General features: G+C 37.8%; 2 protein-coding genes and 2 long non-coding RNA genes across 8 annotated transcripts; 2 read left to right on the top strand and 2 right to left on the bottom strand.

Moving 5' to 3' along the window:
* Positions 1-32,826: 32,826 nt before the first annotated feature.
* Positions 32,827-117,325, top strand: LOC108945033 (uncharacterized). Of its 3 annotated transcripts, none has more exons than XM_070181678.1 (3): positions 32,827-32,848; positions 115,065-115,448; positions 116,979-117,325. In XM_070181678.1, exons 2-3 carry the CDS (start codon positions 115,208-115,210, stop codon positions 117,050-117,052), a joined length of 315 nt encoding a protein of 104 aa, XP_070037779.1. In that variant the 5' UTR covers positions 32,827-32,848; positions 115,065-115,207; the 3' UTR covers positions 117,053-117,325. The 3 variants fall into 3 exon arrangements, 2 of the variants coding, with proteins under 2 accessions (XP_070037779.1, XP_018626110.1); XR_011409846.1 differs by lacking the exon at positions 32,827-32,848 and adding an exon at positions 114,634-114,960 and having other exon boundaries at positions 115,065-115,771; positions 116,985-117,325; XM_018770594.3 differs by lacking the exon at positions 32,827-32,848 and adding an exon at positions 114,634-114,960.
* Positions 37,402-40,693, bottom strand: LOC117276629 (uncharacterized). The gene is made up of 3 exons (XM_070180626.1): positions 40,595-40,693; positions 37,799-38,161; positions 37,402-37,692 (listed from the first exon to the last, which is right to left on the bottom strand). The coding sequence occupies exons 1-3, from the start codon at positions 40,691-40,693 to the stop codon at positions 37,402-37,404; spliced, it is 753 nt and encodes a 250-aa protein (XP_070036727.1).
* On the top strand, positions 90,845-97,792 carry LOC138896521 (uncharacterized). Of its 3 annotated transcripts, XR_011409844.1 has the most exons (5): positions 90,845-91,410; positions 91,857-92,792; positions 93,139-93,226; positions 96,327-96,395; positions 97,103-97,792. It is a non-coding gene; the product is annotated as an uncharacterized lncRNA (long non-coding RNA). The 3 variants fall into 3 exon arrangements; XR_011409843.1 differs by having other exon boundaries at positions 90,845-92,792; XR_011409845.1 differs by lacking the exon at positions 96,327-96,395 and having other exon boundaries at positions 90,845-92,792.
* Positions 117,326-137,161: 19,836 nt separating the features above from the next.
* Positions 137,162-139,050, bottom strand: LOC108945034 (uncharacterized). Its single transcript, XR_001969173.3, has 2 exons — positions 138,271-139,050; positions 137,162-137,847 (listed from the first exon to the last, which is right to left on the bottom strand). It is a non-coding gene; the product is annotated as an uncharacterized lncRNA (long non-coding RNA).
* Positions 139,051-144,179: the final 5,129 nt, after the last annotated feature.

The following is a 144,179-nucleotide window of genomic DNA, read 5'->3' as shown; positions in this document are numbered from 1 at the left end:
ATTTTTCTGATTTTTAGTGCTTTTTATTGTTCTCTTTTTTTTTTTTATATAGTCTTTCTACTATAAAGTAGATCTTTTATTTTATATAGGATTTATGAAGTAGATTTATAATTTATACTGAATGATGTATATTGATATGTTTGAATCATCTATATACCCAATATTATTTCTTTCGATAACAATAATTTATATTGATTAAAATCTTTAATGTATATCCTTACTTTATGTTTTATAAATTCAATTCTCTTTCAAATAGTACTAATTATAAATTGAACATTTATTGTCCTTGTTCGTAATTTAATTCTAAAAATTATTTTTTGGAAAGATTGGCCAAATATAATTTGCTTATAAAATATAGCAAAAACAAGTTGTAAAATAAATTGGCCAAACACAAATTACTATTGTCCAGAAAATACTTTTTTCGAGAAGTACTTTTCAAAATAAGTAGTTTTGGCAACTTGGCCAGACAGGCTCTTAGTCTCATTTACATTGCGACTTAGGTGCCGAATTCAAAAAAATATGCTAAAGATTAAATAGCAAGATATGATATGAAGTATGGCCCAACAAAAAAATTTAATTTATAATGACCAGGCCGATCGTTTTGTGTATTTTAACCCGGTTCCCTTATTTGATGTTCCTCGTATGTGCATTTGATGTCTGGTGATTTTCGGAGATGGTTGGAATTAGTTTCGGGAAGGTTATGCAATGAATTGAGTCTCATTTCGGAAGTTTAAGTTATAAGAGTTGACTAAGGTTGACTTTTGTGTAAACGATCCCGGATTCGTATTTTGATGGTTTCAATATAGTTGTATGGTGATTTTGAACTTAGGCGTATCGGATTTGGATTTGGAGGTTCCGAGGTGGATTTGGCTCTAATTATTAAAAGTTGAAAATTTGAAAGTTTGAAAAGTTCATAAGTTTGATCGGGAGTTAACTTTAATAATATCAGACACGGATTTTGATTTCGAAAGTTGGAATAGGTTCGTTTTTTCATTTAGGACTTGTGTGCATAGTTTGGGTTCATTCCGCGTTGGTTAGGATTGAATCAGACGCTTGGTTTAAAGTTGGAAGTTTATGAACTTAAGAGATTGATCTTGATCGACGATTTTTAGTTTTGATGTTAATTCCAGTGTTTTGAGTCTTTGAATAGGTTTGGGGGAAGTATTAGGACTTATTGTTATGATTGTACGGGGTCCCGGGGGAGGGGGGAGGGAGACTCGGATGTTTCAAATGAGTTCCAGACCATTCTGAGTTTGGTTGGCAGTTAGATTGCGCAGCTGTTCTAAAAGTTTTTGTGTTATAACGCTTCGAATTTTTTGTTGCCAAGTACGCCTTCATTTGGTAAAATATGTCGCATTTGATTTATAAGTGGTGCTTATGTCAATTGCGATTTATAATTTAGAAGTCCATTTAAATTGGCATCGTATTTATCAATTGTTGAGTCCAAAAATATATTTTTTTAGTCAAAAAAGTACTTTTTAAAAAAATTTAAGATATTTTGCCAAGACAGAGAAGTGATTTTGAGTACCAGCAGAAACAGATTTTCAAGCTACAAATTCTAGCTTCTTCTAAAAAGTAGAAGCAAAAAGTTATTTTTTTAAGATAAAAATATCCTTATCAAAAATTTATATCTTTTAAATTATTCGTCAGAAATTTAACTTTTCTATTTTTTTAGTTTCTACCATTCATTTCTTCATTTTTCTGATTTTCATTGCTTTTTATTGTTCTCTTTTTTTTTATATAGTCTTTCTACTATAAAGTAGATCTTTTATTTTATATAGGATTTATGAAGTAGATTTATAATTTATACTGAACGATGTATATTGATATGTTTGAATCATCTATATACCCAATATTATTTCTTTCGATAACAATAATTTATATTGATTAAAATCTTTAATGTATATCCTTACTTTATGTTTTATAAATTCAATTCTCTTTCAAATAGTACTAATTATAAATTGAACATTTATTGTCCTTGTTCGTAATTTAATTCTCAAAATTATTTTTTGGAAAGATTGGCCAAATATAATTTACTTATAAAATATAGCAAAAACAAGTTGTAAAATAAATTGGCCAAACACAAATTACTATTGTCCAGAAAATACTTTTTTCGAGAAGTACTTTTGAACAAAAGTACTTTTCAAAATAATTAGTTTTGGCAACTTGGCCAGACAGGCTCTTAGTCTCATTTACATTGCGACTTAGGTGCCGAATTCAAAAAAATATGCTAAAGATTAAATAGCAAGATATGATATGAAGTATGGCCCAACAAAAAAATTCAATTTATAATGACCAGGCCGATCGTTTTGTGTATTTTAACCCGGTTCCCTTATTTGATGTTCCTCGTATGTGCATTTGATGTCTGGTGATTTTCGGGGATGGTTGGAATTAGTTTCGGGAAGGTTATGCAATGAATTGAGTCTCATTTTGGAAGCTTAAGTTATAAGAGTTGACTAAGGTTGACTTTTGTGTAAACGATTCCGGATTCGTATTTTGATGGTTTCAATATAGTTGTATGGTTATTTTGGACTTAGGCGTATTGGATTTGGATTTGGAGGTTCCGAGGTGGATTTGGCTCTAATTATCAAAAGTTAAAAATTTGAAGGTTTGGAAAGTTCATAAGTTTGATCGGGAGTTGACTTTGATAATATCAGACACAGATTTTGATTTCGAAAGTTGGAATAGGTTCGTTTTTTCATTTAGGACTTGTGTGCATAGTTTGGGTTCATTCCGGGTTTGTTAGGATTGAATCAGACGCTTGGTTTGAAGTTGGAAGTTTATGAACTTAAGAGATTGATCTTGATCGACGATTTTTAGTTTTGATGTTAATTCCAGTATTTTGAGTCTTTGAATAGGTTTGGGGGAAGTATTAGGACTTATTGGTATGATTGTACGGGGTCCCGGGGGAGGGGGAGGGAGACTCGGATGTTTCAAATGAGTTCCAGACCATTCTGAGTTTGGTTGGCAGTTAGATTGCGCAGCTGTTCTAAAGGTTTTTGTGTTATAACGCTTCGATTTTTTTGTTGCCAAGTACGCCTTCATTTGGTAAAATATGTCGCATTTGATTTATAAGTGGTGCTTATGTCAATTGCGATTTATAATTTAGAAGTCCATTTAAATTGGCATCGTATTTATCAATTGTTGAGTCCAAAAATATATTTTTTTAATCAAAAAAGTACTTTTTAAAAAAATTTAAGATATTTTGCCAAGACAGAGAAGTGATTTTGAGTACCAGTAGAAACAGATTTTTAAGCTACAAATTCTAGCTTCTTCCAAAAAGTAGAAGCAAAAAGTTATTTTTTTAAGATAAAAATATCCTTATCAAAAATTTATATCTTTTAAATTATTCGTCAGAAATTTAACTTTTCTATTTTTTTAGTTTCTACCATTCATTTCTTCATTTTTCTGATTTTCATTGCTTTTTATTGTTCTCTTTTTTTTATATAGTCTTTCTACTATAAAGTAGATCTTTTATTTTATATAGGATTTATGAAGTAGATTTATAATTTATACTGAACGATGTATATTGATATATTTGAATCATCTATATACCCAATATTATTTCTTTCGATAACAATAATTTATATTGATTAAAATCTTTAATGTATATCCTTACTTTATGTTTTATAAATTCAATTCTCTTTCAAATAGTACTAATTATAAATTGAACATTTATTGTCCTTGTTCGTAATTTAATTCTCAAAATTATTTTTTGGAAAGATTGGCCAAATATAATTTGCTTATAAAATATAGCAAAAACAAGTTGTAAAATAAATTGGCCAAACACAAATTACTATTGTCCAGAAAATACTTTTTTCGAGAAGTACTTTTGAACAAAAGTACTTTTCAAAATAAGTAGTTTTGGCAACTTGGCCAGACAGGCTCTTAGTCTCATTTACATTGCGACTTAGGTGCCGAATTCAAAAAAATATGCTAAAGATTAAATAGCAAGATATGATATAAAGTATGGCCCAACAAAAAAATTCAATTTATAATTACCAGGCCGATCGTTTTGTGTATTTTAACCCGGTTCCCTTATTTGATGTTCTTCGTATGTGCATTTGATGTCTGGTGATTTTCGGGGATGGTTGGAATTAGTTTCGGGAAGGTTATGCAATGAATTGAGTCTCATTTTGGAAGCTTAAGTTATAAGAGTTGACTAAGGTTGACTTTTGTGTAAACGATCACGGATTCATATTTTGATGGTTTCAATATAGTTGTATGGTGATTTTGGACTTAGGCGTATCGGATTTAGATTTGGAGGTTCCGAGGTGGATTTGGCTCTAATTATCAAAAGTTGGAAATCTGAATGTTTGGAAAGTTCATAAGTTTGATCGGGAGTTGACTTTGATAATATCAGACACAGATTTTGATTTCGAAAGTTGGAATAGGTTCGTTTTTTTATTTAGGACTTGTGTGCATAGTTTGGGTTCATTCCGGGTTGGTTAGGATTGAATCAGACGCTTGGTTTGAAGTTGGAGGTTTATGAACTTAAGAGATTGATCTTGATCGACGATTTTTAGTTTTGATGTTAATTCCAGTGTTTTGAGTCTTTGAATAGGTTTGGGGGAAGTATTAGGACTTATTGGTATGATTGTACGGGGTCCCGGGGGAGGGGGAGGGAGACTCGGATGTTTCAAATGAGTTCCAGACCATTCTGAGTTTGGTTGGCAGTTAGATTCCGCAGCTGTTCTAAAAGTTTTTGTGTTATAACGCTTCGAATTTTTTGTTGCCAAGTACGCCTTCGTTTGGTAAAATATGTCGCATTTGATTTATAAGTGGTGCTTATGTCAATTGCGATTTATAATTTAGAAGTCCATTTAAATTGGCATCGTATTTATCAATTGTTAAGTCTAAGAATATATTTTTTTAGTCAAAAACGTACTTTTTAAAAAAAATTAAGATATTTTGCCAAGACAGAGAAGTGATTTTGAGTACCAGCAGAAACAGATTTTCAAGCTACAAATTCTAGCTTCTTCCAAAAAGTAGAAGCAAAAAGTTATTTTTTTAAGATAAAAATATCCTTATCAAAAATTTATATCTTTTAAATTATTCGTCAGAAATTTAACTTTTCTATTTTTTTATTTTCTACCATTCATTTCTTCATTTTTCTCATTTTCATTGCTTTTTATTGTTCTCTTTTTTTTTTTATATAGTCTTTCTACTATAAAGTAGATCTTTTATTTTATATAGGATTTATGAAGTAGATTTATAATTTATACTGAACGATGTATATTGATATGTTTGAATCATCTATATACCCAATATTATTTCTTTCGATAACAATAATTTATATTGATTAAAATCTTTAATGTATATCCTTACTTTATGTTTTATAAATTCAATTCTCTTTCAAATAGTACTAATTATAAATTGAACATTTATTGTCCTTGTTCGTAATTTAATTCTCAAAATTATTTTTTGGAAAGATTGGCCAAATATAATTTGCTTATAAAATATAGCAAAAATAAGTTGTAAAATAAATTGGCCAAACACAAATTACTATTGTCCAGAAAATACTTTTTTCGAGAAGTACTTTTGAACAAAAGTACTTTTCAAAATAAGTAGTTTTGGCAACTTGGCCAGACAGGCTCTTAGTCTCATTTACATTGCGACTTAGGTGCCGAATTCAAAAAAATATGCTAAAGATTAAATAGCAAGATATGATATAAAGTATGGCCCAACAAAAAAATTCAATTTATAATGACCAGGCCGATCGTTTTGTGTATTTTAACCCGGTTCCCTTATTTGATGTTCCTCGTATGTGCATTTGATGTCTGGTGATTTTCGGGGATGGTTGGAATTAGTTTCGGGAAGGTTATGCAATGAATTGAGTCTCATTTTGGAAGCTTAAGTTATAAGAGTTGACTAAGGTTGACTTTTGTGTAAACGATCCCGGATTCGTATTTTGATGGTTTCAATATAGTTGATTGGTGATTTTGGACTTAGGCGTATCGGATTTGGATTTGGAGGTTCTGAGGTGGATTTGGCTCTAATTATCAAAAGTTGGAAATTTGAATGTTTGGAAAGTTCATAAGTTTGATCGGGAGTTGACTTTGATAATATCAGACACAGATTTTGATTTCGAAAGTTGGAATAGGTTCGTTTTTTCATTTAGGACTTGTGTGCAACGTTTGGGTTCATTCCGGGTTGGTTAGGATTAAATCAGACGCTTGGTTTAAAGTTGGAAGTTTATGAACTTAAGAGATTGATCTTGATCGACGATTTTTAGTTTTGATGTTAATTCCAGTGTTTTGAGTCTTTGAATAGGTTTGGGGGAAGTATTAGGACTTATTGCTATGATTGTACGGGGTCCCGGAGGAGGGGGGAGGGAGACTCGGATGTTTCAAATGAGTTCCAGACCATTCTGAGTTTGGTTGGCAGTTAGATTGCGTAGCTGTTCTAAAGGTTTTTGTGTTATAACGCTTCGAATTTTTTGTTGCCAAGTACGCCTTCATTTGGTAAAATATGTCGCATTTGATTTATAAGTGGTGCTTATGTCAATTGCGATTTATAATTTAGAAGTCCATTTAAATTGGCATCGTATTTATCAATTGTTGAGTCCAAAAATATATTTTTTTAATTAAAAAAGTACTTTTTAAAAAAATTTAAGATATTTTGCCAAGACAGAGAAGTGATTTTGAGTACCAGCAGAAACAGATTTTTAAGCTACAAATTCTAGCTTCTTCCAAAAGTAGAAGCAAAAAGTTATTTTTTTAAGATAAAAATATCCTTATCAAAAATTTATATCTTTTAAATTATTCGTCAGAAATTTAACTTTTCTATTTTTTTAGTTTCTACCATTCATTTCTTCATTTTTCTGATTTTCATTGCTTTTTATTGTTCTCTTTTTTTTATATAGTCTTTCTACTATAAAGTAGATCTTTTATTTTATATAGGATTTATGAAGTAGATTTATAATTTATACTGAACGATGTATATTGATATGTTTGAATCATCTATATACCCAATATTATTTCTTTCGATAACAATAATTTATATTGATTAAAATCTTTAACGTATATCCTTACTTTATGTTTTATAAATTCAATTCTCTTTCAAATAGTACTAATTATAAATTGAACATTTATTGTCCTTGTTCGTAATTTAATTCTCAAAATTATTTTTTGGAAAGATTGGCCAAATATAATTTGCTTATAAAATATAGCAAAAACAAGTTGTAAAATAAATTGGCCAAACACAAATTACTATTGTCCAGAAAATACTTTTTTCGAGAAGTACTTTTGAACAAAAGTACTTTTCAAAATAAGTAGTTTTGGCAACTTGGCCAGACAGGCTCTTAGTCTCATTTACATTGCGACTTAGGTGCCGAATTCAAAAAAATATGCTAAAGATTAAATAGCAAGATATGATATAAAGTATGGCCCAGCAAAAAATTCAATTTATAATGACCAGGCCGATCGTTTTGTGTATTTTAACCCGGTTCCCTTATTTGATGTTCCTCGTATGTGCATTTGATGTCTGGTGATTTTCGGGGATGGTTGGAATTAGTTTCGGGAAGGTTATGCAATGAATTGAGTCTCATTTTGGAAGTTTAAGTTATAAGAGTTGACTAAGGTTGACTTTTGTGTAAACGATCCCGGATTCGTATTTTGATGGTTTCAATATAGTTGTATGGTGATTTTGGACTTAGGCGTATCGGATTTGGATTTGGAGGTTCCGAGGTGGATTTGGCTCTAATTATCAAAAGTTGAAAATTTGAATGTTTGGAAAGTTCATAAGTTTGATCGGGAGTTGACTTTGATAATATCAGACACAGATTTTGATTTCGAAAGTTGGAATAGGTTCGTTTTTTCATTTAGGACTTGTGTGCATAGTTTGGGTTCATTCCGGGTTGGTTAGGATTGAATCAGACGCTTGGTTTGAAGTTGGAAGTTTATGAACTTAAGAGATTGATCTTGATCAACGATTTTTAGTTTTGATGTTAATTCCAGTGTTTTGAGTCTTTGAATAGGTTTGGGGGAAGTATTAGGACTTATTGATATGATTGTACGGGGTCCCGGGGGAGGGGGGAGGGAGACTCGGATGTTTCAAATGAGTTCCAGACCATTCTGAGTTTGGTTGGCAGTTAGATTGCGCAGCTATTCTAAAAGTTTTTGTGTTATAACGCTTCGAATTTTTTGTTGCCAAGTACGCCTTCATTTGGTAAAATATGTCGCATTTGATTTATATGTGGTGCTTATGTCAATTGCGATTTATAATTTAGAAGTCCATTTAAATTGGCATCGTATTTATCAATTGTTGAGTCCAAAAATATATTTTTTTAATCAAAAAAGTACTTTTTAAAAAAATTTAAGATATTTTGCCAAGACAGAGAAGTGATTTTGAGTACCAGCAGAAACACATTTTTAAGCTACAAATTCTAGCTTCTTCCAAAAAGTAGAAGCAAAAAGTTATTTTTTAAGATAAAAATATCCTTATCAAAAATTTATATCTTTTAAATTATTCGTCAGAAATTTAACTTTTCTATTTTTTTAGTTTCTACCATTCATTTCTTCATTTTTCTGATTTTCATTGCTTTTTATTGTTCTCTTTTTTTTATATAGTCTTTCTACTATAAAGTAGATCTTTTATTTTATATAGGATTTATGAAGTAGATTTATAATTTATACTGAATGATGTATATTGATATGTTTGAATCATCTATATACCCAATATTATTTCTTTCGATAACAATAATTTATATTGATTAAAATCTTTAATGTATATCCTTACTTTATGTTTTATAAATTCAATTCTCTTTCAAATAGTACTAATTATATATTGAACATTTATTGTCCTTGTTCGTAATTTAATTCTCAAAATTATTTTTTGGAAAGATTGGCCAAATATAATTTGCTTATAAAATATAACAAAAACAAGTTGTAAAATAAATTGGCCAAACACAAATTACTATTGTCCAAAAAATACTTTTTTCGAGAAGTACTTTTGAACAAAAGTACTTTTCAAAATAAGTAGTTTTGGCAACTTGGCTAGACAGGCTCTTAGTCTCATTTACATTGCGACCTAGGTGCCGAATTCAAAAAAATATGCTAAAGATTAAATAGCAAGATATGATATAAAGTATGGCCCAACAAAAAAAATTCAATTTATAATGACCAGGCCGATCGTTTTGTGTATTTTAACCCGGTTCCCTTATTTGATGTTCCTCGTATGTGCATTTGATGTCTGGTGATTTTCGGGGATGGTTGGAATTAGTTTCGGGAAGGTTATGCAATGAATTGAGTCTCATTTTGGAAGCTTAAGTTATAAGAGTTGACTAAGGTTGACTTTTGTGTAAACGATCCCGGATTCGTATTTTGATGGTTTCAATATAGTTGTATGGTGATTTTGGACTTAGGCGTATCGGATTTGGATTTGGAGGTTCCGAGGTGGATTTGGCTCTAATTATCAAAAGTTGGAAATTTGAATGTTTGGAAAGTTCATAAGTTTGATCGGGAGTTGACTTTGATAATATCAGACACAGATTTTGATTTCGAAAGTTGGAATAGGTTCGTTTTTTCATTTAGGACTTGTGTGCAACGTTTGGGTTCATTCCGGGTTGGTTAGGATTAAATCAGACGCTTGGTTTGAAGTTGGAAGTTTAAGAACTTAAGAGATTGATCTTGATCGACGATTTTTGGTTTTGATATTAATTCCAGTGTTTTGAGTCTTTGAATAGGTTTGGGGTAAGTATTAGGACTTATTGGTATGATTGTACGGGGTCCCGGGGGAGGGGGGGAGGGAAACTCGGATGTTTCAAATGAGTTCCAGACCATTCTGAGTTTGGTTGGCAGTTAGATTGCGCAGCTGTTCTAAAAGTTTTTGTGTTATAACGCTTCGAATTTTTTGTTGCCAAGTACGCCTTCATTTGGTAAAATATGTCGCATTTGATTTATAAGTGGTGCTTATGTCAATTGCGATTTATAATTTAGAAGTCCATTTAAATTGGCATCGTATTTATCAATTGTTGAGTCCAAAAATATATTTTTTTAATCAAAAAAGTACTTTTTAAAAAAATTTAAGATATTTTGCCAAGACAGAGAAGTGATTTTGAGTACCAGCAGAAACACATTTTTAAGCTACAAATTCTAGCTTGTTCCAAAAAGTAGAAGCAAAAAGTTATTTTTTAAGATAAAAATATCCTTATCAAAAATTTATATCTTTTAAATTATTCGTCAGAAATTTAACTTTTCTATTTTTTTAGTTTCTACCATTCATTTCTTCATTTTTCTGATTTTCATTGCTTTTTATTGTTCTCTTTTTTTTATATAGTCTTTCTACTATAAAGTAGATCTTTTATTTTATATAGGATTTATGAAGTAGATTTATAATTTATACTGAACGATGTATATTGATATGTTTGAATCATCTATATACCCCATATTATTTCTTTCAATAACAATAATTTATATTGATTAAAATCTTTAATGTATATCCTTACTTTATGTTTTATAAATTCAATTCTCTTTCAAATAGTACTAATTATAAATTGAACATTTATTGTCCTTGTTCGTAATTTAATTCTCAAAATTATTTTTTGGAAAGATTGGCCAAATATAATTTGCTTATAAAATATAGCAAAAACAAGTTGTAAAATAAATTGGCCAAACACAAATTACTATTGTCCAGAAAATACTTTTTTCGAGAAGTACTTTTGAACAAAAGTACTTTTCAAAATAAGTAGTTTTGGCAACTTGGCCAGACAGGCTCTTAGTCTCATTTACATTGCGACTTAGGTGCCGAATTCAAAAAAATATGCTAAAGATTAAATAGCAAGATATGATATGAAGTATGGCCCAACCAAAAAATTCAATTTATAATGACCAGGCCGATCGTTTTGTGTATTTTAACCCGGTTCCCTTATTTGATGTTCCTCGTATGTGCATTTGATGTCTGGTGATTTTCGGGGATTGTTGGAATTAGTTTCGGGAAAGTTATGCAATGAATTGAGTCTCATTTTGGAAGCTTAAGTTATAAGAGTTGACTAAGGTTGACTTTTGTGTAAACGATCCCGGATTCGTATTTTGATGGTTTCAATATAGTTGTATGGTGATTTTGAACTTAGGCGTATCGGATTTGGATTTGGAGGTTCCGAGGTGGATTTGGCTCTAATTATCAAAAGTTTGAAATTTGAAAGTTTGAAAAGTTCATAAGTTTGATCGGGAGTTGACTTTGATAATATCAGACACAGATTTTGATTTCGAAAGTTGGAATAGGTTCATTTTTTTCATTTAGGACTTGTGTGCATAGTTTGGGTTCATTCCGGGTTGGTTAGGATTGAATCAGACGCTTGGTTTGAAGTTGGAAGTTTATGAACTTAAGAGATTGATCTTGATCGACGATTTTTAGTTTTGATGTTAATTCCAGTGTTTTGAGTCTTTGAATAGGTTTGGGGGAAGTATTAGGACTTATTGGTATGATTGTAGGGGGTCCCGGGGGAGGGGGGAGGGAGACTCGGATGTTTCAAATGAGTTCCAGACCATTCTGAGTTTGGTTGGCAGTTAGATTGCGCAGCTGTTCTAAAAGTTTTTGTGTTATAACGCTTCGAATTTTTTGTTGCCAAGTACGCCTTCATTTGGTAAAATATGTCGCATTTGATTTATAAGTGGTGCTTATGTCAATTGCGATTTATAATTTAGAAGTCCATTTAAATTGGCATCGTATTTATCAATTGTTGAGTCCAAAAATATATTTTTTTTAGTCAAAAACGTACTTTTTAAAAAAATTTAAGATATTTTGCCAAGACAGAGAAGTGATTTTGAGTACCAGCAGAAACAGATTTTCAAGCTACAAATTCTAGCTTCTTCCAAAAAGTAGAAGCAAAAAGTTATTTTTTTAAGATAAAAATATCCTTATCAAAAATTTATATCTTTTAAATTATTCGTCAGAAATTTAACTTTTCTATTTTTTTAGTTTCTACAATTCATTTCTTCATTTTTCTCATTTTCATTGCTTTTTATTGTTCTCTTTTTTTTATATAGTCTTTCTACTATAAAGTAGATCTTTTATTTTATATAGGATTTATGAAGTAGATTTATAATTTATACTGAACGATGTATATTGATATGTTTGAATCATCTATATACCCAATATTATTTCTTTCGATAACAATAATTTATATTGATTAAAATCTTTAATGTATATCCTTACTTTATGTTTTATAAATTCAATTCTCTTTCAAATAGTACTAATTATAAATTGAACATTTATTGTCCTTGTTCGTAATTTAATTCTCAAAATTATTTTTTGGAAAGATTGGCCAAATATAATTAACTTATAAAATATAGCAAAAACAAGTTGTAAAATAAATTGGCCAAACACAAATTACTATTGTCCAGAAAATACTTTTTTCGAGAAGTACTTTTGAACAAAAGTACTTTTCAAAATAAGTAGTTTTGGCAACTTGGCCAGACAGGCTCTTAGTCTCATTTACATTGCGACTTAGGTGCCGAATTCAAAAAAATATGCTAAAGATTAAATAGCAAGATATGATATGAAGTATGGCCCAACAAAAAAATTCAATTTATAATGACCAGGCCGATCGTTTTGTGTATTTTAACCCGGTTCCCTTATTTGATGTTCCTCGTATGTGCATTTGATGTCTGGTGATTTTCGGGGATGGTTGGAATTAGTTTCGGGAAGGTTATGCAATGAATTGAGTCTCATTTTGGAAGCTTAAGTTATAAGAGTTGACTAAGGTTGACTTTTGTGTAAACGATCCCGGATTCGTATTTTGATGGTTTCAATATAGTTGTATGGTGATTTTGAACTTAGGCGTATCGGATTTGGATTTGGAGGTTCCGAGGTGGATTTGGCTCTAATTATCAAAAGTTTGAAATTTGAAAGTTTGAAAAGTTCATAAGTTTGATCGGGAGTTGACTTTGATAATATCAGACACAGATTTTGATTTCGAAAGTTGGAATAGGTTCATTTTTTTCATTTAGGACTTGTGTGCATAGTTTGGGTTCATTCCGGGTTGGTTAGGATTGAATCAGACGCTTGGTTTGAAGTTGGAAGTTTATGAACTTAAGAGATTGATCTTGATCGACGATTTTTAGTTTTGATGTTAATTCCAGTGTTTTGAGTCTTTGAATAGGTTTGGGGGAAGTATTAGGACTTATTGGTATGATTGTAGGGGGTCCCGGGGGAGGGGGGAGGGAGACTCGGATGTTTCAAATGAGTTCCAGACCATTCTGAGTTTGGTTGGCAGTTAGATTGCGCAGCTGTTCTAAAAGTTTTTGTGTTATAACGCTTCGAATTTTTTGTTGCCAAGTACGCCTTCATTTGGTAAAATATGTCGCATTTGATTTATAAGTGGTGCTTATGTCAATTGCGATTTATAATTTAGAAGTCCATTTAAATTGGCATCGTATTTATCAATTGTTGAGTCTAAGAATATATTTTTTTTAGTCAAAAACGTACTTTTTAAAAAAATTTAAGATATTTTGCCAAGACAGAGAAGTGATTTTGAGTACCAGCAGAAACAGATTTTCAAGCTACAAATTCTAGCTTCTTCCAAAAAGTAGAAGCAAAAAGTTATTTTTTTAAGATAAAAATATCCTTATCAAAAATTTATATCTTTTAAATTATTCGTCAGAAATTTAACTTTTCTATTTTTTTAGTTTCTACAATTCATTTCTTCATTTTTCTGATTTTCATTGCTTTTTATTGTTCTCTTTTTTTTATATAGTCTTTCTACTATAAAGTAGATCTTTTATTTTATATAGGATTTATGAAGTAGATTTATAATTTATACTGAACGATGTATATTGATATGTTTGAATCATCTATATACCCAATATTATTTCTTTCGATAACAATAATTTATATTGATTAAAATCTTTAATGTATATCCTTACTTTATGTTTTATAAATTCAATTCTCTTTCAAATAGTACTAATTATAAATTGAACATTTATTGTCCTTGTTCGTAATTTAATTCTCAAAATTATTTTTTGGAAAGATTGGCCAAATATAATTTGCTTATAAAATATAGCAAAAACAAGTTGTAAAATAAATTGGCCAAACACAAATTATTATTGTCCAGAAAATACTTTTTTCGAGAAGTACTTTTGAACAAAAGTACTTTTCAAAATAAGTAGTTTTGGCAACTTGGCCAGACAGGCTCTTAGTCTCATTTACATTGCGACTTAGGTGCCGAATTCAAAAAAATATGCTAAAGATTAAATAGCAAGATATGATATGAAGTATGGCCCAACAAAAAAATTTAATTTATAATGACCAGGCCGATCGTTTTGTGTATTTTAACCCGGTTCCCTTATTTGATGTTCCTCGTATGTGCATTTGATGTCTGGTGATTTTCGGGGATGGTTGGAATTAGTTTCGGGAAGGTTATGCAATGAATTGAGTCTCATTTTGGAAGCTTAAGTTATAAGAGTTGACTAAGGTTGACTTTTGTGTAAACGATCCCGGATTCGTATTTTGATGGTTTCAATATAGTTGTATGGTGATTTTGAACTTAGGCGTATCGGATTTGGATTTGGAGATTCCGAGATGGATTTGGCTCTAATTATCAAAAGTTGGAAATTTGAAGGTTTGGAAAGTTCATAAGTTTGATCGGGAGTTGACTTTGATAATATCAGACACAGATTTTAATTTCGAAAGTTGGAATAGGTTCGTTTTTTCATTTAGGACTTGTGTGCATAGTTTGGGTTCATTCCGGGTTGGTTAGGATTGAATTAGACGCTTGGTTTGAAGTTGAAAGTTTATGAACTTAAGAGATTGATCTTGATCGACGATTTTTAGTTTTGATGTTAATTCCAGTGTTTTGAGTCTTTGAATAGGTTTGGGGGAAGTATTAGGACTTATTGGTATGATTGTAGGGGGTCCCGGGGGAGGGGGGAGGGAGACTCGGATGTTTCAAATGAGTTCCAGACCATTCTGAGTTTGGTTGGCAGTTAGATTGCGCAGCTGTTCTAAAAGTTTTTGTGTTATAACGCTTCGAATTTTTTGTTGCCAAGTAAGCCTTCATTTGGTAAAATATGTCGCATTTGATTTATAAGTGGTGCTTATGTCAATTGCGATTTATAATTTAGAAGTCCATTTAAATTGGCATCGTATTTATCAATTGTTGAGTCCAAAAATATATTTTTTTAATCAAAAAAGTACTTTTTAAAAAAATTTAAGATATTTTGCCAAGACAGAGAAATGATTTTGAGTACCAGCAGAAACAGATTTTCAAGCTACAAATTCTAGCTTTTTCCAAAACGTAGAAGCAAAAAGTTATTTTTTAAGATAAAAATATCCTTATCAAAAATTTATATCTTTTAAATTATTCGTCATTAATTTAACTTTTCTATTTTTTTAGTTTCTACCATTCATTTCTTCATTTTTCTGATTTTCATTGCTTTTTATTGTTCTCTTTTTTTTTATTTATATAGTCTTTCTACTATAAAGTCGATCTTTTATTTTATATAGGATTTATGAAGTAGATTTATAATTTATACTGAACGATGTATATTGATATGTTTGAATCATCTATATACCCAATATTATTTCTTTGGATAACAATAATTTATATTGATTAAAATATTTAATGTATATCTTTATTTTATGTTTTATAAATTCAATTATCTTTCAAATAGTACTAATTTTAAATTGAACATTTATTGTCCTTGTTCGTAATTTAATTCTCAAAAGTATTTTTTGGAAATATTGGCCAAATATAATTTGCTTATAAAATATAGCAAAAATAAGTTGTAAAATGAATTGGCCAAACACAAATTATTATTGTCCAGAAAATACTTTTTTCGAGAAGTACTTTTGAACAAAAGTACTTTTCAAAATAAGTAGTTTTGGCAGCTTGGCCAGACAGGCTCTTAGTCTCATTTACATTGCGACTTAGGTGCCGAATTCAAAAAAATATGCTAAAGATTAAATAGCAGGATATGATATGAAGTATGGCCCAACAAAAAGATCCATACCAATTTATAATGACCAAGCCGATCGTTTTGTGTATTTTAACTCGGTTCCCTTATTTGATGTTCCCCGTATGTGCATTTGATGTCTGGTGATTTGCGGGGATGGTTGGAATTAGTTTCAGGAAGGTTATGCAATGAATTAAGTCTCATTTTGGAAGCTTAAGTTATAAGAGTTGACTAAGGTTGACTTTTGTGGAAACGATCTCGTATTCGTATTTTGATGATTCCAATATATTTGTATGGTGATTTTGGACTTAGGCGTATGTCCGGATTTGGATTTGGAGGTTCCGAGGTGGATTTGGCTCTAATTGTCGAAAGTTGAAAATTTGAAGGTTTGAAAAGTTCATAAGTTTGATCGGGGGTTGACTTTGATAATATCAGACACAGATTTTGATTTCAAAAGTTGGAATAGGTTCTATTTTTCATTTAGGACTTGTGTGCAAAGTTTGGGTTCATTCCGGGTTGGTTAGGATTGAATCAAACGCTTGGTTTGAAGTTGGAAGTTTATGAACTTAAGAGATTGATCTTGATCGACGATTCTTGGTTTTGATGTTAATTCCGGTGTTTTGAGTCTTTGAATAGGTTTGGGGGAAGTATTAGGACTTATTTATATGATTGTACGGGGGTCCGGGGGGGAGGGGGGAGACTCGGATATGTTTCAAATGAGTTCTAGACCATTCTGAGTTTGGTTGGCAGTTAGATTCCGGTGTTTTCGCACATGCGAGGTTTTGAGCGCAGGTGCGAATCTGTAGATGTGGACAGGTGAGCACAAGAGCGGAGTTTTTGGAGCAGAAGCAGTCACGCACATGTGAGGTTGTTCCGCAGGTGCAGGCTTTTTGGCGCAGAAGCAGTCACGCGCGAGGCTGTTCTGCAGGTGCGATTTTGTAGAAGCGAGATTTTACAGATTCCTTAAGTAAGAAGGCGGAGATTATGGGGAGTTTATCATTCATTCCAGTTGGTGAGAGGTTGTTAGCTAGGGATGTTCAGGCGTTGGCCAATATGTTGGTGAGATTTGATATTTCAGACCCAAGCAGAGTTCTTGGTTGTGTTGTATCTCGGCCGTCCTTGTTTGAGTGCATTAAGACGCGTTAGTATGATGATCCCCACTTTCTTGTCCTTAAGGACACAGTGCAGCATAATGATGCTAAGGAGGTGGTTATTGGTGATTATGGGGTATTGAACCTTCAGGGTCAGATCTGTGTTCCTAATGTGAATGGCTTGAGAGAGTTGATTCTTGAGCATGCTCATAGTTCACGGTATTTCATTCACCTAAGTGCTACAAAGATATATCCTGATTTGAAGTAGTATATTGGTAGAGAAGGATGGAGAAGGACATTATTGGGCATGTTGCACAATGTTTGAATAGTCAGCAGGTTAAGTATGAGCATTAGAGACCGGGAGGTTTGCTTCAGAAGATTGATAAACCGGAGTAGAAATGAGAGCGTATCATTATGGACTTCGTGGTAGGGTTGCCACGGACTTTGAGGAAGTTTGATGCCATTTGGGTCATTGTTGATCGGTTGACCAAATCGTCGCATTTCACTCCGATCGTGACTTCCTACACTTCAGAGCAGTTGGCTAAGATCTACATCTGGGAGATTGTTCGCTTGCATGGTGTACCTGTTTCTATCATCCCGGATCGTGGCACTCAGTTTATATTGCATTTCTGGAGGGCTGTTTAGGTCGACTTGGGCGTGCAGGTTAAGTTGAGTACACTATTTCATCCTCAGACAGATGGGTAGTCCAAGCGGACCATTCGGATCTTGAAGGATATATTGAGGGCCTGTATTATTGATTTTGGAGGCCGATGGGATCAATTTTACTGTTAGCGGAGTTTGCATATAATAACAGCTACCAGTCTAGTATCGAGATGGCTCCATATGAGGCCCTATAAGGGAGGCGATGTCGTTCTCCGGTATCATGACCCAAAATCCATCTAGTTGTGATGACACCTAACCCCAACATGCTTGGTAAGCCAAACATAGAATAATGTAACTTAAGTGAAAGATCATTATTAACAAGGAATAAAATAGCTGAATTCCATACAACATCCCAAGGATTGGTAGTACAAGTCATGAACCGCTAAGATTTAGATTTACAAAGCTGGTACAAAGAATGCATACAATATTTGTTCGAATATACATAAAAAGAAGTTCAATCCTGAGCTACCAAGAATAAGTGGTCGCAATATCCGGAATGCAAGTACATCTTCAATGCTAGCCTCCGTCATTCATAGCATCTCGGCAGGTGCAGAAGCGTAGTATGAGTACAACCGACCCCATGTACTTAATAAATATCCTGACTAACCTTGGTGAAGTAGTGACGAGGTCTCAGGACAAGGATACTCACTATATATATCATGTACAACTCAAAAATATATACGTGTACCCAACAACAGTATCAAATAATATGAAATATAGGTACAATCAAACAATGCACATAGAGAGGATGTGCGCAAGTCTCTTAACAGTTCAACATATAAAAAAGATATGCATTTGATATAAGATAACATATCAACAATTGCATATAGAGAAGACCAAAAATTTCTAAATAATCATACAGTAACTTCCCAAGTTAGCAAACAGGTTTAAATTGATAGTATCTCAAGGATGGACTTCCTAGGATAATCAGGACTTAATTGTAAAGAGTCTGACAAACAAGAGTCTTTTACAAGAAAGGAACTAAGCATGAAGGTTCAGGGCAGGCATGGTCATGAACTAATTCTAAGAAAACTAGCATGTAGCAGTTTATACACAGATGGCTTAACATGGAAGTCATGGTCACAACTAGTCTATGTAGTCAAATAGAATTTCCCATTATGAAAATTTAGAGCAAACAAACTGGTAGTCATGTTTCAAAATAGTTAGCAAGTATTCACCTAGCTTCAAACATGAGAGACTTAGCATATTCGAGGTCCTAGGCAAATATCAATATAAGCAAAAAGGTCTCAAAATCCAAAACAAGGCATGGATATGAACTCATAACAGATAGAAAAAAATTCAAGCATGACAGATCATGCAAGACCAGTGTTTTAAAAGGCGTTTTCGGGGTGAGCCCTAGGGCGAGGCACACAAAAAATGCCGTGAGGCGATGGTGTGGGGAGAAAGTCTTAAGAGACGTACGTCCAGTAATTCGGGGCATACGCCCAGTAATTCAGGGCGTACGCCCGGACGTTTGATGCGCGTTTTTGTAGTGAGGCGTGAGGCCTAGAGACTTTTTCAAATTAGAACAAAATTTGTTGAATAAATCCTTCATATAGTACCCAAATTCTCAAAAATCAGCTTGTAATTACTCAAAAGCTTTAAAAAGGAACTAAAATGTATTAAATGTAAAAGTCAAGACCATTTTTATTGATTGATGCCCTAATTTATAGACTTTTCCAATTTTTTATCTTGTCCGCTAGTCTGCTAATATCTCCCAAAAGCAATGAATATTCAATTTTTTTTACAAATACAAAGAGAACTTCATTCTCCTTCATAGCAGCAAGTTCAAAGTTCAAATTATAGGTTAGTCATCCTTTTTGTTCCTCCATGTAGAAATCTTTATTCTTTTCGACTCAAGCTACTTGTGCTTGTAAGTAGCGTATAATAGATTGTTTTGACGAGTTTTTTGCTAGGATCCTTTTTGTTCCTCAATGTAGAAATCTTTATTCTTTTTGAATCAAGTTATTTGTGCTTGTAAGTAGCGTATAATAGATTGTTTTGACAAGTTTTTTGTTGGGATGAAGCGCGCGCGCGCGCGCGCACACACACACACACACACACACATATATATATATATATATATATATATATATATATATATATATATATATATATATATATATATATATACATTCTTCACATATTTATAGTTTTCTTTAATTTTTATTCAATTTTATCTGTTTATAAATATTTACTGTAATTATATTATTTTATAAAATATTAAAAATTGAATGCCCATGGGGCTTACACCCCGTGCCTGGAGGCTTACTCCTCGCTGAGGCATATGTAAAATACCTCGCCTTATGCCCATGCCTTTTAAAATACTGGGCAAGATCTAAGAGGTCAGGAATAATTCGAATCAAATACACATATGAGGACAAACTTGTCACGACCCCAATCTCCCACCTTAGGATGTCGTGATGGAACCTAGTCTCTAAGACTAGGTAAGCCTAACAAATAAGAGAATATGACATAAATAAAGACTGGAAACATGATATAAACTGATAAGTCTCATAATAATCTCAATATTGAGTCACAACTACAATACTCCCAAACCCGGTGAAATTGAGTCATAAGCTCTGCAGAATGTACAAAAATTTATAATACACCACTGTCTGAATAGAGGATAAACAGTAATAAGATAATGGCTAAAGGTGACTCTAAGGCCTACTAGCGTCGGGTATGTATACCTTGAAGTCTCCGAAAATAGTTGAATAATCCTATCGCCCTGCACGAGCAGACGTACCTGGATCTGCACAAAAATATGCAAAAGCGTAGTATGAGACCACAATGGTACCTAGTAAATATCAAGCCTAACCTCGGTAGAGTAGTGATGAGGCTAGGTCAAGACACCTACTAGGATAAGAAGACTGAACTGAATATAATATAGTCTAATAATGGAAAGCGAGGAAGTAAATGTCAGATAAGCAGTTCAATAATGTAAGCTAACAACAGAAGTAAAGGCAACAAGTAGTAAACACATGACGAAACAACAAGTAGTCAAACCCGGACAATTACAGGTAAGACAATGAAGAAAACAACATGAACTATTCAACCAACAAGCCTCTTTTAGCATGGAATGTACAACAAGAATCACAACTAAGGTACCACGCCTCATATTCATATTTCACAATTTCAATCACAATCTTTCCTTATATCATCGTGTGAGCCTTGCATTTATTTAAAAAAATATATTTTTCCAAAATAGCTACACACGTTTTAGCCTCCTTATCTCACCGAGTGGCTTCAAGTAATTCCCTTACTTGTAACACGCATATAAATCCCACCTTATCTTAGCGCATGCGTATCAACCCTTATCCTTATACCACTGTATGCGTATCAATATCACAATACAATAATCAACTCACACCACATGTGCCTATATGCCACAACACTTGCCAAAATCAACTATACCAATGTTACCACTATATATAGACCATGGCTCAATCACATTGTGTACAAGAATCTCAATAACAACAAAATGAATGAGGAATACTCAACGAGGAAAGATATCTCAATAATTAACAACTTCAACCTCAATGTGATAATGGCTTTCACATCTTCAACATCAATAACCCAACAAGAAGATATTCCATGAAATAACAACTTTAAGTAAGAGTAATTTAACAATAAAGGAGTAAGAATACAATAAGAGAGGTAGCAACTTCAACTAAAGTATATGAGAGCAACTACAACAACAAAGGATAGAACAAATGCTAACATCGTCAATTAGAGCATGTGAGAGGAAATTTAACAATGAAAAATGTAACATGTAACAAATTCAATTAAATGCATGGAAGAAGTCTAAAAGTCTAAACCAGTCAAAATACCACATATAGACTGTGTATACACTCGTCACCTTGTGTACACGTCTTCCACATAGTAAAATTAACACACACAACCCAAATCCAAAGGGGTAGTTTTTTCCCACAAAGTTAGGCAAGATACTTACCTCAACTAGGCCAAATCAACTCTCGAAAATAGCTTTTCCCCTAAAATTCGCCTCCACACAGCTCAAATCTAACCAAAAATGACTTAATATCATCAAACAATACAAGAGAAACCAGTTACAATAGATAAAGATATGATCTTTACACATTTTTTAAAAAGTCAGCAAAAGTCAACCTCCGGCCCGTCCGGTCAAAATCCGGGTCCAAGGGTAGATATCTACCCATAACCTCTCGAGTCCATATATGTATTTTATTTTCAAATCCAAGTCCAAATCGACTCGAAAAACTCAAATCATCATTTTTCAAAACTTTGACAAGAATCCCCAAACTTGCTCTTTGATTCTCGTAAATTTGATGTTAAATATAAGATATAATCATGAAATATAGTTTGAAATTGATTAGAATCACTTACTCAATATTTGTAGATGAAAATCTCGTCTTAAAATTATCTCCTACCGAGTCTAGGGTTATAAAATATGAAAAATAAGACTTAATCCCGACTTTCCAGCCCTTATATTCAATTGCAGATGTCGCAATTGCGACACATGGTTCGCAATTGCGAAGAAATTCTTGCAAATGCGGCTACTAACAGCCTAAGGGAACTTCACAAATGCGATATTGGGTTCACAATTTCGAACCCTGTTCCCATCGCAAATGCGACAAATTAAGTCGCAATTGCGATCCTACCCAAATCTGCCTATGTTCGCAATTGCGAGTGAGGCATCGCAATTACGATACGTGACCCTCCATTGCTCACTTCGCAATTGCGAGGCTGATTGTTACATCCCGTACTTTAATATTAGGATGAGTCGTAGTAATCCATATGAGTATGAAGGGATTAAAACCATTCATGAGATTATAGAGGATTTGTGACTATGTTATTGTAAGACCCCGTAAGTTTAACAACCTTGATATTGTTATATATATTTGATATAGTATTTTGAATGGAACATTTTTGTTAAAAAAAATAAAGTTTGAAAAATATGATTTTATATAGTTATTAATATTACTACTTTCGAATATGCTTTAAATTATACACATAATATGAGAAAGCTTATGAGATTTTCTTTATTGTGAAGATATAAATTATTTTTTCACAAGAAAAAAAGATTATCTTTTTACCATTTTAAGAATTAAGCGTACGAAAATTTATACTCTTTATATGAGATTAGGAAAATTAGAAGTTGAGAAAATATATATATTTTTATACGGATATTTTAATGAAATAATACTGTATGCATTGATTTTATATGGTACCATAATTTATTAATATTTTAATAGTAGTACTTTAAGATGAGGACAAGACTATTTTCGAAGTTATAAGTCTTTATGATATGTCAAAAAAAGTGATAAGTAAGTGTCGTGAAGATTCGAGGATAGACGAATCAAAGAAAATGAGCTTCGCTGAAGGTTGTCATTTTGAGATAAAATACGGTTCAAGCCATAATACCCTGTATTTATGGACTAGTCCCATACAAGATACCACATGATCATGATAGTAAGGTGTATAAGGTGTGTTAAAAGTGGATAGTATTTTAACTAATTTAAGATAATTTTTAATTATGTGAGTAATGGGATATTACCTAATTAATTAGGGAATCATTGGATAAGAATTAAATTTCACTACGTGGTAGCCCATCCTTCAAATTAAGTGACTCATGAATCAACTTGAAAGGTGGCAACTAAAGTGATAAACATAACACACTACATTCTTCATTTACGTGTAAAGACATACTTAGAAGATTTGCATTTTGCTTCATTTGGTCTTTAGATGTTCACGTGATTAATTTCATAATGTTCTTTCTATTACAAACACACGTTAGAATGTATTAAGAGAATACATAACATTTTCCTACTACAACACCAAAATAACCCATGATGGAGCACTTGATTTCATAGCATCTTAAGCAACGTGAGATTTTGCGATTCTAAGGGAGCACAGTGCAATCTTTCTCAAGAGAATCAGCTCAGGTATGTTAGGGCTATCCCTTCTTTCCTTTTGGCATGATCCAAGTAATGATACATAAACGTAATGCTATTCCATAAGTCGTTCTATTCGTAGCAGTTAAGGATATCTACGTTATTCATTCCTATAAAGTGACATTCAAGCATGTCTAAGTATGTTCCTAAGTCCCTATTAATGTATATGATAGAGATGTTAATATATTTAATATAGTGATACATGCATCTTCATGCATTTACCACCGTGCTACGGTCGGTCGGGCAGTTACCACCGGTTGGGCAGTTATGTATCATGATTCACCACTGTTTGGGCAGTCATGCATATTCATTTACCACCGAGCTACGGCAGGTCGGGCAGTCATGCATTTACCACCGAGCTACGGTAGGTTGGGCAGTTACATATTTACCACCGAGCTACGGCCGGTCGGGCAGTCATGCATTTACCACCGCGCTACGATCGGTCGGGCAGTTACCACTGATCAGTTGACAAGTCATGCATCATAAGATATGGATAATAGTCTCAAAGAGAAGCATTGAATGTATATGAGTTTAATAAGTATGCATATACGGTGGCACTTCAGAGATTCAGGTTGATTCTTATATGTCTTTAATTAATGTTGACTTATCGTTATGTTTCAGTTATGCCTTACATACTCAGTACATTATTCGTACTGACGTCATTTTGTTGGGGACGTTGAATTCATGCCTGCAAGTATAGATAAACAGTTTGACGAGCCCTCATAGTAGACGATATTGGCACTCAACGAAGGATAGGTAAGACTCCACCTCATTCGTAGTGCAGCCGAGTCTATGAGTCATCGTGTCAGAGTTTTGCTACAGACTATGGGTAGGCCGGTACCCTGTCCCATTTGATATCACATAATCTTAGAGGCTTTATAGACAGAGGTTCATTTTGTACAGTATGTCAGAGGCCTTGACGGCCCATATATACTCATATTTTAAGAACGATGGTTCATTGTTACAATATTTGCCCACTTATAGTTATACATTATGAGTTGAGGCCATGTTGGCCCATGATTATTACAGAAGAAAAATAAATAAGTTACAGAGGGGTTCGCTCGGGCTAGTACGGCACCGGGTGACAGCCACGCCTCCCTAGGTTCGGGCATGACAAAGTGGTATCAGAGCAAGGTCGTGTCCTAGGAAGTCTACAAAGCCGTTCCTAGTAGAGTCTCAATTGTGGGTATGTTGCGTGCCATATTTATAATTGAGAGGCTATAGGAAATTTAGGAAATGTTACCCTTCTTTTATTTCCAGATCGTGCGATAGAGCTAAGTCGTAAGAATTCAGTATGAAGCTTTCGCCATATTTTGTATGCACCAGAGGTGCAGGTATCACAGTGGAGCTTTAAGGCATAATTTTCACCTATGTGGAGGGAAGGTTATGAAAGAAACAGAAGATATGATGCGAGATTGAAAGGTAAGTAAGGTCAAAGTGAAGAATATACGAGATACTCAAGTACAAAAGGTTGTGAATAGTCGAGACTTCAGATATAGTTTAGGTTTTAGTTTAGTTTACAGAGGAGACCCTAGGGAAATTCTTTTAAATCTCTAAGAGTTAACATTCGAGGATGAATGTTTTAAAAGGGGGGAGGGATGTTACATCTCGTACTTTAATATTAGGATGAGTCATAGTAATCCATATGAGCTTGAAGGGATTAAGACCATTCATGAGATTATAGAAGATTTAAAACTATGTTATTGTAAGGCTCCGTAAGTTTAACAACCTTGATACTGTTATATACATTTGATATAGTATTTTGAATGGAACACTTTTGTAAAATAAAAAAAAAGTTTGAAAAATATGATTTTATATAGTTATTAATATTACTACTTTCGAACATGCTTTAAATTATACACATAATATGAGAAAGTTTACGAGATTTTCTTTATTGTGAAGATAGAAATTATTTTTTTACAAGAAAAGAAGGTTATCTTTTTACCATTTTAAGAATTAAGCGTACGAAAATTTGTACTCTTTATATGAGACTAGGAAAATTAGAAGTTGAGAATATATATATATTTTAATACGGATATTTTAATGAAATAATACTGTATGCATTGATTTTATATGGTACCATAATTTATTAATATTTTAATAGTAGCACTTTAGGATGAGGACAAGACTATTTTCGAGGTTATAAGTCTTTATGATATGTCAAAAAAAGTGATAAGTAAGTGCCGTGAAGGTTCGAGGGTAGACGAATCAAAGAAAATGAGTTTCGTTGAAGGTTTTCATTTTGAGATAAAATACGATTCAAGCCATAATACCCGATATTTATGGACTAGTCCCATACAAGGTACCACATGACCATGATAGTAAGGTATATTAGGTGTGTTAAAAGTGTGTAGTATTTTAAGTAATTTGATCTAATTTTTAATTATGTGGGTAATTGGTTAATTATTGGGTAATGGGATATTACCTAACTAATTAGGGAATTATTGGATAAGAATTAAATTTCACTACATGGCAGCCCACCCTTCAAATTAAGTGACTCATGAATTAACTTGAAAGGTGGCAACTAAAGTGATAAACACAACACGCTACATTCTTCATTTACGTGTAAAGACATACTTAGAAGATTTGCATTTTGCTTCATTTGGTCTTTTGCTTCATTTGGTCTTTAGATGTTCAGGTGATTAATTTCATAATGTTCTTTCTATTACAAACACACGTTAGAATGTATTAAGAGAATACATAACATTTTCCTACTACAACACCAAAATAACCCACGATGGAGCACTTGATTTCATAGCATCGTAAGCAACGTGAGATTTTGCGATTCTAAGGGACCACGGTGCAAGCTTTCTCAAGGGAATCAGCTCAGTATGTTAGGGCTATCCCTTCTTTCCTTTTGGCATGATCCAAGTAACGATACGTAAACGTAATGCTATTCCATAAGTGGTTCTACTCTTAGCAGTTAAGGATATCTACGTTATTCATTCCTATAAAGTGATATTCAAGCATGTCTAAGTATGTTCCTAAGTCCCTATTGATGTATATGATAGAGATGTTAATATTTTTAATATAGTGATACATGCATCTTCATGCATTTACCACTGTGCTATGGCTGGTCGGGCAGTTACCACCGGTTGGGCAGTTATGTATTATTATTTACCACCGGTTGGGCAGTCATGCATATTCATTTACCACCGAGCTATGGTCAGTCGGGCAGTCATGCATTTACCACCGAGCTACGACCGGTTGGGCAGTTACACATTTACCACCGAGTTACGGTCGGTCGGACAGTCATGTATTTACCACCGCGCTACGGCCGGTTGGGCAGTCATGCATCATAAGATATGGATAATAGTCTCAAAGAGAAGCATTGAATGTATATGAGTATAATAAGTATGCATATACGGTGGTACTTCAGAGATTTGGGTTGATTCTTATATGTCTTTAATTAATGTTGACTTATTGTTATGTTTTAGTTATGCCTTACATACTCAGTACATTATTCGTACTGACGTCCTTTTGTTCGGGACGCTGCATTCATGCCTGCAGGTATAGACAAACAGTTTGACGAGCCCTCAGAGTAGACGATATTGGCACTCAGCGAAGGATCAGTAAGACTCCACCTCATTCAGAGTGCAGCCAAGTCTATGAGTCATCGTATCAGAGTTTTACTAAAGACTATGGGTAGGCCGGTACCCTGTCCCATTTGATGTCGCATAATCTTAGAGGCTTTGTATACAGAGGTTTATTTTGTACAGTATGTTAGAGGCCTTGACGGCCCATATGTACTCATGTTTTAAGAACGATGGTTCATTGATACAATGTTTGCCCACTTATAGTTATATATTATTAGTTGTAGCCATGTTGGCCTATGATAGTTACAGAAGAAAAACAAATAAGTTACAAAGGGGTTCGCTCGGGCTAGTACGACACCGGGTGCCAACCACGCCTCCCCAAGTTGGGGCGTGACACTGGTGCTTGCAATTGCGACTTTAGAGACACCAGCACACCAACAACCTGTTTTCAATCCAAACCTTTTCGAAACACGTCCGAAACTCATCCGAGCCCTCGGGGCTCCAAACCAAATATTCACAAAAGTCTAAAAATATCATACGAACTCGCTTGCATGATCAAAACACAAAAATAAATCTAGAACTACGAATCGGACATCAAAACACATGAATTTCAAAGAAAAGTTCAAGAACCTCTAGAATTGCAACCAAGCGTCCGAATCCTATCAAATCAACTCCAAATGACACCAAATTTTGCAGACAACATCTAAATAGCATAACAAACCTATTCCAAGTCCCAAAACTAAATTTCGAACCCGATAGCCAAAAGTCAACCTACGGTCAAACTTGGAAAATCTTCTAAACCTCAAATTGCCAACTTTCAGCAAAACAACACGAATCAACCTACGGACCTCCGAATTCGATTCCGGGCATGCACCCAAGTCCAAAATCACTATATGAACCTATCAGAGCTATCAAAATACCATTTCGGGGTCGTTTACACAAAAGTCAAACTTTGATTAATATTTCTAACTTAAACTTCTAAGCCAAGAACCAAAGGATCCAAATCAACCCGAAACCTTCCCTGTACGAAACTAACCAACCCCACAAGTCATAAAACTACAAATACACATGTTTGAAGGATCAAAAGGGAAAACGGTGAGCAAATACACAAAATGATCGGTCGGGTCATTACAAAACTACTACTCTAAAATCCTTGACTTAAACAGATTTGGTACTAGAGAACATGGAACTATAGAATAGCATTAGGATGAATACGTTTGTTGTAACGCATACAACGATAGCACATTATTAGAGTTCAAATCATAGGGGAATAAAATCATGCTTGTTCACAAAAGTTCAAATAATATTGGTATACAGAACACACACATGGAAAGGGAATAGAATTGCAAGAGTCAAGAACACTAGCCAGTTGCAAATTAAACGAGCAAATACATGAGTAAAGATAAGCTTCAGCAACGGCTTAATTAGCACTAGTCGAGAGAGCAGTGAGAACCCCCAAATTCGGTGCTTCAGAGTTCACAAGAGCTTCGAATAAGATCCGAGTAGTGCTTGCATCGAAGGAAGTCAATGAATAATTTTAGAGAAAACTAGAGCGCAACAGAATATGTGAGTGAAAAAGAGCAGTGATTCAGGTCTCTTTAGGGGGATTAGGGAGGGGTTTGTATTATGTTTGATTCACTTAGTGCAGGAAAGAAAAAATATCAATTACAACACATCATAAAGAAAGAATCACATGCAAAACCCATTCCAAATCGGAATATGGTAAAAGTCGGATGAACCCTAGTTTGACAGAAAGTCAAAAGTAGCCAAAGATTTAACTGAATCGAACCCATATGACCTTGTTGTGAATGTATACAGACGGATTATCATTTGAATCTTGAAGATTGAAGTCGATTCTGCTCGATTCATAGAAGTGGTACTTGCCAAAATTGGGCAAGTACTTAGTAACACCACAGTTATGCAAGTAATGACGGGGTAACACACATAGGACAGGTAAATCATGGAAAAGTTCCATGATCTGGTCGGATTTGGAGAAGATTCGAAGGTGAGATGGCTAGGGTTTAGTTTTGTGAGAGACAAGAGCGTGTAAGGGCGGCAGAGACTGGGGAAATAGTCTCTAGGGTTTGGGGTATAGGGATATAAGAAGAGTGAGGGGTTTATTATGGGCTGTTGATCATTTGAGATAAATGACCAGGATTAAAGGAAGGCGCCGGGTCGAGAAAATGGGTCCCGGCCGGGTTCAATAAGGGGTCGTTTGGTTGGGTATACAGACAGGTCAAGGATTGGGCCTGGTGTTTTTGGGCCACTTTGGTCCGGTTTTTGGCTATATATTGGGCCAGGATTTAAAACACAAAAATTAATTTAACAATAAATTAAAAATAATTATAAAATGATAAAAAACTACTGTTTTGAAAATTAGTACTTTCAAAATGTTAGACTATAATTGTAAAAGACCTAAATAGCATAATAAAGACAATTATTGAAAACTATTGACTATTGTTGCAAATGATATACAAATGATATAAAAATACAAATATAATTATATAAAAATAAAGTAAAATACTATAAAATATGCATGTCGACTTAAATAATTAATTACTCAAAAATAATTTTAAGGAGCAATTAATGAATATCAATTAAAATTCCAAAATCAATTTAAAAGCTTAAAAATATGAAATGACGTTATTTGCATGAAACTTTCGTAATAATAATTTGACGAAGTATGAAAGATTGTTATTAAAACATGTCATGGGGATAGTAATGCAAGAAAAAATTCTGTAAATAATATTTAAAAATATATAGGAACAAATTATAAAATATATGGGCTAAGTGGAAAACATGAGGGCAAAATTGAGTATCAACAGCTGCCCGTCTTTACCAGGGAATGATGATTGAATTATCGGAGTAAAGAAATCGAGATGATAATCAATTTTATCCGAATAAGTGAGAATGTGGGTGTGAGGTGTTTGAAAATATGGGGGTCGAACGCAGATTCTTGAGTTGCCTATATATCCCTCGTTTTATGGGAATCAGGCCACGTGTAGCTCTAGATCCAACAACGGATGAGACCGATGGAGTCGTTATGAAAATATTGCGTGCTTCAAAGAATGGTTTTCTTCGGATAGGATAGTGTTATGAATAGTTGATATTGCGGGCGAAGAGTATGCATGGCAATAATGCAAAATTGACCGTTACGGATGCACGGGGCAATGTGATTGATGGCAGTTATGGGAAAGGAAGAAATCAATTGCCGTTTGGCAGTTACTTGGATTGTGAACGTCTGAACGAAAATCAGAGCGAGGATTTCTCCTGTTTGGAGGACGATTACCTTCCGAGTTACTTGCAAAGCTTAGGAATACAACACATGCGAAAACATATATATAATCATTGCGGAAAATTACATATGATGCAAATTTCCTTTGGACCATGAGAATTGTCTTCTGACGATGAGGATGATGTCCTTAGACCATGACGTCCTGGGCCATGAAACGTATGATAAAGGGATTTGTAGGCTATGAAATGGTCCCCTCGGGCTATGGAGATGGTGCCTGTGGGCTATGATGCCTTTGAATAATGATATGCAGTTTTGAGATCTTTAGGCCATGGAATGGTGTCCTCAGTCCATGAAAATGGTGCCTTCGAACTATGACGCCCTTGGATAATTTTGTGATATTTCAGCCCATGAAATGCAAATATGTGGCGATATTGATTGTTCGATAGAGGAAATAGGTAATGCTCATATAACGAACCGACCGGTCATTTTGAATGTGACTTTCCGGAGTAGTTGGTTCGGTTCCAGGGATATTTCAGAATGAATTGGGACACGTAGTCCCAAGGTTAGAAGCTTAAGTTAAAAGAGTTGACCGAATGTTGTCTTATGTGTAAACGACTTCGGAATGAAGTTTTGATGGTTCCGATAGCTCTATATGGTGATTTTGGACTTAGGAGTGTGTTCGGATATTGATTTGGAGATTCGTAGGTGATTTTGGCTTGAAATAGCGAAAGTTAAAAAATTAGAAGTTTGGAGAGTTGAATTTATTGTACTACGAGGATCCGTCACATATATTGGATTTCAGTTTGGTGCAGTTGGACAAGGATTTGACTTATGATAAGGAGCCAGTATCAGAGTAGATATGCAAAGTAGATATCCTCACATTTTTGGTATTTCAGGTATGACTCTAAACTCGTTCGAGGGTGAAAGTTTGTCTAAGAGGGGGAGAATATAACGACCCGCCCTGTCATTTTGTGTATTTTAGCCCCATTCCCTATTTGATGTTTCCCGAAGTGAATTTGATGTTTGGTGATTTACGGGGATGATTGGGATTGATTTCGGGAAGGTTATGGAATGAATTGAGACACGTGGTCTTATTTTGGAAGCTTAAGTTGTAAGAGTTGTCCAAGATTTGACTTTTGTATAAACTACCTCAGATTCATGTTTTGATGGTTCCAATAGTTTTGTATGGTGATTTTTGACTTAGGTGTATGTCCAGATTTAGATTTGCAGGTTCCTAGGTGGATTTGGTTCTAATTGTTGAAAGTTTGAAATTTTAAGATTTGGAACGTTCATAAGTTTTACCGTGGGTTGAATATTATGATATCAGACTCGGATTTTGGTTCTGGTAGTAGGAATAGGTTTGTTTTGTCATTTGGAACTTGTGTGCAAAGTTTGGGTTCATTCCGAGTTGGTTAGGCTTGAATCAGACGCTTGGTTTGAAGTTGGAAGTTTATGAACTTAAGAGATTGATCTTGATCAATGATTCTTGGTTTTGATGTTAATTTCAGTGTTTTGAGCCTTTGAACAGTTTTGGGTGAAGTATTAGGACTTTGTTGGTATGGTCAAACCTTGATCAAATCTTCAAACTTAAAGTTTCCACATTGAGATTCAATGACGACTTAGATAATGTGACGATATTGCAGCCCATGAAATGCAAGGATGTGGTGATACTTGACTGTTTGACGAAGAAGATAGGCAGTGCTTAGCCATATGCAGATGACGGAGGCAGGGCTTAGTCATATGAAATAATGGGGAAGGCAAAGCTTAACCTCATGCGAGTATGAGAGCGGTGCTTAGCCCTATGCAGGTAATGAGGACAGTGCTTAGTCCTATGCAAGTAGAAGGGTCATGCTTGACCCTAATGTAGATAATGAAGGCAGTGCTTAGCCCTACACAAATTAAGGCAATGCTTAGCCTTATGCAATGATAGAGGTAGAGCTTAGCCTCATGCAAGTATGAGGGCAGTGCTTAGCTCTATATAGGTAATGAGGGCAGTGCTTAGTCCTATACAGGTGATGAGGGTAGTTCTTAGCCCTTATACAGAGGAAGGCAATGCTTAGCCTTATGCAATGATAGAGACAGAGCTTAGCCTCATGCAAGCATGAGGGAAGTGCTTAGCCCTATGTAAATAGAAGGGTCATGCTTGACCCTAATGCAGGTAGTGAGGGCAGTGCTTATCCCTATGCAGTGAAAGGCGATGCTTAGCCTTATGTAATGATGGAGGCAGAGCTTAGCCTCATGCAAGTATGGAGGACAATTCTTACCCTTGTGCAAGTAATGAGGGAACTGCTTAGCCCTATGCAAATAGGAGGGCCGTGCATGACCCTAATGTAGCAGGCAATGTTTAGCATTGTAATGATGGAGGCAGAGCTTAGCCTCAAGCAAATGCGAGAAAGGAAAGCAATTCTTTGCTCGACACATTCAGGTTTGGTATCATCTATCTATGTGAAGACAACATTCTCATTATATATCCTTTGCGGATACTCTTGATAATGTTGTGTCCATTATTCCTACATTCAAAGAAAAATTATAAGTCGGGGGGAAGGTTGGTTCGTGCTTTTGATTCCTTCATTCATCCTTGCTTCAGACTTTCTTTCTGAGGTTGATACTTCTGTGCTTTGTGTAACACCCCGGAAAATTTTGAAGAACTTAAGTGTAAAGCCCGGTAAAATTTGCAAAGAAAATAATGTTTCATGGTGCCGGACTAGGATTACGTGTTTGAGGATTGTAGCGGCTCGGACCTTTTGGGTTGAACAATGCACGGGAAAGTAAAGGAAAATTTTTGGCGGAAAAGTGCATTTCTGCGGTCCATTATGCGACCGCAGAATCACTCTGCGGATCTCATAATGGCCGTAGAGTGAGGCAGTTGATTGGGTCAGTTGGAAGCAATTATGCGGTCGACTATACGGCCGCATAACTGTTATACGGTGTACTATGCGATCGCAGAACAGTTATGCAGACCGCGTAGTGACCGCAGACTCAGGCAGATATTTTGTCATTTTGGACACCAATTATGCGATCGATATGCGGTCCGCATAACCATGCGACCGCAGAACCTGTTCCGGAGCTTGATTTTTGGGTTTTTAAAACCCGACCCTATTTCGTTAAATACATACTTTGGGTCATTTTTGAGGTATAATCTGATATTTTAGAGTGCGAAAGAGTGCCCTAGAGTGAGAAGGTGTTCCTCGATAATTGATTCTTCAATTCTTGCTCAAGTTTTGGAAGATTAAGGAGGGAAACTCACTAGGTCTTCATCCTAGAGGTAAGATTCTACACCCTAACCCTCAATTTTGAATTTTGTCTAGAAATGGGTAATAAGCAAGATAATTTCTGGGCAAGAGGATTGTTTATTTTTTATGCATGTGTTATCAAAGGGTGTAGAAAGATTGTTGAGCTAAAAATGGTAAAGATTGTGTTGTAGGATGATGGAATCCTCCATAAAAGGACCTTGAACCTTAATCCACACTTAGTGTTTGATAAAATGCTCAAATGAGCTGAGACCATGAATATCTTCCTAATTATGTTTCAATTTTGTTATGTCTCAAATAGATTGGGATTGCTAGAATTTCCGGAACGTTGTAGTAATTTAAGGAAAGCTCAATTGAGGTATGTTGGCTAAACTTTCTCTCTTGGAATTGAATTCCATAATGTTTCCGTGAGTTTCAAAGTATGGGTTGCATATTAAAATGTGGTGGCTTGAATCGTATTTCAAATGAAAGCTAGTATGCCAACCTGTGTGAGAAAATCTCAATATTCTTAAGACTCTTAATTGATCATATGTGTACCTAAAGTCTTTATTAGGAATGTCTTATTGTTGATAACCTATAAAGATGGTTGGAAGTGAAATCAGTAAATTGGGAATATAAAGTATGGCCAACATGCCAATAGTGAAAGTTATACTTGTGACCAATGGTGCCAATGAAATGAAATAATGTAAGAAAGATTATGAAATGAGCTTTGACTCAACTATTCCAAAATTGACTTCGACAATATAATCGGCTAAAAGTTTATGAACTCAAGTGATGCCCATATGTGGCTGTTTTAGCTAATGCTATGCTTTGTAAGTAATTTTCAATGTGTTTTGTGTTCTTACATATTCATGAGTGGAAATTGTATATGATTTTAACTTGTACTTCGATTGCCAATCATTTTACTCCATTTATTGGAAAGAAATCGATTGTGTTTAAAGCCTTCATTACTAATGAATTTAAAGTTGTGATTTTTGAAATATTTTACTTATTGATAATTATGATGATGATCTATGAAAGGGAAAAAATGAAAGTGTGGAATATGAAATACGACCATTGCGCCATGAATAGAGAATCATGTGTATGGCCAAGAGAGCCAATGAAATAATAATGTTGTAAGTGGTTGAAAGTACGGATTAGGTGATATGTGGTGTGAAAGGTTATGAGATATACGTATTTGTACTTTTGTTTCCAATGTGTTATGAAACGCATAGGTACATTGTGTTATGAAACCCTATGGACAGTCTATGAAACGCATAGGTATATTATGTTATGAAACCCTATGGACAATCTATGAATCGCATAGGTATATTGTGTTATGAAACCCTATGGACGGTCTATGAAACGCATAGGTACATTGTGTTATAAAGTACATTGTGTTATGAAATCCTGTGGACGGTCTATGAACGCAGAGGTACATTACGATATGAAATCCTGTGGACGGTCTATGAATGCATAGGTACATTGTGTTATGAAATCCATTGTGATATGAAATCCTGTGGACGGTCTATGAAACACATAGGTGCATTGTGTATAAGAGGTATAGATGTACGGTATGAATAAACACTTATGAATAAACGCATAAGTGTATAATATGATATGTGAACACTAAGGACGGTCTAATGAGACACATTATTAATGCAGACAATAGGTGCCCCTTTTGTTGTCCTTGTTTGTACAGGTTGTTTCAATTACATTATATTATGTGTTCCACGTATAGATCATAGGGGCATTCTATTTTGATAGAGGGTTTCTAGCTATACATACTAGTGCTATTCGACAGTACTAACGTCCCTTTTGTCGGGGGCGCTGCATCTTTAATGGATGCAGGTGGTTCTACAGCAGGTGGCATTGATCAGTGATAGCAGTACACTCCTTTCAGCTGATTTGGTGAGCCCCACTTCATTTCGGGGTCATGTATCTTTTGTTTCTCATGTACTCGTGGTTGAGGTATAGCCGGGGCCTTGTTACCAGCATTTCCATATTACTCTTCAGTTGTACTTAGAGGCTCCGTAGACAGGTTATGGGTGGTATTTGATGTTGGGAATTGGATTAGAACTGTTGGTATTGGCAACATGCTTTTCATTAAATCTATAAACTCGTACCATTTTGGAAATATTGAATGATGCTGTTAATGGGAATGAAATGGATGCGGTTAATGAAATCACTTCAGTATTTGATTAATGGCGTACATCTCCTCTTTATTCACGAATGAATTTGGGTAGAAGGAATCTAACAGGCTTGCTCGGTCGGGTTCACTCGATTGAGCGCCGGTCGCGCTCATCGGTTTTGGGGCGTGACACTTTGAGCTAGCCTGGATAGCATTTGGCTATTACAAAAATTTGAGTTTTGAAAATATGAATTTTGTAATTGCTCGGTCATAAAGCATGATAATGCATAAAATAGATAGATTTGTTGAATCATAGACTGTGAGACATTTTGAGGCATTGCAACGTCTGTGTCCTATGTAGGATTGTAAGGAACCTCTCCAAATTCAAATTTTGCCCCAGTTCTGATGGATCAACTTTGATATGTTTCCGAATAATAATCTTCTAGTGACTCTTGGATCTGACGAAATTCAAATTTTCCCCCAATTCTCGATCATGGAGGGTGACCAAACCCATAGGGCTGCCTATGTATCCTCTCTTAAACGCAACTCAGGTCAAGCGTAGTTCATGTTACATTAAGAAGAAAGTCTAAATACAGTCTTAGACATAATATCTTTTGACGGAGTCCGAATTGATAGGTTTTGGCCATATCTCTACATCCATTTCTGCTAGTATGAGTGCTCCTCCTATCAGCACTCGATGAACTATGTAAAGACCTTGCTAGTTTGGTGAGATACCCTTTGCCTCATCCTAATGAGGGAAGATTCGCTTCAGAACCAGTTTCCCCAGTGTGAACTGTCTTGGTCTAACCTTATTGAAATACCTTGCCATTCTATTTGGGTAAAGTTAGCTGTGACACACTGCATTCATTCTTTTCTCGTTGATGAGAGCCAATTGATCATATCGACTCTATACCCATTTTCCATCACTAAGCTCAGCTTTTTGTATGATCTGCATGGAAGGAATTCCTACCTCGGCAAGTATAATAGCTTCAATACCATAAACTAATAGATAGGGAGTTACCCCGGTTGATGTTCGAATTGTGGTGCGGTATCCAAGCAAAGAAAATGGTAACTTCTCATGCCACTGTTTGTAGTTGTCGACCATCTTCCTTAGTATTTTCTTAGTATTCTTGTTGGTGGCTTCTACAGCTCCACTCATCTATGGTTTGTATATAGTGGAATTGCGATGCTTGCTCTTAAATGTTTCGCACATGGCTTGCATCAGATCACTGTTTAGGTTGGTGACATTGTCAGTGATAGTTGACTTAGGTACCCCCGAATCGGCAGACAATATGATCTCGAACAAAATCTGCTATGACCTTCTTTGTCACGGCTTTGTAGGAGGCAGCTTCGACCCATTTGGTGAAGTAATCAATGGCTATCAGGATGAACCCGTATTCATTGGAGGCAGCAGGCTCGATTGGGCCGATGACATCCATGCCCAAGCGACAAAAGGCAGAGGCGAGCTTGTCACATTTAGTTCATTGGGTGGAACCCGTATCATGTCAGCATATACCTGACACTGGTAATATTTTTGCACATACTTGATGCAGTCAGTCTCTATAGTCATCCATAAGTATCCCTCCCTTAATATCTTCTTGACTAGAACAAACCCGTTCATATGGGATCCACACGTCCCGGCATGTATTTCTTCAAGCAGTTTGGATGCTTCTTTGGCATCCACACATCTTAACAATCCGATATCAGGATTCCTTCGGTATAGAATTCCTCCACTCCAAAAGAAATGGTTTGCCAATCTCCGTAATGTGCGCTTTTGAGTGTGTGTAGAACTTTTCGATAATTTCCCTTTTCCAGATACTCCTTGATATCGTGAAACCATGGATTCCCATCAAATTCTTCTTCAACATGGGCACAGTAGGCAGGCTGCTTACAGATCTCTATTGGGATGGGGTTAATATAATTCTTATCTGGATGTTGCATCATGGAAAACAAGGTGGCCAATGAGTCTGTGAACTCGTTCTAAATCAGGGGAACATGCTTGAATTCTATCTTTGTGAATCTCTTCATCTACACAATGCAAGTATGGTAGTATTTTGGTATTCTTGGTGGCACATTCTCCGAGTACCTGATGTATCAACAGGTCTGAATCTCCGATTACCAATATTTCTTGGATGTTCATGTCAATGGCCAACCTAAGCCCAAAAATGCAAGCCTCATATTCTGCCATATTGTTAGTGAATGTGAATCTGAGCTTGGCAAATGCCAGATAGTGTTGGCCGATTTTCGATACCAGAACAGCTCCGATGCCTACTCCCTTGAACTTTGTGGCTCTGTCAAAGAACATTCCCCAATAATCATAAGCTTCGGTGATATCTTCCCATATTAAAGATACCTCCTCATCGGGAAAATATGTCTTCAATGGTTTGTACTCTCCACCCACAGGGTTTTCTGCCAGGTGATTGGCCAATGCTTGCCCGTTGACTACCTTCTATGTCACATAAATGATGTCGAACTCACTCAAAAGTATCTGCCACTTTGCCAACATGCCAGTAGGCATAGGTTTCTAAAAATTATATTTTAGGGGATCCATTCTTCATATGAGGTATGTGGTGTATGCGCAGAAATAGTGCCTCAGTGTTTGGGCTATCCATGTCTGCGCGCAGCAAGTACGCTCCAATAAAGAGTACTGAGCTTCATAGGGTGTGAAATGCTTACTCAAATAGTATATGGCTTGCTCTTTCCTTTCGGTCTTGTCATGTTGTCCCAAGACACGTCCAAATGCTCCGTCCAACATGGATAAGTATAGCAATAGAGGTCTCCCGGGCTCCGGCGGGACCAGCACAGGAGGCTTGGATAGGTACTCCTTGATTTTATCGAAAGCATTTTGACATTCCATAGTCCAACTTATTACAGCATCCATCCTTAACATCTTAAAGATTGGTTCACACATTACTGCCGATTGAGCTATGAAATGGCTGATGTAGTTAAGACAGTCCAAGAAGCTCATCACATCTTTTTTGTTCTTAGTTAACGGCAAATCTTGGATGGCTTTGATCTTTGATGGATCCAGCTTAGTCCCTCAGCGAATGACAATGAAACCTAGTAGCTTCCTAGCAGGGACCCCAAAGGTGCATTTTGCGGGGTTCAGCTTTAGGTTGTATCTCCATAGGAGGTCGAAGAACTTTCTCAGATCTGCTATGTGATTTAAGCTCTTCTTGGGTTTGATGATGGCATCATCCAAATAAACCTCAATCTCTTTATGTATCATATCATGAAAAAGTGTAGTCATGGCCCTCATGTAAGTAGCTCCAGCATTCTTTAAACCAAACGTCATCATCTTATAGCAGTACACACCCCACGGCCTGATGAAGGTTATTTTCTTTGTGTCTCTTTCATCCATCTAGATCCGGTGGTATCCAGCGAAACAATCGACAAATGACTGGAGCTCATGCTTGGCGCAGTTGTCAATCAAGATATGTACATTTGGCAGCACAAAATCATCCTTGGGACTTGCTTAGTTTAGATCTTTATTGTCAACGCATACCCTGACCTTCCCATCTTTCTTTGGTGCGGGTAGGATATTGGCTAACTAGGTCGGATACTCGACCACTCGAAGGACCTTGGCATTGATATGCTTGGTAACCTCCTCTTTTATCTTCAAACGCATATCTGGCTCGAATTTCCTGAGTTTCTGCTTCACTGGTGGACACATTGGGTTGGTAGGTAGCTTGTGGGCTACTATGGATATGCTTAACCCTGTCATGTTGTCATAGGATCAGGAAAAGATGTCTTCATATTCTTTCAAAAGTTTGATGTATTTTTCTTTGTCTGATAGTGTTAGGTGGATATTAATGCGGGTCTCTTTGACTATTTCGGAATCCCCCAAATTAACCGCTTCAATTTCCTCTAAGTTCAACTTGGGTTTGTTCTCAAAATCCTCTACTTATCGGACGATTTCCTTAGGTATTATATCATTCTCCCATTCCTCTGAATCACTCTCATTGTGTTGTGTTGTCTCATTACATGTCACAGTTGTAGATTCAACATAATAGAAAATACTTATGTTGAAAAGAACGCAAAGATAATAACAGAAATAAATGAAGAGAAATAATGCATTAATTTAAAACATAAATGTCAAAGTAAACATGACTCGATGTCTCGAGTATTCTTTTCAAAATAATAATACTGAATGTCTTAAATGCTAGAAAAAAAAAATCATACTAGTCTGTCAAAGCTACCCAGGTGCTCGACAAGCCCGGGACGGTGTAGCAGTCCAATTCCCTAGAACATCTCCATCTCCTGCCATCTGAATGGTGAGATCCTCCGCCTCCTCTCCCAAAATCACATTTCAATCCATGTCTTCTTCAGTTAGGAACAGACTTTTTATACCAGCTAGGATCTCATCTTCTTCAGAACCTCAAATCACATCGGCCTTGTAAAATTTCTGGTACAATGATGGTATGGGTATAGGCAATGGATAGTAGAAATCGTTCCATGGAGCCGTCCAATTCTGATGTTCATGAATGGTGTATTCATACCCAAGACCAAAGGTAGTATTTTCTGGCTCTTTGGTCATATCAGTTTTGTTATCCCTTGAATCTTAGGGTCGAAACCTTGGCCAAGCTCGTACCCTAGCCAAAGTAACATGCTCAACACTTTTTCACTCCACCATCAGCCCTACTCAACTGTGATTACATGTTCAATGTTGTGGAATATCTCTCCTCCTAGCTTCCTCTTGCTTTCAACTACTGGTACAGTCTAGTTTGGTATAAATAGGATTGTTGTCATCTCCATGAATGACCACCTCCTGGTGATTCCACTTGAATTTCACAGCCTGATACAGAGTGGATGAAAATGCCTCGGCCATATGTATCCATGGTCGTCCTAGCAGCAGGTTGTAAGTGGAAGAGATGTCTAATACCTGAAACTCAACATCAAACACAGTTGGACCTATCTTCAAACTCAAATGGATTTCTCCAATTGTAGCTCTTTGTGATCCATCAAATGCTTTCACGCTCATGCTCCCCAGCCATATTTTAGGTATACCTATACCCAACCTCATCAATGTGGTCAGAGGGCAGATATTCAGACTCGAACCTCCATCGATCAAGACCGAGCGATGATCTTGTTTTCATATTGCATAGTAATGTGCAGTTCCTGGTTGTGACTCAAAGCTTCCGGTGGCAACTCATCTTCATGGAAAGTGATTTCATGTATTTCCAGTGTTTCTCCCACCATATTTTCCATCTCTCCACTAGTCATGCCAACAGGTACATAAGCATCACTCAACACCTTTATCAAGGCATTCTTGTGTGCATCTGAATTTTGTAGCAGCGATAGAATAGATATTTGGGCTGGGTTTTGTTCAACTGATCAACAACAGAATATTCCTTAGCTTGTACTTTCCTCCATAAATCATCAGTACATGTTTCCACAGCAGGTGGTTTCAGTGCAGTTTCCTTACTTGACCCTACGTGAGCAAGATTCTCCTATGTATGCACTTTTCCTGTTCTAATCATCCCTTGAGCGACGCCCGCTTCTTCCACCTTGGCCTTTACTTTTCTTCTTCCTTCAGCCACATAGTCCCATGGAACAACATTAGATCGGTAAGTCGGTGATGGAGCTACTATCACAGTGAACGGTGGCCTAGGTATAGCTACTTCGCCTTCAAAAGGTGTATTGTCCTGTACCACAACTGGTGAGGGCATTACAGGCGGATACCACATCGGTGTCTCCTTCCCGAATAAGACCAATAGACCCTTCCTGGTCCCATTCCTCATTAGTCTCAATCATGTTTACTCCCTTACCCCTGTGGTCGGGAATAGGGTTATTGCGAACATTGGGTGCAGACTCTTTCAACTATATTACTTTAGTATCAATCAGTGTTTGAATCTTATCCTTCAACATGCGACATTCCTCAATGGTGTGCCCTTTCATGCCAGAGTAATAGGCACAAGTTTTGTTGGGGTTGATCCACTGAGCTGAGTTTTCGATTGTAGTTGCGGGGATAGGGGTGATGTAACTGGCAGCTTTCAGCCTCTCATACAATTGGGCTATTAGTTCAACGAGAGGGGTGTATTGCCTGGGAGGTCTGCGGTCAAAGTTGGCTCGGGGTTTAGGGTAGTTCTGTCGGGTAGGTAACGGTGAGTGATAGTATGATGGGTGGGTATTGTAGGTATGGTAGGTGGTAACAGGATAATGGTATTTTGGGGGTGAGGGATGATATACTGATGGGGGTGTTTGATAGGTGAGGGGAGATTTTGGCCCATGGGCTACCATCACGGCACCCACTTCCTTCTTCTTTAAGATACCTCCAGACAGTAAAGCCTTATTAGTGGCCTGCAGAGTTTCAAAATTGGTGACCATGCCACTCTTGATACCTTCTTCAATTCTTTACCCTAGCTTAATGATGTCAGAGAATTTGTGGTTTTTTATGACCATCAACCTTTTATAGTACTGCGGGTCTTGAGCTCATATGAAGAACTTATTCATCTGTTCTTCCTCTAGTGGTAGCCTTACCTTAGCATACTCACGAAAGGTTTCTGTGAGTTTCTTCTTGATGTTCTGGATGTACAACACATCTAGAGCATTTTCTGTATTGAATCTAAACCTGTCCAAAAAATTGGATGCCATACTCACCCAGCTAGACCACTCTTCGAGATTTGACTGATATACCATGACAAGGCATCTCTTGTGAGACTTCGCATAAACAGCTTTATGCGGATTTGCTCGTTTTTACCCACACCTACGAGCTTGTCGCAATAAGTTCTCAAGTATGCTTTGGGATCACCAGTGCCATCAAACATCTCGAGTTTTGGAGGTCAGTAACCCTCGGGCAGTTCTACATTGGGTTGAATGCACAAGTCTTCATAGTTCAAGCCTTCAATACCCTTTCCTCCTTCGACACTTTGAACTCTTCTAGATAATTTCTTCAACTCCTCGGCCATGTTATTAATAAGCAGGTCCTTTTTAGTGGGTTGGGGTGTGTATAGGGTTTGTTACGGTGTGTATGGCGGGGCTTCCATGTATATGAGGTTGATTTGGTGGGTGCCAAGGATTTGGGGAAATTGATGATCATTAATGGATGCTTGGGATGTATCATGGGTAGGTTGTGGTGCATTTTGAGGAGAGGGGTAGGTGGCGGTTTGTGAGTATTGAGTTGCGTTGTGATGGTGCTGTTGTGGATCTTGGTGGAGGGTTCAGGTTTTGTGGGAGTGTGAGGTTGTGGTACTATTGAGTGGTATGGGGATTTTCTGGAGCTTGAGGTTGTGGATTCTGGGGTTGTCACAGATTTTGAGTATTGGTATTTTGGTGTTTGATATCGAGGACGTTGAAGGTGAGGGACAGGTTAGCGAGGTTACATACCTGCTCTAACTTACCTTGTAATTCTAGAATCTTTTGTTCTAAACACAGAATCAGCTCGTTCTGCCCCAGTGTGCTTCTCCATGCTTCTCCCATCTGAGATTTCCACATTCTTTGCCAAATGAGCATTGTCTTTCCTATTTCCACTCACGTTATCCATCTTCTCTTTACCTTTTTTTTATGTTGCTAGAAGGGGGATGAGGCAGAGGACCTCTAGATCTTGTATGGTACGTTGATGTTGCCAGAGTGCACGAGTCAACTTTTGGGAATGGGAATAATCATAAGAAAGAAAAACAAAAGGCAGTCAAGTCAGTAAGGTAAAAATAAAAGAGTCTTGCGGTATTTAAACAAATAGCATATAAAGCATTCAATAGTTCGCGTCCTAATTGACGTCGTTGTGCCCGAGGTAGGCCTAAGCGACAACTTGGAGAAATTTGTGCCTACATTGTTTCATCCCATTAACGCAAAATAAATCAAACCATTATATTACTAAAATGAAATAATGAAACGGAGTCACTAGTGGCGCAAGGCCTTATTACATCAATTCTAAAATGAAATCTAACTATAAACTATTAAAGGGAAATTTCCATGTCAATCAAAAGGTAGGCCATTGCTGGTTTTCCACCTTCATCATATCCCATACCCTGGTAGTCCCAGAGTCTCTTCCTCATTTTCCCCTTTAACTCCATCAATCCCTGCTCCAAATACTCCAACCTTTCTATTGCTTTGTTTGCTATTTATCTCCATTCTCTTATAGCTTCCATGTTTGTCTTGTGTTTCTTCATGTGCTTAGCTTCGGATTCAAAGACCCTCTTGCGCAACCTTTTGTATTTCACTTGAGCTTCAGCCTCTTCATCTATGATCTTTCCCTTTATCTTGATACCCGATTTGACATCTCCAGCTATGTCATCTTCCAGCCACGAAAGGTAGTAGTACATATGTCCACGAAAGCAACATATAGGAAAGATATGCATAAAGAGGCATGTATACAAGTACGGAACCAGCATATAGGAAGATATGCAGTAAAATCATGTATAAACCCAAGGAATTTGCATATAGAGAAGATATACAAAAACCCAACGCTGCTTAGCTTTCCACGAGTGTGTGTACGTCAACAAGAAGAAACATGAGAGGAAGGACCTAGGGGGATGGATCCTTATCCACACACTGCACGGACAACTCACGTGCCATAACAACCGCACGAAAAATCATGTACCACAATCAACTCAACCCGCACAGACAACTCACGTGTTGTCAAACCAGTCTAGAACATAGAAAGCATATACAAAACTACATGTATACAGTTAATAAACATCGAATCAAGTACTCTTGGACTGATAAAATGATATGTTAAATTGTATGCATGTGCAAAGTGTACAATTACAGCTTAGATTAGGCGGATATGTCACGACCCAAACCGATGGGCCGCAACGGACACCCGGTGCCTTACTCAACCGAGTACCAACGTTACATATCCTTCTTATCGTATTTCATTGGCAAATGGGCCAAACGGGCCATCATGGGCTAACCAGAATAAACATAAGAAAATACTCAATATAAGACGACCCAATCTGATATAAAAACTTATACACTTATACATTTGACATACGAGCCTATAAGACCAAAATAACCACTCGTACACTAAACATAGACCGACAAGGCCATACAATCTTTTACATACATGACATATGTCTACAAGCCTCTAAAAATACATAATTGTCATAAAGGTTGGGATAGAGCCCCACCATACCAAACAATACACATCTAAATTATACTGACCAAACAAGCAACTCTGAAGCAAATGAAGTGCACCAACATCTTCCGCTGGGCTGATGGCCTACTTGGAGCACTTATCAGGACCTGCGGGCATGAAACGTAGTGTCCCCAGGCAAAAGAGAATTGTCGCAAAAGACGTGTGTTGGAAGGATTGTCAAGAGAATCGGCTCAGGTATGTGAAGGCTATCCCTTCTTTATTTTTGGCATGATCCATACGAAACAAACGAAACGAGTAAACGCACAATTTTCATAAATGACTCTATTCATAGAAGTATTAGGGGTGTCTATGTTATTGATTCCCCATGTGAATTATTATTATATCTTCTGTTCATGGGTCTCAGAAAAATACGTATTTGATAAAGTTTATCCGAAAGGCATATTGATTTTATGACAATCCAAGAAATTTTATTAACGAAATTCTTATGCATTTCATGCATTTATACATGTACATTGACCCATGACCAGATGGCATTATGTACGCATATATTATATGTATATGGGATATGGGAAAAGGTTACGGCGTTATATACGCACCACCACATGATCAGCTGGTATACGTTGACGATTTGCCCATAGTGGCCGAGATGATATGATGGGATGCCCTCAGAGGGTTGATGATGTTATGAACGCATATACCTAAGCATGGTATGATATTTCTACACATATGCATGACATTGTAAGTATTAATGATTCACATAGTTATTCAGACATACATGTCGAGTCTTTTATTCCATGTTTTTCTCATGTCTATTGTTCACTGATTTTCATTCCTTACATACTCGGTACATTATTTGTACTGGCATCCCTTTTGCCTGGGGATGCTGCGTTTCATGCCCGTAGGTCCCGATAGACAGGTCGAGAGTCCTCCAAGTAGGCTACCAGCTCAGCAGAATATGTTGGTGCGCTCCATTGCTTCAGAGTTGCTTGTTTGTTCAGTATGATTTAGACGTGTATTGTTTGGTATGGCGGGGCTCTGTCCCGACCTTTATGACAATTATGTATTCTTATAGGCTTGTAGACAGATGTCATGTATGTAAAAGATTGTATGGCCTTGTCGGCCTATGTTCAGTGTACGAGTGGTTATTTTGGTCTTATAGGCCCATATGTCTTATGCATAAGTTGATATTTCATGTTGTATTCTACTTATCTCACGGCAGCCTCTCCAGCTTAGTTATCTATGATAGTATGATAAAAAAAGATATGTTATGTTGGTACTAGGTTGAGTAAGGTACCGGGTGCCCGTCACGGCCTATCGGTTTGGGTCGTGACAAAAGTGGTATCAGAGCAGTTCTATCCTAGAAAGTCTACAAGCGGTGTCTAGTAGAGTCTTGTTTATGGGTGTGTTGTGCACCATACTTATAAGCAGGAGGCTATAGGGCATTTAGGACTGTCACTCTTTTTTCTTACTCTAGATCGTGTGGTAGAGCTCAGTTGTAAGAACTCAATTTCCTAAACCCTATCTTATTCATAATACGATGATGCCTACATCCAGAAAGTCGATTGGTAAGAGATATAGTTGTGGAAGAGTTGAGTCAGAGGAACTTAATTTTGCATGATCCTTATGATGAGTAAATGTGAAGTATTCAGCAAAACATGTGTGTAAGCTTCTTGATAAGGAGCCTTAAGGTAAGAATATCTACCCATATGGTGAAAAGCAATGAGAGATTCAGGAGGTAGATATAAGTTTCAACAAGAAAAAGAAGCAAGGTGAAAAAAGGTACGAGGTACCCAGCTAATGAAGATTATCAGTATTTACAATTCTGGCTGAGGAATATAAGCCTTTTGAGTTACCTTCAACAATAACAGAGGTATGTACAATTGGCCACATCGATCTCAGTTATGCCCTATGGGAGCTAGCAGAAGTAGTATAAGAGAAGGCAGGATATCAAGATCTAGCTGGGGTTAGGGTAACCCAAAATGGTGGATGGATTGTTAGGGGTAGCTGACATTTCCGAAGGATATTGCAAATGTGCTAATAGATCTCCTTGTGAGACGCCCAGATGGTGCACTCTAAAATAGTACAGCTAAATATGAGTACTACAAAGATAGGCACAGGAAGCCTGGAAGGGATAAATATTATCTTAGTGTGGCTCCCGTTCCTAGTAGAGAGAGAATGTTAGGCAACCCGAAGAGCTAGTGGATGGAACAAGGAGAGCTAAAAGCAAAAGAGTGTTCTGTTGAAATTTTCAGAATAAAGTGATAAACAGAAATGCTAGCAGGGAAATAAGAAGATAATTAATGAAGCATTATGAGTAAGATGTGATACATGGATGACAACGGTAAATGACAGTATTACAGAGTCTATAGTCAAGTAAAGGAAGACGAGATGAGACATGCCTTGAGACAACAAAATAGTATAGGCCATAAAGTCATATCCTCATTTCGAGAAATAAGTTTGTGACTCCAACGTGATTACCAAAAGGAAAAGTTAGACCCCAGAGTAATAGAAATCAATATGGGCTAGTGAACAAGATAAACTAAACATGAATTAGAGACTGAGTGATCTGATAATAGTCGGCATCATGAGAATTTCATATTGTATTCTGGCGATAATAGAATGGACGACAGAAGAATAACCTTTACAGGTCATTCAGGAAGGCGCTTCCCTAAAGCAAGCAATGTGAGTAAAGTTAAGCTTAAGGGTCTGTGTGTGCCAGTTATACTAGGTGTCACCCTCGTGAGTAAGGAATTTTGTTATCCTTGATACAGAAGGATTTCTGTAAGGTAAGTAAGCAGTCGGCGATGATGTGAAAAGACACCAAGGATAAAAAGGTAAAACATCTATAGGAAGATCGTCGTAGTACTAAATCTTAATACTCCAATAAAGGGGGAGAATATGGAATGATGTGTCATTGAGTTAGAATTAAGTGGTTCTAGCAATTATGGAATGGTAAAGGAAGAATGCAATAAAAAAAATGAAAAAGGGATGAAATTGCAATTATCCAAAGCCTACAGATATGCTACGATTCCAGAACATTATGCAAACACGACGTCAAAGAGAGGAAGTAAGGGTTCCTGCCCGAGATGTTATTGATAGATAAGGAGCATGTGCGAGACGTAAGTTAAGATAAAAGAGATAACCCAAGAAGATTATATGGAATATAGATATGAGAATGGACCAACGAGTAATTAGCAGTTGATTCAGGAAGAGTCTAGTTATGGCTAGACAAGAGGGTACAAATAAATCAACAGATCATGCAAGATAAATGTATTGATCCCCAGCATAGGGAATTCAGTCTCGCAGATACGAGATCGCAATCGTTGAAAATAAAAAAAAAATTCAGATAGGAGTTGGGATAGTAAAGGTACCATATGAGTGTTACGGAAATAAAAGAGAGTCCCACAAGGAAGACAGTCAAAATATCAGTTTAGAAGCAACCCTACAAGCACAAGGGCGTGGAGGTAAGTAACTATAGGTAATTATAGGTGAGGAAGGACATCAAAAATTCCATCGGGTATATGATGTGATAAGCTCACAGCTTTACAAGAATCATAGGATCCTCCCTAAGTAATACAATGAAAGACTACTTGAGAAAATAAGGAAGAAGGTTTCAACCTAAGCACAATGACCGAAAGAGGAAATGGTCTTATAACAACAGTCTCACAACAACATTGTAAGCACTCTATAAGAAAGTGACACCTATCGTGGCTAATGAACAGGGAGTAAAACCAAAAGTAATATTCGAGATCATATGAGTTGCACGAAAACTCCGGCATGCAACAAGGAGGCAGAAAGACCAGGAAAAGTAATAGCTTACATTTCAACAAAGCTGAGAAGGAACGAAAAGAATTATTCGATTAGTGATCCAGAGTGAGTTACGTTATGAATGCATTTTAAATTTTAGAGTATTATCCATGCAGTATATATGTTGACAATCATACAGCTGTAGAAGACTCTGGTATAAGTTAAAATAAAGAATTGAGTCCCGGTCATAGACAAGGGATTGAATTGTTAGATGATGGTATCACGGATATTCTATAGCGGCTATGAAAGACTAAAGTAATAACTAATACCAGGAGCCGCAGATCGGAAGATAGCTTAAGCCTACATAAAGGTTAGTCAGAGGGAAGAGGAAACTAAAGAGTTACATCAACTAAGTAAATCAGGAGTCCGATTATTAGACCCAAAAAATTATAGACATCATGATTGAGAACATAGCAGAATTACTCTAAATATCATAGGTACAAGAGAGATAGTACAACAACCATATTCTATAATGGCTCTACGATAAAGCCAATTAGAAGAGCACCAGCCTCATAAGAAGTCAGTATGAAGCTCCCACCAGATTGTATATGCACCAGAGGTGCAAGTGTTATAATAGAGCTTCAAATTGTAGATGTGAATTATACCTATGTGGAAGGGAGGTCATAAAAGAGATAGAAGATGTAAGGCGAAATTTTAAGGTAAGTAAGGTAAAGGTGAACAACGTACGAGATACTCAAATGTAGAAGGTTGTGAATAGTCCATACTTCAGATAGAAGGCCAGAAACGCTGAGACTCAGTATCCATGAATGATAACAGCATCGTCAGTGGCATATTTTCTGGCCTATGGTTTCTATGTATCAAGAGGTCTATTTAAAAGAATAAAGAAGAGTTGGAGACGATGTGATGTCTCGCTTGATGTTCCAAAATGACATAAGGAAATCTATGGTGCAAGCAAGTTGAAGGAAGGTTGTGAATAGTATAAATAGATATGTATAGGTCATAAGCTAAAGTATAGTAAAGCGACAAGGTTTTATGACAGGAGTAAGGATAGAAAGGGTGAGTGAGAAGGTGACGAGAATGGATAAGTCCTCTGGATTAAGCCCATGTAAACAAGAGAGCTAATGGTTTCTCTAAGTTATAGAAAGTTCAGTGTAGCCTGAATGAACTCAAAGGAATCTAAGTCTAATAGCATTTAGAAGAGATGGAATGCTGCCTGGTAGTAGAATAAGGGTGTAATTGTGATAGACAAAGGATGACGTTTGGGCCTTCAATTGAGTAATGACTTGAAGAGGATTTCATGAATTGTACGGGATTAAAATACCCATGTAAAGTGAATCACATTGGGATGCTATAAAATACGATTATTGAAGTACAGTATCACCGCTAAATAGATCAGGAAAATCACTTCAAATATTCCTCGATGCAACGTAAGCCCGGGTGACAATGTAATTACATAAGAGGTTTCAAGTTATCACTAGTAGATTGCAGATTTACATTAAGGTGAATCAACAATGGATGGACAAAAGTCACAAAATATGAGGTGATATTAGGCCGTCATTCTTAAGATGAATAGTAATGAGGAAGCATTAAAGGACATAGATTTATACATATGGGATAAAGCAACGAAACATAACCTGGAGTTTGGTAGCAGACCTCAGTAACGATAAATTGAGATGTAGCAATATTCGTAAGTTCGACAAAGTACCGAGCGAAGAACTTCAGTATACCTATAGATGCCCATAGGGATACCTTATCAAGCTCTTTATATGTTTACAAAGTGAGGCCTAGAGATTGGCTAAAAGCCCAAGGAAAAAGGAAAGAAGTGTCGCATAGGCACACTTACAAGGTCAGTGTCGTACAGGCTGCATGACCGAAGGTAGCAACAGTTACGAGATTGAAAGGATTCCGACCACAAGTCATGGTGTGAGAAAGAGACCTAAATGGGGGAATGCCTTGGCCATTGGATTTATTCACAGAACAGTTGCCTAGATGGCAAGGACAATATTAAAACCATTCGTAAGAGCTATTAGTGCACCAATCAACATTCGAGGATGAATGTTCCAAAGGGGAGAATGATGTTATAGCCCATGTTTTCGTACGTGAAAGTACGCCATAAGTAAATTGATAAAAGCTCAGAAATGAGACATACATCCCGTATTTTCGTACGTTAAAGTTTCGTCATAAGTTAATCGACATAAGTTCGGGAATGAAATTATTTTGAGATTTTAAGCATTATGCTATTTCAAACACGTGATAAGTAAATTCGTGAAAGTAAGAGGGTAAACGAATCAAAGAAAATGAGTTTCGTTGAAGGTTGTTGGTGTGGGATAAAATACGGTCTGAGCTAAAATACCCGATATTTGTAGACTAGTACCATACAAGGTACCACATGGCCATGATAGTAAGGTGTACAAGGTATGTTAAAAGTGAGTAGTATTTTAAGTAAGTTGAGATAATTCTTAATTATTGGGTAATGGGATATTACCTAATTAATTAGAAAATTATGTGAATAATTGGATAATTAATAATTTTTAGTGGGAGATTAATTAAAATCTTTGGATAATCAAAGATTTTGGAGAACTTAACCCCCCCAAAAACGTGGCAGCACCCCCTTCCCACCTAAATGACTCTTAATAAAGAGTGAAAGGTGGCACATTTTAAGGAATAAATATGACACAAGCCTTGAAAGGTGGGGCCACACCACCAAGACTAAGATTCATTCTCCAATTCAAAAATGAAGGTGTATTATAACCAAAAAAAAGGCTTCAGCAAGATAACTTCATGAGCAACGTGAGCTTTCATCTTTCAATAACGTGAGCTTTCATAAATCAATAACGTGAGCTTTCAAGAATTCAGTAGCGTGAGCTTTTATGGATCTTCAAGAATTTAAAAACGTGAGATTTCATACGAAGTTATACTACGTAATAGCAATGGGATTTTGCAATTCTAAGGGAGTACGGTGCAATCCTTCTCAAGAATATCATACGGATTATTTCCCTACTTCGATCTGCCGTTACGTGATTTGTCGCAAAAGATGTGTGTTGGAAGGATTATCAAGAGAATCGGCTTAGGTATGTTAAGGCTATCCCTTATTTCTTTTTGGCATGATCTATACGACACGAACGAAACGAGCAAATGGACAACTTCCATAAATGACTCTATTCATAGATATACTAGGGGTGTCTATGTTATTGATTCCCCATGTGAATTATTATTATATCTTCTTTTCATGGGTCTCAAAAAAATACGTATTTGATAAAGTTTATCCTAAAGGCAAATAAATTTTATGATATTTCGAGAAATTTTATTAACGAAATTCTTATGCATTTCATGCATTTATACATGTACATTGGCCCATGACCAGATGGCATTATATACGCGTATATTATATATATATGGGATATGGGAAAAGGTTACGACGTTATATACGCACCACCACCAGATCAGCTAGTATACGTTGACAATTTGCCCACAGTGACTGACCAGGTGGTAGTGCGTATAAAACGCCGTAACCTTTTTCCATTTCCCATATACATATATATACGCGTATATAACACCATCTGGTCATGGGCCAATATACATGTATAAATACATGAAATGCATAAGAAATACGTTAATAAGATTTTTCGGAATATCATAAAAATAATATGTCTGTCGGATAAACTTTATCAAATACATATTTTTGTGAGACCCATGAACAGAAGATATAATAATAATTCACATGGGGAATCAAGAATATAGACACCCCTAGTATATCTATGAATAGTCATTTATGGAAGTTGTCCATTTGCTCGTTTCGTTCGTGTCGTATAGATCATGCCAAAAAGAAAGAAGGGATAGCCTTAACATACCTGGACCGATCCTCTTGACGATCCCTCTAACACATGTCTTTTGCGAAAACACGTAACGACAGATCGAAGTAGGAAAAAATCCGTATGATGTTCTTGAGAAAAATTATACCGTACTCTCTTAAAATTGCAAATCCCATTGCTATTACATTACATAGTCTCGTATGAATTTTGTTGAAGCAATTTGCCATAGCGGATCCGTATGATATCTTTCTTAAATGAATTTGATCAAAATCTTTCATGACCTTTCTTAAAGTGAATTACGTTGCCAAGATCCATAAGGAATTTTTGCTTGAATTCTTGTTGAAGCAGAATATCATGTTACTAAGTTTCCTACCATTTTTAATATAAGCACTCACGTTGCTCTTTCCATAATTTGTGAATTTGAGAGCCTTTTATGGCTTAGCCAAGAGTTCCTTTCAAGGTGCCACCTAGCCAAATAAAATACTTAGTCACCTTAAGCTTGATGAAAGCTTTACACATGCTACCACGTTGGGAGCATTTAACCTTATCCAAATTATGCTTAATTAATTAGGTAATATCCCATTACCCAATAATTAATCAATTACCCACATAATTATGAATTATCTCAAATTACTTAAAATACTACTCACTTTCAACACACTTTATATACCTTACTATCATGGTCGTGTGGTACCTTGTATGGCACTAGTCCATAAATATGGGGTATTGTAGCTTGGACCGTATTTTATCTCAAAATGTCAAACTTCGACGAAATTCATTTTCTTCGATTTGCTTGCCCTCTCACCTTCACGAATTTACTCATCACTTATTTGAAATAGCATAATGCTTATAATCTCAAAATAATCTCGTCCCCGAACTTACGTCGATTAACTTACGACGAAACTTTAACTTATAAAAATCCGGGATGTAACATCTCATTTCCGAGCTTATATCAATTTGCTTATGGCGTACTTTTACGTACGAAAATATGGGGTGTAACATCATCCCCCCTTGGAACATTCGTCCTCGAATGTTGACTGATGCACTTATCATTATTATAACCTATAGCTCTTGCGAATTCTTTAGTACTCTCCTTATCATCTAGGCAACTGTTCTATGAATAAATCCAAAGGCCAGGGCATTCCCCCCTTTAGGCCTCTTTCTCACACCACGACTTGTGGTCGGAATCCTTCCAATCTCGTAACTGTTGCTACCTTCTATCATGCAGCCTGTACGACTCTTGACCTTGTAAGTGCACCTATGCAACTCTTCTGGCCTAGCTGATCGGGTGGAGATCAGATGCCATGTTGCGCACATGGTGGTACTACTCTTGGTAACAACTTTCTTTCGCATCACCTGTCAAACCACATTATCCGTGGGGAGATGGCCTAGCCGATCGGGCGTGATCGGACTCCGTGCTAACAAAGACGGTGGTATATCGGTGCTAATGATCTCCCAACCAAAATTATGTATGAAGTTTGTATTTTGAAAATTATTATATTTTAACTAGACATTTGGATATTGTTGATTGTGACTTTCTGTTTCTATGTGTTGCCTTTTCTTATATGGGCATTCTATTTTGAAAGAGGATTTTTAGCTATACATACTAGTGCTATTCGACAGTACTAACGTCCCTTTTGCCGGGGGTGCTGCATCTTTAATGGATGCAAGTGGTTCTACAGCAGGCGACATTGATCAGTGATAGCAGTACACTCTTTTCAGCTGATTTGGTGAGCCCCACTTCATTTCGGGGTCATGTATCTTTTGTTTCTCATGTACTGTGTTTTGAGGTATAGCCGGGGCCTTGTTGCCGGTATTTCCATATTACTCTTCTATTGTACTTAGAGGCTCCGTAGACAGATTGTGAGTTATGGTTGATGTTGGGAATTGAACTAGAAATGTTGGTACTTAGAAATTAGGTTTTTCATTAATTCTATAAACTCGTAATATTTTGGAATTTATAAATGAAGTTGCTGATGGGAATGAAATGGAAGTTATTAATGAAATCTTTTCAGTGTTGATTAATGGAGTACATCTCCTCTTTATTGATGGATGAGTTTGGGTAGAAGAAAATCTAAGAGGCTTGCTCGGCCGGGTTCTCTCGGTTGAGCGCCGGCCGCGCTCTCCGAGTTTGGGGCGTGACAATAGCATCCCAATGTGATTTACCTTACATGGGTATTTTAATCCTATACAATTCATGAAATCATTACCCAAACATCATCCTTTATCTTTCACAATTACACCCTCATTCTACTACTAGGGTAGCATTCCATCTCTTCTGTATGTTATTAGTCTTAGACTCCTTTAAGTTCATTCAGGTTATACTGAGCTTTTTATAACTTAAAGAACCCATCAGCTCTCTTGTTTTCATGGACTTAATCCCAAGAACTTATCCATTCTCGTCACCTTCTCACTCACCTTTTCTTATCCTTACTCCTGTCTTCCAAAAACCTTGTCGCTCTTATACTACTTGAAATCTTCCTTCAACTTGCTTGCATCATAAAAATTTCCTTATGTTATTCTGGGACATCAAGCGAGATATCACATCGTCTCTAACTCTTCTTTACTCTCTCTCGATACCTAGAAACCATAGGCTGGAAGATATGTCACTGACGACCCCGCTACCATTCCTGGATACTGAATCCCAGTGCTTCTAACCTTCTATTTGCAGTATGGATTATTCGCAACCTTCTGCATTTGAGTATCCCGTACGTTGTTCACCTTTGCCTTACTTACCTTAAAATCCCGCCTCACATCTTCTATCTTTTTTATGACCTCCCTTCCACATAGGTATAATTCACATCCACAACTTGAAGCTCTATCATAACACTTGCACCTCTGATATTAAGGGTGATTCTGCAATGTTCTCAATCATGATGTCTAAAATTTTCTGGGTCCAATAATCAGACTCCTGATTTGCTTCGTTGATATAACTCTTTAGTTTCCTCTTCCTTCTGATCATCCTTTGTGTAGGCTTAAGCTATCTTCCGATCTGCGGCTTCTGGTATTAGTTATTACTTTAATCTTTCATAGCCACTATGGAATATCCGTGATACCATCATCTAACAATTCAATCCCTTGTCTATGACCTGGACTCAATTCTTTCTTTTAACTTATACCAGAGTCTTCTACAGCTATATGATTGTCAACATATATGCTGCATGAATAATACTCTGAACTCTTAAGTGCGTTCATAACGTAACTAACTCTGGATCATTAATCGAATAATTCTTTTCGTTCCTTCTCAGATTTCTTTAAACGCAAGACAATACTTTTCCTTGTCTTTCTGCCCCCTTGTTGCGTGCATACTTAGCTTATCTTAGTTCCCATGCATGTTGGAATTCCATACCACTCATATGATCTTGAATATCACTTCTGATTTTACTTCCCATTTGTTAGCCACGGTAGGTGCCACTTTCTTATGGAGTACATACAATGTCATTGTGAGACTATTGTTATAAGACCATCCCCTCTTTAGGTCACTGAGCTTAGGTTGAAGGCTTCTTCCTTATTTGCTTAGCAAATCTTTTGTTGTAGTACTTAGGGATACCTTCTGGACCTAGTCAAGTTACGAGCTTATTACATCGTATACCCAATGGAATTCTTGATGTTCGTACCCACCTATAAATTCCTTAGTTACTTACCTCCACACTTATGTGCTTGTACGGTTGCTCCTGAACTGAAGTTTTGAATGCCTTCCCAGTGGCACTCTCTTTTATTCATGTAATACTCATATGGTACCTTTAACTACCCCAACTCCTATCTGAATATTTCTCAAGTATTACAATGACATTACTGCGAGGCCGAATTCACTATGTTGGGTTTTACTATGTTTATCTTGCACGATCTGTTGAATCGTCTGTAACTTCCTATCTAGCCATAACTAGGCTCTTCCTGAATCAACTACCAACTACTCGTTGGCCCATTCTCATGTCAATGTTCCGCGTAATCTTTCTTGGGTTATTTTCTTTGTCTTAACTTACCTTTTGCATTGGCTCCTTATTTACCAATAACGTCTCGGGCAGGAATCCTTACTTCCTTTCCTTGACGTCTTGTTTGCATAATGTTCTAGAATCGTAGCCTATCTGTAGGCTTTGAATAAGTGCAATCTCATCCCTTTTTCATTTTTGTCGCATTCTTCCTTTACCATTCCATAGTTACTAGAACCACTTAATTCTGATTTTATGCCACATCACTTCATATTCCCCCTTTAGGGGAGTACTAAGAGTTAGAGCTACGACGATTTACCTATAGATGTTTTACCTCTTCATCTTCAGAGTCTTTTCACATCATCGATGACCCTTACTCGCCTTGCGGTAATACTTAGGTACCAAGGATAACAAAATTCCTTACTCGCGAGGGTGACAATTAGTATAACTGGCACAGTCCCTTAAGCTTAACTTTTCTCACATTGCTTGCTTTAGGGAAGCGTCTTCCTGAAGTGACCATTCTCTGAATTTCTCATGAATCTTCTTCCATTGTCCATTCTATTATCGTCGGAATGAAATCTGAAATTCTCATGATGCTGACTATTATCCAATCACTCAGTCCCTAGTTCATGTTTAATTTATCTTGTTCATCAGTCCATGCTGATTTCTTATAATTCTGGGGTCTAATATTTCCTTTTTGGTAATCACGTTGGAGTCACGAACTTATTTCTTGAAATGAGGATATGACTTTATGGCCTGTACTCTTTTGTTATCTCAGGGACTGTCACCTATCATCCTTTCCTTCACTTGACTATAGACTCTGTAATACTGTCATCTTTTTGATCTACCATTATCATCCATGAATCACATTCTTTTGCTTTTAGCTCCCCTTTACTCCATCCATTGGCTCTTGGGGTTGCTTAACATTCTCGCTCTACTAGGGGATGCGAGCCACACTAAGGTAATATTTATCCCTTCCATGCTTTCAGTGCCTATCTTCTGAATTGTTTTGATCATGGTACTATACACATCTAATTGTAATATTCTAGAGTACACCATCTGGGTGCCTCACAAGGAGATCTATTAGCACCTTTGTAATATCCTTCGAAAATGTCAACTAACACAAACAATCAATTCACCATTTTGGGTTACTCTAACCCTAGCCGGATCCTGATATCCTGTCCTTTTCTTAAACTACACCTGTTAGCCCCCAATAGGGTATAACTGAAATGGGTGTGGCCAAATTATACATACCTCTGTTATTGTTGAAGGTAACTCAAAAGGCTTACATTCATGTGCCTGAATTCTAAATACTGATAATCTTAATTAACTGGGCGCCTCATACCCTTCTTCATCTTGCTTCTTTTACTTGTTGAAACTTGTATCTATGTTCTGAATCTCTCACTGCCTTTCACCATAGGGGTGGATAGATATTTCTACCTTAAGGCTCCTCATCAAAAGGCTTACACGTCTTAGTACACACATGATCTACTGAAGACCTTACATTTACTCATCATAAGCATTATGCAAAATCGAGTCCCTCTCACTTAACTCTTTCACAGCCACATGCAATCTCTTACCAACCGTCTTTCTAGATGTAGGCATCGTCGTATTATGAATAAGATAGAGTTTAGGAAATTGAGTTCTTACAACTGAGCTCTACCACATGATCTAGAGTAAGAAGAAAGAGTGACAGTCCTAAATGCCCTGTAGCCTCCTGCTTATAAGTGTGGTGCACAACACACCCATAAACAAGACTCTACTAGACACGACTTGTAGACTCCCTAGGACAGACCTGCTCTGATACCACTTTTGTCACGACCCAAACCGATGGGCCGCGACGGGCACCCGGTGCCTTACTCAACCGAGTACCAACATTACATATCCTTCTTATCGTACTTTCATTGGCAAATGGGCCAAACGGGTCGTCATGGGCTAACCAGAATAAATATAAGGGAATAATCAATATAAGACAGCCCAATCTAATATAAAAACTTATACACTTATACATTTGAAATACGGACCTATAAGACCAAAATAACCACTCGTACACTGAACATAGGCCGACAAGGCCATACAATCTTTTACGTACATGACATTTGTCTACAAGCCTCTAAGAATACATAATTGTCATAAAGGTCAGGACAGAGCCCTGCCATACCAAACAATACACTCTAAATCATATTGACCAAACAAGCAACTCCGAAGCAAATGGAGCGCACCAACTTCTTCCGTTGAGCTAATAGCCTACTTGGAGGACTCTCGACCTGTCTATCGGGACCTGCGGGCATGAAACGCAGCGTCCCCAGGCAAAGGGGATGTCAGTACAAATAATGTACCGAGTATGTAAGGATTAAAAATCAGTAAACAATAGACATAAGAAAAATATGGAGTAAAAGACTCGACATGTATGTCTGAATAACTATGTGAATCATTAATACTTACAATGTCATGCATATGCGTAGAAATATCATACCATGCTTAGGTATATGTCATAACATCATCAAGCCTCTGAGGGCATCCCATCATATCATCTCGGCAACTGTGGGCAAAATCGTCAACGTATACCAGCTGATCAGGTGGTGGTGCGTATATAACGTCGTAACCTTTTTCCATATCCCATATACATATATATATATACGCGTATAAAATGCCATCTGGTCATGGGTCAATATACATGTATAAATGCATGAAATGCATAAGAAATACGTTAATAAGATTTCTCGGAATATCATAAAAATAATATGCCTGTCGGATAAACTTTATCAAATACGTATTTTTCTGAGACCCATGAAGAGAAGATATAATAATAATTCACATGGGGGATCAAGAATATAGACACCCCTAGTATATCTATGAATAGAGTCATTTATGGAAGTTGTGCATCTGCTCGTTTCGTTCGTGTCGTATAGATCATGCCAAAAAGAAAGAAGGGATAGCTTTAGCATACCTGGACCGATCCTCTTGACGATCCCTCTAACACATGTCTTTTGCGAAAACACGTAACGACAGATCGAAGTAGGGAAAAATCTTGTATGATGTTCTTGAGAAAAATTGTAATGTACTCTCTTAGAATTGCAAATCCCGTTGCTATTACATTACGTAGTCTCGTATGAATTTTGTTGAAGCAATTTGCCATAGCAGATCCGTATGATATCTTTCTTAAATGAATTTGATCAAAATCTTTCATGACCTTTCTTGAAGTGAATTATGTTGCCAAGATGCTTAAGAAAATTTTGCTTGAATTCTTGTTGAAGCAGAATGTCACGTTACTAAGTTGCCTACCATTTTTAATATAAGCACTCACGTTGCTCTTTCCATAATTTGTCAATTTGAGAGCCTTTTATGGCTTAGCCAAGAGTTAATTTCAAGGTGCCACCTAGCCAAATAAAATACTTAGTCACGTTAGGCTTGATGAAAGCTTTACACATGCTTCCACATTGGGAGCATTTAACCTTATCCAAATTATGCTTAATTAATTAGGTAATATCCCATTACCCAATAATTAACCAATTACCCACATAATTAAGAATTATCTCAAATTACTTTAAATACTACTTACTTTCAACATACTTTATATACCTTACTATCATGGTCATGTGGTACCTTATATGGCACTAGTCCATAAATACGGGGTATTGTAGCTTGGACCGTATTTTATCTCAAAATGTCAAACTTCGACGAAATTCATTTTCTTCGATTTGCTTGCCCTCTCACCTTCACGAATTTACTCATCACTTGTTTGAAATAGCATAATGCTTATAATCTCAAAATAATCTCATCCCCGAACTTACGTCGATTAACTTACGACGAAACCTTAACATATAAAAATGCGGGATGTAACATCTCATTTCCGAGTTTATATCAATTTACTTATGGCGTACTTTTACTTACGAAAACATGGGGCGTAACAGGATACGCCTCAAAATAGCGGTTATCATGTTTGAACATGAGATTAACCTACACATAATCTCTAACATGATCCACGAAGTTTCATAGTCGTACAACATGTAAATAAACATAGTAGAATCACAAATATTCAAATCAAGACATAATATAGCCTAAATACTACCCCGAATATGAATAAAACCTGGTGCACACACATAGGCTCAACCCCTCCCATGTACGCCACCCATAACACGTAGCCAACATAAATAACTCAGGCAAATAGTACCTCAATCAAGTTTAGGCAAGATACTTACCTCAAACAAGCCAAACACTACTCCAAAAACTCCTTCCCATGCGAATTGACCTCCGAACAGCTCGAATCTAGCCAAAAACAACTCAATAACATCAACAAATTCAAAGAAAACAATCCCAAACGATAAATCTTCAATCTTTACACAAATACACAAAGTCAACCCAGGCCCACACATCAGAAACTGAAAAAACTCACAAATTCCGAACACCCATTCCAATATGAGTCCAAATATACAATTTTCATCCAAAATCTACTCCAAATCGGGATTTAAATCTCAAATATACATTCTCCAAAATTTCTTACAAAACCCCAACCTCCTCCCATATATTTTATCAACCAAAAGCCAAAATCAATAATTCAATCACGAATAATAATCAATACAAGTTAAGAACACTTACCCAATCCAAGTGGGCAAAAATTTACTCAAAAATCATCCCAATCCGAGCTCCCAATCTAAAAATATGATAAAAGAGGCCATACCCTCAATTAAAATAACACTGCCGAGTGATTCCACTTTTACGGACACATATGCCTCTTTTGTGACTCCGCTTCTGCGGCAATATGCTCGCATATGGGAGATCACTAACATCCCCGATCCTCCACTTCTGCGAAGCAAAATCTCGCTTCTACGGAGCCGCATCTGTGGAATAGCCTCACAGGTGCGTGATCGCTTCTGTGCCAAAAACTCCTCACCTGTGGACTCCCTGTCCCCCCAAATTAATTTTTTCCCTCACTTGTCTGCATATGTGGACTCGCACCTACGCTCCAAACTTCGCAGGTGGGAAAACACCAGAACCTGACTGGTAACCAAACTCAAAGTGGTCCGGAACTCATCCGAAATACAACAGAGTCCCGTCCTACACAATCATACCAACAAAGTCCTAATACTTCACCCAAAGCTATTCAAAGGCTCAAAACACTGAAATTAACATCAAAACCAAGAATCATCGATCAAGATCAAAATCTTAAGTTCATAAACATCCAACTTCAAACCAAGCATCTGATTCAAGCCTAACCAACTCGGAATGAACCCAAACTTTGCACACAAGTTCCAAATGACAAAACAAACTTATACCAACTACCAGAACCAAAATCCTAATCTGATATTATCAAAGTCAACCCACGGTAAAACTTATGAACTTTCCAAATCTTCAAATTTCAAACTTTCAACAATTAGAGCCAAATCCACCTAGGAACCTGCAAATCTAAATCTGGACATACGCCTAAGTCCAAAATCATCATACAAGCCTATTAGAACCATCAAAACATGAATCTGAGGTAGTTTATACAAAAGTCAAACCTTCGACAACTCTTACAACTTAAGCTTCCAAAATAAGACTACGTGTCTCAATTCATTCCTAACCTTCCCGAAATCAATCCCACTTATCCCTGTAAATCACCAAACATCACATTCACATCGGGAAACATCAAATAGGGAATGGGTCTAAAATACATAAAATGATCGGGAGGGTCTTTATATTCTCCCCCTCTTAGACAAACGTTCACCCTCGAACGAGCTTAGAGTCATACTTGAAATACCAAAAACGTGAGGATATCTACTCTGATACCGGATCCTCATCATAAGTCAAATCCTTATCCAACTGCACCATAGTGAAATCCAACATATGTGACGGATCCTCATAGTACATCTAAAGCATGGAAACACGAAACATCATATGAACTCCCGACAAGCTGGGTGGAAAAGTAAGCTTGTAAAAACCTCACCAACTCTCGACAAAACCTCAAATAGACCAATAAGCCGAGGACTCAACTTGCCCTTCTTCACGAACCTCATCACGCCCTTCATACGCGAAACTCAGAGTAGAACCTTCTTGCCCACTATAAATGCCGCATCATGAGCCTTTCTATCTGCATAACTCTTTTGCCTGGAGGGTGCGGTGTGAAGCCTCTCCTGAATCAACTTCACATTCTCCAAAGCATCTCGAAACAGATCGGTGCCTAATAATCTAGCCTCCCCAGGCTCAAAACAACCAATTGGATATAACAACCCGGTCGGTCATTTTGAGTTCTAGCATTTTGTTAAGTGATTTAAGACTTCTAGTGGCTTCATATGGTGTATTATGACTTGAGATAGTGTTGCTTTTGATTTTTGAGCAGTTCGGGATTAATTTGATAAAGTGAATCTCAATATGAAAACTTTAAGTTGGAAGATTTTATCAAGGTTTGATCATACCAACAAAATCCTAATACTTCACCCAAAATTGTTCAGAGGCTCAAAACACCGAAATTAAAATCAAAAGAAAGAATCATCGATCAAGATCAAACTCTTAAGTTCATAAACATCCAACTTCAAACCAAGCGTCTGATCTAAGCCTAACCAACTCGGAATGAACCCAAACTTTGTACATAAGTTCACGTTGACAAAACAAACCTATTCCAACTACTAGAACCAAAATCTGATTCTCATATCATCAAAGTCAACCCACGGTAAAATTTATGAACTTTTCAAATCTTCAAATTTCCAACTTTCAACAATTAGAGCCAAATCCACCTAGGAACCTGCAAATCTAAATCTGGACATATGCCTAAGTCCAAAATCACAATACAAATCTATTAGAACCATCAAAATATGAATCTGAGGTCGTTTACATAAAAGTCAAACCTTAATCTAATCTTACAACTTAAGCTTCCAAAATGAGACTACGTGTCTCAATTTACTCCATAACCTTCCCGAAATCAATCCCAATCATCCCCGTAAATCACCAAACATCAAATTCACATCGGGAAACATCAAATAGGGAATGGGGCTAAAATACACAAAATGACTGGGCAGGTCATTATATTCTCCCCCTCTTAGACAAACTTTCACCCTTGAACGAGTTTAGAGTCAAACCTGAAATACCAAAAATGTGAGGATATCTACTTTGCAAATCTACTCTGATACTGGCTCCTCATCATAAGTCAAATCCTTGTCCAACTGCACCAAACTGAAATCCAACATATGTGACGGATCCTCGTAGTACATCCAAAGCATGGAAACATGGAACATCAGATGAATTCCCGACAAGCTAGGTGGCAAAGCAAGCCTGTAAAAACCTCACCAACTCTCGACAAGGCCTCAAATAAACCAATAAGCCGAGGACTCAACTTGCCCTTCTTCACGAACCTCATCACACCCTTCATAGGCGAAACTCAGAGTAGAACCTTCTCGCCCACAATAAATGCCGCATCATGAGCCTTTCTATGTGCATAACTCTTCTGCTTGGAGGGTGCGGTGTTAAGCCTCTCCTGAATCAACTTCACATTCTCCAAAGCATCTCGAACTAGATCGGTGCCTTATAATCTAGCCTCCCAAGGCTCAAAACAACCAATTGGATATAACGATCCGATCGGTCATTTTGCGTTCTAGCATTTTATTCTGTGATTTATGACTTCAAGTGGATTCATATGGTGTATTATGACTTGAGAGAGTGTTGCTTTTGGTTTTTTATTGGTTCGGGATTAATTTCGTCTAAAGACATCATTCTCTTCGTCCGAGGAAAACTTCCATGGTCCGAAGGGAATTTGCATCATGTTTAAATTCTCGCACTTGCGGCAATGACATTATAAATATTATTTATGCATGGATTTTCAGTATTTATTGTATTTTAAGCTTTGCAGGTAACATGGAAGGTAACTGTTCTTCAAATGGGAGCAATTCTCGCTATGATTTTTGTTCAACGTTCACATTCCTTTAGTATCTCCAAGTAACCGCCAACCGATAATCGAGCATTTCCTTTTGCGCAACCGTTCCCCAATCACATTTCCCTACGCATCCGTAACGATCGATTCCACATTATTGGCATCTCTACTCTCTAAAGTATTACAGTGTTTTTACAATGACTTCATAGGCCTCATTCGCCTTTGGATCCAAAACTACAGGCGACCTGATTCCCGTAAAACCAGGGTCTGCCCCCTATACTGTCACGACCCAAACCGATGGGCCGTGACGGGCACCCGGTACCTTACTCAACTGAGTACCAACGTAACGTATATTTCTTATTACATCATCATAGATAAGTGGTTTAGAAGGGGATTCATGATATAAACAGAGTAAACATGAGGGAATAACCGACATAGAATGACCCAACCTGATATAGAAACTCATACCTGTGACATACGGTCCTATAAGGCCGATGTGATCTATTATATACTTAAAACATAGGACGACAAGGCCATACAAGTATCCGTATACATGAAATCTGTCCACAAGCCTCTAAGAGTACATACTTATCATAAAGGTCAGGACAGTGCCCCGCCATACCAAACAATACACGTCCAAATCATACTAACCAAACAAGCAACTCCGGAGCAAATGAAGCGCACCAACATCTTTCGCTGAGCTGATAGACTACTTAGAGGACTCTCGACCTGTCTATCGGGACCTGCGGGCATGAAACGCAGTGTCCCCGGGCAAAAGGGACGTCGGTACAAATAATGTAACGAGTATGTAAGGAATGAAAATCAGTAAATAATAGACATGAGAGAAACATGGAGTAAAAGACTCAACATGTAAGTCTGAACAACTCTGTGAATCATTAATATTTACAATATCATGCATATGCATATAAATGTCATACCATGCTTAGGTATATGCGTTCATAACATTATCAAGCCTCTAAGGGCATCCCATCACATCATCTCGGCTACTGTGGGCAAATCATCAATGTATACCAGCTGATCTGGTGGTGGTGCATATATAATGCCGTAATCTTTTCCCATATCCCACATACATATAATATATGCGTATATAACGCCATCTGGTCATGGGTCAATGTACATGTATAAATGCATGAAATGCATAAGAATTACGTTAATAAGATTTCTCGGAATGTCATAAAATCAATATGCCTTTCGGATAAACTTTATTAACTACGTATTTTTCTGCGACCCATGAACAGAAGATATAATAATAATTCACATGGGGAATCAAGAATATAGACACCCCTAGTACTTCTATGAATAGAGTCATTTATGAAAGTTGTGCGTTTACTCGTTTCGTTTGTATCTTATTGATCATGCCAAAAGAAAAAGGGATAGCCTTAACATACCTGGGCCGATTCTCTTGACAATCCCTCTAACACACGTCAATTATGACAACACGTAACGGCGGATCGAAGTAGGGAAAAATCCGTATGATATTCTTAAGAAGGATTGCACCGTACTCCCTTAAAATCATAAAATCCCGTTTCTATTACGCAGTATAATTTCGTATGAAATGTTGAAGCAATTGCGTTACCAGAATGATATTTCTCTTTGCATGAAACCTCTCTTTGCTATTTCATTAAGAAATCTTGTATGAATTTTGTTCAAGAAAATCACGTTGCTATGTAGATAAGATACAAGCATTTCTCAAGCAAATCACTTTGCTATCATTTTGAATGAGTTGCTGAAGCAAAGTCACGTTAATCTATCTCACTTTGTAAAAGAGTCATATGAAATATTGTTTAGACTTTCACCTGTAAGGGACTCTCTTACAAGATATATGAAATCCCTTACCTTTAAGATTTGTGGGGCCCACTTTTGGGGTTTATTTAATCCAAAATTGCCCTACACATGCCACCTAACTATCAAGACCAAAGAGTCACAATGACTCAAGGCCTTGCTGCCACGTTTTTGGCTTTATTAAGCTTATCCAATAACTTAATTAAGCTTATCCATAAATCCTTAATTAACTTGTTAATCTCCCACTAATCAATAATCCATATAATTAAGAATTATCTCAAATTACTTTAAATACTACTCGCTTTTAACACACTTTATACACCTTACTATCATGGTCATGTGGTACACTGTATGGTACTAGTCCTTGAATATGGGGTATTATAGCTTGGATAGTATTTTATCCCCAAATTGTCAAACTCTGACGGAACTCATTTTCTTTAATTCGCTTACCCTCTCACCTTCATAAATTTACTTATCACTTATTTGAAATAGCATAATGCTTATAATCTCAAAATAATCTCATTCCCGAACTTACGTCGATTAGCTTACGACGAAACTTTAACGTACAAAAATGAAGAATGTAACATCTTATTTCCGAGCTTTCATCAATTTATTTATGACGTACTTTCACGTATAAGAATATGGGGTGTAACATCATTCCCCCCTTTGGAACATTCGTCCTCGAATGTTGACCGAGGCACTTATCATTATCATAACTTATAGCTCTTGTGAATACCTTTATACTCTCCTTGCTATTTAGGCAATTGTTTTGTGAGTAAATCCAAAGGCCAAGGCATTCCCCCCTTTAGGGCTCTTTCTCACACTACGGCTTGTGGTCGGAATACTTCCAATCTCATAACTGTTGCTACCTTCTATCATGCAGCATGTACGACTCTGACCTTGTAAATGCGGGTATGCGACTCTTCTCTCCTTGTTCCTCTAGCTTTTAGCCAATCTCTAGGCCGCACTTTGGGAACATATATAGAATTATGACAAGCTACCCCCTGGGCGTCATTATCTTTACTACATCTAAGTAGGCCATAATATACCATAACTCTTTCTTTGGTTTATCGTTACTGAGGTCACTACCAAACTCCAGGTTGCTCTTATTTCTTATCCTATATGTATAAATCTAAGTCCTTTAATTCTTCCTCATTACTGTTCATCTTAAGAATGACGGTCTAATCTCATCTCATACTTTGTAACTTTTATCCATCCATTGTTGATTCACCTCAATATTGATCTACAATCTACCACTGATAACTTGAAATCTCTTACGTAATCACTAGGGCTCACGCTGCATCGAGGAACATTTGAAGTTGTTTTCCTGATCCACCTGGGGGCGATACCATATATCCATAATCGTATTTCATAGCATCCCAATGTGATTCACTTTACGTGGGTATTTTAATCTCGTACAATTCATGAAATCCTCTTCAAGTCATTACTCAATTAAAGGCCCAAACGTCATCCTTTATCTATCACAATCACACCCTCATTCTACTACCAGGGGGGCATTCGACCTCTTCTAAATGCTACTAGTCTTAGACTCCTTTGAGTTTATTCAGGATATACTGAGTTTTCTATAACTTAGAGAAACCATCAGCTCTTCTTATTTTCTTGGGCTTAATCCCGAGGACTTATCCATTTTCGTCACCTTCTCACTCGCCTTTTCTTATCCTTACTCTTGTCTTCCTAAAACCTTGTCGCTCTACCATACTTTAGCTTGCGACCTACACCTATTTATTTATATTACTCGCAACCTTTCAACTTGCTTGTATCACAGATTTTCGTATGTCATTCTGGAACATTAAGCGAGAATCACATCATCTCTAACTCTTCTTTACTCTCTTAATCAGGCTTATCGATACCTAGAAACCATAGGCTGGAAGACATGCTACTGACGACGCCACTATCATTCTTGGATATTGAATCCCCGCACTTCTAGCCTTCTATCCAAAGTAGGGACTATTCACAACCTTCTGTATTTGAGTATCTCGTACGTTGTCCACCTTTACCTTACTTATCTTAAAATCTCGCATCACATCTTCTATTTATTTCATGACCTCCCTTCTACACAGGTATAATTCACATCCACCACTTGAAGCTCTGTTATAACACTTGCACCTTTGGTGCATACATAATCCGGTGGAAGCTTCATACTGACTTCTTATAAGGCTGGTACTCTCCTAACTGGCTTTATCGTAGAGCCGTTATAGAATATGGCTAATGTACTATCTCTCTTGTACCTCTGATATTAAGAGTGATTCTGCAATGTTCTCAATCATGATGTCTATAATTTTCTAGGTCCAATAATCAGACTCCTGATTTACTTCGTTGATGTAACTCTTTAGTTTCCTCTTCCTTCTAATCAGCCTTTATGTAGGCTTAAGCTATCTTCCGATCTGCGGCTCATGGTATTAGTTATTACTTTAGCCTTTCATGGGCGCTATGGAATATCCATGATACCATCATCTAACAATTCAATCCTTTGTCTATGACCTGGACTCAATTCTTTCTTTTACTTGTACCGGAGTCTTCTACAGTTGTATGATTGTCACATATATGTTGCACGGATAATACTCTGAAACTTTAAGAGCGTTCATAACGTAACTAACTCTAGATCATTGATCGAATAATTCCTTGCGTTCCTTCTCAACTTTCTTTAAATGTAAGCAATTACTTTCCCTGGTCTTTCTACCCCCCTTATTGCGTGCATACTTACCTTATCTTAGTTCCCACACATGCCAGAATGTTTGTACAACTCATATGATCTCGAATATTACTCTTGATTTTACTTCTTCCCGTTCATTAGCCCCGGTAGGTGCCACTTTCTCATAGAGTGCATACAATGTTGTAGTGAGACTGTTTTACATGACCATTCCTTCTTCAAGTTACTACGCTTAGGTTGAAGCCTTCTTCCTTATTTCCTTAGCTAGTCTTTCGTTGTAGCACTTAGGGAAGACCCTCTGACTTTTGTAAAGTTGCGAGCTTATTACATTGTACACTCGTCGGAATTTTTGATGCTCTTCCTCGCCTATCATTATTCGTAGTTACTTACCTCTACACTCATGAGCTCGTACGGTTGCTTTTGAACTGAAGTTTTCACTGTCTTCCCAATGGGGATTTCTTTTATTTCCATTACGCTCATACGGTATCTTTAACTTCCCCAACTTCTATCTTGCACGATCTGCTGATTCGTCTGAACCTCCTGTCTAGCCATAACTAGGCTTTTCCTGAATCAATTACCAACTACTTGTTGGCCCATTCTCATATCAATATTCCGCGTAATCTTTCTTGGGTCATTTCCTTTGTGTTAACTTATGTCCTGCACAGGCTCCTTATCTATCAATAATATCTCGGGAAGGAACCCTTACTTCCTCTCCTTGACATCGTTTTTGCATAATGTTTTGGAATCGTAGCATATCAGTAGAATTTGAGTAAGTGTAATCTCATCCCTTTCTCATTTTTATTGCATTCTTCCTTTACCATTCCATAGTTACTAAAACCACATCACTCTATATTCTGCCTTTTTGGGGAGTACTAACATCTAGTGCTACGATGATCTACGTATGAATATTTTACCTCTTCATCTTTGGCGTCTGTCACATCATCGATGACCCTTACTCGCCCCACGATAATATTTCTGTACCAAAGATAACAAATTTCCTTACTCGCGAGGGTGACACTTAGTATAACTGGCACATACAGTCCCTTAAACTTAACTTTGCTCATATTTCTTGATTTAGGGAAGTGTCTTCCTAAATGACCATTCTCTGAATTTCTCATGAATCTTCTTCTATTGTCCATTCTATTATCGCCAGAACAAAATCTGAAATTCTCATGATGCCGACTATTATCAAATCACTCAGTCCCTAGTTCATGTTCAGTTTATCTTGTTCACCAGCCCATACTGATTTCTATTATTCTGGGGTCTAACTTTTCCTTCTGGCAGTCGCATTGGAGTCACGAACTTATTTCTCGAAAAAAGGATATGACTTTATGGCCTATACTCTTTTGTTGTCTCAAGGCCTGTCACTTCTCGTCCTTTCCTTCACTTTACTATAGACTCTGTAATACTATCATCTTTTTTATCTATCGTTGTCATCCATGTATCACATCTTACTCATAATGCTTCATTAACTCTCTTCTTATTTCTCGCTAACATTTATGTCTATTACTTTATTCTGAAAACTCGAACAAGACATTCTTTTGCTTTTAGCTCCCCTTTACTCTATCCAGTTGCTCTTCGGGTTGCCAAACATTCTCGCTCTACTAGGGACGGGAGTCACACTAAGATAATATTTATCCCTTCCAGGCTTCTAGTGCCTATCTTTTTAGTACTAATATCAAGTTGTACTATTTTAGAGTGCACCATCTGGGCGTCTCACAAGGAGATCTATTAGCACATTTTCAATATCCTTTGCAAATCTCAGCTAACGCTAACAATCCATCCACCATTTTTGGTTACCCTAACCCCAGCTAGATCCTGATATCCTGGCTTCTCTTATAATACTTCTGTTAGCCCCCATAGGGCATACATGAAATGGGTGTGGCCAATTGTACATACCTCTATTATTGTTGAAGGTAACTCAAAAGGCTTATATTCCTCTGCGATAGTCTTCATTAGCTGGGTAGCTCGTACCCTTTTTTCATCTTGCTTCTTTTACTTGCTGAAACTTGTATCTGCCTTCCGATTCTCTTATTCCTTTTTACCGTAAGAGTGAATAGACATTCTTGCCTTAGGGATCCTTATCAAGAAGTTACACATCTTAGTACACACACGATCTGCTGAATACCTCATATTTATCCATCATAAACATGATGCAAAAATTGAGTTCCTCTGACTCAACTCTTCCATAGATATATCTCTTACCAACCGTCTTTCTGGATGTAGGCATCGCCGTATTATGAATAAGATAGAGTTTAGGAAATTGAGTTCTTACAACTGACCTCTACCACACGATCTAGAGTAAGAAGAAAGAGTAACAGTCCTAAATGCCCTGTAGCCTCCTGCTTATAAGTGTGGTGTACAACACACCCATAAACAAGACTCTACTAGACACGACTTGTAGACTCCCTAGGACAGAACTACTCTGATACCACTTTTGTCATGACCCAAACCAATGGGCCGTGACGGGCACCCGGTACCTGACTCAACCGAGTACCAACGTAACATATCTTTCTTATTACATCATCATAGGTAAGTGGGCCAGAAGGGGCGTCATGAGATAAACCGAGTAAACATAAGGGAATACCCGACATAGAATGACCCAACCTGATATAGAAACTCATACCTGTGACATACGGGCCTATAAGGTCAATGTGATCCATTATATACTTAAAACATAGGCCGACAAGGCCATACAAGTATCCGTATATATGACATTTGTCTACAAGCATACTTATCTCATGACAGGGCCCCGTCATACCAAATAATACACGTCCAAATCATACTGACCAAACAAGCAACTCCGGAGTAAATGGAGCGCACTAATATCTTCCGCTGAGCTGATAGACTACATGGAGGACTCTCGACTTGTCTATCGGGACCTGCGGGCATGAAACGCAGCGTCCCCAGGCAAAAGGAACGTCAGTACAAATAATGTACCGAGTATGTAAGGAATGAAAATCAGGAAATAATAGTCATGAGAGAAACATGGAGTAAAAGACTCAACATGTAAGTCTGAACAACTCTGTGAATCATTAATATTTACAATATCATGCATATGCGTATAAATGTCATACCATGCTTAGGTATATGCGTTCATAACATCATCAAGCCTCTGAGGGCATCCCATCATATCATCTCGACCATAGTGGGCAAATCATCAACGTATACCAGCTGATCAGGTGGTGGTGCGTATATAACGCCGTAACCTTTTCCTATATCCCATATATATATATATAATATACGCGTATATAACGCCATCTGGTCATGGGTCAATGTACATGTATAAATACATGAAATGCATAAGAATTACGTTAATAAGATTTCTCGAAATGTCATAAGATCAATATTCCTTTCGGATAAACTTTATCAAGTACGTATTTTTCTGAGACCAATGAACAGAAGATATAATAATAATTCATATGGGGAATCAAGAATATAGACACCTCTAGTACTTCTATGAATAGAGTCATTTATGAAAGTTATACGTTTACTCGTTTCGTTTGTATCGTATTGATCATGCCAAAAGAAAGAAGGGATAGCCTTAACATACTTGAGCCAATTCTCTTGACAATCCCTCTAACACACGTCAATAGCGACAACACGTAACGGTGGATCGAAGTAGGAAAAAATCCGTATGATATTCTTGAGAAGGATTGCACCGTACTCCCTTAGAATCGTAAAATCCCGTTGCTATTACCTAGTATAATTTCGTATAAAATGTTGAAGCAATTGCGTTACCAGAATGATATCTCTCTTTGTATGATACCTCTCTTTGCTATTTCATTAAGAAATCTCGTTTGAATTTTGTTCAAGAAAATCACGTTGCTATGTAGATGAGATACAAACATTTCTCAAGCAAATCACTTTGCTATCATTTTGAATGAGTTGCTGAAGCAAAGTCACGTTAATCTATCTCACTTTGTAAAAGAGTCATATGAAATATTGTTTAGACTTTCACCCGTAAGTGACTCTCTTACAAGATATATGAAATCCCTTACCTTTAAGATTTGTGGGCCTCACTTTTGGGGTTTATTTAATCCAAAATTGCCCTACAAATGCCACCTAACTATCAAGACCAAAGAGTCACAATGACTCAAGGCCTTGCTGCCACATTTTTGGCTTTATTAAGCTTATCCACAAATTCTTAAATAACTTGTTAATTTTTCACTAACCAATAATCCACATAATTAGGAATTATCTCAAATTACTTAAAATACTACTCGCTTTTAACACACTTTATACACCTTACTATCATGGTCATGTGGTACCTTATATGGAACTAGTCCATGAATACGGGGTATTATAGCTTGGATCATATTTTATCCCCAAATTGTCAAACTCCGACGGAACTCATTTTCTTCGATTCGCTTACCCTCTCACCTTCACGAATTTATTTATCACTTGTTTGAAATAGCATAATGCTTATAATCTCATTCCCGAACTTACGTCGATTAGCTTACGACGAAACTTTAACGTACAAAAATACCGAATGAACATCTTATTTCCGAGCTTTCATCAATTTATTTATGGCGTACTTTCACGTACAAAAATATGGGGTGTAACACATACTTTGAACATCTCATATCTAATTCTCATCTATTTGGATAAAATTGATTATCATCTCGATTTCTTTACCCGACAATTCTTTCGTCATTCCCGAGTAAAGAGGGGCAATTATTAGTACTCAATTTTGCCCTCAATATTTTTTCACTTAGCCTTTGTGATTTGGTATATTTTATAATATATTTTTATTAGGATATTTCCTGCATTATTACTCCATCACGTGCTTTAAAAATTAATTTGTTACCTTCATGGAATTTTTCTTAATTATTATCATGAAGATATACAAAAAAATAATTTCATCCATATTATAAATATGTTTTCTAGCATTTATAAGTGATAAATAATATATTTAGTATTTATGAGCGATTTATATTTTTTTATAATATTATATACATATTTCATGACATTTTATATCATTTCATATAATTGCACTTGCATTTTTATACCATTTACATATTATTTGCAATAATAGCCTATATTTTTACAATAATTATATTTTTATATTATTAAGGTCAAAATAGTATTTTTATATTTTTTAAAATTATAATACACTATTTTAAAAATGTTAATTTCATAAATAGAATTTTTATCATTTTTTTAGCCGTTTTATAATTTTTTAAAATTAATTTTTATGTGTTTTAATTGTGGCCCAATATAGGGTTAAAATTCGGACCAAATGTGATCCAAAATGACCAGGCTTAATTCCCTGAGCGCAATTCAAACGACCTGCTAACCCGGCCTATATCCGCTACATCTGACCCATCGTCTCCTTTAATCCCAGCCGTTAATCTTACCCCGTCCCCCTCTTTTATCTCATTAGGCCCCAAACCCTAATCCCATTTCACCAGCTCACAGCCGCCGTCACACGCTCACATCCGCCCTCACACGCTCCCCTTTCTCTCAAACTAAACCCTACCCGACCTTGAAGATCTCCCTTCACCCCTTTCCTTATACGCGTTCATACGCGCTCTCACTTACCTTATTTTTCTCTTACTCACTCAGCTATGGTAACTTTCGTTACCAATCCATCTATGGCAAGTGTGATTCTCTTAAATCGGGTAGGCACAGTCACGACCTTAGGGATTTGGCTACGATCCTGGCTCTCTACATATGGGAAGAGAGAATATCTTCCTGTTTTGGAATGTCTCCGACGATTTCTTCATTATTGGGGTCTTGTGTGCGATCTGCCCTAAATTAGGCTCCGATTAGGTTTTCATCGGTTTGATTCTTTTCTTATTTGTTCATCTGCTATTGATACTATATAAACCCCTCACTTTCTCCCCTAGAGGCAGACCTAGGTCACTCATACTCTCACACTCATAACTCGCACATATTGTTCTATGTTCTGTGTGCTCTTGGTTCTACTTGTTCTACTGATTTTTTTGATTTTATGGCTAGCTGAAAATCAAGGCCATCGGATATTGATTCTATAGACCTTTTCCGGCATAAGCACTGCTCGGGATCCTAAGAGATCCTTGTGAACTCTGACTTGTTGGAATTCAAGGTCCTGGAGATACGATTTGGGGTTCTTTCAATCTCTGTTTCTTGCTTTTGTTACTGCTCTGTCTGGTTAGTCTCTTTAATCTCTATTCTTATGATTTAATATTTTCTACCATGAATGTCTTTGTAAATTATGTGCAAGGTCTTGATTTCATAATGAAAGCATGCCTATAGGGGATTTCTTGATACTATCTCATTCTCATGGAAGTGTTATTGTTGATGTTTTGTTAAACCATGACTGTGTGATGTTGTCTGTGTAATTAGACTTAAATAATCGAGTAAGTAGGTTATTATTCGAATTCTTATTTAGTTTGACCCTTTGGAGTCTGTTCTGCCATGACATTACGCCTACGAAGCAATTGAAATTGATAGAGTATAGACTGTGGACTCATGTTACTTGATAAGAGACCTCACTTGTGTTCTTTTCCATGATTTGTTAAATGTTGCTCTATTGTTTTTAAATCATTAGTAGAACCTGAAATTGGAGACATTAGTGTGTGTATTCAGACTTCTTGAGTTCTACTTCCTCCTTTTGTTTTGGCAATGAACCTGTTTATGGACCTTTAGCTACTCGTTTAGGCCAGTTTGATTCAATATGTTTAGTGTCTTGTTTAAACCAATAACAAGCATAATAGGGAATAACATACATGTTTTGATCCATTACTTGTGTCATTTGGCATGAAATATTTCTTCTTTGCACTATATTGATTAGGTATTTGTTATAATATGCTCTAGCACAAACACATAGAAGGTCTGCTTCTAGGAAAATATGTCCAATCCACCTAGTTTCCTTAATTCGTAAGCATATGGCTTGGTAAGAGCTGCCTCCAAAATCAGTCGAGTAATACCTTGGATTGGGCTTCTTTTCACTGCTGCTGAATTGTGGTGCAATTTATGGGCCTCATTTGTGTTTTGGGAGATTCTGAAGGCCCAAATGTACCCGGGTTTACCATGTATCTTGTTACTACATCTTTGGGCCTATGGACGCTATTTTTTAGTTTTCCTATTGCGCTTGTAATTTCTTGTTTGGGTCCGTAATAACGATAATGGGGACAATAGTTAAAAGAGGGGCCTGAGATATTTTAATTCTCATAAAACTGGGTAGACAACATACCTATAGGGTCAAATAATCCTTGCCTGCTACTTGTCAACTATGCTTTGCTTCTGCGTTATTACTTGTTAATAGATATCATGCCCATAGGACATTTTATTTTTCCTGTCTCGCTTAAAAATCATGAGTTTAGGATCCTAAATAATGGTAACCAAATAGTGCCTATGTAATTTAGAGATCATGCCTATAAGATTTATTCAGTGATAATCTGCTTGATTATCTACCACTACACTTAGAAATCATATATTAGGATTTCACATTTAGCATCATGCCTATATGACTTTTATTAAATAACTCAATTGTTCGCACTACCAGGCTTTAAGAACTATGCTCCTAACACCTAGAAGCCATGCATATAGGATTGTAAGAAATAACTCTTATTACTTAACTGTTGTACCACTTAAAATGGTCTAAGATTTGAATCACCTAGAGATCCTGCCTATAAGACTTAACAATGAGATCTGTCTTTGCTATGATATCCATGTATAAATCATATCTATGGGCTGAATTAGTTCATAACTGGCCGCTTACACTTTCCCCATAAAGATCGTGTTTTAGGTCCAAATCAAGTAATTTGATAATACGGATTAATTCATAAACTGTCCAGCCTAATCTCACAAATAGAAAGCATGTTCATAGGAAAATTTGCCTTTGATTCTGTCACTTATTTACAACCCGTTTAGTTAGTAATTACTTGACACACATGTGAGTCTACTTGTGAAGGTAACATGAGCCCCTTCTATGCTAACTGTGCCTTTGTGTAGTCCTATTTGTTTAAATTATCTGGTGCCTAGTCTTTTAATTTTGAGCAGCCTAGGATGAGTCTAGAACCACCCATATAGTTGTCCAACACCTCTTGGACAATAAGCACGGGATGGGTAGGCACATATAGGGCGCGACTTTGAATTGAATTAGTGCGTTTTAGGTAAACAACTTAAAGATAGTAATCGGATAACTGGAGATGATAGTCTGTTCTCGCTGGATAATATGAGCAACCATTGCACTTAAAGGTTACGAAATATTATTTATGTTTCATGGGGTGATCCTTTAGGCTAAAATATTTATCCTAAAGGATGAAGTATGTTTTAGTGATTAGTATATAGATTTGTTTAAGTAGGTTGAACATCTTTGTAGCCAAAGGTTGTACAATTAATATTAATCAATGAATGGAGTATATTCTTTCAAATTATTCTCTTTGCATTACTTTCTTAATACTTCTTCAAATTAGTTACTTATTAGTAGTTGGACTATATATGATCATTCCGTTCCACTTGTAATAATTAATCACTTGCTTTGGCCGTTTATTCCCTTAGCTTAATAATGAATTAACTTGCATGCCCATTTAGGATAATTAGTTAATAAGTCAATATTACCACATAGCTTAAATTCGGCCGGGAACCACAGTTATGGACCTCGAAGAGTGCCTAACACCTACTTTTCGAGGTAATTGGAGCCCTAACACGATCTTTGGTGGCACAGACTAGTTAAGTCAGAGTTATATGTAAATAGGTATGTTAATGCTTCTTAAAAATTGTTAGGTGGTGACTCTTCTCTTTTAACACTATTTAAAAGAGTTTTTCACATGTCGAAACCCTCTTTCGCGAGAAAATGGGGCGCGACAGTAGCCATAACCAGAACGCAGGTACATCTTTGCCAACTTCCATCATCCACAACAGCTCAGCTCCAAAATCTACACACAAGGTGCAGAAGTATAGTATGAGTACAACCGACCCCATGTACTCAGTAAGTATCTTGACTAATCTCGGTGAAGTAGTGACGAGGTCTCGGGTCAGAGATACTCGATATATATATAACCTGTATTGCTCAAATACGTGTACCCAGCAGCAGTATCGAAGTCTAAACATGAAATATAGGTACCACCAAGCGGGGCACATAGAGAAGATATGTGCCAGTCTCTTAATAGTTCAACATATAAAGAACTTATGCTTTTTATATAAGATAACACCTCAACAACTACATATAGAGGAGATATGCACATGTACTGTTCCATTTTAACAACTTAGCATATGGAGAAGATATGTGTCTAACATCATTAAATCCTCAAAGCTTGCATATAGAGAAGATATGCGTAAAATATAAAATAATACTTTCACAGTTGCATATAGAGAAGATATGCATGAAATACCAAATAATCCTTCAACAAGTGCATATAGAGAATATATGAATAAAGGTATGTATACATTCCAGCGCTAGGATATAGAGAAGATATGCAGTAAACTCATGTATACATTCAAGGAGTTTACAAATAGAGAAGAGATGCAAAGTCCAACCAAGGATCACTTTTCCATAACCACGTCAATAAGAAACCCGTCGGTTTCTCACAACCTATGTTACGCCGTCAAGAGAGAAACAAGAGAGGGTGACCCTAGGGGGATGAATCCTTATCCACATGCTGCACGGACAACTCACATGCTGCACGGACTACTCATGTGCCAATAATAACAACCACACGGACATCTCACGTGCCATAATCATAATACTGCACAGACAACTCATGTGCCAAATAACTCATGCCGTACGGACCACTTACATGCTGCCAATCTAGTCCATCACACGAAAGGAAGGCATATACAAGAATACATGTATACGAACAACGGATATCAAATCATATACTCATGGACTAAAGAAGATAACATGCTAAGGTGTATGCATGTGCAAGTGTACAACTACAACTTGAATCAGGAGGATACGCCATACCACAACAAATATCATGCTCAATAGGAAATCAACCCCTACAAATGATCTCTATCATAATTCACGGAGCTCACGTAGTCATACAAACATATTCAACATGATAGCATGAAGTACAATATTCAAATCAAGGCATAGTACTGCCTAAACACTACTCCGGTCATGAATCATACATAGCACTTGTATATACGCTCGTCACCTTGCATATATGTTGTTTACACCCATTTCATTTAGATAAACAAAGTCATATCTTAAGGGTTATTCCCTCAACAAGATTAGGTAAGATACTTCCCTCAAACAAGCCAAACCAATACTCTAAAAATGGCTTCCCATGCAAATCGATCTTCGAACGGCTCGAATCTAGCCGAAAACAACTCAATAACATTAAAAAAGCCATAGAAAACAACCTCGAACAATAAAGCTTCAATTTTTATACAAATACATAAAGTCAACCCGACCCCGCACCCCGTAATCTGACAAAACTCACAAATTCGAACATCCATTCCGAGTCCAAATATACAAGTTTTATCCAAAGCAAACTCTAAATCGAGGTTCATATCTCCATTTTTTACTTTAAAAAAGTTTTGTCAAAACTCCCAAAATACACTTGCTTATCTTTCAAGCCAAAACCCTCTTTTATTCATTATGATTCCTTTATTTAGAGCCAAATTCAATGATAGATTCATATTATAATCATAAATTCAAGTTAGGTTTGCTTACCTCAAGGAAGTAGATGAAAACTCCCTAAAATATTGCCTCTTTCCGAGCTCCAGAACGTTTTGAGAAAAAGTAACTAAATCCCGAAATAAGTAAAAAAAAGTAGCAACTGTCTCCGCCTGAATGAGATTCTAGATGATCACGCAACTCATATTTGATAAGCCCAGCATAATCCTTGCGAGATACACCAAGGTAGCCTTTTGAATCACTCGATTTGGCCTTAAAATGAGGAATATATGATGTTTTGAAGTTTAAAGGAAGTTTGAAAATTTTAGGGACATAACTGGTATTTTCGGAATTATTGCAACAGAAAATCAGCAATCACAAAATGTTCGTTTTAGCACCCCAAAACTCATTCGGAACCTCCCAGATACAAACCATACATGCATTTCAATCATAAAACATGCTACAAACCTTCTCGCGCACTCAAAACATAGATAAGAGATCGTCTTAACCTGATATTGACCGTGGTCAAGATCAAAATCCTTAACTTAACTAGTCTCTCAACCAAGGATCCAAAACACACTCGAGCCCCTCGAGGCCACATCCAATCATACCAACATGTAAAAATACATTATCCAAACTTATTCAAAGGCTCAAAACACCCACAGGAACATCACCACAAAGAATCGAGGCTCAAACCAAATAGAATTTCTCTTAAGTTCTTAAATCTTTATTCTTTCAAAACAGTGTCTGAATCACACTTAAACACTTCAGATTACTTCCAAACATTGTACACAAGCTTAATTCAACTATATAGAACTATCCAAAGTCTCGGAACACCAACCGGTGTCCAATAACATCAAAGTCAACTCTTGGTCAAACTTACGAACTCTTAAGTTCTTCAAATTGCCAACTTTCGACAAATAGTGTCAAATTCTTCTAGGAATCTCCAAAACAAAATCTGAACATATGTACAAGTCAAAAATCATCATACGAACTTATCGAAACCATCAAAACTCGATTGCGAGTTCGTTTACCCAAAAGTCAAGCCTTGGTTAACTCTTCCAACTTAAAGCTTCCAAATCATGAGTCATTCTTCCAAATCAATCCCGAACCACTCGAAAACAAAAACTAACCATACATGCAAGTTATAATACATTATATGAAGCTACTCAAAGTATCAAACCACAGAATGGAACTCTTAAGCTCAAAACGACTGGTCGAGTCATTACATTCTCCCCCACTTAAATATATGTTCGTCCTTGAACATGCTAAAAGTCATTCCAAAGTCATCAAATCACTGTATAAACTCACCATACACATACCCATGATTAATCCCATGCCTCCACAATCCATATAAGTCTATTGGCACAACCCCGACTAAAGATACTTTCTTCAACCTTAGCCCATTAGGACTAAATCCCAACATCCAAAATTCCTTATAAGATCCGATTCTCGCATATACACCCTGTACAAGTCTCAACAAGCTGCGTCAAGCCATAACTATATTCCCAGGATGTACCCACACGATGTACCACATAACTCATGTATTCATAGTAATAACTTCCGACCACAATAGCTGCTCATTACCAAATACAATACCAGTAATATACCTCATATCAAATAGAACCTTGTTTCAAACCTCCAAAACACTGCAAATGATAAAAGAAATATGTAGAAACTCTTAACCACCACCAAATCAATAAGTTGTGGAGCTCTCTCGCCCAACAAGGACGGTTGCCAAATTCTGAGCTGACTAATGATTTTATTCTTCTAAACATACCATATCCAAATCTGATTGCTCTATATCCAGGTCCAATAACCTTATCTTACTCAGTACTAGCTGCCCCGAGCGACATGCCACACACAATGACACCTACAACCACATATGACACAATCTGCACCTAACAAGCAATAACTCAAATATAACCAAAGATGGAAAGAGAAACAAATAAGAGAACTACCCAGCAAGTCCAACAGGTACAACCTCAACGACACCATGCTATGAATCCATCCCACAATGTAGAAGCAAAACACATGAAATAACCATAAAGAATCACTTCCTAACATAATTCTGCTGCGGCATGTAGCCCGATCCAAACATATAGATCCACATGGAATACCCATCGAGCCATAATTCTCACAATCAACAACCATATGCATATCAACAGCAAACACGCGAAGGGCATGACCATAACCTGGACAAACAGATAGCACAATATACCACAGACAGAAAAACCATAACCAAGGTGCAATAAACAATTCAACACCCTAAGAGCAATCTTGCTCAAATCTTGCCACAAGGCCTAACTAGAGCCACATTATGCGTGTGAATAGTCAAGTAGTCTCTCAACTCATTGTAGCATAAGAGGAAACACATGAATAGACTAGGGCATGAATAACATCCATTTTGCCCGTTGATACACCCATAGTAAATGTTGCGCTAGAGTAAGCAAGCCCGATTAGATATAAAATGCATATTCTTATTAGGCCTACCAATGAGCACCCAAAACAATTCCGATCATCCCAAAATAGGAAAGTAACCTTCCAAAAGTTCACAGTGACCCAATCTATAACACATACAATCAACCATCCAACTTTTAACACACTTCTACAGTCCGCAACCAAGGAACAATTTGCCTGTGAGAACATCCAGTCTCTAAACCTCAAGAATACACGAATATCTATATTTGATCTCTAACTCTCCCACTCAAATTACTGACACATCACTCATACACAATCACATGAGGAATACTCCCATAAATCTTCCGCGCCGCATAGCAAAAACCTGAACATCTGTAGCAACAACCAGACGATTGATGTAATACTAGTCAAGCATCCGCATATCAAAACAAAACATGCCTTCCAAATCATCCACCCTTTTCAGGCGATACAAGATAGTACTAGCATCCTCTTAAATATCTAAAATCTCCTATGTTGTCTAAAACTCATGACCTTTCATCTGAAACTGAACTGCAACCTTGTTCATACAATCCCAATGCCTCACGTTCACTCCACCTACTATGCTACAATACAAAAAATAAGAGAATCTCATCATCAACCCAGAATCACAAGTGGGATAAACACTCCATCAAACAAAAAACCTTCCACTTAATTTAATCTAGGAGAACATCGCTACACACAACAAACCTCATATACCCGTAGAAGACATTAACCTCGGGCTTGATCTGAAGAGACCTTCTATGAATCCAAAGTTGTTTCTTTCATCTCTCTAATACTGCCATGTAGAGTCAATAATAATATAGAATTACCGCAAGTCTCACCACCATTCAATTCAGGTCTCAAGTCCTAGCCATATACAAATCCAAAAATCCTTAAATATCTCATATGAATCTTGAACTCAGAACCTTCTCGATAGTCATCCACTCTACTCCAATCTTCGATACACAACCAATATGCATCGAACAACCTGTGTTCCACCTGCACACGAATATCCAAAAGAAGCACCCAAGCAGTTCCTTTTCGTTTCACACTACATCCCCAACGAATATCAAACCTGATCATCCCATGATCTCTATATACCTGTAAGGTATAGTACACTCTAAAACCAACAAATCCCTTGCTCGAACCATCCTCAAAGTCATCCCTTCCAAGTCATAATTGATCCACAAGTATGCTTCAGTCCAAAACTAACGTAACACATGATAATGCAATCTGATCATCAATAGTGGATTCCCCACTTGGTTCGAAGCCATAGGACACATCATCCGGTAACCCGCAGTACTCTTCCTTTATAACTGCCATGATCTCAAACTGTTATTCAGTTGGATTCTTCATAATCTCATGTAGCACTAGTTATAAAACACCTCAAATCATCTGCCAGGCAAATATTCACCTTGTGACAGTCGTGCGAACTTCCTCCAGCGATCCGAATTCAAATTGTAATACATACATCCCACTAGGTAGAAAAACATTTCTTCATAGAAACATCATAAGGATCACACAAGCTCAAACCATCCCGCAGGAGATAACCCACCTACTCAGCCTCAAACTAATATCTCTCTATGACCCTATCATGGTCGCAACCACTATGCAATCACTTAATCTACCAGAGTCTAAACTCGTCAACAAGACATAAGAATCTACTTCGTTCCATAAATGAACAACTGAAAGATCCCTCAACACACTCATAACTCGAGATTGTACAACACATCAAGAGAGAAATCAAGCATCCATAGCCCTTTTCATCCCAAGCAAATTCTTCTTGTCGCATCCTAACCATCTAAGCATAGTCCTCATTCACATAATACTCATCATATAGCTATCTCGCAACTCACTGAGCCATCAATTCCATTTCTAGGGACACTATCGTACATATAAGCCCAAATTCACATACTCACACAACTGAAACTATCGTGCCCAAGCTACAGTTTGAACCTGGCCCCAAGTCTTCTAGACTAGCCTACCTCCACAACATAGAAAACATATCTCGCACCTCATACATGACATCACAAGCCATCAATGCACAGCTGATACTGAGTGCTCAATATCACATACGAGTGAATGGAAAGAAATCGATAATATAGGCTTCAAGCTAAAATAAGTCACACGATAAGGAAAGAAAGATGAGAAATTTCTTAGATTTCCTGTAACCTCTCGAAGATAAGTATGGATGTAATCATACCGATCCACGATACTCTACTAGATACTTGCTCATGACTCATAGAACCTATGAACCTAGAGCTCTGATACCAACTTGTCACGATCCAAAATTCACCTAGTCATGATGGCAGCTAACCCCAATATGCTAGGTAAGCCAAATATAGAATAATGTAACACAAGTGATAGATCAATAATAAAAAGAGTGAAATAGCTAAAATCTATAACATCTCGAGGATTGGTAGTACAAGTCATAAGCCACTAAGATTTAGAGATTCAAAGCTAGTACAAAAATAAATACAACATCTGTTTGGAATATATATGAACAAAAGTAAAAATCCTAAACTACCAAGAACAAGTGGTAGTCGTAAACAGAATGCAGGTGCACCTTCAGTGCCAACTTCCATCATCCACAATGACTCGGCTCTAAAATCTACACGCAAGGTTGTAACGACCCGACCGGTCATTTCGAGAGTTATAGCCCTGCTTCTCCCACTTTTGCTTTCTTTTGTGTTCTTCAGCTATATTATGATATGTCAGGTTAGTTGGTTCGGGTCCTGAGTGGTTTCAGAGTGAATTGAGACACTTAGTCTTTTTATTAGAAGCTTAAGTTGGATAAGTCAACCAGATGTTGACTTATATGTAAACGATCTCGGATTTGAATTTTGATGGTTCTGTTAGCTATGTTAGGTGATTTTGGACTTAGGAGCGCATTTGGAATGTAATTTGGAGGTCCGTAGTAGAATTAGACTTGAATTGTCAAAAATTAAAAGTTTGCCAATTTTGGTCCGCAGTGGAAAATTTGATATCGGGGTCGGAATGAATTTCTGGAAGTTGGAGTAGGTTCGTGGTGTTATTTTTGATGTGTGTGTAACATTTGAGATCATTCGGACGTGGTTTGATAGGTTTCAGCATCATTTGCGGAATTTGAAAGTTTAGAATTTCTTAGGCTTGAATCCGAAGGTAATTTGGTGTTTTGATGTTGTTTTGAGTGATTTGAAGTTTCGACTAAGTTTGTATGATGTTATGGGACGTGTTGGTATATTTGGTCGAGGTCCCGAGGACCTCAGGGTGATTCCGGGTGGTTAACGGAAGGTTTGGAGTTGGAGAAATGCAGCTGAAGCTGCTGCTACTGGTGTTTTCCGCACCTGCGGAGTGGGAACCGCAGGTGCGAGGCCACAGGAGTGAAGAAAGAGCCGCAAGTGCGGCTAAGGGAGACTTGGGCTTAGACCGCATGTGCGATGGAAATCCCGCATCTGCGGTGGTCGCAGAAGCGGTTTGGGAGGTGTAGATGCTTAGATGGATCGCAGGTGCGGCTTGGGTCCCGCATCTGTGATGACCGCAGATGCGGTCAAGCGATCGCAGGAGCGTAGTCAGGCTTTTAATGAATTTCCATAGAAGCGGAGGCCGGTTCACAGATGCGGTTCCGTAGGTGCGGAACTAGGACCGCATGTGCGGTTTTAATTGGGCAGAAAACCCCAGCTCGAGGTTTTGTCTTCCATTTTCAATTTTGGACTTGGGGAGCTCAGGAGAGAGGCGAGTTTTTGAAGGTTTTAAGGAGGACAGTGGGGTAAGTGTTTCTAACCCATATTGGTCTAATTTCCGTGAACCTATGGCTTTGTTCATCATTTAATTAGGGATTGGAATTGGAAATTTGGGAATTTACGGCTTGGGAATTGGAGAGTGAACTTTGGTGTTTTGGAGGGGCAAATGAGGTCAGATTTTGATAAATTTGTTATGGTTAGACTCGTGAGTGAATGGGCTTTCGGATTTTGTGACTTTTGTCATATTTCGAGACGTGGGCCGGGGGGGAGGGGGTGGGTTTGAGTCGATTTCGGATTTTGGCTCTAATTTAGTAGTTTTCTTGTGGAATTGATCCTTTTAGCCTTTATTGATTGTGTTGTATTACTTGTGGCTAGATTCGGGACATTTGGAGGCCTATTTGAGAGGCAAAGGCATCGCGGTGTAGGATTTTGCTCGGATTGAGGTAAGTAACAGTCTTAAATCTAGTTTTGAGGGTATGAAATCCCAAGAATTTGTATGATGTGAATATTTGGAGGTGGCGCACATGCTAGGTGACGGGCGTGTGAGCGTGCACTGTGAGACTGTAAAGTCGAATAGACATTGTTATTACTTATTTTTCTTTGTCTTGAGCAATTGACTGCCTTTCATGTTAGAAGCCATGCTTAGGTCATATGATATCACTGTTGGGACCTGCAACGATCGAATACTTGTTGAATTGACTGCTAGTTGCTGTCTCCATTCCCTCTCATTTCTTGTTGATACTTGTTGTATTCTCTATTTGGGAAAATTATTATGATATTCTGTGAGTCCAAGGGGCTGGAGAGGTTAGTGACTGAGATAGGGCCTGAGTGCCGGGTTGAGAGCTATGTGAGATATATTGGATCGGGCTGCACGCCGCAGCAATGTTGGATCGGGTTGTACGCCGCAAGCCTCCGGGCCATATATCGGATCGGGCTGCACGCCGCCGCAATATATGGTTGGGCTATACGCCGCAGCAATATATGGATCGGGCTGCACGCCACAGAAGTATTGGGTCGGACTGCACGCCGCAGCAATGTGGTGCTTGGGCTGTAGGAGCCCCTCCGGAGTCTGTACCCCTAGTGAGCGCATGTACCTTTGATTGCGGGTATTGAGGCCGAGAGCCGAGTGATTGAGCTATTGAGATAGATGAGTGACAGTAGCCCCTGTGAGGCTATACTTGCTCTTATTTGTTGTTGCACTTCGTTGCTAATTTTTGTTGTTGTGAAATTTTCTGGAGGGCTTATATTGTTGTACCTGAGCTCGAAATGTTTTGATTTAAGACACTGGATTGAAAGCATGCCTATTTTTTAGCTGAAATTACTGAAATGAACTGCATTTGTCTAGCTCTTCACTGCTTCTCAGTTCCTTATTTAATTCTGTTACTTGCTGAGTTGGTTGTACTCATGCTACACCCTGCACTTCATGTGCAAATCCAGGTGTGTACGGTTCTGGCAGTCGCCGAGTTCGTGCGCGGGCTGATTATCGGAGACTTACGAGGTAGCTGTTGGCGTTCGTAGTCCTTGTTTCTCCTTTCTTGCGATCGCAACAAAAGTTATACCTTGAGTCTCCCCACCAATGCCCGATCAATTAACTAATGATAAACAAACTCCGGGGTACCTGGATCTGCACAAAAATATGAAAAAGTGTATCATCAGTACACCACGGCGGTAGCCAGTAAGTATCAAGACTAACCTCGGTGAAGTAGTGACGAGGGACAGCCAAGACACCCACTGGACCTAATAACCTATACAAGTATGAATGTGGAACTAACATGGAACAATATCATTATAAAGCTAAGCATGGTAGAGATTACAAAACAATACTCACAATAGGAAACTAGAGACAATGATTAGCAACAGGGAACAAACAGTGGGTGTCTTGACTGTTCCTCGTCACTACTCCACCGAGGTTAGTCTTGATACTCCGTAGAGTAAGCTGAACACAGTTTACGTCCGGTGAAACCAAACAAAGGAAAGCAAGAAACAACTCAATAATAACAAACGCTTTCACACAAGATTTATTCAAGAATTTCCCTGAGGTACCAAACCTCATAATCACAAATCACGGGTCCCAAATCATGAACCCAAATCACTTGGCATCTTGTGCCCGCATTACAAATTTCAAACGCACGGACAACTCATGTTCCAATATCATTAATACCTCATATCTACACGAACAATTCACATGCTAAGGGAGTGACAATATCTCATAGCTGCACGGACAACTCACGTGCCAGTAATAACAATAACTCATAACCGCATGGATAACTCACGTGCCAATAGTACGGCTCTCACATAGAAGACAAGTATACGAGAATATATGTAAATGATCAATAAACATCAGGGTCCATCTTCTCAAACCCATATGGGTGATTAATTACGTGTATACTTGTGCAAGTGTTCTATCACAACTCAAGTCAACATGTAAGAGTAGAGACAATGAATGGCACATAGGAAACAACACAACAAGACGTAAAATGCATAACGCACACAAGTTAGGCACACCACTACACAAATATTATCAATAACAATGCCCACAGGCCATCACAAGTCATCCCCGACATAGCCCACCTTGTCTCGCCATGTGTGCAACAATAAAGTAAATGCCTGCCTTGTCTTGCCGCACGCGCATAATAAAATTCCCACCTTGTCTCGCCACATGCGAAAACCCACATATATAGCTCATCTTGTCACGCCGCATGTGCAAATATCAATAATAGTAATAGCGCGGACAACTCGCATGTGAACACCCCGACAATCCTCTCAACAATACCACGTGTACCAAAAACATAACAACACAATATAAGGTCTTTCACCACATGTGCCCATATGCCACAACCTTTCCTCAAAACAATTTCAATACAACAACCACGCATAGCCCTCGGCACAACAACACTGAGTACAATAACAACAACAACAATTACACGAGAGTACGATAAGTAAATCAACACAAGAACTACATAACACAAACAAACGGAAGAACGGGCTTACAATGAAAGACACTATAGGTAATAATGTTTTCAACAAGAATAGCTCAACAAGGGGAGAGATAGTGTGTAACAATGATTCCACATAAGTGCAACTCGACGATAAGAGAGATAGCATGAATCAATGATTCCCAATAAGGATAAGTCAACAATGAAAGGGATAACAAAACATCAGTTAAGGTTAAGCAATTATGGAAGAGATAATAATAATTTCAATTAAGTTTAAGCATTTACGGAAAAGACATCAATAACTTCAATTAAGGTTGAGCAATTACGGAAAAGACATCAATAACTTCAAATAAGGTTAAGCAATTACGGAAAAGACATCAATAACTTCAATTAAGATTAAGAAATTACGAAAAAGACATCAATAACTTCAAGTAAGGTTAAGCAATTACGGAAAAGACATCAACAACTTCAATTAAAGTTAAGCAATTACGGAAAAAACAGCATGGTAATAAAAGAGGCGACAAATTCAATTAAGGCACATAAGAGTTTATTGGCAACAAGGGTAGAACATGAATCGATCAACTCCAAATAAGACACGTAAGGGTCAATTTAGTAAATAAAATTATGAAAATATTTACAAATTCAACCCGATAAAATTCATAATTTTTCTCATTTTCTCCCATTTAGATCATTAATTTAATGATAAAAACAATTATGGAATTATGAAATATAATCAATTCCCGGTAAAGAACACTTACCCCAAACCAACACGTGAAGAACCCCTAAAACATCGCTCAAATCCAAGGTCTACAACTCCAAATATGATAAAATATATCAAACCCTCGACACTTAAACATTGTGCCCAGCCATTTCCGCATTTGCGTACAAAATTGTGCATATGCGCTCTCGATTTTTCTAGAGATTCACTCGCACCTGCGGCCTTCACTTAGCAGCCCCAATTTTGCACCTGCAAGAACACAAACGCATCTACGATTTTGCAGAAGCAACCAACACACCGCAGAAGCGGACAGTCGAGCTGAGTTACAAACACGTATCTGCGATCCATCTTCCGCAGATGCAACCTCGCACCTACGATCGCCCATCCGCAGAAGCTAATCAACAGGGCATGCACCATCGTTACAGAAGCGACCAAACTCACGCAGAAGCGGTCACGCACCTACACTCCAAAAATGTGCAGGTGCGACGCGCCAGAACTAGACGTGCCCTCATGACCAAAAATGATCTGAACCAGGTCCGAAACTTACTCGAGCCCCTCGGGACCACGTCCGAACATAACAATAAGTCCCAAAATATAATACGGACCTGCTCGGGGCCTCAAAGTACACCTAACAATATCAAAATCATGAATCGCACCTCAAATCGAACTTAATGAACTTTGAATCTTCCAACTTCCAAAACTCGTGCCGAAACGTCTCATATCAACTCGGAATGACGTCAAATTTTGCATACAAGTCTCAAATGACATAACGGAGCTAATCCAACTCCTGAAATCAAAATCTAAACCCGATATCAATAAAGTCAACTCCAGGTCAAACCTCTCAACCTTCCAAACCTTCAGCTTTCTAAAATAAACTCATTTTCTCATTTATTTCCTACTTGATTCAAAAACTATAATTATACTTTATTGTAAATAAATAGATCCCTCAAACATTTTTATTAGCATTTGACAAGGATACTATGTACATGGTAGCACGTGGATTTTGCCGTGCGAAAGTAATTTTCAGAAATGTGGGCACAAGGTGCCAGGTGTGTAAGGTTTGGAAGTTGTGACTTATGATTTGAGATTACAAGGAGTGGTATCTAGGGTAATCCTTGTTGAAATACGTGCATTAGGAATGATTTGATTGATTGAGTTGTCATCGGTTTTCCTTACTTGAATTCATTCATATTTCATCTGCACCCCAACTATGTTGTTGTTTAATTACTTCTAGTTAAATAACTAAATTTTTGTAATAATCAGCATAGTAAATAATCAAAGACCAAATCATTCGGGTCAAGCCTAAATGATCACAAGATATATATATCAAAAATATGACGATCCAACTATATTTTACAAGCATGCCCACTCGAAGTGAAATAGTCAAGGATGACTTGTAAATAGATTATTTTGAGATGCATGATAGTATAATAACGAAGCGGAAATTTTGGAAGGGATATCAAGCCAACCTGAGCATCATCTTCGGAAAGCAACTTCCGATTTAAGTACCTCGCAGACAAAGAAGAAAATGTTAGTAAGCTAGTATGATGTAGAAATAAGTTACTAAAGTTATTTTTTTTTTCTGAAATATTTTTTAATTTAAAAATGTTTTAGAAAATTATTTCTTCCTTTTGAAAATGATTTAAAATGTTTTTTTGGAAAATTATTTTAGAAAATGTTTTTAAAAAATTATTTTTTGAAAATGATTTCAACATATTTTTGGAGGCTCGGATGGTGTATGCGTATAGCAATAAGACATTAGAATGCGAACACCGACTGGGTTGCAACTCCGATGGCCAACCGTGTTGCCTTCCGAAGCAGGGATATTCACATTCTCGTCTTTTATTTTTCTTTGGCTTCAGTCATCGCCTCATAAATATATTTGTTGTGGATCCGAGGGACGGTATAGTATCTTGTCCTTTATCAATCAAAAATCATCACAAGACCTCAAAAATTTTATTCTCATCGGCATGTTCCTTTTCAATGTGTCAAATCTGTACAATCATCAAAGAAACAAATAGAGAAATAATTTGTATACATTAGTAGTCCAAAAAATGGTCGAAAGCATAATTAAGTCGACACGGGCAGGAACCCCATAGCAGAAGCAGCTATGCAAAATCAAGATGGAACAAGCAGCAGTGAGGATGGATAAGCGACCAACTGGGGATCTCGTCTCACCCAAATTTCAGCAACAATTAGTAACAAAGTCAACGAAACTCATAAAAAGTTTTAGAGCAGCAATACAAACAAAAAAGCTCCTGGAATGGTGATAAAATGCAACAAACATAAAGTTAGAGATTCCATGACAGAGAAATATAGCAGCAATTTCTAGTCGCCGACTATAGCCGAGAAAATCAAGTCTAATCAGTTCCAAACTCAAGATAGCAGCACAATACTATACCAAACGAATTATCACTTGAGATGGTGATAAACAGAAACGAGAAATGCTTGCCAGAGAAATACTCAAGGTCAGTGGAAAAAATTAGATCCGGCTAGATCTGCCATGGTCCAACCAGCAAACACCATTTTTTTAATTTAGTTTTACATATTAAAGTACACAAATAAACAAAACAAAACAAAAGGACGGAGAAAAAAGGGGTCTGCCGAAAAATGCCATTTCCGGCTGGGTTTAAGGGTTTTCAGCCAAGATTCAAGTTTCTTTTAGGTCTGTTTTCCAATAAAAGAAAGAATAAAGTGAAAACAATACAATAAAAATAATGAAACAATGGGTTTGTCGATGATGCTCAGCCATGGCTACCGAACTATTGCCGGCGAAGCATTGAAGTGGGGGATAGATGGTGTAACGACCCGATCGGTCGTTTTGAGCATTTGCATTTCGCTCGGTAGTTTGGGGATATGAGTAGCTCCGTATGATATATTATGACTGGTGTGTATCGTCGGTTTTGGTTTTCAGGTGATCCGGAGTTTGATTTGGAAGAATGAATTTCATCGTTGAAGCATTAAGTTGGAAGAGTTGACCAAGTTTGATTTTGGTGAATTTGACCCCGGAACGGAGTTTTGATGGTTCTGTTAGGTCTGGATGGCGATTTTGGACTTGGGCACATGCCGGTATTTGCATTTGGATATTTCTAGAAGAATTCGGCACTAATTGGCGAAAATTGGAAATTTGAAGGATTGGAAAGTTCATAAATTTTACCGAGAGTTGACCTTGTGGAAATCGGATTCAGATTGTGATTCCGGGAATTGGAATAGCTTCGTTATGTCATTTGGGACTTGTGTACAAAATTTGAGTTCATTCTGGGTTGATTTGATATGTTTCGACGCAAGTTTGGAAGTTGAAAGTTGAAAGTTCATTTAAGATTGATTTGAGGTGCGATTAATCATTTCGATATTGTTATGTGTGACTTGAGACCTCGAGTAGTTTCGTGTTATGTTATGGATCATGTTGGTATATTCAGACGGGGTCCCAAGGGGTCGAGTGAGTTTTGGACGAGGTTCAGATTATTTTTGAAATTTTGGATGAGGCTGGTTTAGCTGAGGTTCTGGTGTGACCGCACCTGCGGAGCTTTGGGCACAGGTGCAGAGCCGCAAAAGCGGCAGTGTCATCGCATAAGCGAAAGAGGACTGGGCTTTGAGCCATCGCATGTGCGGAATTTGAGTCGCATCTGCGACTTCGCAAATGTGGGGAAAATGGGCACAGAAGCGTGAGGCAGCGCGGGTGCATGAAGCTGGTTCGCACCTATGATCGCGCAGGAGTGGAGCCTGTTGTTGCAGGTGCGATGAGACCTGGACAGATCCTTCATGTTCGTGGGTTCGACTTTTTACTCATTTTGGGATTTTGAAGCCCGGTTGGGCGATCAAGGAGGGGAATTTCACCACACGAATTGGGGTAAATGTTCTTAATTCAGTTTTGATTATATTTCGTGATTCTATCTTCGTTTTTAGTAATTGGATTATGAATTTTTAAAGATAAATTGGGGGTTTTAGCCTAATGTTTTATAGAGTGAGTTTTTGAGTTTTGAACATCGATTCAGAGTCGGATTTAGGTAAAACTAGTATGGTTGGACTCGTAATTGAATGGGTTGCCGGATATTATAAGTTTCATCGAGTTCTGAGGTGCGGTCCCGGGTTGGACTTTTGGGTTGATTTTGGGCTTTTGATTAAAGATTCGACCTTTATCAAATGGGTTTGTTTTCTTTGGCATTATTTGATATATTTGAGTTGCTTTTGGCTAGTTTCGAGCCGTTCAGAGGTCGGTACGAGGGGAAGAGCATTTTTGGAGCATTGCTTGGCTTGCTCGGTATTGAATTTGGCTTGTTCGAGGTAAGTAACACTTCTAAACTTGGTGTTGAGGGTATAAAACCCTGAATTACGTGTTATGTGATTGATGTTGATGTGACGTGCATGCTAGGTGACGGGCGTGTGGGTGTGCACCGTATGAATTGTGATTTAGTCGATTCCATGGAACTGTGTAGCCATCTTATCTGAACATTTTTACTGTACACTATGTGTTAGAGCACTTGAGCTGTAATTTATGCTAGAAATCATATTTAAGCTATATGCTAGCACTATTGGGACCCACAATGGTCGTTTTTCGTTGTTGAGTTATTTGGTTAATTTGCAGTTATGTACTCAGTCGCATTAATCATTTCATATCATATCTCAGTCACTATTATTGTATATTGTCACATCTCATATCATCAATTAGTGCTGCTTAGTATGAGCGTTGTGAGCTCGAGAGACTGGAGAGATTGGTGACTGAGTTGGCGCTTGAGTGCCGTGCTGTGTGTGTATATATATATATATATATATATATATATATATATATATATATATATATATATATAGCCATAAGGCTTGTTGCGGCGTGCAACCCGATCCACACATATATATAGCCATAAGGTTTGTTGCGGCGTGCAATCCGATCCACTGATATATATAGCCATAAGGCTTGTTGCGGCGTGCAACCCGATCCACATATATATAGCCATAAGGCTTGTTGCGGCGTGCAACTCGATTCACTTATATATATAGCCATAAGTCTTGTTGTGACGTGCAACCCGGTCCACTTATATATATGGCTATATATATAAGTGGATCGGGTTGCACGCCGCAACAAGCTTTATGGCTATATATATAAATGGATCGGATTGCACGCCGCAACAAACCTTATGGCTATATATATGTGTGGATCAAGTTGCACGCCGCAACAAGCCTTATGGCTATATATATATATATATGGATCGAGTTGCACGCCGCAATATGCCTTATGGCTATATGTGAATCGGGCTACACGCCGCAGCAGGTATTGTACAGTGTTGAGTGACTAAGCGTGCTGAGTATTGAGCATGGTGAGAGAGAATACGAGATAGTGAGATTTAGTACTCTGAGAGTGTGAGTACATGAGTTTATCATTGAGATGCATTGCATTTGACATACGTACTCGAGATACATGCATATAGATGCATTTCCTCATGCTAACCGGTATTGGTGACATTCATGATTTCACCTGTATATTGACATGTATGAATAGATATGTATTCTCCTCTTTCTATCTGAATATGAAACATCTTATTTATTGTTGAAAGGTTTTTTGGAAAATCACAGTTTTCAAACTTATTCATATATTTTTGAGGTTTTCGGTGAAAGATCTGGGGTCTATTGTTATACTTGAAAAGCATGCCTAATATCCGTAACTGTGAACCAGCTAAGTTATTTCTTGTACCATCTTTATTATATTGTTATGAATTGTTGCTGGTTATTGGAGTTGGACCCTGTGACGACCCGGCCGGTCATCTTGAGAGTTATAGCTCTGATCCCCTATTTAATTGCTTCCCCCGTATCTTTTTCTGCTATTGTGACTTGCCGGTATGTTTCATTTTGGTTTTTGGAAGTGTTTGGGACACTTAGTCCCTAAATGGAGGTTTAAGCCTTAGGATTGGCACCGTAGTTAGAACTGTGTGAAGATGACTCCGAAATGGACTTATGTTTGTTCTGTTAGCTCTGTTAGGTGATTTTGGACTTAGGGGTGTGTCCAGATTGTGTTTTGGAGGTCCGTAGCTTATTTAGGCTTGAATTGGTGAAAGTCGAATTTTTGGAATTTTGGACCGGTAGTGGAAATTTTGATCTCGGGGTCATATCTCAACAAATCTCAATACATGGTTTGTATACAGGTTAACATGAAAAACATATAGGAATCAGGATTGTGAGAAGTCATGGCTAAGCCTAATAGTTGGAGTCATAAGAAGAGATCATTCTAAGCATCAGAGACAAGCCTTTTGACAAACAATATTCATAAACTCAAAACAGTGTATCACCACAGTAAGGTCAGAATTGTGACACATAATTGCAAGCATACAATCTTTAAACTAAAATTATGTGTTTTTCTGTGAACTTAACCAAATTAATAATGGAAGTTGGAGTAGGTCCGTAGTGTTGATTATGACTTGTGTGCACAATTTGGGGTTAATCAGATGTGGTTTGATAGGTTTCGGCATCGGGTGTAGAATTTTTGAAGTTTCAAGTTCTCTAAGTTTGAATTGGAGGGTGATTCGTGATTTAAGCGTTGTTTGATGTGATTTGAGGGCTCGACTAAGTTTGTATGGTATTTTAAGATTGGTTAGTATGTTTGGTTGAGGTTCCGGGGGCTTCGGGTGAGTTTCGGGTGCTTAACGGACTAGTTTTTGGACTTGAAAGATAGCAAATTTCTGGTGTTTTTGTTGCAGACAATCATTCATCGCGTTTGCAAGAGAGGTCTCGCGATCGCATAGAGCATCTGGGAAAGGCAGCTGAGTTGTTCTTCATGTTCGCGATGTCGTTCCCGCGTTCGCGTAGAGTCAACGGTCAGATGGGTTCCAGGCGTGTTAGCCTGCGCGTTTGCGATGAGTGTCCCGCATTCACGTTGGGTCAGGCTAGTTGAGCTTCGCGTTCGCGACCAGTGCATCGCGTTCACGATGAGAATATTTTTGGTCTGAAGCAGCTTGTGCTTCGCGAACGCGAGGCTTTGACCGCGTTCGCGAAGTAGGGCATACCTTGCCAGAATTTAAAGTTCAAAAATGAGGGTTTTGAGTTCATATCATTGGGTAATGATTCCTAACTCGTTTATGGTTATAACCCACTAATCTATCATTAATTTTATCATTTAATTTCGGATTTGGGGTGAAAAATTGGAAAAATTGAGAAAAGTTCTTAGACCAAATTTTGGGGTTTTGATCGAGATTTTGGTATCGAATTTGAGTGAATTTGGTATGGTTAGACTCGTGAGTGAATGAGTGATTGTATTTTGTGACTTTTACCCAATTTCGAGACGTGGGCCCGGGGAGACTTTTTGGGCGTTTTTCTAATTTCTTGTTGTAGCTTTGATTTCGTTAGCTAGATTAATTTCTTGTAGCTATATTTATGTTATGTAATTGATTTTTTCTAGATTTGGGCCACTCGGAGCCGGATATTTGTGGGAAAGGCATTGTGACTGATTGATTGAGCTTGGTTCGAGGTAAGTGGCTTGCCTAACCTTGCGTGGGGGAACTCCCCTTAGGATTTGCTACTGTTTGATATGTGAGCGCCGTGTACGTGAGGGGACGAGTACGAACACGTGCTATTTGTTGTAAAACTCCATTTTTAACTAAGTCATAACTTGCTTTCTCCTTATTTGAAACACACTAGCATATGTAACTATCATGTTTAGGCTAGAATAGCATGCCTACTTGTTTAATTGCCTATTTGAACTCTGTGCAGCATGTTTAGTGAAATCTCCTGTTTTCCTTGACTTGAACTTAGTCTAAACTGTAAGATTTCTTGTTGTAACTGTTATTTCGATTCGTTCCACTGCATATTTACTTTGGGACTACAGAATGGTATTCCGGGAGATCTCCCTGTACTGCATATTTACTTTGGGACTACGAAATAATTTTCTAGGAGATTCCCCCTGAACATTTATGTTTGGGACTACGAGATGGTATCTCGGGAGATCCCCTGTTGTTATCACTGTGTTCTGAGCTGTTGACTTTCATTGATTCTAGTCCTGTTAGATTTTCGTATTTATTTTTACTGCGATATTTCATTTTGTCTTATTTCATTATATTTATACTAGTAGGTCCCTGACCTGATCTCGTCGCTACTCGACCGAGGTTAGACTTGGCACTTACTGGGTACCGTTATGGTGTACTCACGTCCTTTACTGCACATATTTTTCGTGTGCAGATCTAGGTTTATCTTACCAGCCTCATCACTAGTTGCAGTTGCTGCTTTGTTGGAGACTTCAAGGTACATATGCTCGAGCCCGCAGATCCTCGGAGTCCCCCTCTATCCCCCTATGTACATTTTTCCTCTATCTGTAGAAAAGATGTATAGAACAGTTAAGACTTCTTAGCAGCTTGTGACTTGCGGGTTTCCGGGTTTTGGGAATGCTTTTTGTACTTTTTCAGAGGTGATAATGGTATATGCCGAGTGGCAATTAGTTGCTTATTAGATATTTGTTACTGTTAGTAGTTAATGTTCATGCTTTTGTTTCATTTCCGCAAAGTGTTAGGCTTACCTAGCCGTAGACACTAGGTGCCGTCACGACAGTTCATGGAGGGAGGCAGTGGGTCATGACAGACCATTGTCCCATCTCGTCACTACTTTCACCCTAAGGTTAGGTTTGTTACTTATTGAGTACATGGAGTCGGTTGTACTCATACTACACTTCTACACCTTGCGTGCAGATGTCGGATGCTGATGTAGCTATGTACAGCGGGAGCTGGATCTGAAGATGTACCTGCATTCCAGTCATAGCTACGTCTTGATCTTGGTAGCTTTAGTATTACAGATCTGTTCATGTATATTTCAAACAGATGGTGTATTTTATTTCAAACCTGCTTTGTAAACTCCATATCTTAGAAGCTCATGATTTGTACTACCAGTCCTTGGGAATTCTTTGTATAATAGTTTAGTTGTATAATCATTCCTTCTCTTAATAAATATCATTTGAACTGGCTCATTGTTAGTTGGCTTACGTAACGGGTTGGGTTAGGTGCCATCACGACTAGTTGGATTATGGGTCATGACAGATGGTCGAGCCGAATATGGGAGGTTGCCACCAGGCCGGTCATCACCTCCGGCGGCGGCGTGACCGTGGTGCAAAGGGTGAGAAAAGGGAGAAGAACAGAGTATGAGAGAGGGGAGGTCGTTGGGCTCGCTACTCCAACCAGTGGTGGTTGCCAGAGTTTGTTCTTTCTCCGGCCAGATCTGCACTTCTCTGTTGCTTGCCGTTCATTGCTATTGGAGAGGAGATAGAGGGTTGTGGGAACGTGGGCATGGCCATCAGCCAGCCAGCTCGCCGGAGAAGGATGTGGCGGCCTAAGAGGGGACTGGAGCTGGCTATGTCTCTCAAAGAAGAGAGAACGAGAGATTTTTTGGGGTGTGCGATTGAGAGGGTGTAAGAATGAGAGGGGAGAGTTAGAGTTTTAGGGTTTTGCCCTCTTATTTAGACAAAATTTAAATAATAAAAATATAAAACAAAAATGTGTAAACTAAATATGTGGTCCTCTTTTTTAGTAAAAGATAAATGTAAAATGATAGAAAATATGTGGTCAAAACAAAAGAAAAGTCTAGATTGTGCTATAAATTAGAAAATAATTATTTAACAAAATTATTACGCGTAGTATTTATTAAATGTCGACTACTATAATAATATTGTAGTAATTATTATTTATTTTTTGAAAAGATAATAAATTGATAGAATATCCCAATATTTGAAAAATATGACAAGTCAATAAATTGCTTAAAATTTAGAATTACAAAAATGGTAGTATTTAACTATTTGCAATAAAATGATAAAAATTCCCATATCTTGTAAAAATATGAATAATTATCAGTAAATTGCATTAAAGCTATATAATGTGCAAAAAACTACATTTTTGTCATTTTTACTAGTAAGTCTGCTGAAGTTAATTTTTAAATACGGAGGATCAAAATTGAGTAACAACAACTGCCCCTCTTTGACCGAAGATGATGTAAGAGTCTCCGAGTAAAGAAATTGACATCATACTCAATTTGACCCGACATAACAGAGTGGGAAATGAGGAGGTATTGAAGATTGTGACCGAACTCTAGTATCTGAGTTGCCTACATTTCTCGGGTTACACAAGAATCAGGTCGCGTGTAGTTCTGAAATGCATTTGAGTGCTACTTATGAATTGTAGCCTCATGCAGTGGAAGACAATTGTTCGAGGACGAAAAGGTTTGTGTGATCTCGACATTGCTTCCAAGATTACTGCAATGTTGGACTTTGATAACACTGGGACGTGGATGTGGATATTGGATGGATTGATTGAATGGACTTTGAAGTGGATGCGGCCGGGCTTTGTGTTGAGTTTTCCTACATATCTCGGATATAATGAGAATCAGGCCGATTGTAGTTCAAGAAAGCGATGAGGTGATTTAATTTTGTTTTGATTTTGAAAGTTGCCCCAGCGTCAAGCTGTGATGACACTGGGTGTTTTATTTTGACCATCCCATGTCAATGAGACGTAAGAATGATTCTTGGGGACATGTTATTGATTCTATTGGAAAGCTCGACGTTCGTCCTCAAAATCTTCCACAGTTTATTGATAGAAGATAATTCCACATTGTGTCGCGTCTTTGATCAGCAAAGTTGACGATGTGTGGACTATGATTATGTTTGGCTTGCGAAGATGGATATGTGATTGTTGAATAAAATAGGGTCCCAGGTTGGAAATCTAATTCGAAAGAGATCCAGGCTAGATATCGGTCAGAAGCGATATCTGAGCATTTTGGATTTTTGAAGGAAATCTGGGCTGTGTACCTGTCCGAAGTGATCGGAGCACTTGGATTATTGAAGAAAATCTCGGTTGTGTACCAGTCCAAAGCGATATCGGAGCACTTGAAGGTAAAAAGAAATTCGGGCTATGTACCGGTCCGAAGCGATATCAGTGCGTTTAAATCTAAGATACTCATATTAGAAGGTGGGTACCTGTAAAATTTGAACTTGAAATGAAATGCCCATTGTTCAGGAGGGCGCCTGGAAATTTGGCTTTTGAAAGAAAATGCCCATTTTTCAAGAGGTCGCCTGGAAAAACAAGAAGCTATTATATATATATATATATATATATGTGTGTGTGAAGGTTGATGAACAGGGTTCTGTTATTAATGACTCGGGCATCCTACGTATCCAAATGGAATCAGGCCTTCAATTGCAACTGATGCAAAATGATATAATTTTTAAATGATATGCCGAGTCTAACTTAGAGTGCCTACGTATCCGAATGGAATCAAGCCAAAATTTAGTTTGATTGCAAAAGATGACTGAATCCGATGTGGATTGCCTATGCATTCCTACCAAAGAAAATCAAGTCGCGGCATAGTTTCGAACGTATATAAATGATATTTTTGATTTTCTATTACAAGAATGGGACCGGACCCTACGTGGGTTGCCTACGTATCCCCCTGTGGGAAGTCAGATCAGACGTAGTTCTGTTACGACAAAACCTAACTCTACTGTCAACAAAACTTGATTCTTTTTGTTTTCTGTATTTTTTGTTATTTTGTAGCTTTTTTGTAGAGAACATTGTAAAGAAAGACTGCGATTTTATTGATCGATCATATTTTTATCTTGACTTTGGTTGGTTCCAAGAAATAGTTTTGTGCATAAGAATCTCCACCATATACTTTCCAGCAAACTGAGATTGGCTTATGGGTAATTCCTATAGCTTCAAGTGGTATCTCAAGTATACCTAAGTATCGACAAGATTATTTGGTTGCTTCAAACAAAGGTTTTAAATTCCGAGTAACTCATGCTTCAAGTTCCCTCCCCACAAGAAAGTTCTAATTTTCACACATTTATGAAGTATTTATGTTTTTTTAAGGACATTTTGAGAAGTACACTCACGCTTAGAAAGATATTCAATGCATGCGATTGAGATACCATATGCTTGACTTTTATGTGGGTATCTACTAATGTGAGAACATTTGGAATAGGATCATGTAGGGCTTTTCTATTGGCTTGTAATGTAAGCTTGGGGATGGGTAGTATTCATTTGGGACGAAAATGACTAATCGCTCCTTGAGCATTGCACTGTATCCGTGTCTTCGGCGTTCAAACCATGCTTCGGGATCTTGTTTGGCTCGAAGTCCCTTTGTTTGCTTCGACTTCTTTTGAGCTTATAGGAGATTCTTCTTCCTTTTTTTGGAAGTTTTCTCCTTTCATTTTCTTTTGAGGTAGTTTTCCCTTCTTTTGTTGGGGTTTTCCCTCTTTGCATTTGTGGAGTTTTCCCCTTTTTTTTCTCTTTTTTTTCTTTTGTTTCCTCCAAATTTGTAGAAGTTTTCTCCTTCTCGTTAGATCCTCCTTTTGAATTTGCGGAGTTTCCTCCTTCTTTTCTTGAAGTCATTCCGTTTCTTGGAGGTTTTCTCCTTTCTTTTTCTGTTGAGATAGTTTTCCCTTCTTTTGTTGGGGTTTCCCTTCTTTGAATTTGTGGAGTTTTCTCCTCTTTAATGTGGAGTTTTCCTCTTTTTCTCCTTTTTTTTCTTGTTTTTCTTTTGTTTCCTCCGAATTTGCGAAAGTTTTCTACTTCTCGTTAGATCCTCTTTTTGAATTTGTGGAGTTTCCTCCTTCTATTCTTGAAGTCATGTGTTTGATTGCCTTGGAATTTGCATCTTTCACCTTTTCATGTTTGTCGCCTTCATTTTGGTCTTCGTCCGAAGTTACATGTTTTCAGTGCGCGCAAGAAGGTTAGGCCAAGAGAGGGGTAGTGCATTTAGCACAGGAAAGGGTATGGGCTAAGATTTGATTGTCCAAGAAAAGGCTTAAGGCTCAAAGGGGGAATGCTAGGGATTAATGTCATTTGATGGGCTCGAAAGGCTCAAAACGGGACAAAGAAGGCCTATAATGCTTTCCTAAACCAACCGTTACTCAGGATTTTGCCTCAACAGATATTCGGGCCAAGTTCTTGATCTACAATGCACTGCAATGAATTTCAATCTTGGCTCACCACATAATGCACATGAAACGATGAGGTTGGCTTTGTTCTTACCCTGATTGTAAAAATGAGATTTTTTCCAGAGTCACTAAGGTATAATTAAGAGTTACCATAGGAATCTATGGTTTACCATGAAGATGACCCTCTCCATCATACAAATTAACATGTTCTTTCCCATGCACACTCCTAACTATGTTGGTACTAACCAAGTCAATATTTTGATAATTTCTTTTTGATATACGGGACAAAACTTGTAACGACCAGACTGGCATTTTGCTTTTTAGATCCACGTTCCCCTAATAAAGACTTTTCGTATGTGCTTTTACTCCTTTATGACTTGCGGGGATGGTTGGTTCGGGTTTGGAAGGGTTTGGGTTGAAATCGGAACACTGATATCCTTAATAGTTGCCTAAGATGGCCAAGTTTGACTTGAGTCAACATTTTGATTAAATGACCTCGGAACTAGAATTGATGGTTCCAACAGGTTCGTATGATGATTTTTGACTTAGGCGTGTCTTCGAATTGAGTTTCGGGTGACCCGGGAGCGTTTCAGCGCTTAATGTTGAAAGTTGGCGCATTGAAGGTTTTCAAGTTCTTTAAATTTGGTTTGAAGCAGACTTTGGTGTAATCAAGGGCCGTTTGGGACTCCAAGACTTGGAATAGATCCGTATGGTGATAGTTTGCTTGTACATAAAATTTGGCGTCATTCCGAGTTGCCTAAATATGATTCGACGTTTCAGAGCTAGTTGAAGAAGTTTGAAGTTCATAAGTTGATTGATTTGGTTTGGGGTGCGATTCTTGGTTTCGATTTTTTTTATGTGTTCCAATGTTTCGAGCAGGCCCGTATTATGTTTATGGACGTGTTTGTGCAATTGGACGGGGTACCGGGTAGCTTGGGTATGTTTCTGACCGCCCGGAGCTAAGTCAAAAACTGTAGAAATTGCTGTTCTAGTTTCCTTCTTCGTAAACGCGGAGAAGGAGTCGCGTTCGCGAAGAAGGAATGGGGCTGGGTGGCATTTTGCCTTACGCGTTCGCGAGAGGGGGACCGCATTTGTGATGCTCTGGGCCACTGGCCTTCACGTTCGCGAAGTGTGATGCTAGCTGGGGAGGGGGTCAGTCGATGGCCTTCGCGTTCATGTTGAGGCCGTCACGTTCGCGATGGGTAGGTCCGCCAAGCCTTCGCGTTCGCTAGGTTGGTCTCACATTCGCAAAGGGCATTTTTCCTGGGCTTGGCATTTCACGATCGCGGGTGCCCTATCGCGATCGCGAAGAAGGAATCACTAGGCAGAAAATTTTAATGTCGGGACTTAGGCTTATTATTCTCATTTCTCATTGTGTTGGCCGACTTTGGAGCTTCTTGGAGGGGGGGGGGGTTCATCAGGCACTATAAAGTGAGTGATTCCTACTTAATGTAAGTTAAATACATAGATTATGGGTAGATTTTAACATGTAAAAATGAGGAAATTTTAGGAGTTTGTTGAAAACCCTATGTTTTGATAAAAATGGGATTAGACCACGAAAATGATTATGGAATTGAGTAAAAATTATATGTTTGTATTCGTGAGGTTATGAGTGATATTTATTTACGAAAGTTTACTGAATCCGGGAGCGTGGGCCTAGGGGTGAATTTTAGGAACCTTTCAAATTGGGTTGGGTAATTACTCTAGTGGTTAAATTATGAAATTTTGAGCACTTATTGATTAGTTTATACGACTTTTGATTAGCTTCGCATTGCTTGGCTTCATTTGGGGAGTTCGAGTGAGGTTAAAGAGCCGGTTAGTCGACTGGAAAGTGAGGTAAGTCTCTTGCATGACCTTGTAAGAGGGAATTTATCCCCTTAGGTGTATTAATTGTTGTGTGCTACTTGTTGTGAGGAGCTACGTACGCACGAGGTGACGAGAGTCCGTACGTAGTTATATTCATGTTATGTCCGGGTAGACTTAGATTCACATTATGCCTTAATTGTGCTATTTTTATCTATCATGTGTATTTATTTCCTTGATTATGACTGAGATTGAGGATTAGAATAAAGATACTGATTTGGCCTCTTATTTTGGAAAAACTGGGAAATATGTGATGAACTATGGTTCTGTATCTTCTCGACTCGCATGTACTTCCGCGAGCGAGGTAAATTTCTCTACTCTTATGGGATTGGTTTGTTCGCCTCGGCAGTGTATTAAATTACTCTTATGGGATTGGGTCGTTCGCCTCTGTAGTATGGTAACACTATTCTTAAGGGATCGGGTCGTTCGCTTCGGCAGTACTGAGTACCACTATTCCTATGGGATCGGGTCGTTCGCCTCTGCAACTTCTTGATTAATACTTGAGACTGGATTTGGGTGGGTAACAGTTGAGTTAGCACCTTCAAGCCCGGTTATGACATGTATAGTGATTTGATATGGACTCATTTGGGGAATTACTATAATTTCTTTTATTTGTTTCGTTGCCACTTTTTTGTACATTTTCCATGTTTAATTTATGTATTTCTATTACTGTTTGACCACTAGTAAGTGTCAAGTCAACTCCTCGTCGCCACTTCTTTGAGGTTAGACTAGATACTTACTGGGTACGCATTGTTTTACGTACTCACGCTACACTTCTGCATTGAATGTGCAGGTACTCAGACAAGTACTACCAGTGATCACACGGGCGATAGCCGTACTTCTACGGAGACTTAGTGGTGAGCCGCTTGCCTTGCTTCAATCTGCAGCACCTGAGTCTCCCTCTACCTTGTTTATTATTTCTGTTTATTGCCCTTCAGACAGTAGTTGTATTAGTTTTGTATATTCTCTACCTTGCTTATGCACTTGCAGCACCGGGTTTTGGGGGCTTCTAGCATTTATGCACTGTAGTGCTTATCATTACTATCACTATGGTTGATGTATTTCTCATGCTGGTATTCTTTTGAGAAAAGAGTATGTACGGTTGCATGAGATCTTGCTTGTTTCATTCTTTTAAAAAGGAAAATTTTGTTTTAAAAGTTAAAAAGGGATAACTAAATTTGAGGTTCACTTGTGGGCTTGCCTAATGACGGCGTTAGGTGCCATCGTGACCTATTACGGGTTTTGGGTCGTGACAGCTTGGTATCAGATCTTTAGGTTCACATAGGTCTCACGAGTCATGAGCATGCCTAGTAGAGTCTTATGGGTCGGTGGGGAGACATACGTACTCATCTTCGAGAGGCTACAGGGTGTTAGGAAACCTATCTTTCTTTATCTCCTATCGTACAGTTGATATTGTGCTAAGTATCTTTCTATTAATCTCTCACAGATGGTGAGAACGCGCGCGGCAGATGTACCAGGCGGTAGGGGGTTGCTCCCCCCATTGCTAGAGGTCGAGGCAGAGGCTGGGGGAGGGCTCCAGCTCTTATCAGAGGACGAGGGCGTCCTAGAGTTGCTCACAGTGTACCACCAGTGGATCTAGTGGTGGATCCTATTATTGAGGAGAAGGATGAGGCGCCTGCAGCTGAGCCTGCCCCGACAGATTTCATGATTGCACCAGGATTTCAAGAGGTTATGGGTCGTATGCTGTGGTTCATGGACTCTATGACGCCGACTGGTTTATTTCTAGCAGACTCAGCCATATCTCAGGTGGGAGGGGGAGCACATACCCCTACCACTCAGGGTCCAGGGCATGTTGCTGCCGTTTATCAGACCCCAGGTGCACTACCTACGGGTGTGGCCCAGTCAGTTGCAGCGGTTATGCCAAAGTCTATACCAATCGTGACCGTTGATTAGCAGAAGTGGTTGGACAGATGGACTAGGCTTCATCCCCCTAACTTTGGGGGCGAGCGGTCAGAGAACCCGCAGGATTTCATTGACCGACGATGCAAGGATAGGCTATGTAACATGGGGATATTGGAGTCCAACAGGGTGGACTTCACCACCTTTCATCTTGAGGGAAAGGCCTGCAGATGGTGGAAAGCTTACCTCTTTAGCAGGCTACTAGGTTCACCTCCCTTAACTTTGGATCGGTTTGCACATCTGTTCTTAGAGAAGTACATACCACCTTCGGAGATAGAGGAGCTTCGGGGTCAGTTTGAGCGACTCCGTCATGGTCATATATATGTGATTGACTATGAGGCGAGATTCACTGACTTGTCTCGCCATGCAGCTATTATACTCCCCACAGACACATAGAGGGTGGGGAGGTTCATTGCAGGTCTGCACCCTAATATTTAGGTTTCTATGGCCCGTGAGGCAGAGATGGGGACTCCCTTTCAGCAGGTTGTGGATATATATCGGAGGATCGAGCGTATCCGCAACCGGAGCGAAGAGTTTGCACCGAGGGACAAGCGGCCCTGGTAGTTTGGTGGATTCAGTGGCGCCCTACCTGGGGGCAGAGGTAAGTTTATGAGGGGCCAGTCTAGCAGGCCCATGCAGTCGGCACCACCGCCTGCTCGGAGTGCTCTAGCACGACCCTACTTCAGTGCTATTGTAGAGAGTACTTACGTCTGCCAGCTATTTAGGATTCCTCTAGTGGGTATTCAGACCATCAGGGTCAGACTTCAGGTCAACAGTCTAATGCTCCGAGGGGTTGTTTTGAGTGCGGGGAGTTTGGCCAGATGAAGAGGTTTTGTTCCAGATTTCGGGGCAAGGCCAAGCAGCAGGACCATCGGACCATGATTACCGCACCAGCTACCACACCGCCCGCCCGCCCGGCCTGAGGCTGAGGGCATGTTTTTAGGGGTCTCCCTGGAGGTAGAGGCTAGTCAGGTGGCGCTCCAGCTAGATTCTATGCTTTTCCCGCCAGGCCAGAGGTAGTCGCCTCCCATGCAGTGATCACAAGTACTATTTCTATCTGACGTAGGGATGCATCGGTATTATTTGATACTGGGTCTACTTATTCCTATTTTTCTTCTCTATTTGTTCCTTATCTGGATGTATCTCGCGAGTCCCTGGGCGTTCCTGTATATGTGTCCACGCTAGTGGGTGATTCTGTTGTTGTGGATCGGGTCTACCAATCCTGTGTGGTGACTTTCTGTGGTTATGAGACCAGAGCGGATATTCTACTGCTCGATATAGATGATTTTGAGGTTATCCTAGGCATGGACCGATTGTCTCCGTACCATGCCATCCTTGATTACTATGCCAAGAGTGTCACATTGTTGATGCCTGAGTTGCCTAGATTAGAGTGGAGGGGTCGTCTGTTAGTACTTCCAGCTGGGTTATTTCTTTCTTGAAGGCTCGACATATGGTCGAGAAGGGTTGTTTGGTCTATTTGGCCTTTGTTCGAGATACTACTGCACAGACTCCCGCGTTAGATTCAGTGCCGGTGGTATGAGAGTTTTTCGATGTATTTCCTGCTGATCTACCAGGTATGCCGCCAGATCAGGATATCAATTTCGGCATTGATTTGGTGCCAGGTACCCCCGCCTATTTCTACTTCGCCTTATCGTATGGCTCCCAAGGAGCTGAGGGAGTTAAAAGAGCAGCTTCAAGAGTTGCTTGAGAAGGGGTTCATTAGACCCAGTGTGTCGCCTTAGGACGCACCAATGTTATTTGTGAAAAAGAAGGATGGGAGTACGCGGATGTGCATTGATTACTGCCAGTTGAACAAAGTCACCATAAAGAATAAGGACCCATTATCGCGGATTGATGACTTGTTTGACCAATTACAGGGTGTCAGGGTGTTCTCTAAGATCGACTTGAGGTCTGGGTAACATCAGCTGAAGATTCGTGCTTCGGATGTTCCGAAGACGGCTTTCCAGACCAAATATGGCACTATGAGTTTTTAGTGATGTCCTTCGGCTTGACTAATGGCCCGGCGACATTTATGGATTTGATGGATCAGGTGTTTAGGATGCATCTCGACTCATTTGTCATTGTCTTCATTAATGACATATTGATATACTTGCGCAGTATGGGGGCACGAGCAACATTTGATACTAGTGCTTCAGACCTTGCGGGAAGAAATGCTATATGATAAGTTCTCCAAGTGTGAGTTCTGGTTGGATTCCACGTCTTTCTTGGGGCATGTTGTACTATATGAGGGTATTATGGTGGACCCCAGGAAGATCGAGGCAGTCCAGGGTTGGCCTCATCCTACCATAGCGATTGAGATAAGGAGTTTCTTGGGGTTAGTAGGTTATTATCGTCGGTTCGTGGAGGGTTTCTCGTCTATTGCAGCACCTTTGACTAGATTGACCCAGAAGAGTTCTCCGTTCAGATGGTCCGATGATTGTAAGGCAATTTTTCAGAAGCTCAAGACCGTTTTGACTACAACACTGGTATTAGTGTTTCCCTCCGGTTCAGGGATGTATAACATGTATTGCGACGCTGACGAGAAGAATTTCCCAGTACATGATTTGGAGTTGGCCGTGATAGTTCATGCTCTCAAGATCTTGAGGCATTATCTTTATACGGTGTACTGTCAGGTTTACACCGATCACCGCAGTTTGCAGCATTTGTTTAAGCAGAGGGACCTAAATTTGAGGCAATGCAGGTGGCTTGAGTTACTGAAGGACTATGATATTACTATCCTTTACCACCCGGGCAAGGCGAATGTGGTTGCGGATGCCTTGAGCAAAAAGGCCGAGAGTATGGGTTGTTTGGAATTCATTTTAGCAGAGGAGATGCCATTGGCTTTGGACATTCAGTCCTTAGCTAACAGACTTGTGAGGTTGGATATTTCAGAGCCCATTCGAGTTCTTGCATGTGTCGTGGCTCAGTCCTTTTTACTTAAGCGGATCAAGGCTCGTCAATACGATGATCTGCACTTGCTGGTTCTTAGAGAGATGGTACTACAGGGTGGTGCCAAGGAGGTTACTATCGGTAAGGATAGTGTTCTGAGACTCCAGGGTCGCCTATGTGTTCCTAATGTTGATGGCTTGAGGGAGAAGAATCTAGAGGAGGCACACAGATCTCGGTATTCTATTCATCCAGGTGCTACGAAGATGTATCGTGACCTTAGTCGGCATTATTGGTGGCGACGGATAAAGAAGGACATAGTTGACTATGTAGCGAGATCTCTAAATTGCCAGCAGGTTAAGTATGAGCACTTGAGGCCAAGTGACCTACTCCAGCAGATGATTATACCGGAGTAGAAGTGGGAGCCCATCACTATGGACTTTGAAGTTGGGTTACTGCGGACATTAAGGAATTTTGATGCCGTTTGGGTCATTGTCGATAGGATGACCAAGTCAGCACACTTTATTCCGGTGGTGACTACTTACTCTTCAGAGAGGTTGGCCTAGATTTACATTCAGGAGATTGTCCGGTTGCATGGTGTGCCTATTTCTATCATTTCAGATAGAGGCCCTCAATTCACTTCGCATTAATGGAGAGTAGTACAGAGCGAGTTGGGTACCCGAGTAGAGCTTAGTACAGTGTTTCATCCACAGACCGTCGGGCAGTCGGAGCGGACAGTTCAGATTCTAGAGGATATGCTCAGAAGATGTGTTATTGACTTCGGAGGGCAGTGGGATAGATTCTTGCCCTTGGCCGAGTTTGTTTATAACGACAGTTATCAGTCCAGCATCGAGATGGCTCCATTTGAGGTTTTATATGGTCGGCACTGTCGTTCGCCCATCGGATGGTTTGAGCCTGGCGAGGATAGGTTATATGGCACGGATTTAGTGAAGGATGCCTTGGAGAAGGTAAAGTTAATTCAGGAGTGACTTCGCATGCCACAGTCCAGGCAGAAGAGTTACGCGGATCAGAAGGCACGTGATTTATCATTTATGGTAGCGAGAAGGTTCTCTTGAATGTCTCGTGGATGAAGGGTATAATGAGGTTCGGAAAGAAGGGCAAGCTAAGTCCGAGGTTTATCGGCCTATTTGAGGTGTTGAGGCGAGTTGGGGAGGTTGCTTATGAGCTTGCTTTACTTCCCAGTCTATCAAGAGTTCATACGGTCTTCCATGTATCTATGCTCCCAGCTAGATGAGAGTTTGGGTTATGAGAAGGAGCCAGTTGCCATTGTTGACAGGCAGGTTTGCTAGTTGAGGTCCAAGAAGATTTCTGCGGTAAAGGTCCAGTGGAGGGGTCAACCAGTCGAGGCGGTGACTTGGGAGGCTGAGGAAGACATGTGGAGCAGATATCCACACCTATTCAGCACTCCAGGTATGATTCTAGACCCGTTCGAGGATGAACATTTGTTTAAGAGATGGAGAATGTAACGACCTGACCGGTCTCTTTGCTTTTTAGATCCCCGTTCCCCTAATTAAGACTTCTCGTATGTGCTTTTATTGTTTTATGACTTGCGGGGATGGTTGGTTCGGGTTTGGAAGGGTTCGGGCTAAAATCGAAACACTAAATTCCTTAATAGTGGCCTAAGATGACCAGGTTTAACTTGAGTCAACATTTTGAGTAAACAACCTTTGAACCAGGATTTGATGGTTCCAATAAGTTCGTATGATGATTTTGGACTTGGGCGTATCTTCGGATTGAGTTTTGGGATACCCGGGAGCATTTCAGCGCTTAATGTTGAAAGTTGGCTCATTAAAGGTTTTCAAGTTCTTTAAATTTGGTTTGAGGTATACTTTTGTGTAATCGAGGTCTGTTTGGGATTTCGAGCCTGAAAATAGATCCGTATTGTGATCTATGACTTGTAAGCAAAATTTGGCGTCATTCCAAGTTGTCTGTGTATGATTCGACGCATTCAGAGCTAGTTGAAGAAGTTTGAAGTTCATAAGTTGATTGATTTGGTTTTGGGGTGCGATTCTTGGTTTTGATATTTTTCTATGTGTTCCGAGGTTTCAAGCGGGTCCGTATTATATTTATGTACTTGTTTGTGAAATTGGACGGGGTCCCGGATGGCTTGGGTGTGTTTCGGACCGCCCGGAGCTAAGTCAAAAACTGCAGAAATTGATGTTCTGGATTCCTTCTTCGCAAACGCGGAGAAGGAGTCGCACTCGCGAAGAAGGAATGAGCCTGGGTGCGATTTTTTCCTACACGTTCGTGAGAGGGGAACAACGTTCGTGATGCTCTGGACCACTGGCCTTCGCTTTTGCGTTCAGTACTTCACGTTCACGAAGTGTAAGGCCAGCTGGGGAGGGGGTTAGTCGATGGCCTTTGCGTTCGCGTTGAGGGCGTCGCGTTCACAATGGGTAAGTCAACTAAGCCTTCGCTTTCACGAGGCGAGTCTCGCGTTCGCGAAGGACATTTTTCTTGGGCTTAGCATTTTGCCTTTGCGATTGCGAGTTCCCTATCGCGATCACGAAGAAGGAATCACTAGGCGAGAAAACATTTTAAAGTCGGGACTTAGGCTTATTTTTCTCATTTCTCATTGTGTTGGCCGAATTTGGAGCTTCTTGGAGGGGGGTGTTTCATCAAGCATTATAAGGTGAGTGAGTCCTACTTAATGTAAGTTAAATACATATATTATGGATAGATTTTAACATGTAAAAATATGGAAATTTTAGGAGTTTGTTGAAAAGCTTAGGTATTGATAAAAATAGGATTAGACCATGAAAATGATTATGAAATTGAGTAGAAATTATATATTTGTATTCATGAGGTTATGGGTGATATTTATTTACGAAATTTTTTAGAATCCGGGCATGTGGGCCCGGAGGTGAATTTTAGGAACCTTCCAAATTGGGTTGGGTAATTACTCTAGTAGTTAAATTATGAACTTTTGAACACTTATCGATTAGTTTATACGACTTTTTATTAGCTTCGGATTGCTCGGCTTAGTTTGGGGAGTTTTAGTGAGGTTAAAGAGCCTGTTAGTGGACAGAAAAGTGAGGTAAGTCTCTTGTCTAACCTTGTAAGAGAGAATTTATCCTCTTAGGTGTATTAATTATTGTGTGCTACTTGTTGTGGGGAGCTATGTACGCACAAGGTGATGATATTTCGTCCCGTGTATTGATTTCCTTGATTTTGACTGAGATTGAGGATTAGAGTAAAAATACTGATTTAGCCTCTTATTTTGAAAAAATTAGGAAATATTTGATGAACTATGGTTCTGTATCTTCTCGACTCGCATGTACTTCTGCGAGCGAGGTAACGTTCTTTACTCTTATGGAACTACTAGAAATTGGAGCTATGGCAACATTTTTTATTGCCACGAATCAGTAACTGTTGCTATAGATGGTGTATTGTTACGGTTTTAACCGTTACAAATAATTATTGGAACTACCGGGACACTTAGCAACCGAACCGTTGCAATAGTTTTAAAATCGTTCCAATAGAGTTATATATGGCAACGTTTTGTATAACCGTAGCAATAAATCTATCTATGGTAATAGTTGGATAAATTGTTTTTGCTATTGCGATAGTCATTAGTTCCCTCCTTATTTTTCACCCAAATTTTCTATACCCGCTAAAATAAAAGGGGCCCACAATTTGATTTTTTATTTTTATTTTTTAGTTTTTATATCTAATAAAATATCAAATATGTAAACCCCTAATTTTAGCGTACAAGTCATACTAGATCTTTAACATTCTCCTCCAGGCTCAACACCTCTATGCTTTCGAAAATTACGAGGAGACGATCGACAATCTCCTCCAGGATCAACAACTCCTGCAGGCTCAACAACTCCTCCATAATCGGCCGCACCGGAGGCGGCGTGCTAATCCTTTAGAGTTTTCCCAAATCTGAAAGAAACTTTCATGCAAAAAGATCTCAATTGCAAGAAAACGTGCGGCAAGTGTCATTGATTTCTACCTCTTCTACAACACAAGGAGTACAAGAACAAGTGCGGCAAGTGCCAATGGATTCCATCACTCCTACATCACAAGCTGTGCATGAACCATCTGAAGATTCTACCAATCATGAAGTAATTGAACAATCTGAGGAACCATGCAAGTATATATAAATTTTAAGCATAAAATTAACTAACAGTAGTGATTGGTGATTATCCTTGTTTTGTATTAGTGCAGGCCCTTCCACGCCAAAAAAGAAAAAGAGGCCCTACTCAAATGCAAAGTGTTCACGGAAGGAAGGACCATAAAATAATCGTGCTAAATGAGTTAAATCAGCCTATTGGTCCTACTGATGAAGTTGTAAAAGAGTTGGGTAGCTTCCTCGGCACATTGGGAAGGAATGGGACCTTTTGTCCTCTTAATGTATTTGATTGGAGAAAACTAGATACAAAAAATGATATTTGAAAATATGTCAAGTTTGAAGTTCCTAATGTTCAATAAGCGTGGATGATATTTCACATTTTCTTATACTAACCTATTTGTACTAAATTTGTAGGAAAAATATGACATTTCTGAAGAGGCGAAGCAATGGATTTTTTATTCAATTTGTACTGCTTGGAGAAAGTATAAAAGTCAGTTGAAGAAAAAGCACTTTGAAGCCTATGAGAATGACGAGCTTCGAATGGAGAATAGGCCGATAGATGTTCCGGCATCTCACTTAAAAGATCTTCTTGAATATTGAAACTCCGATCCCTTAAAAGATCTTCTTGAATATTGAAACTCCGATCCCGCCAAGGTAATTACATCCAACTTTTGCCAACTTTGTTCCGGAGTCTCACTTTAAAAAATTAGAAGGAAAAAGTCAAGCTGACACTCAAATATCGCTGGCAGTTGGCTATAATCTTTAGACTATAGATTAATAAATATGCTTCTTTTATAAAATGTGAATTAAGGCCCATGTTCACTATTGCTAATTAAGCATGATAATTTATTCTGTGCAACTTTAGCATCTGTTTGATGGAGGTTGAACCAGAAAGATGCTTCTTTAATAAAAAAGTGATAGCATAAAGAACTGTTCAAGTTAAGGTGCTTGAATGTCTAGATATTTGAATCATAACGTGAGGGGTAAATGTTATTTCTGGTTTGATGAGTTAATTTATCATAAAGACAAGAATAATGTCCAAGAGAAGTAAACCAAAGGAACTTCAGATGCACAAGAAAGTAAAATCATCTTTGCACAAGAAAGTTGCAGATGTAACAAGTTGGGGTGAATACATCGAGGCTGTTTTTTGCAGGCTGGAATAAAAACGCAACACGTCAAAATTCTTGTGAAGTATACCTAAGAGCAGTCAATATTTTGTTGCACCCAAAAATGCTAAAAGAGAATGATGGTGAAACTCACAGATTTTGCAGTCCAGACTTTAGCACAGTGGTTTAGACCCCAGATATTAACCTCAACACCTTTCCTGATATATCAAAGAAGAAGTCATTGGCTATAGTGCTACTTCCACCATCAATGTATCTCACAGAAACATATATTCACAATTACTCGCCCACACCTTAGAGCACAAGATACTGCTTGAACCACAAACATTCCACGTGGTTTAAGTACCTTTACCACAAGAATCTTCAAGTGACTTTGACATTTTAACATGCTTCATGGTTGCTTGTCCTCTTCCTGTGCATGTAAGCACTGTACATGACCTATATATGCATAAGAAAATATACATAAGTAATAAGATAGAACTTCATAAATGAGCCTAATTTTCTCATGTGTGAGATTTCTCATAAATGCATGCCACACGTCCGAGACAATCATAACCATCCAAGCCATAAGAAGCCACACTCAAGTGATAGAAAGTTTCTGCATCGATTTTATTCACTATGAATGTCTGCTGAAAGTTTCTGCTTAGATTTTATTAAAATTTTTATATTGTGATTGGTAAAGTTACATAAGAATGTGTTAATTACAGTGATAAAGCTTAAATTCATTTGGATTATACGTATGTGGACCTCGGATTACACTCTAAAAAGAATGGAAACACCACAAACTTCCTGAACAATTGGCTGATTAGTTGTCCAATATCAACCATGAATCAATATTTCAGAGATATTGAAATCTATTAGAAAAATATGCTTTTTAAAGCTTTCCAAAAATAATAGCTGACACTAATTGCTTGTTTATTTGCAGAAAACGTCCGAAACCAATATCGAGAATCGAAAAAAGTTGAAGCATCCACACACTGCTGGCAAAACAAGTTTTGATCTAAACATCGAGGCTTGATTTTTTCTCTTATTTTTCTTAAAATATGAACTTGCTAACTTTGCATGAAAAGATTCTTATACCAGTTTTCATGTGACTAAGAAAAAAAAAAAGGAAATGGCTGATACTTCGGATAATTTATCAAGTAAGGAAATCTTTGTGGCTACAAAAAAAAAAAAAAAAAACCTCGATCGAGTATACAAAGGCTCTTATGAGAATACAATTAGTAAAATTGTAAGAAATTTCTAATTTAAAGTTTGTCGTGATTATTTATTTGTTCTTAATTATTGACTTAATTTTATTTACTTAAACTCTTTTTTCTTGCATTTGGTTTGTAGGCTGAAATGGAGAGAATACAATCAACTCAAGAAAGTGAAGATGACGGTGATTTAGTTGACGCGTTTGCATCAGTCATGGGACCTGAGCACCCAGGTCGGGTAAGATGGTATGGACGAGGAGTTAACAAGACTATCTTAAAAAAATGGAGAAAATGGAAGAGAGGATGCAACAAATAATGCTGGAAAAGTTCAATGCAGAAAAGGAAGCTATGGAACAAGATATTATGATGAACGTCATTACACGACTTCAATGTCTCAACCCCGATTTGAGACTTGATCCTGACATGCTAATATTCAGTGCTCGTGCACCTGGAGAAGCTTCTTCTGCACAACAACCTGCTATTCAACCAATCAATCATCTATCTGCTGGTAGTAACAATCAATGTTAGTCCGTACAAAATGTTACACGTCTTCTCTTTCCTCTTCTTCTCCTCTTTTTTTATGTTGCTTCTCTACCACTGTGCGCTCTTTTGCTCTCTCTCTTTCTGGCAATGTTTTACTAGTTTTAAGAGATATTTATAGTGGAGAAAGAGGGGTTGTTTGTGAAGTCATTTTAAGGGAGTTTTGGCTGAGTTTTGGAGTTGTTTCGGGGTCGATTGGAGATGGGGTTCACGCTGGTTTTCAGCTGGCTTTTCTGCTGGGTTTTGCCGTATTTTTGGGTTGGTTTCGGAAGGAGAATTGCTGAATTTTACAGAAGCTTTGAGAAGGTGATTTCTATAGCTGTTTTGCTGCATATTTGGGCAATATTTGCATCTGTTTTGCTGCATTTTTGGGTGATTTTTGCAGCTGTTTTGTTGTATTTTGCAGCAGCTTTAGGAAGCTGATTTCTATAGCTATTTTACTGCATATTTGGGTGATTTTTGCAACTGTTTTGCTGCATTTTGCAGCAGCTTTAGGAAGCTAATTTCTATAGCTGTTTTGCTGCATTTTTGGGTGATTTTTGCAGCTGTTTTGCTGCATTTTGCAGCAGCTTTAGGAAGCTGATTTCTATAGCTGTTTTGCTACATTTTTGGGTGATTTTTTCAGCTGTTTTGCTGTATTTTGCAGCAGCTTTAGGAAGCTGATTTCTATAGCTGTTTTGCTACATTTTTGGGTGATTTTTGTAGCTGTTTTGCTGCATTTTACAGCAGCTTTAGGAAGCTGATTTCTATAGCTGTTTTGCTGCATATTTGGGTGATTTTTGCAGCTGTTTTACTGTATTTTGTAGCAGCTTTAGGAAGCTGATTTCTATAGTTCTTTTGCTGTATTTTTGGGCGATATTTGCATCTGTTTTGCTGTATTTTAGGGTGATTTTTATAGCTGTTTTGCTGCATTTTACAACAGCTTTAGGAAGCTGATTTCTATAGTTGTGTTTGAAGAAAGGTCCAAGATCAAAACTTTAAACTACACTTTGATTATAAAAGGTTAATCATAGAGGAGAAGAGACAATGCACAGACTTTTTAGCTATATATGTTGTTGTTTAGAATCTAACAAGTAGCGTTGAACAGTCAAGAGATGGGTTCTGAATATGTCTCTAGGAGATTCTTGGTTCTTTCCTAATGAAACATGTAATCTTTACTATCTTTCCTCTTCGTTGATCTATTAAGTTAAGTTCTAAATTACTTGTTAAGTTGATTTAGTTATTTGCCTCATTAATTGGCGTGTGGTAGAGTACGTGTGTCTTTTTGTACTTTTTGTGAACTGTTTTTTGGAATTTTGTATTCTTAGGAGTATCTTTTTATGTGTTGCTGATGCCTTGATCTCCAGAATATCTTTGTCCATGTATTATGGGATAAACCAATATTTTGCCATCCAATTTTGGGGTTTAATGCAGAATTTTATACTTCTTTTTTACCCTTGGTTTTTTGGACTAAGAGGATTTTTAGATCGGATTCTCTTGAAGGGATAATGACTTTATTTATACTCTTTTGTAGGTGGAGTAGATGAAAATATGAAAGACAGAGGCAGTGATGAAGATCTAGACCTACTTAAGAGAATTTTGAATTGATATAGATGTATGTGGCGGTTTCTAGGAATGTTTGTTATCAACATTTTAAAACTTTTAACTCTTGAAATATCAAATGTATGTACTTGGTAACATTTCATCACTTCTATGGATTTATTAGCTTGTTGAAAAATTTGGATTATGAATAGTTTCATTTTGTCATTTATATAAATTTTAGTGTATTAAAGTTTATTGTATATATATGTAAATCTTTATTTACAACAAGGGCAATATTTTCAATTCAATTAAACTGTTACAATAGCTAACAGAACCGTTGCCATAGGACCTGCAAACTGTTCCAAAATAATCTCTATTACAATAGGTAGTTCAACCGTTGCAATATCTTAAAGAAATCGTTGCCATTTCTATAATAGCCGTAACGGTTTAATAGATATAGTAACGATTATTTACAGTTGCATTAAATGTTATGGTAACGGAATTCAACCGTTGCAGTTGATAAGAATAATCATTCCAACAGGAAAAGGGAAAATCGTTATGATAGACTATACTATAGCAACGGTTATCTGAACCGCTCCAAAAACTGTTCCTTAAGCTCTATAGGCACGCGAGCTTGTGGAACAGGCGCTGAACTGTTGCAATACCTCTATGGCAATGGTTTACCTATCTGTTGCAACGGTTTTCCATGCGATAGCCATAGGTGAATTTTCCAATAGTGTGGGAAGAGGCTGTTTGCCTCGGCAGTGTATTAAATTACTCTATGAGATCAGGTCGTTCACATCGGCAGTATGGTAATACTATTCTTATGGGATCGGGCCGTTCGCCTCACCAGTATTGAGTACCACTATTCCTATGGGATTGGGCCGTTCGCCTCAGCAGCTTCGTGCTTAATACTTGAGACTGGATTTGGGTGCGTAACTGTTGAGTCAGCGCCTTCAAGGTCGGTTATGGCATGTGTAGCGATTTGATATAGACTCATGTGGGGAATTACTGTAATTTCTTTTATTTGTTTCGTTGCCACTTGTTGTACATTATCCATGTCTACTTTATGTATTTCTATTACTGTTTGACCACTAGTAAGTGTCAAGTCGACCCCTCGTCACTACTTCTTCGAGGTTAGACTAGATACTTATTGGGTACGCGTTGTTTTACATACTCACGCTACGCTTCTGCACTGAATGTGTAGGCAGTGAGACAGGTACTACCAGTGGTCACACGGGGCGCGTAGCCGCACTTCTACGGAGATTTAGTGGTGAGCTGCTTGCCTTGCTTTGATTTGCAGCACCGGAGTCTCCCTCTACCTTGTTTATTATTTTTGTTTATTACCCTTCAGACAGTAGTTGTATTAGTTTTATTTTTTCTCTAGATTGCTCATGCACTTGTGGCACCGGATTTTGGGAGCTTCTAGCATTTATGTACTGTAGTGCTTATCATTACTATCACTACGGTTGATGTATTTCTCAAGCTGATATTTTTTTTTTTTTTTAGAAAAGAGCATGTACGGTTGCATGAGATCTTACTTGTTTCGTTCTTTTTAAAAAGGAAACTTCTGTTTTAAAAGTTAAAAAAGGATAAATAAATTGGAGATTCACTTGTGGGCTTGCCTAACGGCGGCGTTAGGTGTCATCGCGACATATTACGGGTTTTGGGTCGTGACAAAACCCGAGGATTGTTTCCCTTTTTGAATTGTTTTTTTTTAAGAAAATATTGTACTAGGCATGTTGCCTAGTACCTGAATATAATATTATAAATTCCCAAATCGGTCACAGTCTTACAAGAATAGCAAATAAAGACAATATGAAGTCTACGTATTACATGCGTAATGTTGCGTAGTATTATACTATTTATTCCAGACTTAAAAGATCTCTTGTTGTCATTGTACCATATGTATCTACACACCTCTTGCAAAAACTCCGAAGTAGCACCTACAAATCTCTCACCAGGCGCCAATTTTTGCTCTGTAAAGTAGAAGGCATGATTAAATACAATTTTGCCACACCACAACAATGAGAGTGTCGTTAAATCTGTAGCGTAGAAGCTGCTGAATTGTGTAAGGCTCAGGAAGAAGAATATTTTAAAATTCTGCATCATCAGAAGCCTATTAAATTGAAACCAGGTTCTGCAGCTAAAAATATACACCAGAACATGTTTGCACAATTAGTGTATTACTTGATGGATAAGCAATTGTCCAGCACATTCCTATCTGTTGAAATACCATTCCCAGAATAATCATCGCTCATTGATAATACCAATAGGAACTGATACAACAGCGTGTAGTGCATATGTTATTTAGGACATTCGATGTTATTGAGTTGTATCCAGTCATTTCCATGTTGTAGATCAACTCCATTTGCTTCCCAGAATTCCAAGCGAAACCCATGTTGCAGCCCCAAATGCATGATCTGTCATTACACTTCCAGAATTGTGAATTAGACATGCCAATACCACTGAAGAGTGCTGTAACATCTCCTGGTAAATTAATCCTATGTAATGATGTAGTTAAACAGCCGGATCCCATAGAACATGATGATCTTGAATGACAATAGGTTAACCATTTGCTTATCAGATCTGTTACATATCTCACAAGGACACCACCAGAATTAGCATGATAACATGCTAATACCACTGGTAGATGTCGTAGTAAAATACAGCAACAGAAAGTAAATCCACTTGTTGAAGCATTTGTCATTTTGTTAAGATTGTTTTCCATCAGTCAGGTGGTTTTCTTTTGGCTATCCTAACTCTTAGATTTGGAATTTGATATTTGTCCATGTTGATCAGTCTTCTTCCGGCCCTAGGTAATTCACAGAAGTTGTTAAATTGTGTAGTACATGCAAAAGGGAACACAATGTTAGCTATAAAATCTGCAACCGTATTGCCCTCTCTGAACACATGTTGGAAGACCACATTGTAATGATTCTTTATTCCCTTCATCTTCTGCACTTTTGTCCCTATGCACCATGGTGGATCCCATTGCCCCTCAATCACCTTCTTTAAAAGCAATGAATCAGTCTCCAATATGAGTGGTTGGAGACTGCTTTTAACACAGTATTCCAGTCCCGTTATTATTGCCTTTGCCTCTGTTATAACATTGGTAGTTAACCCTATGTCCGCTGCTCTTGCAAAAATGAAATCACCCGCATCATCTCTCACACAAAAACCAAGTGAACTATGTCCAGGATTCCTCTTTGATGCACCATCAGTGTTACATTTATACCACCCTTCATGAGGCACTTGCCATGTGACTTTTCCAGTGATCAGAATTGGTTTATATTCTTCAAAGAACTGGATCATATCAGTCCATAGCACAGGTATATTTGATAGCCATGAGTACCTAAATCTTACCAAGAAGTGAAGAGTCTTGTTAACTTCATGAATGACCCTATTAGTAGATACTGATCCCCCGTTATTGCCATTATTTCTCTTCTTCCATAATTACCATGTGATGATTGCTGGTGCAGCTTGAAATAAAAGTTTTAATCTTGGACAACACTTAGCATTCCACCAAGCCCTTGTTTCACTTGCACCATTGATACTGTAATCCCTGTTGCCCCCAAGAAAGTCTTCCAAACTCTGTATGCAGTAGGACTAGTTAGGAATATGTGTTCAAAGGTCTCCTCCTGTGGCCTTTGGCAGCACCGGCATTTTGATACATGTATATATATTCTTGCCTTCTCCATAGGTCATCTATAGGTAGTTTATGTCTCCATAACCTCCACAAGAAAAATGATATCTTAAATGGCAATCCTTTAATCCACATGTTTTTGTACTCTGGAATAGAGTTGTTCGAGGTCTAAGGATTTGCCAAGCACTACTAACAGTAAACTTTTCTGACGTTGTTGGCATCCATAGTGGAGTGTCCCATAATCCCTCAGTGCCCTCATAGTGGACATTTAGTTTGATGTGTGCTACAATGTCTTCAGGTACACTTTGATCAATGAGATGCTCATTCCATGTTCCTGCTTGCCATAGTTCTGACACATCTTGCATTTCTTCATTTACTTGGATTTTGACTTAATAATATTTTTTCCTGATAAATAGAATCAAACGCAAGAGAGGTCCTCGCTTGATTTTTTTTATTGTTATTGATATTTTTTGAATTTTGTTTTTTTTAAATATGAGACCGAACCCGAAGGTTGCCTACGTATCTCGCTGAAATGAGAATCAAGTCAAGCGTAGTTAAGGAAGGGTAGAAAGAAAATATTTTTAGATTTTTATTTCATTTTATTTTTTGAATTTTGAATAAGAGAATTTTTTTTTTGTTTTGTTAAAGAGAATTGAATGTAAAACGGGCTTTGTGGTTACAGTTCTGAAGCGATATTGGAGCACAGAAGGTTGGACGGGCTTTGTTACCGTTCCGAAGTGATATTGGAGCATTGAATGTTAGACGGGCTTCGTAGTTACTATTCCGAAGTGATATCGAAGCATCGATAAGAAAGTTAAATGACGGGCTATGTACCATTCCAAAGTGATATCGGAGCATGGACAGGAAAGTAAAATGACGGGCTGTGTGTCGTTCTGATGCGATATCGGAGCATTGACAAGAATATAAAATTTGACGGGCCGTGTACCGTTCCGATGTGATTCGAAACTTTGATGGGCTATACACTGTTCCGATGCGATATCGGAGCATTGACAGGAATGTAAATTTGATGGGTTGTGTACCATTCCAATGTAATATCGGAGCTTTGACGGGTTATGTACCGTTTCGAAGAGATTTGGAGCATTGACAGGAATGTAAAATTTGACGGGCAGTGTACCGTTCCGATGCGATATCGAAGCTTTGACGGGTTGTGTACTGTTCTGAGGTGATATCGGAGCATTGACAGGTATGTAAAATTTGACGGGTTGTGTACCGTTCCGATAAGATATCAGAGCTTTGACGGGCTGTGTACCGTTCGAATGCGATATCGGAGCATTAATAGGAATATAGAATTTGACGGGCAGTGTACTGTTCCGATGCGATATCGGAGCTTTGACGGGCTCTGTACTGTTCCGATGCGATATCAGAGCTTTGACGGTTTGTGTACCATTCCGATACGATATCAGAGCTTTGACGGGCTATGTACTGTTCCGATGCGATATTGGAGTATTAATAGGAATGTAAAATTTGACAGGTTGTGTACCGTTCTGATGCGATATCGGAGCTTTGACGGGCAGTGTACCATTCTGATGCGATACCGGAGCTTTTACGGGCTATATATCGTTCCGATGCGATATCAGAGCATTGACAGAAATGTAAAATTTGACTGGCTGTGTACCATTCCTATGCGATATCAAAGCTTTGACGAGATGTGTACCGTTCCGATGCAATGCCGGAGCATTGACATGAATATAAAATTTGATGGGCTGTGCACCGTTACGATGCGATATCGGAGCTTTGAAAGGTTGTGTACCATTCCGATGTGATATCAGAGCATAAACAGGAAAGTAAAATCTCCACGTAATGGGAGTGACAGAATTAAAAATCTCCACATGATGGGAGTGGCTGAAATGTAAAATTTCCACGCAATGGGAGTGACAGAAATTGAAAAATCTCATCATAATGGGAGTATTTTTTTTATTTTTTGAAAGATGAGATCGAACCCAAGAAGGGTCCTTGATTGATTTTTTTATTTTTTGAAAAATGTGACCGAACCTGAAAGTTGCCTACGTATCTTGACGAAACGTGAATCAGGCTAGGCGTAGTTCGGGAAAGGTGGAGAGTATGAGGAAGATGTTTTGGATTTTGAATTTCCTCAAGGAAAGAGGATAATTTTTGGATTTTGATGTTGATGTCTCATGGGGAGACTTCTGTTTAAGCAACAGAGGAAGATATATATGTTTATTTTTTTGACTTTTTGGAAATGATCTTTTTACAAAGATCATCGGTCAACTGTGACCCAAGTGGCCAGACTTGACTGACTCGCCCAACTAAGGACGAGGAAAATCGGACCTATTACAGGTTGCTTACGTATCTTGAGGTACGCGTAGTTCATAAAGGGTGAAAGTATGAGATGTATGGTTTTCAACACCTCTTTTACTCTCTTATTTCAAAGAATTGCAGCTAAAAATATTAATGGCATCAGAGATATGTACGAAATGCAAGGGTATAGACAAACTCGGAGTGATGCCTAGTTGTACCCATGATTGGGTGTGGTATCCTGGCATTGAAGAGTGGCTCATCCAGAAGATATGCCCCAGTTGCTCCTTCAAACTGTTGCTTCGGTGCCCACTAACAGTTTGCGAGACAGTTGTTGTGGTTGTCTTCCAATTGACTGTAGGGATGTTTTGCTGCGACCTTCCAGCTGTCCATAGGAACCTTTTGGTTATCGTCCCCAGCTAAATAAGCCGGGGACGATAATCTGATCAAGATACAGAAATATTGTGAGAGTAGTGCCATCATAAAATGATAGAATTAAGAATTATAACTAACTCTCTCCTGCTTGTTTGGTTGATGTTCCACAATGCCCGATGTCAGATGCTATTTCCTGTGTAGTCCCAGGATGATGCACCTTTCGGCTGTCCACATGAACCATTTAATGATCATCCTCGGTTGATAATCGAGAATGATGTTCTGATCTGAATATAGAAAGTGGTGAGAGCAGCGAAATCATGAGAAATGATGGAGTTTATTGTAAAACTACTACTCCCATGACTATCTGACTGATGTTCCACCAAGTCCGATGTTATCTCCCGTGAAGTGTCCGGGATAATGTACCTGCAAAACTTAGAGGAAAAAATGTTAGAGTCCCTCTAGAACAATATTACAGAATTGAGAGGGTGTAGAGTTAGGCCGTGCAGCCAGTGGTGTATCAGATTGTGATCGGTAACGCGATGTCGGCATTCCATGATAGTTCCGGAGATGATGTCCTTCCTGCATCCAAAGAAACGTTCTTAGATTTCAGGGAGGCGAATCGTTTTGTGTTGACTCGAGGCTTTTCTTGTCCTTCCTTATCTGTATGAATCGTGCGAGCATGACACTCCTCGAAAGCTGACTAACAGCCTGCCTCTGCAACAAAAGCGGGTTGGCTTGTATCAAATCTCTGAATTTGGAAAGTGGGAGTGATCACCGTGACTCCATAGCCAGGTGTTTGAGGACATGACTTGTATCCCATATGTTGGGATTTAAGTCGAGTAAAGGTCAGAGTAAGGTTGGTATCGTATTTTGATGTTTGGATTTTTGGTGAAATTTGGTGACGATCTCAGAGATTTCTGGGTTGAGAGCATCATCACACTGTTCCAAAGAACTTCCCCAGTTTTCAGTACTGAGAAAATTAATTTGAAATAGTGGGGAGACCGAACCCTTATGTAGGGTTGCCTACGTATCTTGCTAGGGCAAGAATCAGGTCAAAACTTAGTTCGGCCAACTACTGGACTTATGAGATTTGTATGGTTGTGACGAATGAATGATTGTTCGTTGTGATGGAATATAATTATGAATGAGAATCATTAGGTGGTTGGAGACTGGTAACTGTCGAATACGAGATAGATAGTAGCATAGCGCATGCATCTATCTTAAATGATGGAAGTCATTGAAAGTGTGAGGTATGATTGAGAAGGATATGTCAAATCAGTGGAAGATGCACCAAGCTGGATTGACGTATCTTTGAGAAGGATGGTAGAATCTGGATGATGATATGGTTATGGGGATGGTCATAAAGACCGGAATGGGCATGTATATTTAAAATGTCAAGGTTCAACACAAGTCAACCAGAGTTTAGTTAGACGAAGAGAACCTATAGTGGATAACAAATAGAATGTACATATAACAAATAAAGGATACATAACAATGGCAGGCAAAGAATATACAAAGAATATGTAGCAAGTAAATGATATACAAGGATTAATCCAGCTAAAGTAAGCTGCAAGATTGTGTGTACAGTGACCTAGGGATTCTAGAGTAGATTTACCTAGACTCGAGCATGAGTTTAGGACAACTGCGAGAAGGTACGTAGTTAACCTCGTATGCTAGAGATTTTTGAAAGAAGGTTCGGAGGGATGAAAAGACAATCCTCGCGTGACTTGTGTATGATTGTGCACGACCAAGAGTCGATAGAAAAGTGATGATAGTTTAATAAGACAGTGCCATAAGCATGTGGCAAAGAACATACAACACAAGTATGTAACATTATATACAACATAGACATGTGGGAAGTACATACAACATGAACAAGACAAAGGATATGCCGCTTGAAGCGTTTGAGAAAGATTATACCACTTGAAGCACATGACAAAGAATAGACTACTTGAAGTATGCGACGATAAATATACAACTTGAAGCAAAGAATATACAACTTAAAGCAAGGAATATACAGCTTGAAACAAAGAGAATGCAACATGAAGCAGAGAATATACGACTTGAAGCATGTGACAGAAAGAATAGAAATTGGAGTATTAGAGAACCTGTAATCCCTCAACTAATTGATCAAATTCGTTGTGGTTAGACCTGAAGTATCTCCAGCAGAGTCGCCATGTTGTTGCACCCTATTTTGCACAAGTCAAAATAATGTACAACTTATAGTACTCTACAAGGTTAACTATTGTTTAGAGTCGTCACATAGTATTTAAGATATACTAGGACACCTATACTATACTATGTAATATACACTTTAACTATGACCTGCACAACCATTGAGATTCTAGGTAAGGATTCAAATTATCTCGAGGGGAAGGTGTTAGTCATCCTCACAAAATGTGGTTCCGGTGGACTCAGTCAAATAAATGAGGGATTAGGTAAAGACCGATAAATTTAATATTTATAAAAGATTGTCAACATGATTTGGAGTGAAGAACTTTTGAAGGTGAAAATCACATGGTAAAATAGTAATATTTATGTGCAACAGAATATATGCAAGGGTGTGAATAAAGAAAGTACATGAAAAGTTAGATTTTTAATGACTAAGCAAAATATGAAAGAGTGTATCAACAAGTAAAGTATTTACAAAATTAACCAAATGACTTTGAATTAAAAGAATAATCTTGAAAGAGTTTAGTTTAGATCAAGATCAACTATTGAAAGAAAACTTGTCTAAAAATTATTAATCAAAAGTGAGAAAAAGAATTATCTTTGAATAGCTTTTATGTAATGAATGAGGTAAAAGAGAGTGAATTCAATACTCACAAGAAAATTATGAAAATAGATTAACTAAAAGAGAATTAATTATGGCAAAGAATAATAAAAACATATTTATATTTATACACATGCGTAGTAGAAAGTAAATAATAAAATATATAAAATGACTCTCATTTTTTAAGATTGGTTCACAAGGTATGAAGAATACAATTTAATACTTCAAAAGAATAAGTTAAGTAAGATGGGAATAATGCATGCATTTGACTAAAATATAAAATTTAATAAAAGGTAATAAACAATATAAGAAAAGGTTAAAATATGTACGAACACTATATCTCGCACTTTTAACTTAATAAATAAAATATGAAAGAGTTTTATTTTAAAATGAATGGATAAGTATAAGAATTTGCTAAAGCAATGAAAGTATAAGAGAATATGTAATGATGATTAAAATATTTGTAAATTGGCCAAATGAGTACTATCTAAAGAATACACTTTGAAAGAATTTAATTTACGTACAAAGGTTAACTATTTTGAGTGAATGACTAAAAGAAAGCTCAATCCGAAATAATTTGCCAAGAGTAGAGAAGAGCTACCCTCAAAGGACTATCCCTAAATAATCTTAGTGTCTAATGAATGAACTGAAAGAATTGGTTTAATGAATAAAGAATGATTATTGTATATGAAATGTATCATACATAAAGGAAAACATTTTTATAGAAAAACTAATAATAGTAAATAATCAAAAACCAAATCATTCGGGTCAAGCCTAAATGAGCACAAGATCTAAATGTCAAAAATACGACAATCGAGCTATATTTTACAACCATGCCCACTCGAAATGAAATAATCAAGGATGACTTGTAAATAAATTATTTTGAGATGCATGATAGTACAATTATGACATTATCTATTTACTTTTCATGAAAGATGAAATAATTTTTTTCTTATTTTATGTGTATGTCTAATTTAACTAGTTGGATATATATCAATCACAAATCACATTATGAATGTATTCAACAACCTATCATACATGCAAAATGTAACGACCCGATCGGTTATTTAAGCATTTTACACTTTGCTCGGTAATTTGAGAGCATGAGTAGCTCCGTATGATGTATTATGACTTTTGTGCATCGACGGTTTCGGTTTTCGGGTGATTCGAAATTAGTTTGGAAGAATGAATTTTGTGTTTGAAGCTTTAAGTTGGAAGCGTTGACCAAGCTTGACTTTTGAGTATTTGACCTCGGATCGGAGTTTTGATGGTTTTGTTAGGTCTGGATGGTAATTTTGGACTTGGGCATATGCCCGAATTTGCATTTGGATATTTCTAAAAGATTTCGGCAATATTTGACGAAATTTGGAAATTTGAAGGTTTGGAATATTCATAAGTTTGACCGGGAGTTGACTTTAATGATATCGGGTTCAGATTATGGTTCTGGGAATTGGAATAGTTTCGTTATGTCATTTGGGACTTTTGTGCAATATTTGAGGTCATTCCGAGTTGATTTGATATGGTTCGGCACGAGTTTTGGAAGTTGAAAGTTCAAAAGTTCATTAAGTTCGATTTGAGATGCGATTCATGGTTTTGATATTTTTATGCGTGATTTGAGACCTCGAATACATCTGTGTTATGATATGAGACTTTTGGGTATGTTCGTACGGGGTCCCGTGGGGCTCGGGTGAGTTTCGAATAGGTTTGGGTTGTGTTGCGCTCGTTTTTTATGTTTCAACGTTGTTTTTTCAAGCATAAATGGTACAACTTTAATCAAATGAGCTCCAATTTCTGTTTTGATTGAAGCATTAGATCCGTATCAAAATTATGGAACCATAGCAAAAAGAATCGTCGAATTTGGACATCGTATGAGGGAGTTATGCTCATTTTAATGTCGGAGAAGAGAGCTGGTGCTAGTGCTTCGCATATGCGAAGTTAGGTCCGCTGCGAAATGTGGTCCACAAAAGCAAATATGACAGCTGGAAATGTGCAGGTGCGGAGTTTTTGTCGCAAAAGCGAAAATCCCTGTGTATAAAATAAAATCCGACTGTGTTCTTTTGGTATTTTGAGCATATCTTGAGTTCTAGAGCCCCGATTGAGGTGATTTTCACGGCGTTCTTCTCGTCTTTTCATGGGGGTCAGTATCTAACTAAAATTTTTGTATTTTAATATGATCACAGAGGTTCATATTTGAATTAATCCATATTTTTATTGGAGAATTGGGGGGTTTTTATCAAAAACTTTTCTAAAGTGAATAATCGAGTTTTGAGCATCGATTCGGAGTCAGAATTTGATGAAATTAGTATGGTTGGACTCGTAATTGAATGCGCTGTCGAATTTATTGAGTTTTGTTGGGTTCAGAGGTGCGAGCATGGGATTGACTTTTTGGTTGACTTTAGGCTTTTGTTTAAAGATTCAGCCTTTATCGATTGGGTTTGTTCCTTTGGCATTATTTGATGTTCTTGAGTTGCTTTTGGCTAGTTTCGAGCCGTTCAGAGGTCGTTTCGCACGGGATGGCATTTCTAGAGTATTGTTTGGCTTGCTCGGTATTAGATTTGGCTTGTTTGAGGTAAGTATCTTATCTAAAATTGGTTGAGGCACTAGTTGCTTGAATTATTTATGATAGCTATGTGCTATGGGTGTGTATATGTGTGGGGTTTGAACCCATGTGCGAGTACCGGGGTATTTATTTATGCTCGGAGTAGTGCTTAGGTTATGATATGCCTAGAGTTGACTGTTAAGCTTAAAGATATAATGTTTCTCATATTTGTACCATTGTTGTGAACTATTTGAGCCATACTTGAGGTTACGAAGAGGCTAATTCCCTGAATAAACTTAGTAATTACTATTTTTGTGATAAATTACCGATTTGAGCTATGATAACACACATTGCACATGCCTACACTTTAGCATGTTATTATACCAGTCCAGGAGCATGAAATCTGATATTTATCCATCATTTACATGTGTTCTTGTATACTTGCTTCTGTGTGATATGAATTGGACTGGGTGCCTGTGACCACGCTGGGCGGATTGTGTTGTTATGCCTATGCCTATGCCGGGCGGATTATGATATTGTGCATGTGATCACGCCGGGCAGATTGGTATTATTAGCATGTGAGTTATCCGTGCAGCACGTGAGTTGTCCGTGCAGCACGTGAGTTGTCCGTGCGGATCCAGATATAGATATTATTAGAACATGAGTTGTCTGTGTAGCACGTGCATTGTCCATGCTGATCCAGATATTGATATTATAGCACGCGAGTTGTCAGTGCAACACGTGAGTTATCCGTGCGGTTGATATTATTAGCACGTGAGTTGTCTGTGCAGCACGTGAGTTGTCCGTGCAGCGTGTGGATACAGATCCATCCCCCTAGGGTCACCCTCTCATATTTCTCTCTTGATGGTGTACACGCGGATTGTGAGAAACCGACGGGTTTCTGGTTGATGTGAGCTTTGGGAAAGCTGGTTACTATATTTGAATCGGGTTGCGCGCCGCAACGTACTGATATTTGGTTATGACATTTCATCTTTACTTGCAGTTTCCTTGATTGTTTACCTGATTTACTTACATATCTTCCTTATATGATGGATTGTTGACTGAGCAGAATATTTTAAAATAAAGAATTGTGAGTATCAAAGTGGTTTTACCTGAGATTTCCCGATTTGATCATATATCTATTCTATACTTGTTGAAATTATGAATTGCACCGGTGTTAGTGAGTATCATCTATAGTTCTTGCTTTTTTTACCTCGACGAGGTTAGTTAGGATATTTATTGAGTACAAGGGGCCGGTTGTACTCATACTATGCTTCCGCACCTTGCGCGCAGATCTTGGAGTTGATGTTGTTGTGTACGGCGGGAGATGGCATTGAAGATGTACCTGCGTTCCAGTTATGACTACCACTTGTTCTTAGAAGCTTTAGATTCAGATTCTGTTCATTTATATTTCAAACTGATGTTGTAATTATTTCAATTCAGTTTTGTAAAAATCTAAGTCTTAGTGGCTTATGACTTGTACTGCCAGTCCTTGGAAAGTTGTATAAAAATTCAATCATTTTTATTTTTGACTCTTATCACTATATAGTATTTTGTTGTTATTTGGCTTACCTAACGAGTTGGGTTAGGTGCCATCACAACGGGTTGGATTTTGGGTCGTGACAAGTTAGTATCAGAGCTTTAGGTTCATAGGTTCTACGAGTCATGAGCAAATGTCTAGTAAAGTCTTGCGGATCGGTGTGATGACGTCCATACCTATCTTTGAGAGGCTACAGGGCATCTAGGATAAACTTCCCATCTTTCTTTCCTTATCGTGCGTCAATTATTCAGCTTGAAGCGTATCTCTTTGAATTCCTTCCACTCACTTGTATGCGTATGGGAGCGCTCGGTATCAACTGTACATTGATGGCTTGTGATTCTATGGATGAGGTGCGAGATGTGTTTTATGTGTTTCGGCGATGGGCCAGTCTGGAGGACTTGAGGCCAGGTTTAGACCGCAGCTTAGGCTCGGTAGTTCAATTGTGTGAGCATGTGCTTTTGGACTCATATGTCCGATAGTGTCCCTATGAGTGGAATTTATGGCTCAGTGAGCAGTTGGATGGCTATGTGATGAGTATGACATGATTGTTGTAAGCGATCAGATGGTTTTTGATACGATGGGAAGATTTTTCTTGGGATGTGGAAAGACTATTGGATGCTTGAATTCTGTATTGATGTGTTGTACAGTCTCGAGTTATGATCGTGTTGAGGGAATTTTTATGTCATTTATTTATGGAACAAAGTAGATTCGCATGTCTTGTAGATGAGTTAAGACTCAGGAAGATTAAATGATTGCATAGTAATTGTGGCTGTGAAAGGGTATAGAGAGATGTCAGTTTGAGGCTAAGTAGGTGGGTTATCACCTGCGGGGTAATCCATGAATGTATGATCCTTATGATGTTATACAGAGGATTTCTTTTCTACCAGTCGGTTGTATGTGTTGCGATTTGAGTTTGGATTGGTTGAGAAAGTTGACCTGACTGTCACGAGGATGACTCCGAGCTTAGCAGATGATTTGAGGTATTTTATGGTTTGTGTTGCATGAGTTTATGAAGAATTTAGTTGAAACTCACTACGAGATTATGGCAGTAATAGATTATGGGTATGGTGAGTTATCAGATGTTTTATTCTATGGCTTTGAGCTATGTGGGTGAGTCTGCTATTGACGATTTGGTTGCATGGTTACGTGTTGTTTTGGTTTCGGTCTGAAGCATACTTGTGGATTGGTTATCTTGTAGATGTTGGCTTTGAGGATGACTTAAGCAAGGAAATTTCTAGATGCATGGTTTATTATACTTTATGGGTATATGGGAATCATGGAATGATTGAGTTGTTATTCGTGAAGGATGTAGTGCGCACAGAGTAGGAATTTGCTCGGTTGCGTTAAGGCAGGGTTACTTCTTTGGGTGTTGTTGTGCTAATGGGGCATAGGTCGTTCGGCCCGTTTGGGCGGTGCAATTGAGATTTGAGCAGAGTGTATGACTCTCGAGGAAGTTCTAAAGAGATTAAGATTCATATGTAGCATTTGAGGATTTTGCGGATTTGTATATGGCTAAGATCTGAGATTTGCATTGGATGGTGCCGTGACTTTCGGTATCTCTGTATGACTATGGATTCTACATTTAAGTATAAGAAAGGTAAAAGGGACAATTTTAAATTTATAAAAGGTCTCTTCAAAGTGGGTGTCTCGGTTGTGGTACTTTTGTGGGTGCTTAAGAGGGAATATAACGGCTTATGGCCTTAGGGCGGTATGGTTTTATGTTAGGATCTCTTGTACTGATCTTTGGGTAAGGATCGTGGTGTTTTGGTAAGGAGAAGTGTCAACTTGAGGGTAATTCGGAAGGATCTCGGAGAAATAGGATAACTTGGTAGTAGGTTGGATCAGCATGGTATTGAATATAATCGGTTCTTTGGGTACTTATAATGTAGTGAGTCTCTACAGGTGTTTTGTGGAAATACTCTTGGGTTTGGCGACCTGCGTAGTTTGGTTGAGTTAGAGAGATTCAGTTCTGATGGCTTGGTTATGTGCAAATGGGTTTCGCAGAGTTCTTGATGGTTTCTACCACAGTTTGAGATGGATATTTCCTACCGGTGTGAGGAGCATGTTGCGTATTGTGATTTTCTCCTGGATGGGATCAAATGGAAGGTTTCTGACTGATCGGGTATGTATTCTGTTGGTGACTCAAAGTTGATTATGAGATTCTCGTGCTTTTCATATGATGGCATGATAGATGTAGTGTGTTGTGTGGGGTTGAGATTTGCATGTGCAAGGTCACGGTTTAGTTTTGAAGGGAAGGTCATGAATACTTAGACAACATGGATGGTTTCAGATGACTAGATGAATGTTATTACTACTTGATATTGTCTGAGAAGGGTGCGCATTTCAGAAGGCACACTGTGTTTTGATTTATGGATGCTTTATTGGTATTGCGATACTCGCCTGGTTGATCGATTGCTGATGTTCAAATTTTTCTATAAGGCATGGAAGAATTATAGAAGTATTTCTCGTGGGGTGATTATGTATCAGAGATGTGTTAGTCATTCGAGTGATGGAGTTGGGATCAGTTATGGTGATTCATGTATTCTATAGATTTGGAGACTAGATGTTCTTAAAAGCAGATTGTTTCGGGGTTGCGGACTGTGAAGATGTGGCCAAAGTTAGCTAGATGGTGATACGTGTTATGGTTAGATCATTGAGGACTTTGGAGGACTATTAATCCATTTACGGATGACCAGAGTCGATTTGAGGGCCCATTGGTAGGCCCGGGGAGGATATGTATTCCACACCGGGTCGAATTTATTGACTCCGTACTTCTATTTTGAGGGATGTGCCATTCAGTTAGAATTAATTTTATTCGTATTTGATATGTTCTATATGTTACTGGTCTATGCTACGAGGGGTTCTGATTTGTTGGTTATATGCACACCGATGTGGTTCTATTTGAGCCTTGTAGCAGAATTCGAGCGAAATAGTTATTGGGGTATTGAATGGTTGATTGCCTTGGTTATGGTCATTCCAGGCTGTGGTATATTGTGTTATTTGCTTCTCCGTGTTTATAGTCATGCACTTCGTGTACTTGATGTCGAATTGCGCATGGTTGTTGATTTTGAGCATTGTGGCTTGAGATATTTCATATGGACCGGTGTTTGAATGGGGTCACGTATTTCAGCTAGGTTATGTTGGGATATGATCCTTTGTGCTAGATTTGCGTGTCTTGATTCTACTATGTGTGATGGGTTCATAGCATTGCGCCTGTGGTGGTATCTGTTGAACTTGCGGGACGGTTCTATCATTTGAGTCATTTTCCATGTTTGAATACATTTGAATTACTGCTTATTGGTGCACGCATTGCACAGTTTGTGGCTCTATGTGGTATTGGTGTGGCATGTCAGTAGAGTAGCTTGAATTTGATGAGATGAAGTCTTTGGGCCTGAAGTGATTGCTATCGATTTTGATTACGGTATGTTTGGAAGAGTAATATCGGAAGTCAGCCTAGGGTTTGGCTTTGGTTCTTGTCGGATGAGAGGGAGCTCCATGACTTTTTGATTTGATGAGTGGTTATGAGTTTCTGCGTGTTTCTTTCATCATCGGAATTGTACGAAGGTTTTGAACGAGGTTTCACTCGATATGAGGTTTATTACAGGTATCAGGTTTGTTTTGAATAGCTACTGTGATCGGAAAAATTTGCTACGAGCATGCGGGTTATGTGGTATATCATGTGATTTTAGCTTGGCTTATGGTTATTGGTTGGTACATCTTGTTCAGACTTACACAGGGTGTAGATACGAGATTCAGGTCTTGTAAGGAATTCTAGATGTTGGAAATTGGGCGCCAAGGTTTATGGGCGAAGGATGAAGTGAGGATCTTCAGTTAGGTTATGATGTCAGACTTATATAGAGTAGGGTGACGTGGGAACACCCCCGGGTATATGCATAGTAAGGTTACACAGCGATTTGATGGCTTTGAAACGACTTTGAGCACGTTCGAGGTCGAACGTATATTTAAGTGGGGGGGAATTTAACGACCCTACTGGTCGTTTTGACAATTTATACTTTGCTCGGTGGTTTGAGACCATGTGTAGCTCTGTATGATGTATTATGACTTGTGTGCATCGTCGGTTTCGATTTTCGGGTGATTCGGAATTAGTTTGGAAGAATGAATTTCATGTTTGAAGATTTAAATTGGAAAAGTTGACCAAGTTTGACTTTTGAGTATTTGACCTCGGAACGGAGTTTTGATGGTTCTTTTAGGTCCGGATGGTGATTTTGGACTTGGTCATCTGCCCGGATTTGCATTTGGATATTTCTAGAAGGTTTCGGCACTATTTGGCGAAAGTTGGAAATTTGAAGGTTTGGAATGTTCATAAGTTTAATCAGGAGTTGACTTTGATGATATCGGGTTCAGATTATGGTTCCCGAAATTGGAATAGTTTCGTTATGTCAGTTGGGACTTGTGTGCAAAATTTGAGGTCATTCCGAGTTGATTTAATATATGGTTCGGAACAAATTTAGGAAGTTAAAAGTTTAAAAGTTCATTAAGTTCGTAAGGTGCGATTCATGGTTTTGATATTTTTATACGTGATTTGAAGTCTCAAGTAAGTCCGTGTTATGATATGGGACTTGTTGGTATGTTCGGACGTCCGAAGGGGTCAGGTGAGTTTCGAATAGGTTTGGGTTGTGTTGCGCTCGTTTTTTATGTTTCGACGTCGTTTCTTCAAGCATAAATGGTACCACATTAAGCAAATGAGCTCCAATTTCTGTTTTGATTGAAGCATTAGATCTGTATCATAATTACGGAGCTATAACAAAATGAATCGTTGAATTTGGACATCGTATGAGGGAGTTATGCTCATTTTAATGCCGGAGAAGAGAGCTGGTGTTAGTGCTTCGCAGATGCGAAGTTGGGTCCGCAGGGTGCGAAAAATAGTCTGCAAAAGCGGAAATGACAGCTGAAAATGCGCAGGTGCGGAGTTTTTGTCGCAAAAACGAAAATTCCCGTGTATAAAAAAAATCAGACTGCATTATTTGATTTTTTGAGCATATCTTGAGTCTTAGAGCTCCGATTGAGGTGATTTTTGCGGCGTTCTTCTCATCTTTTCATGGGGGTCAGTATCTAACTACATTTTTGTATTTTAATATGATCATGGAAGTTCAATGTTGAATTAATCTATATTTTTATTAGAGAATTGGGGGGGGGGGGGGGGGGGTTTATCAAAAAAATTTCTAAAGTAAATTATTGAGTTTTGAACATCGATTCCGAGTCGTAAGTGGATGAAATTAGTATGGTTGAACTCGCAATTGAATGAGTTGTCAGATTTAGTGTATTTTTTTGGGTTCCGAGATGCAGCCCCGGGTTTGACTATTTAGTTGACTTTGGGCTTTGATTTAATCCAGACCCCATGATGTGGGATAATACTAGGTATGTTGTTATTGTTGTTTGGGTTTTGATTTAAAGATTCAACCTTTATCGATTGGGTTTGTTCCTTTGGCATTATTTGATGTTCTTGAGTTGCTTTTGGCTAGTTTCGAGCCGTTCAGAGGTCAGTACGCGCTGGATGGCATTTCTAGAGTATTATTTGGCTTGCTCGGTATTAGATTTGGCTTGTTTGAGGTAAGTATCTTATCCAAACTTGGTTGAGGCACTAGTTGCCTGAATTATTTGTGATAGCTACATGCTATGGGTGCGCATATGTGTGGGGGTTGAACCCATGTGTGAGAGCCGGGGTATTTATTCATGCTCGGAGTAGTGCTTAGGTTATGATATGCCTTGAGTTGACTGTTAAGCTTAAAGATATAATGTTTCTCATATTTGTACCATTGTTGTGAACTATTTGAGCCATACTTGATGTTATGAAGAGGCTAATTCCCTGAATAAACTTGGTAATTACTATTTCTGTGATAAATTACCGTTTTGAGTTATGATAGCACACATTGCACATGCCTACACTTTAGCATATTATTATACCAGTCTAGGAGCATTATGATATTGTGCGTGTGACCACGCCGGGCGGATTGGTATCATTAGCATGTGAGTTTTCCGTGCAGCATATGAGTTGTTTGTGCGGATCCAGATATATATAGTATTAGCACGTAAGTTATCCGTGCAACACGTGAGTTGTCCGTGCGGATTCAGATATTGATATTATAGCACGTGAGTTATTCGTGCAGCACATGAGTTGTCCGTGCAACACGTGAGTTGTCCATGCAGCGTGTGGATATGGATCCATTCCCCTAGGGTCACCCTCTCATATTTATCTCTTAATGGTGTACACGCGGATAGTGAAAAACCGATAGGTTTCTGGTTGATGTGAGCTTTGGGAGAGTTGGTTACTATATTTAGATCGGGTTGTGCGCCACAACGAACTGATATTTGGTTATGGCATTTCATCTTTACTTGCAATTTCCTTGACTGTTTACCTGATTTACTTGCATATCTTCCTTATATGCTAGATTGTTGACTGAGCAGAATATTTTAAAACAAAGAATTGTGAGTATCAAATATGTTTTACCTGAGATTTCCTGATTTGATCATATATCTATTCTATACTTGTTGAAATTCTGAACTGCATAGGTGTTAGTGAGTATCATCTATAGTTCTTGCTTCTTTTACTTCGCCGAAGTTAGTTAGGATACTTATTGAGTACATAGGGTCGGTTGTACTCATACTATGCTTCTGCACCTTGCGTGCAGATCTTGGAGTTGATGTTGTTGTGTATGGCGGGAGTTGGCATTGAAGCTATACCTACGTTCCAGTTATGGCTATCACTTGTCCTTGGTAGCTTTAGATTCAGATTCTGTTCATTTACATTTCAAACGAATGTTGTAATTATTTTAATTCAGTTTTGTAAAAATCTAAGTCTTAGGGCTCATGACTTGTACTATCAGTCCTTAGAAAGTTGTATAAAAATTCAGCTATTTTATTTTTGACTCTTATCATTATCACTATATTGTATTTTATTTTTATTTGTCTAACCTAGCGGGTTGGGTTAGGTGCCATCACGACGGGTTGGCTTTTAGTTCGTGAAACAAAACTTTGTGAATTCGCTTAACATACAACATTATGAGTTAATCTGATTATTAACTAGATGCAATTCCTAAGCGTTTAGCAAATAGGTAATATCAAAGCAAGCAAGCAAACACATCTATCTACTACTTTACTATATTTTACGTTGGATACATCCAAAAATGGGAAGTACAATGCAAATATTTTGACGAGAATATCAAGCCAACCCGAGCATCATCTTAGAAAAGCAACTTTCGAGTAAAGTACCTCGCAGACAAAGAAGAAATGTTAGTAAGCTAATATGATGTAGAAATAAGTTATTAAAGTTTTTTTTTTGAAATGATTTTTTATTTAAAAATATTTTAGAAAATTGTTTCTTCCTTTTGAATATGATTTGAAATATTTTTTTGGAAAATTATTTTAGAAAATGTTTTAAAAAATTATTTTTTGAAAATGATTTTAAAAATATTTTTGGAGGCTCGGATGGTGTATGCTGTATAGCAATAAGACATTAGAATGCGAACACCGACTTGGTTGTAACTCCGGCGGCCAACCGTGCTGTCTTCCGAAGCACGAATATTCACATTCTCGTCTTTTATTTTTCTTTGGCTTTTGTCATCGCCTCATAAATATATTTAGTTCCGGATCCGAGGGACAGTGTAGTATCTTGTCCTTTATCAGTCAAAAATTATCACAAGGCCTCTAAAATTATATTCTCATCGGCATGTTCCTTTTCAGTGTGTCAGATCTGTACAATCATCAAAGAAACCAACAGAAACAATTTGTGTATACATTAGTAATCTAACAAAATGGTCGAAATCATAATAAGGACACAAGCATGAACCCCATAGCAGAAGCAGCTATTACAAAATCAAGACGGAACGAGCAATAATGAGGATAGATAAGCAACCAATTGGGGATCCCGTCTCACCCAAAATTTCAGCAACAATTAGTAACAAAGTCAACGAAACTCATAAGAGTTTTTTAGAGCAGCAATACAAATAAAAGAGCTCCTGGAATGGTGATAAACAGAAACAAACAAATAGTTCAAGATTCTATGACAGAGAAACATAGCAGCAATTTCCAGTCGCGTACAACAGCCAAGAAAATCAAGTCAAATTAGTTCCAAACTCAAGATAGCAGCACAACACTATACCAAACGAACTATCACCTGAGATGGTGATAAACAGAAACGAGAAGGCTTGCCGGAGAAATACTCAGGGCCACCGGAAAATTTAGATCCGGCTAGATCTGCCATAGTATAACCAGCAAACATCATTTTTTATGTAATTTTACATATAAAAGTACACAAATAAACAAAACAAAAGGACGGAGAAGAAGAGGGGTCCGTCGGAAAATGCCATTTCCGGTGGAGTCTAAGGGTTTTCAGCCTAGATTCAAGTTTCTTTTTAGATCTGTTTTCTTGTAAAAGAAAGAACAAAGTGAGAACAATACAATGAAAATAATAAAAAAATGGGTTCGTCGATGATGCTCAGCCATGGCTGTCCCCAAACTGTTGGCGGCGAAGCATTGAGGGGGGGGGGGGTGTAGATGGTCGCGTCGAATATGGGAGGTCGCCTCCAGGCCTGGCATCACCTCCGGCGGCAGCATGACCATGGAGAAAATGGTGAGAAAAGGGAAAAGAAGAGAGTATGAGAGAGGGGAGGTCGCTGGGCTCGCTACTCCAAACAGTGGTGGTCGCTGGATTTTATTCTTTCTCCGGTCAGATCTATACTTCTCTGTTTCTTATCGTTCATGGCTATTGGAGAGGACATAGAGGGTTGTAGGAATGTAGCCATGGCCACCGGCCAGCCAGCTTGCCGGAGAAGGCGGCGGCGGCCTAACAGGGGACTGGAGCTGGCTATGTCTCTCAAAGAAGAGAGAATGAGAGATTTTTTGGGGCGTGCGACTGTGAGGGTGTAAGAATGAGAAATGAGAGTTATATTTTGAGGGTTTTGCCCTCTTATTTAGAAAAAATTTAAATAATAAAAATATAAAAGAAAAATGTGTAAACTAAATATGTGGTCCTCTTTTTTAGTAGAACATAAATGTAAAATGAGAGAAACATATGTGATCAAAATAAAAGGAAAGTCATGTCACATCATGTCTTATCATATCACATCAAGTAAAGGTGAACCAAGTCTCGTATTGATAACAGCACGGTAGGGGATTCAAGAATTAGTAAAGAAAAACAAAAATAATCAAGAAATACGCGGAAGCTAAAAGAAAATAAAAACAAAAAAAGAAGACAGAAATTAAAGATAAATTAAATTCAAGAAACTCTTTCTTGAATTCAAGAATTCTATTCTTGATGTTGAATCCTAACAACAACAATTAGCTAACGAAGAACTAATCGCCTTTGGTAAAGACTTAAAAACAAGAGATAGATTGTGAAACCCGACCCTTTAGAATAACAAGAATAACAATAAGCCTAAACTTATCACCTTTCTTGAATACCTAGAAATGATCTAAGATTTCGAAAAGATTTTAATCTTACCACCTTAAGTTGAGTCTTGAAGGTTGAAGAATAAATTCAAGAGTAGCCACACACAAGAGTGCAAGAAAACTCTCATAATTTTTATTGATATTGTTTATAATCTCCCCTTTCAAAAGATCTTTCAACACTTGGTTGCACAAAATCACAATAACTAAAACAAGAATAATTTAGTGGGTTAGAAAGTAAAGAAATATTTTTATTGCATACACTCTCTTTGGCTTTTATCACAAGACTAACTTTCTCCTCACCCTTATCCTCTTCTCTCTCACCAAGGTTTTCTTCTTTTTCTTCACTCAAACCCTCTTATTTGTCTACCTCACAGCTTTTTTCTATCTCATGAACTTCTCTCTTTTCTTTCCTCTCAAGCATACTCTTTCCCCCTTGACATCTCACTCTTTTCACTCAGCACAACCTCTCCTTTTTTCTCCCTTGGTATTTCAACATGCACTCCCTTACTCCTCTCATTCTTTTCTTTCTCATATTTTTCCATATTCTCTTTAACAGTCTTTTCATCTTCATAAATTTGTGATGGAGTCAAAGGTCCAAGAATAAGTTTCTTTCCGTTAACCTCAAAAGAGTATCTATTTTTTTTTCATATTATATGAAGCTCTTCTATAACATACCATGGCTTTCCCAACAAGATATGATAATTATTCATGGGAATCACATCACACCAGATCGCATCCTCACACCTTCCAATAGAGAATAGTAATAACACTGTTTTATCTACCTTTACTCCTCCCAACTTGAATGGTTCATTATGCTCAACACAAGGCAAGTTTAATTTTTCAACCATATAAGTGCAAATTGAGTTATAGCCAAACGCTTTGTCAATTCTAAGTGCACAAATCGCAGACATTACTTTAGCTCTTGCCTTTTTCCACTCAAAGCAACTCTTGGTCGTTAATCTTTAAATTTATTAAAAAATATTACTAGTCACAACCCTTAGTGATAAGAATATGGAGTTAGAAAAAGAAAAGAAAAATGAAGGAACAATAAAGGAAGAATAGGAACTGGTTAGTAGAAAAAAAGGGAAAGAATTAAGGAAACCCAAAACCCACAAGAATAAGGAAAGAAGTTACCTTAATCTTCTAGAACTAGGATCCCCTCTTCTTATTTCCTTTCTTGACATGGAAACCAAATAACTCTTGAATTCTAAAAATAATAATGAGCCATAATGCTTTTCTTTGGGCTGATTTATGTTTTATTTTTGGTTTTATTTTTTTCATTTTGTTTTGCCTAAGAACCTCCCAAGATTATCAAGATTGAAATCTTGATTAGCCTATGCTCTGATACCACTTGATAACAACACGATAGAAGATTCAAGAATTAGTAAAGAAAAATAAGAAAAAATCAAGAAATACGCGGAAGCTAAAAGAAAACAAAAACAAAAAAAGAAGATAGAAATTAAAGATAAATTGAATTCAAGAAACTCTTTCTTGAATTCAAGAATTCTATTCTTGATGTTGAATCCTAACAACAATAATTAGCTAACGAAGAACTAATCTCCTTTAGTATAAACTTAAAAATAAGAGACATATTGTGAAACCCGACCATTTAGAATAACAAGAACAACAATAAGCCTAAACTTATCACCTTTCTTGAATACCTAAAAGTGATCTAAGATTTTATAAAGGATTTAATCTTACCACCTTAAGTTGAGTCTTGAATGTAGAAGAATAAATTCAAGAGTAGCCACACACAAGAGTGCAAGAAAAATCTCACAATTTTTATTGATATTGTCTATAATTTCCCCTTTCAAAAGGCCTTTCAACACTTGGCTGCACAAAATCACAAGAACTAAAACAAGAATGATTTAGTGGGTTAGAAAGTAAAGAAATATTTTTCTTGCATACACTTTCTTTTGCTTTTATCATAAGACTAACTTTCTCCTCACCCTTATCCTCTTCTATCTCACCAAGGTTTTCTTCTTTTTCTTCACTCAAACCCTCTTGTTTCTCTACCTCACAGCTTTTTTCTATCTCATGAACTTCTCTCTTTTCTTTCCTCTCAGGCTTACTCTTTTCCTCATTGACATCTCACTCTCTTCACTCAGCACAACCTCTCCTTTTTCCTCCCTTGGGATGTCAACATGCACTCCCTTACTCCTCTCATTCTTTTCTCTCTCATATTTTTCCATATTCTCTTTAACAGTCTTTTCATCTTCATAAATTTGTGAGGGAGTCAAAGGTCCAAGAATAAGTTTCTTCCCGTTAACCTCAAAAGAGTATCTTTTTTTTTGTAAGTCCTTTTTATGTTATAAAAACGTGGCTTCATGTAGGACTTATTGTGCTGCAAGTTTGGACTTATTTTAGGTGCCAAATAGGTCCAATCGTGGCCTGATTTGGACCTTCTTCAGAGGATGTCTCATGGGATATAATCCACCTCTTCTTGGACATGAATTTGGACCATAAAATAATTATAACACCTAGACAACTCATATCCTTTATCCTTGAGCTCTTCCTCCCAACTAATAATTTCTTTATTCGCTCCTGAAATCCAATGATCTTGTTTTGCAACCTTTTAGCTTGAGATCTTGTTAAAGGCCCTCTTTGAGATTCTCAAGCTTCATCCTAATCCTTGAATAGAGTTGATCTTCCTAGGATGCTACCATTCCCCTCTTCTTGAAGAAAAGCCATCCTCGAATTTCGACCTTGCAAGAAAAAGAAGACATGCACTAGTAAATGGCATCCAATAATCTTAAGAAATGGTAGGAATAAAACAAGATAGTGACCATGTGTCCACTTGACCCAATTAAGCCTTATAGGTATATATACGCCATTATAAAGCATATGAACATCATCATCACAATAAAATTTATGCTTACTTAGATTTGTCCAATAAAAACTCTTTTAGATGCACTATGTAATGAAATTTGCAATGCGATCTTACAAATAAGGTAGTCCAAACATGTGCATGCCAAACAAATTACAAAATATTGGCCTTTAACAAGAACTAAAACATGAATGATTTAGTGGGTTAGAAAGTAAAGAAATATTTTTCTTGCATACATTCTCTTTGGCTTTTATCACAAGACTAACTTTATCTTCACCCTTAACTTCTCTCTCACCAAGGTTTTCTTCTTTTTCTTCATTCAAACCCTCTTGTTTCTCTACCTCGCAGCTTTTTTCTATCTCATGGCCTTCTCTCTTTTCTTTCCTCTCAAGCTTACTGTTTTCCCCCTGACATCTCACTCTCTTCACTCAGTACAACCTCTCCTTTTTCCTCCCTTGGGATGTCAACATGCACTCCCTTACTCCTCTCATTCTTCTCTCTCTCATATTTTTTCATATTCTCTTTAACAGTCTTTTCATCTTCATAAATTTGTGAGGGAGTCAAAGGTCCAAGAATAAGTTTCTTCCCGTTAACCTCAAAAGAGTATCTATTTTTTTCATGTTATATGAAGCTCTTCTATAGGCATACCATGGCTTTCCCAACAAGATATGATAATTATTCATGGGAATCACATCACACCAGATCGTATCCTCATACCTTCCAATACATAATAGTAATAACACTCTTTTATCTACCTTTACTCCTCTCAACATGAAGGGTTCAATATGCTCAACACAAGGCAAGTTTAATTTTTCAACCATATAAGTGCTAATTGAGTTATATCCAAACTCTTTGTCAATTCTAAGGGCACAAATCACAGACATCACTTTAGATCTTGTTTGAAAAATAATTTTACCATTGTGTTCCCTTCCATTCGGTATACTGTAAGTTCGACTTTTCAAGTTGTTGAGTCATAGCTCACTTCCTTTCACTATAACTACCTGTTTGAAACATCTTGAACAAAGATTAGAAGAATTATGTATCTCTCAGATTTGGCTTTTTCCTCTAATGTTCTCGCCTCTCTTGCCTTTTTCCACTCAAAGCAACTCTTGGTCGTTAATCTTTAGATTTATTAATAAACCTTACTAGTCACAACCCTTAGTGATAAGAATGTGGAGTTAGAAAAAGAAAAGGAAAGTGAAGGACCAAACATAGGAAGAATAGGAATTGGTTAGTAGAAAAGGAAAGAATTTAGGAAACCCAAAACCCACAAGAATAAGGAAAGAAGTTACCTTAATCTTCAAGAACTAGGATCCCCTCTTCTTGTTTCCTTTCTTGACATAGAAACCAAATAACACTTGAATTCTAAAAATAATAATAAGCCATAATGCTTTTCTTTGGGCTGATTTTGGCTTGATAACAACACGATAGGGGTCCAAGAATTACTAAAGAAAATCAAGAAACGTGCGGAAGCTAAAAGAAAATAAAGAAACAAAAAATCGACGGAAAATTAAAGATAGTGTCACGACCCAAATTCTCCCTCCATGAATCGTCGTGACGGCACCTAGTCTCTACGACTAGGTGAGCCTAACACTTCCGAAAATGGAATGAAATACATGAAAATTTAACAACTAACAGTAACAGATATTTTAATAAGCAATTGAGATGACGCTCGGCATATACAATTGTCAACTCTCGAAATATTTATAACACTCCCAAGACCCGGAACACCGTAAGTTACAAGCTTCTACAAAGTTCTAACTTATTTATACATCAGTGTCTATAGAAATAAGAGAAGAATCAACATA

Source organism: Nicotiana tomentosiformis, chromosome 7 (genome assembly GCF_000390325.3).
Source record: "Nicotiana tomentosiformis chromosome 7, ASM39032v3, whole genome shotgun sequence".
Classification (NCBI taxonomy): Eukaryota; Viridiplantae; Streptophyta; class Magnoliopsida; order Solanales; family Solanaceae; genus Nicotiana; species Nicotiana tomentosiformis.
The sequence above is the reverse complement of the archived record's forward strand: the minus strand, read 5'-3'. Positions and strand labels throughout refer to the sequence as shown.

Bases quoted from the DNA above. Each gene is read 5' to 3' on its own strand.
- LOC108945033 (XM_070181678.1), top strand. From the start codon at position 115,208: ATGGAGAAAATGGAAGAGAGGATGCAACAAATAATGCTGGAAAAGTTC. The intron at 115,449-116,978 runs GTTAGTCCGTAC...ACTCTTTTGTAG, and splicing joins TGCTGGTAGTAACAATCAAT to GTGGAGTAGATGAAAATATG.
- LOC117276629 (XM_070180626.1), bottom strand. From the start codon at position 40,693: ATGAGCGTGAAAGCATTTGATGGATCACAAAGAGCTACAATTGGAGAA. The intron at 38,162-40,594 runs GTATTAGACATC...TATGTGACATAG, and splicing joins TGTTTGATGTTGAGTTTCAG to AAGGTAGTCAACGGGCAAGC. The intron at 37,693-37,798 runs GTACTCGGAGAA...CCCCTGATTTAG, and splicing joins CAGACCTGTTGATACATCAG to AACGAGTTCACAGACTCATT.